Source organism: Emydura macquarii, unplaced genomic scaffold (assembly GCF_026122565.2).
Source record: "Emydura macquarii macquarii isolate MOO-44397 ecotype Brisbane River unplaced genomic scaffold, CSIRO-AGI_Emac_v2 contig_2680, whole genome shotgun sequence".
Taxonomy (NCBI): domain Eukaryota; kingdom Metazoa; phylum Chordata; order Testudines; family Chelidae; genus Emydura; species Emydura macquarii.
In genome coordinates this window covers 2397882-2508178 of record NW_027132817.1, presented here as the reverse complement: position 1 = coordinate 2508178, position 110297 = coordinate 2397882, and the positions used below count along the sequence as shown (strand labels likewise).

The window sequence follows — 110297 nt, the reverse complement described above, 5'->3', positions numbered from 1 at the left end:
AGCAGTTCAGTGTAATTTCTCTTATAAATTACTCTGAAATCATTAGCCCACAGCTACCCCAAACTGAGCATAAGTTAATAAACAAGGAAAAGGCAGCAGCATCCAGTGAACAGAGCATGGAACTGTGACTCAGGAGACCAGCATTCTATTCCCAGCCTGCTGTGTGACCTTGTGCAAGTTATTTCACCACAATGTCTGTAAAATGGGGACAGTACATATCCTCTTCTGTAAAGCATCTTGACCTACAGTGCCAAGTACTAATTATCACTAACAAAATTACTCATTACTGCAAATAGAGTGTGGCATATCAACTTTTTGTTCTTGTTTATTGCATGACCTGACCTGTCTTTTTCCATAAGTCTATTTCATACAGTATATTCACCAAAGGAAAAAAAATTTGCTAGGTTAAATCTTAGTACATGACAAAACAGCTTAAGTTTTAAAAAAAATCAAAAGAATTAGACACTGACTAGCTTTAAGAGTGCAGCAGAAGCACATTAATTACACTTTGCAGCAGTAGTACCAATAAAGTTTAATGCTAGAGGGGCAAACCTGATCACATTCTTAGATCATGTCTTCATTGTGAAAGAAAAACCTATGTTCTTTCTGGTATCTAAGGCAGTGCTATCAGTATTTTTTAAATGTTTGCACTCAACACTCTAAAGTACTATTAATTTAGTGTTAAAAAATAACATTTTTCTTTGCATTCTGTAGGCTTTTTATGGAGACTTAACTTTGATCTGCCAAAATAGCTAGGATTACTTTAATCCTGTTTGTTGTTGCAAATCTGTTGGACAGTTGATTTCGGATGTTCTAGTAACATAATTGATTTTTTAGAGTTTTCTATATTTCTAAGCAGAGTCTCTAGTCTCCTTTTGATTTTCTTTTGATCTTCAATAGCGCATCCAATTACAACAGACTGAAATTTCTGATCAATGGGTCCAGATGGTACCTCAGATGTGCATGCACCATAAAGTGACATTAAACGGCTCTTGGAATCTTCCAGATCGTCAAGGAGTTTATTGACTACTTCATCAATCATCCTTGTGGCATGCAACAAGGATTCCTGCTGCTGTGGGTTTCGTATAGTTTCTACAGAAATCTCAACAGTGAGGGTTCGGCCCATCAGACGACTGGCAGTCAGGCTAAGTTCTTCTCTTTCACCTAAATTTAAAAATAAAATGTTCCGATTTACAAACTAGCCCTTTCAGGTGCAAACAACTTCACACATACAACCAGACTACTTTAGTGTATGTAGCAGATACACATCTCTGCTGTTGGTTTGCAATCAAAACATTTTTTAAGCAAAATCAAAAAGTTTAAATGGTGATTCTACTCTGAACAGTGACTGTAAAAATGAAGATGGAACCCTAATCTGTATCTCAATGATGTTAGACCAAATGTGCTCAGTTTACAAGTACAATCTAACTGCCAGTCTTTTTATCGCAGCCTGATCCTTGAGAGTCAAGCTTGGTTCCTCCATATCATGCATTATTATCAGTAACAATGGTTCTGCATGTTATATCAGAGCCTCACTGACACTTGGCCAACCTCATTCTTCCAGCTGGCTTGCATGCATATAACTGACTGGAACTTAGCAGACGAGTCTGTTGATGATGCACAAAATAGAATAGAGTCCTGCTCCTTAATATTAGCTGTGTTGGCTTTGCAGTGCAAACAGCAGTAAAAAAAGCAGTAAAAGGTTATGTGTTATTGCTATGAGGCAATATACTGCTTTTGTTCAGAATCCGATCTGAATAAGAGCGTGCCACTTTCACAGTCATTCCTGAGCTGAATTACACTTCACTGCTTCTTTTTCTTCATGATAGAAAAACGTGTGAACTAAGCCACCACAGTCACAGCATCTCCATAAACTTTCAGCAGAGCCGCAAAAAAGAAATAAGTATTTTGCTACACAAAATAGACTTGGATAAACAGCACCTTGTCGGCTTGTTGCATTCGTTCTTGCATGCTGTGCAGTAGCGCAGCTAAGTATGGGGAGAAGACTGGTTTCTTAACTTATTAATTTTTTTTGTTAATAAATGAAATACCAGGAAGGGGCTATGATTTGACCCCCACTGGCTGAGTGAACTGTATTTTTAAAGCAGGTGGAGCAGTCACCTGCTCACAGTATTACAAAATAGATCCTTGTGGAACCCTACAGAAGAGATCTTTAAGGGCAGACAAAAAACTGAGGCTTGGTCTATACTAAGAACTTATATCAGTATAACTATGTCGCTCAGAGCTGTGGAAAATCCACACCGATGAGCAATGTAGTTACACTGACATAAGTTCCTAGTGTAGTCAGTACAATGTTGACAGGAGGGCTTCTCCCGCCGACATAGCTACCAGTCTTGGGGAGGTGGAGTACCTATGCCGACAGGAGAAGCTCTTCACTGCAGTGCTGTAAGTATAGACAAGCCCTGACTCAGCATCACCCTCTGCAGTCTTTCAATAAAAAGAATGGTACCACTAACAAGCCCGCCAGTCTACCCCAATTAGTGTCAGTTAGTTAGGGTATGTCTATACTGACGGCAGCAAAGTCGCCGCCGTCAGATCGACCTACCTGGATCGATTTAGCGGTCAGTGAAGACCCGCTCAATCGATCCAGAAGAAACGCTGTTAATCCACCCCCTCAAGTGGCGCAGTGCAGTCAAGACGGCACGCAGAAGAGAAGCATAGCAGTCGACAGGAGTTATGCAAGCTATGCAGAGTATCTTGTGTAACTCCTGTCGACTGCCACCAAATTGCCAGGTAAGTGTAGAGCAGGCCTTAGTTAACACCACCTCATCAACTGCTGTTTAGATTTTTCAGAAGTCTTTGAGACAATCATGGACCCCTGACTTTTTGCTTATGGCTACAGTGGAAGCAGAGTAAATATTTTCTTCTAATGGTATATAGGATATTTTGAGTTTGAGCAGGTTTTCCCTGTATTTACTTCACTCATACAACCAACTACCCTAGTGTATGCAGTACACGTCTCTGCTGTTCGTTTGCAATAAAAATATTTTTTAAGCCGATCAGAAAGTTTAAATGGTAATTCTACACTGTACAGTGACTCTAAAAATGAAGATTTCTAGCACCAGAAATATCTTTCTTTTGTGTTTTTTACTAGGTACATGCACCCATTGTATGAGTAGGTAACTAATAGAGTTGCCATGCCATATCCTGTCCAAAACCAAACAAAATTAAAGTAATCACAAAACTAGAGAACTCCATGAACAGATGACATTAGCCTTGCCCTGTCACAACCTTTTTGATAATATTACACAAAAGGGGATGGTTAAAAACAGGGTGACAATCAGCAAGATCACCACTGGCAAGAGTTTTGTTTCTTTAGCTGTCTACCTAATAACTGCTTGTTTGATAAAAGCTGGTACCCTTTCCGCTATTGGGAGACAATATGGATTGCAACCAACTACTTCTCTGCTTGATTTTAACAGACATAGTGGGCAAGGTCCCATTCATCCAATTTCTGTTGTAGGTCACCTGAATATCAAGGTAACCTGTGAGGATTACGTATAGGAAGAAACTGCTTAGAAACCTCTCACTATAAGAGAATGAAGGATAAATGTGACTGCCTGCTAGGCCACTGACTGAATACTATTCTCCCCCTTAGAGACAGCTGAAACTCAATTGTGTCTATCAGTCTCTAATTTCTCCATATTTCTAAATAAGCCGTCCCACACCAGGAGCACAGATGAGCCGGCCTTGACTTTGAAAAGGAGGTAATGGGTTGGCCATGACAAAAGGGTAATTTTCACATACACAATAATGCGTACAGCAAGTCCCCTTTCCTGAACTGAGATACGAACTTGAGTAATCAGGTGTAAAAGGATATTAAGGTAATAGGGTCCATCCAAACCACACTACATAGCTCACACAGACTTACATTGATTCTGTTCCCTCATCGCTTTCACATAGTTCAACTAAGCTGCATGGAAAACTTATACACTAACTGTAATTTGGGATTGTATCAACTGATTTGTCCAAAACAAATTTCAAATAAGAATCCAGGAAAAGGCACGTTCTCACCTTCACTGATGTGCCTCATATCTTGGCTGTTCTGTATATTGTGGATCATTTCTAGCAGGGTTTCCTTTTCTTGTTCCATAGCAGATGCTGCATCACGCAAGGCTTCAACCCTGAGTAAAGTTGAACCAGGCAAAAGAAAAATAAATCTATAAATAATAAAATCACACTTCAGCTGCATAACATGCTCTCAGTATTTCCTTGCTTTTTTTAGTCTGCCTTGTCAGTTAGTTTTAGAAATGCTGCAGAGTTGTAGGACCAGTGACACGGCTGCCAATTCAGGGCAATATTGGGTACACCTACATTGTGATGAAAGACCCACAGCACAACCCTGGCTAGCCTGGGTCAGCTGACTCAGGCTGTGGAGTTTGGGCTGTGGGGCTATAAAATTGCAGTGAAGATACGCAGGCTTGTGCTGGAGCCCAGGCTGTGAGGCCCGTGACGGGGAAGGTTCTCAGAGCCGTGGCTCCAGCCTGTACAGTAACAGCCTAGGCACCAGCTCTGGTTCCTAAATTCTAGGTAATGCAACAACCTAGGTTCCTCCTGAAACCTGACCGTCTTTCTCTGCTCCCATTCATCATACTACAAACATAATGTGTAACATCCTAGGTTTGGGAGACGAACATGTCACATAAGCTTTGCTTTATGTTTAGTCATATCTGGCCATTATTGTGCTCCTTTATTCTCCCCTTCCTCTTGCTGCACTTTGGAGAGCATGATCTGGCCTTCATATTTGGAAATATCATACTGGAAACCTGGGTCTCCATCCTTCAGTTAATTTCTTATTCCTTACCCATGCCCTGAAGGTTAGGGGTTTGGAACTGATTAAAGTAATTGGGTAAAGGCACAAATAGAGAGAAAATGCACAGTAAGGAATCATTAGAACTAGAGATTAGTGCCAGGAGGTAAGCCTATTCCCCCATCATTCCTCCAGTTTCTGGACATCCATGAGTAATATTAATGTCATGGTGTAGAAGGCTTACTGAGCTTTAACTGGCTGCTAGGATTGTGCAAGAATGATACAAACTCTGCTTTCCCAGCTCCTCCACCTATCATGTGATGAACATCACATGAGCCTGTTGACAGGTCTAGACTTTTCCAACCCACATGGCAGAAACTTTAGACAATTCCCAAACTGAGATCGGTTTCACAGTGTCGAGGAAACTCTTTGTAAAAGCCAGAAGAATCCATCTATCCTGAAATGTTTATTAAACATTGTTAAAAAATGTAATCTATTCTCTCTGACATTGGCTACTAACTCAACAAATTTATTTTGCTATAACTAAAGTGCCAATACCATTAATATTTGTATCTAAAAAAATTCCTATCCCCTGGAAAATTAAACCAAAGTAATTTTAGATAGAATAAAACAAGGAGGGGGAGGGTTGATTGTGCCACATAGCTCTGAAAAAATGACCACACTAGTACAATAGGGACAGTTCTGCTGGTTCTTTTACTTTCCCCCTTATGAAACTGCTTTCTATTTCTAATTCTTCCATCTCAACTAAAGGTGGCAAATATAGAGAGATAGATCTTGATTTGTGGCACCGAGTCACCATTTAGTTCCAATAATACCTTGATCAAATTTATTTTCTGTAGTCCACTGTGCACAAACATGTGACTGCAATTTTTTCTATCTTCTTTTCCCCAAATCTAACTTTTTATTCTGATTTTTTTCCCATTGTGTGGGGGAATTAAAATGGTCTCCCTATGTATCTCCCCACACTACTCTTGAGTCTAACTTCATTGCAACCCATCCTTCCAACCAAAGGCAGACACAGCTCCTGGGATGGAATGATGGGAGGATTACTTAATAGCAACATGATTTACTACTTACCCAGATCTCCCAGTCTAGGAACTTCAGCTATGAATTTAAATCTCTGATGTTCCCTGTCCTTACATCTCTGAGGTTGCAGAGCATTGTACTAAAAATACACTACTAAACTGTCCTGACTGCTGTATATTTGTGCCATTCCGTTCCATCTGCTGCTTTTATAAATCACCCTTCAGTTGTAATTTTACTGACAATTTTTTCTCATCTATCCCAGTGTTCATTAACTATGGTACCACACACAGTCAAAACATGGCTCGTTCCCTCTTTCTGATGGAATCCACCAGGCACCTCTTTGTACTACAGCATACAGGTTATAGCCACAAGATGGTGATCACTATTCACTATTTATATGTATCTGCAGTAAAAAAGTTACTCTGATTTAACTAAAATGGTTTAAAATTGAGTTAAATCAGTGCAACCCCCTAATGCAGATACATTTAAATTGGTTTACCCCTTGCATTTAATCAATTTTAAACCAGTTTAATTAAAATAGTGCAACTTTTCTAACAAAGAACACATCTAGGTGTATTTGTTTTGATAAACTTGTCATAATGCTAGAAGATGAGCTACAAATCACTCTTTTTACTTCTTTTTAAGTTAGGTTTTGTGTGTGCTTGGGGGAGGGAGGCAGCAGCAACAAAAGACAGTACTATGATATTGCCCATCAAAAGCAGCTTACTCAAAGCAACTTTTCAACATTATTCCCAGGACCACTGTGCAGATGACAAATATGATCTGGATGTGAGTATATACTGGGATTATTGTAAATTCTTCAAGGCAGGGATTGTCTATTTGTATGCAATACAGTGTGGAAACCATTGCTGGTATTAAACAAACACTTTATTTATTTTCTTAAGTCTCCTGTACAGCTAATTCAAAGAGGAAGGCATTTATGGTAGTCTCTGAGAGACACATGCATCTAACATCCTAGCCCCAGAGATTTCAGCCAGAAAATTAATTGAGGGCAAAATATGGATAGAAAAAAGGTAGCTTAGAATAATGGAATAAGCAAAAGTTCATTTAGATTTTCTTTCACTCTTAAGAGGAGACAATAAAATACCTGCTATGATAAAAATGCAGAAATTTTTAGGTACAAGCCTAATAATTGTAAGTGAAAGCATATGTTTAAGGCCTACTCAAACTTTTTTGTTTTTGTTTTTCCCCTCACGTCTTACAAAAAACTTAACAAAAATGTAATACAAATTCTTGACAAAGGCATGGATTTTTATTTTTAGGGGTGGGTGAGGAAAGTATTGTAAGTATTGTAAATTGACTTTTTTCACCTTTCACTATAAGGATAAAGATGTTAACAAGATAGGTGAATTGATTTTGTATCTGATCTGGTTAAGTTTTTGACACTTTTGCATGACAGTTTTAATTATAATAAATAACTATGCCTTTTTTAAAAGGACATTGGTTAAAGTATTTTTCATAATTTAAAAAAAAAGTATCCTTTCACTTGGAAACTTGAAATTAAAATTAAGAAATTTGGAGGGTTTTTAACAGATTATTTTTATAGTAATTCAATTGCATGTGTATATTCATTCAACACACTCAATAAGGCCTGATCCAATGTCCATTGAAGCCCATGGGATCCTTTTCAATGACGATCAGGTCCTACCATCTGTAATTGAAAAAGTGAATTGCATTACAGAGATGCATCTTGAATCAGTATAATTCTAAAGAGAATTTCTAAAGTACCGCCTCTTTAAAATATTGAGTTATTGTGATGTGAGTAGAAGCTGACATCTTAGCTTAGCAAGATTTTGGGGAGTATCAGGATAAATACAAACATCTTGTAGCATGCAGTTGATAAATATGCCCTTTAAAAAGTAATGCCTTGATAAGTGTTAGTATTTTATGTAAAATCTGATAACCAGACAGATGTTGAGAATTATTTTATTTGCAATAATTGCTGTTTGGTGGCTAATCGAGCTTATTACTACAGTATGGTGCATCACCACAAAGTGACCCTTGCCACATAATATATTTTATTACCAGCAAAGTGCAAGGAATGCATGGCCCTGCAAAATAAAGAAACCTCTCACCCTAGAGGTGACCTCTTGGGGTCAGGACTAAGACATGTTATGATATTCAACATGGTACACTGCTGTTGATGTTCATGCATTTATTCTTTGGATAAATGGAGGACTTCAGTCTCCAGGGCTATTAATCTGGAATGACACAGCTAAGTATAGGCCTGTCAGCCTTACATTAATTCTGGAAACGATGGAGCAGCTAATATGGGACTCGTTCAATAAAGAATATATGGGACTTGATTAATAAAGAATTAAAGGAGTGTAATGTAATTAATGAAAATCAACATGGGTTTAGGAAAAATAGATCCTCTCAAACTAATTTGATATCTTTTTTTGATGAGATTACAAATTTGGTTGATACAGGTAATAGTGTTGACGTAATATACTTAGACTTCTGTAAGGCACTGCATTTGGTACACAGCATCTCTTCTGACCTGAAGAAGATATTAATTCACCCACCTTGTCTCTCAAATATGCTGGGATCAAAACAGCTACAATGATTCCGCAAACATAAAAGTAACATAGCACACATTAAATGGATTAAAAACTGGCTAACTGATAGATCTCAAAATGTAACTGTAAATGAGGAATCGTCATCAAGTGTTTCCAGTGGGTCCAACAGGAATCGGTTCTTGGCCCTATGCTATTTAATATTTTTATGAATGACCAGGAAGAAAATGTAAAATCATCACTGATAAAGTTGGCAGATGACACTACAATTGGTGGAGTGGCAAATAATGAAGAGGACACATCACTGATTCAGAGCAATCTGAACCACCTGGTAAACTAGGCGCTAGCAAACAGTATGCATTTTAATATGGCTAAATGTAAATATATATATCTAGGATGAAAAAATGTACGCCATACTCACAGGGTAGAAGATGCTATCCTGGAAAGCATCTGAAAAAAGATTTGGGGGTAGTTGTGGATAATCAGCTGAACATGAGCTCCCAGTGTGATGCTGTAGTCAAAACAGCAAATGCAATCCTGGGATGCATAAACAGGGGAATCTCGCATAGGAGTAGAGAGGTTATTTTACCTCTATATTTCGCACTGGTGCGACTGCTGCTGGAATACTGTGTCCAGTTCTGGTGCCCACAATTCAAGAAGGATGTTGGTAAATTGGAGAGGGCTCAGAAAAAGACAGACTGAATGATTAGAAGACATGCCTTATAGTGACAGATTCAAAGAACTCAATCTATTTAACTTAAAGAGAAGACTAAAGGGTCACTTGATCACAGTCTACAAGTACCTACGTGGGGAATAAATATTTAATAGTGGGCTCTTCGATTTAGCAGAGAAAGGTATACCATCATCCAGTGGCTGGAAGTTGAAGCTAGGAAAATTCGGACTGAAAATGAAGTTTACATTTTTAACAGTGAGAGTAATTAACCATTGGAACAATTTACGAAGAGTTGTGGTGGAGTCTCCATCACTGGGTATTTTAAAATCCAGATTGGATTTTTTTCTAAAAGGTATGTTCTAGAAAATATTTTGGAGGAAGTTACATGGCCTGTGTGGAGGTCAGATTAGATTATTGCAATGGTCCCTTCTGGCCTTGAAATGTATGAATCTATGAGCTCTACAAGATTAAGTTTCTTGTCCTCACTTTCAGGGCCCTGCACAACTTCGATCCCCAATTGGCTCCCTGCATTACTACTGATGAAATTCCCATCCTGCATTATTGAAAGGATGGAACATTAAAACCTGTGAAAATTCAGTCAAACACAAGACAGGACTAATTTCTTTAATGCAATAGAAATAGCAACATTTCAGCATTATAAAACAAATGCACCAACTTTCATACTCAAATTGGAAGAGAAGGGCATGAATGTGTCTGGGAAAGAGACAGAAAAGGGAGACAGAAGGGCTGGAGAAAAATCATAGGACTGGAAGGGACCTTGAGAGGTCATTTAGGTCTACACTTACAGCAGGACTAAGTATTTTCTAGACCATCCCTGATGGGTGTTTGTCTAATCTGCTCTTAAAAATCTCCAATGATGGAGATTCTATAACCTCCCTACGGAATTTATTCCAATGCTTAATTACCAACAGGAAGCTTTTCCTACTATCCAACCTAAACCACCCTTGTTGCAATTTAAGTCCACTGTTTCTTGTCCTATCCTCAGAGGTTAAGGAGAACAATTTTTCTCCTGCCTCCTTGTAACACACTTCTATGTACTTGAATGATGACTGCCCGGAGGTGCGAGGAACCGTCATCTGACATGTAACCAGGTCCCTGAAATAAATCTTTCTAGCATACTTAACTGTTGGAGGGCATCTGGAATATCACACATTCAAAAATACATTATATGTACTAATCTAATTTTTTTTTTGGCAGTGGAGTGGATTCTTCCTGTACAGCAATGTAATCACTGTCAGGAATCAACTTTATCTTTTCCCACAATTCCATTTAAGGCAAAAGCCCCATTAATTGGTCCCAAAAAGAAGCATGGTAGTGAAAATTAACTTTTTTTGTAATATGAATAGGGTATTAGATTTCTTTTCTCTCACATTATCTCCATAATCTCACAATTCTAATTTTCCCTTTGTAGCATTTAACTTAAAGCAACCATAAAAAGGAATGTTGTGTTAAAACAATTCCCTTCAGATAGATTAAGTATTGTAAGATCGCATGAATGCTGATTCGCAAACCCACCCAGAAGAGCTCAACTAAGCAGACACATTTTTAACCAAACTGAACATTCAGTACAGTAAGAAGAGTGACAATATTAAGCTTTAAAATGTTTGAAAGGGTTTTGATTAGATCCTTGCCACCCAACCTGAACCCAATGGAATCCGACTGCCAGTGTTGCGTTTGGGTCAGTTGGGGTGTAATCTGTATAGCATACATTCAGGCTCGACTCGGGTTGATTAGTAACTTATCACTGAGTGTGCTGACTACACAATTCATAGGAGGTGAAAGTTAACTTTGAATGTGAGGACTAAGGTGCATACTAGGAAGCAGCGGGAGGCCTCAGGCAGAAGGAGAGAGGAGCAGGGGGAGTTAGGGAGTAGTGGGGGGAGCTGGGAGAGAGATAAGGACAGTGGGAGAGCTCGCAAAGTCCAGGAGCAGGAGGTGACACCTGCCTGGCAGTGCCCTTCCAGTCCCTTCCTCCCCATCACTTGTGCCTGGCTCCTGTTCCACACCGGGGGACTCCTCTGTCTGCGTGGCCCTGTTGCAGCCTCCTGGCTCCCTCCACGCTGACCTGCCACTAAGTGCCCCTCACCCAGATCTGTCACCAGCACCTGACCTGGGATTGGCTCCCCACACCAGGCACTGGTATCAAGGTCCTGCTTCCCATAGTTCCTACTCCCTGGTCTGATCCTGGCCATACTTCAGTCCCTCCAGGTCCCAGTCTTGCTTCCGCCCTGACAGGTATGATGCATGACGGCAGAAACATAGATCAGCCCCCACAATATTTTCATTGCGGGGAGCTAGCTTATTCACCACCATCCCCAAGTGCTGCCACCCAAATGCTCTTGTTTGCAATTTTAAGCCAGTGAGTCCTTCCTGACTTTTTTCATTTTTTTCCTCAGGTCAGGTAGGAAAACAATTTGACACTCTTGGGATCAGGTCAGATTGGTTGTGGTCTAGTTGGGTTGGTTCAGGCTTTAAAATTAGGTGTGAGTAGACCTTTCCTATTCATCAGTTCCTAACCCTCCAGTGAAAGACATCTCAGTCACAATAAAAGGCTGCATTGAGTTCTCAAGACTTCTTTTCTGATCATCAGCTCATTAGAGATACTATAAAGTCTTCCACTAACAGAACAGGAATCAAACCGGACTGTAAATCTATAAAAATATGAACTTAAATCTATTATTTTTGTTTAATAATTTATATATGTAAAATATTATATAGTTATGTCATTATACAAAGCACAATAATATAAAGGTCAGTAGTATACAAAATATCTTTATGCAGAATATATACACTACCATATTCTTCCACTTAATTTTTGTATAGCATCACTTATTCAAAAATATGCGTTTTTCACATGACTAGAGAATATAAATTAAAATATAAGTAATCTGTGTAGATTACAGCAGTACCTGTAGATTTGATGGTTTAGGGATTCAAGTGCCAAGCACTGGGAAGAATGATACAGGACAAGGAAAATGGAAAGCTCACAAAACAAGAATAGCACTGATTCGTTTTTGAGAAGTCTGTGTGTCGGAACACCTCACTTCACTGTAACCTGATGTCAAGTGTTTAATTTTGTATTGAAGAATCATGAATTTGATTCTGAATTTCACCCATTGTTCCCCCACATCCTGCTCATATTTTCAGAAAGGCAACTTGGGTCCCCAATCCTACAAATACTTATGCACTTGTTTAAAATGTATGCATGTGACCATTCCAACATGTGTAAAGTCAAACAGGTACATATGTGGTTGCAGGATTGGGACTTTGGTGTTGCTTGAGAACTTCAAGAAAAATTCTCTGATCTACAACAAGATAGTGTTTTTCTTTCTGTATCTAAAAAATAAGGTGATCAGATTGCACTCTGACTTCCAGGTTATTCATTGTTTTGAATATTAATTAAGAACATTACACAAAAAACCCAGTTCTCCTTATTTTCTGCTTTTTACTTGGTCTACAAGTGATTGGAAGCAAGTGCAGTGTCTTCCTCTAGTACATGCCACCTATCTGACCACAACACTCCCCCACCATGGAACAGATAGGCCAGTCGGTGCTTTTGTTTCCAGATGAGAAAGTTGACAGTTGTTTTTTTATGGGAACTGTAACAACTATCTGTGTTTTAAAGCATTTTTAGTTCTTTGAATTGCTCATATTTAAAGGTTATGCACTTTTAAACCGGTTAGTAATTGTTGCTAGGTTTTGTGTATTTCACTATATAGCCTCTTTTGAAATAGTGATAAACACAATGCTGCAACACACAGTGGAGCTTTTTCAATTTAATATATTGAACTGTTCAGCATCTCTGTGTTTCTGTTCTCAGGTAATCTTTTTAATAAACACCTGGTTAAGAAAAATTAGCTTCAAGAGAACTGAATTGTAGTTTCAAGAGGGGAGGTAAGATGAGGAAACTGATATCACAGCAGGGTACTGCTTTGGGAAGGGGGGAAGATCCAAGGAAAATGATCAGTTGAAAACTGTATTTCAGTCTAACAATTTTCATTTCCTGTAGTTACAAACACCACCTAAAATTACTACAACTAAAATAAATTGTGAAATAATGCACATTGGAGGCAGACACATGAGCTATGCATACACCTTGTACAGTTCTCTTAATTGGATCAGCTCAGGAGAGGGACTTGGTAATCATTGTGGCCAGCTCAATGAAAACCTCTGCTCAATGTGCAGCTGTGATCAAAAAAGCTAACAAGGTGTTATATAGTTCATAAAACATGGAATTAAAAAACAATAGGGAACATACATTATAATGTCATCATATAAATCAATGGTACACCCTCATCCAGAATGCTGTGTGCTGTTCTGATCACCCTACCACAAAAAAAGATACAGCGAAATTAGAGGGGATTCAGAGAAAAGCAAATAAAATGATAAGGAGAGTGGAAAAACTCATTTGAAGAGAGATTGAAAAGACTGGGATTGTTTACTCTGGGAAAGAGATGAATAAGAGACGACATGATAAAAGTATATAAAATAATTAAAAGTATAGAGAAGGTAGCTCTGGAGGGTCTGTTCTTCCTGTTTAAACAACACAAGAACAGAACATTCAATGAAACTGAAAGGTAGCATAGTCAGAACTGATAAAGGGATATACTAGATCACTCAATGTGTAATTAGACTGCAGAACTCATTGCCACGGGATGTCATTGAGTTCGAGATTCAAAAAGGGACGAGACATTTCTATGGATAAGAAGAATGTCCAGGGTCATAATAGTTAATTAATTTGGAAAAGGATATGAAACCTCATGCTTCAGTATTTAAAACAATCTAACTATTTGGGGTTAGGATGGGATCTTCCTGGGGGCAGATTGTACCATATCTATCTGCTGTGAAGTTCTTGCACTTTACTCTGAAACACCAGGTGCTGTCCAATGTTATAGACAGACTGGTGAACTGGATGGACCACAAATCTGATCCAGTCTGGCAACTCCTACCTTCCTATGTACTTTATGCATTTTGCCGCACTTTCTGCAGTAATTTCACTGTTACCCCTGTACAGCCAATTAGTCATTTGGTCCTTTGCTGAAAAAGGCCCACTATAAATAGCAAATCACAAGTAGAGAGAAGAAAAATCCTTACCATCTATTTTGAAAAGCATCTGGACACACTAGCTCACACTATACCAGCAACTGGATTGTTTAAATTAGTCTGTTTAAAAAAAATCAGGCCGAAAGCACCTTTCCTTTCACTCTAACTGGGGCCGCTTTTCTCTCTCACGAAGGAAGTGATGGAGACAGGTGGAAGTGCCCCATATAAGAAGTCTCCCCCCAATGGTTGTGTCTTCTGTGAAACAACTTGATTCTCTAAAGAAATTGGGTTTCCCCTTACACAGCAAACGGGCCCCCTGCCTCCTACCCGTCCACACTTCTGAAAGAGGCTCTGTTCAGTAAGAAGTGACTCTCTGGAATGACAGCTGTATCTCCCTGCCCCTGAGAGCCTGGACACTATATTTAGGTCGCTTCCCCAGGCTCCTTCTTCCCAGCACTGGGGGGACAGCAGCTGCGCGCTTCACTCACAGCCTGGTTAAACCCCAGCAGCAGCAGCAGCGAACTTCATCATTTCAAGTCCAGCGGCAGGAAGAAACGCGCACGCGGGAGAGAAGAAAGCAGCGACAGTCCGCGAAGGCTTGTTTGTGCACACGCAACGCCGGGCACGTCTAGCAAGAATCCTCTCCAACCGCATGGACGCGCTTCATCAGTCCCTACCGCTGCACGAGCAGGACCCCGTCATCTCCCTCCCACCCCTCCCCAAATACCCTGCTGCACTAGCCGGACACCCCCCCCCATCTCCTTTCCAAAATACCCTGCTGCAAAAGCAGGCCCCCCCCCAAACACCGGGCCGCACTAGCAGCCCCTCAATCTCCTCTCCAAAAAGACCCTTCCGCACTAGCAGCCCCCCCCCAAATCTCCCCCAAATACCCTGCCACACTAGCAGCCCCCCCCCAAATCTCCTCCCCCAGTACCCTGCCGCACTGGCAGAAGCCGCTCCTGCACTGCCGGGCCCCGGCCCCAGCCAGCCGGGCCGCACCTGAGCTCCAGCTGGTCCAGGGTCTGCAGCAGGCGGCCGGAGCAGTCGGCCATGGAGGTGGAGCGGTAGAAGTGCCCGCGGGGCTGCCCCTCGCTGGCCTTAGCGCTGCTGATCCTGGCCTGGGCCATGGCGCTCCCGGGGCTCAGCACCGAGCCGGGGCTGCGGCTGCTGCTGGCGGCGGCTCCGCCTCCCGCTGCCCCTGTCCCCCCCAGAGCCCCGCCGGCGAGCCCCGCCCATCGCCAAAGAAGGAGACCGGCCACCGCGGGGTGGGGCAGAGACTCCCGCATCACACCCCCTGTGATGTGAGCTAGCCAGTCACCTGGGGGGGGAGTTGCCTCTCTGCCCCCTGCTGGGAGGGTGGGAGACCGACCGCGGAGCTGCCCCACTGCATCCACCCCCTGTGGGGGCAGGGCGGCTTTACCGATGGGAGGGACCCAGCAGCACTCCCCAGCCGTGAGGAGCCTGGCGGACTCCCCACACCGCCTCCTGCAGACGGACGGGACAGGTACCCCGCTGGGGGATTCACCCCATTGCCCCCCTGGGATAACTCCACCCTATCGGGTGACTGAGGATAACCCCACTGCCTCCCCATGGGGACAAGGCAGAGACTGGCGCCATGGGCGACTGGGATGGGCTCTAGCCCAGTGATGCACTGTGGGGTGGGAGGGTGGACATAGGCCCACCCTGCTGCTGCTGCAGAGTTGAGGGCAGACTGGTCCCTCTGCTGGGGGCAGGGGGTGAGGAGCCAGGCTCACTGCACTGCAGCACAAGGAGAAGACTGTCCCATACTCCCTAATCCTGGGGGATTCTTCCAGCAGCTTCCACACTGGGTCCCATCTGCAGCAGAAACACATAGCTCATTATCCTGTGCAGTTACTGCCCCAGGGAGGGGCAGGAAGCAAGGTGTCTGGTGATTGACTATTACTAAGGTGAGGGTAACACAAGGAGAATGCAAAGTTTTTGTCTCTTTCTGCTATTGCAGGTACTTTTGGTCCAGCTAGTGTTAGTCCTAACTCTGACACATCTTACACTGTCTTCTGGCTGCTTACCCTACAAAAATGCTGTCTCTCTCTCTCTCTCTCTCTCTCTGTTTGATGGTTTTCTGCACTATATAGCAGCACTTCTGGTCCTCTCGGCTCCCTCCCCCAGCCACGGAGGCAGCCAGGCCAACCTGACATGGTACATTGCCAAAGGATGAGGCTATTGCCTCCCCCCGCATCCCAAGCCCCTCCTCTGTCTCCCACTGGGACAAAATCCCAACAGGAGATAGGACAGAGACTCACCCCACTGCCCCAGAAGCTTTCTTCCCTTTTCTGCAGTGCAGAAACTTCTCAGCTGTGCTCTTTGCTATCTCCATGTCTGAAGCAACAGGAATCAAAACAAAAGGGCCAAATCCTGGTCCCAGTGAAGTCAGTGGGAGTTTCCTCATTGATTTTTGGTGGATCAGAATTTGACCCAGAATAGCATAAGGCTTCCAGTGACATCCCCAATACCTTTGCTGCTTGTGTTGGGCTGGGTCAGGGCTTCCCAGACTGATTTTAAATTATTTTACCAAGGAACAGAATGAGTTCTGGAGATATATATATATATTTTTTTTTTGGGGGGGGGGGGAGCTCTGCCAAAAAGGTCAGCTGGAGAAACAAGATCAGGCATCTGAAGGAGCAGAGGAGAAATGGAGGGGGTGGGAGTAGGGAGACTTTAAAAACCTCAAACTCTGACACAAGAGGAGAAGCTTGGAAGGAGAAAGAAAGAAAAGCGCCAGAGTGTTTGATGCCAGCTGAGAGAGAACCTCAAACTGTACTCCAGAAACAGACTTTATACTATCTTGAGGCACTTTTACTGACATAATAAATCTTTCAGATTCTAATTCTTAAGGGCCATGTCACCCTGTTGGTTAGCTACACCGGAGAAGCATTATTATTACTAAGCATTTCAGACCAAGATAGAACAAAAAGGGCCTGGGAAAGGCACCATCCTTAATAATCTATTATGTGGTGGTATAACCTATGCTTGCTTGGTATGGCACTCTTTCCCCCTCTATTGACAGCTAAACCTGCTAGAGATAGATGAGCCTGCTACAACCTTGCTAGTGCATTAAGCTCCAGTGGTCCCTGGTTTGATCACTGCCAACTGGGTCTGTTATTGTTACAGTAGCATTCATAGTTCGGTGGATTAGGAGCCAGGAAACACAAATTCTAATCCCAACTAAACCCCTGAGACTTTGATTTAACTTCTCTGAGTTTCCCCGTCTGTAAAATGGGGGTACTCAGTGATACTTATCTACTTCACAGAGACAGTATGGATTAATATTTGTAAGTCACAGTATATTTACACTATACACCACATAGCCATATCTTGGCTCCACTGTAGCACTTACAAGACAGGTGGCAGCTGAAGTGGGCAGGAATCAGGGAAAACCACTTCTGGAAAATTAATATTTGACTGAGGAAACTAATTTGAAAGACCCATATGTACACTTCAGTTCCTGCAGTACCAGTGGTGCTTGTAACTCAAGCTACATACAGGGCTCATTTGCCATTACTTTGTGTCTATGGAATATCCAGGGCAACCAGGGCTTGAAAACAAAGTTCTCAGTAGGGGAACCCACCTACTCATTACTAAAAGCAAATTTGGGCAAATACTACTTGGCCTTCCCTGCCAAACCAACTTTTGGCATTCAAACAATGGGTTTTGTGTTACACACGGATGGGGTTTTCAGTATTCACAGTTGAATGAGCCAAAATAACTATTTGTTCAGGCTTGTCTATTCAGAAAGACATCATGTCCCAAGCTGTCTTGGTTTAAAGTTAAACTATTGAGACATCCCTTCACTAATTTTTTCCTGTGTTAAATTAATTGTCCTAGTTTCTTATATACAACAGGACCATTAAGACACTTTGTCCCCTTCTTTTCTACTACTTACTTATTGAGCTTTGTACTAACTAAATAAAAGAGCACTCATCCCAGGCACTAGGTGTCTTTGACACACACACTTAAAAATACAACTCATACATAACAAACTCAAGCAATTAACTTTCTGAGGGCACTACTCTAGCATAGTAAAAATAACCACAATCTACAACAATCAAATCCCTGTTGGAGTCATTACTCGTCTCCCAACTCCCTACTAGTCATGTGCCCTAAAAGTTAAACTCCAGCTGTTACAGACTACAGTCAAGATGGGAGGGAAGTTCCACAGCTGTGGGGCCCTAGCAGTAAATGCCAGCAGCCCTTTTTTCTTTTTTTATACCAATGGCATTTTAGCTCAGATGTCTACTCTGATCATAACTGTGGCAACGTCTCATGAGGAAAGAGGTGGTAGCTCAGTTGTCCCAAGCCATACAGGCCTTCATATGACAAACCAACCTTAAAATCAGTCAAAAAAAATAGGCAGCCAGTTCAGCTCATAGAGCACAGGTTCTATACATGCAATAAAATGACATACTGAGTAACAACTGAGCCTCTGAATTCTCACCAGCTGCATTTACCAGATAGATTTAAGATGTAGCCCCTTGCAGAACTCCAAAGAAATGATGTAGCAAGGAAAGCAACTTGCAGAAGATATTTTTACACTCTCTTTATTGTTTTTCCAACCTCATTTGTTGTTCTGACATTCTCTTTTTCTGTCCACTGAGCATGTAAGTTACATTCATTTTGCCAACATACCAAATAAGAACATAAGAATAGCCATATAGTCCATCTAGCCCAGTATCCTGTCTTCTGATAATGGCCAATACCAGGTGCTTCAGAAGGAATGACTAGAACAGGCAATGATCAAATGATCAATCCTGTTGTCCACTCCCAGCTTCTGGCAATCAGAGGTTAGGAACACTCAGAGATGGGAGTGCATCCTTAACCATCTTGGCTAATCACCACTATCTTTCATGAACTTATCTAGTTCTTTTTTTCACTCTGTTATAGTCTTGGCCTTCAAGCAACATTCCCTGGCAATGAGTTCCACAGGTTGACTGTGTTTTGTGTGAAGTATCTCCTTTTGTTTGTTTTAAACTTGCTGCCTGTTAATTTCATTTGGTGACTCCTGGTTCTCGTGTTGTTTGAAAGACTAAACAATACTTCTTTTTCATTTACTCCACACCAGTCACAATTTTATAGACCTCTATTATATCCCTTCTTAGTTGTCTCTTTTCCAAGCTGAAAAGTCCCAGTCTTTTTAATTGCTCCTCATACGGAAGCTGTTTCATACCCTTAATCATTTTTGTTGCCCTTTTCTGTACCTTTTCCATTTCTAATATATCTTTTTTGAGATGGGTTGGCCAGAATGGCAAACAGTATTTCAAGTGTGGGTGTATGATAGATTTATATAGTGGCATTATGATGTTTTTCTGTCTAATTATCTATCCCTTTCCTAATGGTTCCTAACATGGTTAGTTTTTTTGACTATCACTGCACATTGAGCAGATGTTTTCAGAGAAAACTGACTCCAAGTTCTCTTTCTTGTGTGTTAACTGCTAATTTAGACTCCATCATTTTGTATGTATAGTTGGAATTGTTTTCCAATGTGCGTTATTTTGCATTTATCAACATTGAATTTGATCTGCCATTTTGTTGCCCACTCACCCAGCTTAGTGAGATCCCTTTGTAAGTTTTTGCAGTCTGTTTTGGACTTAACTATCTTGAGTAAATTTTGTATTGTCTGCAAATTTTGACACCTCATTATTTATCTGCTTTTCCAGATCATTTATGAATATGTTGAACAGCTCTGGTCCAAGTATAGATACCTAGGGGACACTAGTATTTACCTCTCTCCATTCTGAAAACTGACCTTTTATTCCTACCCTTTGTTTCCTATCTTTCAACCAGTTACTGATCCATGAGAGGACCTTCCCTCTTGTCCCATGACTGCTTACTTTGCTTAAAAGCCTTTGGTGAGGGACCTTGTCAAGGGCTTTCTGAAAGTCCAAGTACACTGTATCACCCTTATCCACATGTTTGTTGACCCCTCTCAAATAATTGTAATAGATTGGTGAGGAATGATTTCCCTTTACAAAAGCTGGGTTGACTCTTTTGCAACAAATCTATGTGTATGATAATTCTGTTCTTTACTATACTTTCAGCCAATTTGAAAGGTTCTGAAATTAGGTTCACCAGTCTGTAATGGCCAGGATTGCCTCTGGAGCCTTTTAAAAAAATGGGTGTCACATTAACTATCCTCCAGTCATTTGGTACAAAAGCAGATTTAAATGATAGGATACATACCACAGTTAGTAGTTCTGCAATTTCATATTTGAGTTCCTTCATAACTCTTGAGTGAATATCATCTGATCCTGGTGACTTATTACTGTTTAATTTATCAGTTTGTTCTAAAACCTCCTCTCTTACCTCAATCTGGGACAGTCCCTCAGATTGGTCACCTAAAAAGAACAGCTCAGATGTGGGAATCTCCCTCACATCCTCTACAGTGAAGACACATGTAGAGAATTCATTTAATTTCTCCGCAATAGCCTTATCTTTCTTGAGTGTTTCTTTATTGTCCATAGATTGCCAAACTAGTACAAAACACACCACTTTTCATCTATTTTCTGACTAACGCCTGTTGTATAACCTTCACCGCCATTGGATATGACCATTGGATATAACTGAATTTTAATTCCTGCGAGGAATATTGAAGAAAACTAGGGTCAGTTCAGAAATGTCAAGGAAAAGTAGATAGAAAGTAGACTAAGAACAGATTCTCTTGATTAATTTAGAGCTTGTCTATATGAAGCTAGTTTGCAGCAAACTGACTGGGGTGTCAATCTACCCTGCACCAGCATGCCACGCACTAACTGTCCATGTGAAACCATGTAGAAGTTCCTTAGTGTTCTTTAATCAAGCCCACTTTGAAACAGGACCAGATCAAAGCATGTTGAGGAACTGTTAATGCATGTCAGCAAGGTCCGCCCCAATAGTTAGTGCACTGTCCACTACTGTGGGGTAGATCTGTGGTAGATGCACAGTAACTATTCGTGTAGAGAAGGTCTTAGCGACAAAGGGCCTTAGTTTCAGGTTCAGCTCCCTCTGTTTTGTTTCTATATTAAATGAACTGTAAAACAGTGATCCATCCCATCGTGAAATTATAGCAGTTACTGTAAATATTTCTGATAGCATGCAAGGGTGATGGAAGACTTTCCTTTTATGAAAGGAAATATGTTGTGACCTCATAGTTCTGTAAACTTAACCATATACGGTAAAGATTAGAAGGGCCTACATGTTGCACAGTATTTATCACATAGACCCATCTATAGGGGTTTCTCCTCAGACTCCAAAAGGATCTGAGCCCTATAGGTAGCTATGGTACTTATGCCTGACCATGTAAAGAAGTTGATACAATTAATCCTATTTGCTACTTACTGTACACAGCTATTACATATGAGGCAGATAATTCACAATTAAACTAAGACCACTGCCTCTCTTCTATGGATATTTTTTAATCTTTACAAAAGCACCCAGAAGGGGACTAAGCTTTAGTGGCCATAGCAAGTTCCATAACAATTACACTGACTTATTTGGCCTGTTATTGTTTCTTTGCAGCTGACAGATAGAGAAATGTGTATGACCAAAGAAAAGTGTGCCACAAACAAAAATTGAACACCAAAAGGTAAAGAACTAGTAGCAGGGATTTAAGTCGCAGAAACTAAGTTAATACACACCAATGCAAATGTGGATTTCTCATCTAAATGCTGCAAAACATCTGGCATCACTAATTTTCTTGGACATTATCTACTATACCTATGCGAATGCTACACTAATGTTACATTGAAAGGCAGAAAACACCTATTTGAATGTTACAACATTAAAATGAAAGGTAGCAATTGTCCAGCCAGATGTGTGGGGGATTTTTTTCTTTTTAAATAGCTATGTGAAAAAGCATACAAAATGATTCATTTCTCACGCCCTCAGAATATTTGTAATAAATGCTAATCTTGTAAGTAAATGTCTGATGAACAAATCATTTGCACTGCTTTATGTTACAAAGAGAAAAGGGCACTCAAAATTCTTTCACCACATGAGTTGCCACCACAGTTGCAGATCTAGGCCTTTCAATGAAGGGTGTCTGCATTTAATCTGAGTCAGCTAACTGAGATTTATCAAACAATCCGCTAGAAGCAATAAATTCTGAATCAGATAGATTACAGGACACCTTGTTCTGATTGGAGAATAAAGCAGAGTCCCTTGATATGAAAGTGAATAATCTGGACACACATATTTTGTTGTTTTGAGACTCCATACTTTTGAGAATGGAAGAGCAGGGAGATTATGCTGAAGGATGTGGTAACTGAGATATTTGGAGTGAGGCAAGGCACTCAATGAGAGCCATTTAGAGATCCTGGAACCCAGGGGCAGAAATCAGAATAGCCATACTTCTGGACAGTCTTTGTAACATACACAGCTGCCCTAATTATTAGAGCCTAATTGACTAGGTAAAGAATAGAACCACATGCAGCTAATGAGGAAAGATTGTCCAGATGTTTGGACACTGAGATTTGAGACAACAGGGTCCAATTCTCAACTATGCTACAGATATGCTGTGTGACTCTCGGCAAGTCACTTAGCCTTCTGTGTCTCAGGTACCATCTGTAAATTGGGAAAAATAGTTTTTACCTACCCATAGGAATGTTGTGAGGATAAATGTTTTCTTCAGTGAAAGATTAAGGGGCACTGGGATTCTGTGGTGCTGCATGCCATATAAGTAGATATATGTAGGCTTTGAAGAAAGACTATTTATAGCTATGTAGAAATGGTTGCTGGAATTTTCTGAGGTTTGCTGCAGGTTTTGTTTTTGTTCTATTATTTTAAATAATGTCAAAAGGCACTCACAGTAGCGCAGAGACACCTTTTATATGTTTAAAAGAAGTTCTAGGCAACCAGATATAACCCATCTTTATATTTACTGCAGCATTTCCAGACGTGAGGGATAAAGAAAGCAAGTCAGCAGCTGCCCAGAAACCAAGGTATCTGACTCTGGCAGAGAACAAACAGATTGGGTACTTGGTCTTATCCATAGCTATGACCTAGAAGGGGAACAGAGTGTCTGAGCTGAAGCAAGCTTTCATACTGCTCTATGCAGTATACTCTCATATATGTATATGTATATACTCTCATGTATGTAAGAGAGCACTATGATTGCTCTGAGCTCCAGTATGAAACGGGAGATAAGCCAGTTGAGAGTCTCTGGGTTAAGCTTAGAAGCAAGAACAATAAGGGTGATGTCGTGGTGGGTGTGTGTTATAGACCACCAGACCAAGAGGACGAGGTACATGAGGCTTTCTTCAGTCAACTAGGGAAAGTTTCCAGTTCACAGGACCTGATTCTCATGGGGGACTTCAATCACCCTGACATCTGCTGGAAGAACAATACAGCAGAGCACAAACAATCCAGGAAGTTTTTGGATAGTGTTGCAGACAACTTCCTCGTGCAAGTGCTGGAGCAACCAACTAGGGGCCATGCTTCTCTTGACCTGCTGCTCACAAACAGGGCAGATTTAGTAGGGGAAATAGAAGTGGGTGGCAACCTAGGCAGCAGTGACCATGAGATGGTCGAGTTCAGGATCCTGACAAAAGAAAGAAAGAAGAACATCAGAATATGGACCACAGACTTCAGAAAAGCAGACTTTTGACTCCCTCAAGGAGCTGATGGGCAGAATCCCCTGGGAGGCTAATATGAGGGGGAAAGGAATCGAAGAGAGCTGGCTGTATTTTAAAGAAACCTTATTGAGGGCACAGGAACAAATCATCCCGATGTGCAGAAAGAATAGCAAATATGGTAGGTGTCCAGCTTGGCTTAACAAAGAAGTCTTTGGTGAACTTAAACACAAAAAAGAAGCTTACAATAAGTGGAAGCTTGGTCAGATGACTAGGAAGGATTATAAAAATACTGCTCAAACATGCAGGAATGAAATCAGAAAGGCCAAAGCACAGAGTTGCAGCTAGCAAGGGACGTGAAGGGGAACAAGAAGGGTTTCTACAGATATGTTACCAACAAGAGGAAGATTAGAGAAAGTGTGGGCCCCTTACAGAATGGGGGAGGCAACTTAGTGACAAAGGATGTGGAGAAAGCTGAGGTACTAAATGCCTTTTTTGCCTCTGTCTTCACAGACAAGGTCAGCTCCCAGACTGCTGCACTAGGCGGCACAGCATGGGAAGGAGGTGAACATCCCTCAGTGCTGAAGGAACAGGTCCAGGACTATTTAGAAAGATTGGACATACACAAGTCCATGGGGCCAGATGCAATGCACCCCAGGGTGCTGAGGGAGTTGGCTGATGTGATTTCAGAGCCATTGGCTATTATCTTTGAAAGCTCGTGGCAATTGGGGGAGGTCCCTGATGACTGGAAAAAAGCAAATATAGTGCCCATCTTCAAGAAAGGGAAAAAAAGAGGATCCAGGGAACTACAGATCTGCCAGTCTCACCTCAATCCCTGGAAAAATCATGGAGCAGATCCTCAAGGAATCCATTTTAAGGCACTTGGAAGAGAGGAAGATGATCAGGAACAGTCAACATGGATTCACCAAGGGAAAGTCATGCCTGACCAACCTGATTGCTTTCTATGAAGAGATGACGGGCTCTGTGGATGTGGGGAAAGCGATGGGCGTGATATACCTTGACTTTAGCAAAGCTTTTGATATGGTCTCTCACAGTATTCTTATCAGCAAGTTAAAGTAGTGTGGGTTGGATGAATGGACTATAAAATGGATAGAGAACTGGCTAAAGCAGAGCTCAACGAGTAGTGATCAATGGCTCCATGTCTAGCTGGCAGCCGGTCACAAGCGGAGTGCCCCAGGGTTCGGTCCTGAGGCCGGTTTTGTTCAACATCTTCATTAATGATCTGGAGGATGAGGTAGATTGCATCCTCAGCAAGTTTGTGGATGACACTAAGCTGGGGGGAGTGGTAGATACCCTGGAAGGTAGGGATAGAATACAGAAGGACCTAAACAAACTGGAGGATTAGGCCGAAAGAAATCTGATGAGCTTCAACAAGGACAAGTGCAGTGTCCTGCACTTAGGACGGAAGAATCCCATGCACAGCTACAGACTGGGGACCAACAAGCTAGGCAGCAGTTCTGCAGAAAAGGACCTAGGGATAACAGTGAATAAGAAGCTGGATATGAGTCAGCAGTATGCCCTGGTTGCCAAGAAAACTAATAGCATATTGGGCTGCATTAGTAGGAGCATTGCCGGCAGATCAAGGGAAGTGATTAGTCCCCTCTATTTGGCATTGGTGAGGCCGCATTTGGAGTATTTTGTCCAGTTTTGGGCCCCCGACTACAAAAAGGATGTGGAGAAGTTGGAGAGAGTCCAGTGGAGGGCAACAAAAATGATTAGGGGGCTGGAGCACAAGACTTAAGGAGAAGCTGAGGGAACTAGGCTTGTTTCGTCTGCAGAAGAGAAGAATGAGGGGGAATTTGATAGTAGCCTTTAACTACCTGAAAGGGGGTTCCAGGGAGGATGGAGCTAGGCTGTTCTCAGTGGTGGCAGATGACACAACAAGGAGCAATGGTCTCAAGTTGCAGTGGGGGTGGTCTAGGTTGGACATTAGGAAAAAGTTTTTCACTAGGAGGGTGGTGAAGCACTGGAATGGGTTACCTAGGGAGGTGGTGGAATCTCCATCTTTAGAGGTTTTTAAGCTGCGGCTTGACAAAACCCTGGCTGGGATGATTTAGCTGAGGTTAGTCCTGCTTTGAGCAGGGGGTGGGACTAGATGACCTCCTGAGGTCCCTTCCAACTCTGATTCTATATATCCAAAACCCTATTATCCAAATTCCTTCCAGATAACATGGACGTTTGGAAAACAGAGCAGCCAGGAATCTGAGGAGGACGAGGATGAGCCCCTGGCTGCAGAGAGGCCACCTTTCTGCTGAATGGCTCCTACAACAGTGCCGGAAGCGCCGCTGTCATGGGAGTGTGAGAGAGGGGCCATGATACCAGAGCTGCAGAGGGCTCCCTGTGCTTCTGCACAACCAGTGATGCCCAATTCCCACAGCTGCAATGTGCAGAGAAGGCTCTGATCCTGGTGGGGCACAGCAGAGTCCTGGCCAGGGGTGTCTGTTTTGGTCCACAGGAATCAGGTGTTACTGGCCCTGCAGTAGCACAGGGAGCCTTCAGCAGCAATGCCGTAATGAAACTGAGTGAATGGGGCAGAGTAGATAGCCCAGCCAGGAATGCAAGGAGGAGGACAAGTTCCTGGCCAGGGGGTAGGCCACCATGCTGCTGAATATCTCCTGCCCTCTTGATTCTCCGAACTCCTGATTATCCCAATAAAATCTGTTTCCCCTCATGTTATCTGGATAATCAGGAATACACTGTAGTTAGAATGGGACTTTCAGCCTAAAATAATTTTATAAACCATTATCTTTTTAGTTTGAAAAGCTCTTTGGGATGAAAGGCCTCCTTTGAATTTATTGATTATGAAAGCTTGTTTGTTAAGACCCTTTGTTCCTCTGGTGACTGAGTCTGGAGTTGAGGAGATTGAGTAGCAGTGCCCCAAACCAGCTTTAAATCTTAAGTGGCACTTCCCTCAGATGGGAAATGCAAATGCAGATCTAAATGTGACTACAGTAAAATGTATCTTCTCTTCTTTCCCAGCATAATAAAGGCTAATGTAGTAGGAACATTCTACTTACATTATTGTCACAGTCAGATAGTTTTTTTCCAAAAGTAGTGAAAGCCCTTCCCGAAATGCTTACCAGGGTTCAAATGAGTTGCATCTTTCAGCTACTCCTATTGTTAAAGAATTGTGAGATTCCTCACTAGCTTCTCTAGATGAGTGGCTTCAGGTTAGCTTTATTTGCAACAGGAATATCAAATATCCAAGACTGAAATCCATGTCACAATAGCATAGCATATTTCTAAAGTTTAAGGAATTACAGCTTTGTGTTATTTATTTTTAATAAGAGTTTACAGTCAGTAAAATTTGGGGTTCTTTTTAAATTCATCTGGCTCATTTTGAGAGAACACATTTCTGTATATGATGTATTTAGATTTACACCAGTGACAGGGAAGCTATCAAGTGCTTATGCAAAAATCAAATGCTGATATGGTATTTTATTTCACTAAACTTTCATTCCAATTCATCTACATCTATAATCAACAGAAGCTAGATAAATTGGGTAAAGCCAGCTGGCTTGCACGGATATTTATGGCAGAAAGAAGAGGATTGAAACGCTTGAGAATGGAAAAGCTAAAGAAGTATTTCTCTTAAAAATTACGGACAACATACAAAACAATTAACATTTTTAATCATAGTCAAATATTGAAACTCCACCTCTTTAAAAACAACAAATGCATGTTATAAAGAGGGTGGAATACAGGAAGTACTTGCCTGTTTTAATTATTTCATTTTTTCCTCAAACAAAGAGGGATTTTTGCAAGCAAACAATTTTTGCTTCAGGGTTTTTATTTACAAACTTTGCTCCAGTCTTAAACAAGACAAAGGATACAGCTGATTAAATTTTTAAAACCAACTAGCATAACAAGCTCTCACACACAAATTAAAATATGCACATTTATAAAAAATAAAAGTACAGATAACAGTAATCAACTGTACATCCTGCAATTTACAAATATGTGGACATACCCCTGCGCTCATGTGGAGTGAAGCTTTGTGCAGACACAAGGGTGAGCCCATGAATCGTAAGTTGCCGACCTGAGAACTAAGCATCTCTTTATAAATGATCAGCTAGGCAAGGTGGTCTGAGATAATTAAGGTTTACCTTTTTTATCTGTTGCAAAGGGTACACTGAAAAAGTAAATCAGGAGAATGACATTTTTACAATGGAAGAATTAAATAAAAGATCCTTTAAAGACACACCACATTTATAATATCAGCCTACTTCAAGTTATATGACTATATTAGAGCAAGAAATTAACTTAAAATCAGTTATGAATCATTAGAAAAGAAATGTGTAAGGCTTTTAACAATTTATTTTCCTTTGTCATATACAGTATGTTGCGACATATATCCATAAGCTCAATTTGTCAATTTAGCTGCATGACACAATCAGCAACATATTAGATTACACGTTTAGTTATTAATGGAATAAACATGTTTTAAAGCAGTATTTTCTGACCCTTTGTTAATGGATGAACAAGCTTCTACTTCTGTAAGCAGCTCTGATTGCATGCTATTAGCGTACAGGAGTATCTTCATTTACATTTCCTCCAGGCTTCGTTTGATAGCTTCTTCCAATTCCACATCTTCCTCTAAGTAAAAAAGATTAGAGTTTCAAATTATGATGGGCAAAAAACTAATATACATACTTATGTTAATATCATTGAACTGTGGAGTAGTTAGAGCTTTAAAATTATTGTGTGCAATCACTGTCAATCGAGGATAGAGTACAAAAAGGTGAGTAAATTACAAAATACATCATTTTCTTGTTATACCTCATGCACCTATTCATAATTCCAAAATATGAGAACAGCCTTTCACTGGATCACACTAATCCTCATGTCAGGACATTTTTAGTTAAGTATAACTATCTAGGTATTTCTCATGAATGATATCAGACAAAGTATACGGAGAGGAAACTAAAACAAAATATTTTTTAAAAATTTGAAGACCCATAAAACAGACCAGCTTTGATCTGATTCAGCCCAGTTCCTAGTTGACAAGTATTGTAATCACAAGATTTATAATCTTAGTTGACACCATTGTTACAAGCCTCATCAGAGAGGCCCAGAAACAAGTGGGGATGGACACTGAAATAACTTCCTTGCTCCTAAAGTAGTTCCTCCAGTTCAGAACTGAAACACAGGCAGGGCAGCATTGGAAAACTTACATTCCTATGGCCTATGATTTGGATAAAGAGAAGACATTAGTCTCCAATGCTGCCACTGCAGCACAAAATTCACTAACAGAAAAACTGTGCTTGTGCTAACCCAAGGTAGTTTTAGTACTAGTTAAAATAATAGGTTAATTAATTAAATGACAATATAATTGCTCCTTTGTTTAAGGAGGCCACAGTCAGATTTGCAAGCACATAAAAGGGTGAGATGAAGATTGAATAATTTTTCACAATGATGGAAATCTGATTATTGCAACAAAAAAGGTAATTGAATTACTATAATACAGATTTAAAGTGTTTTAATTTCTATTCTGTCAGGTTCAGGTTCTAACTAAAGCTAATATCTTAGACCCAGCACAATATAGCAGGCCAGGCTATGGAATTGGTTTAATGTCACTGATGGATCATGTGCTGTTGATGGATAGAGGGCAGACATTCACTGTCATCCTCCTGGACCTCCCTTCAGTGCCCAATACTGTTGCTCCATATGATATTGCTCACATCTGAGAAATGTAGCAAGGGTCCAAGGCAATGTGCTAAAATGTGTACTGATGGGAAACTGCACCTTCACTACTAGACCCCTTATCTGTATAGACCCACAAGGATCATTTCTCTCCCACTAAGTGAACTGGTCAGACCTACTAGAAAAATGACTGAGAATGATCAGCGTTCACTAGTCACTCTTTATAGTATGCCCTACACATGAATAGCTGTTGTACCATAGGAAGACAGAATCACACCTCAGAGGATTTTACAATCTTTTTAAATAAAAAGAGCCTATTTCTTGTTCTATCACAGCCCTAAGATCCAGAGTCATTTTCCTACTGATTTTATGTTGTTCTTAGGGTTTGTCTACATGGCAAGCCACGGTGTGACTCTACAGAGCACCAGCTTGCTGTGCAATACGCTAAGCTGTGCTGGGACTTTCAGTGCACTGTAGCAGTGTCTACATGGCGAGCTGCTGCACAGCAAGCTGGTGCACTGGAGAGTCAACCTTGGCTTGCTGTGCACTAACCAGCCGTGTAGACAAGCCCCTAGTTTCTCAAAGGGAAACATTACATAGCCAATGATCAACAAAGTGCAGAATGAACACACAGATTTTGGAACTAAATTAAGAGGAAAGCCAGCTTGACAACCAAATGCTTCCCAGAACTCCATACGCATTTAAATAAGTAATGCTTATATAAGTATTTTTAAAAACAAGTCTAGAATGATGTCCAAGTTAGATTTCAATAACAATGCTTGGTAATATCTGGTAAATCTAATTAAATTATGTGTAGAATAGTTTCAATTAAGTCTTGCTTTGTTCAAGTCTTAGTTATAAAGCTGTCTTATGTTTTTGTTTTTAAACGTTCATTCCTCTTGCTCTCAACAGATGTATCAAACCTTTATGCAACATAGTATTTTGACAGTACATCAGTAAAGCACAGCATAGGATGAACAGCAACAATAAGCATGATAGGAAAAGAATCAAAGTTATTTACAAATAGATAAGGTAAAATATATTAACTCAACCTGTTCATGTATAACTGTGTGAGAATTTACAGCTCTCCTTCAGACTAGTATGCCCAGCTGAGGTACAGCATCTGAACTGATTTATGCTTATGTAGATTAGTGGAAATAGATTTTGAGCCTGACACATGCTTTTCTGGCTAGCATGCAGTTTTTGATTTATACCTCCACACTACGTACTCACTACTCATTAATGTTCAATAAAGCAACTGCAGATACTTAAAATATTTTAGACAGTATTCTTTATAGGACACTTGCAACATAAAATTAAGTTACAAAAGAGTTTCTTGTACATTCTCTATCAAAAGGTATTCTCACAAACACAGAAGAAAAGTGAAATTAAGACTATGTTCCTGTTTCTGGTAAACTCATTTGCATTGTCATTTTAATATCATCATCATCCTCTTCACCGTCAAACTGAAATACACAAACACACATCATATAGTACTTCTGAGAAAGTAACCATCTTTTTTCACTAAGCCTGTAGCATGTTTTGAACTTTCATCCACTTGTCATGATCTAAAGATTAATAGTATAGATTTCTCTGGTAAACCACCACTAATACACATTTAAATTGGGTGACTCAGAAAATCATAAAAAGTTCATTTTCAGTATGTGCCCCCTCCTTTCTCAAAGAAGGGCCAAACATTATCTAGACCATCCCTGATAGATGTCTCTTCAACCTGCTCTTAAAAATTTCCAGTGATGGAGATTCCTCCACCACCTCCCTAGGCAATTTTTCCTGTGCTTAACTACCCTGACATTTAGCAAGTTTTTCCTAATGTCCAACCTAAACGGCCCTTATGGCAATTTAAGCCCATTACCTCTTGTCCTATTCTCAGAGGTCAACGAGAATAATTTTTCTCCCTCCTCCTTCTAGCAACCTTTTATGTATTTGAAAATTTATCATGTTCCCTCTGTCTTCTTTTCTCCAAACTAAAGAAACCCAATTTTTTCAATCTTCCCTCATAGGTCATGTTTTCTAGACCTTTAATCATGTTGTTGCTCTCCTCTGGACTTTCTCCAATTTGTCCATATCTTTCCTGAAATGGGGCACCCAGAACTGGACACAGTAGTCCAGTTGAGGCCTTCTCAGCGTGGAACAGAGTGGAAGAATGACTTCTCGTGTCTTGTTTACAACACTCCTGCTAATACATCCCAGAACAATGTTTTTTCTTTGCAACAGTGTGACACTATTGACTCATATTTAGCTTGTGATCCATTATGACCCCCAGATCTCTTTTCGCAGTCTCTTCCCATTTTGTATATGTGCAACTGATAGTTCCTTCCTAAGTGGAGTACTTTTAATTTGTCCTGACTGAATTTCATCCTATTTACTTCAGACCATTTCTTCAGTTTTTCAAGATCATTTTGAATTTTAATCCTATCCTCCAAAGCACTTGCAACTCCTCCCAGCTTGGTATCATCCACTAACTTTATAAGTGTACTCTCTATGCCATTATCTAAATCATTTCTGAAGATATTGAACAGAAACAGACCCAGGACCAATCCCTGTGGGACCCCACTCAACATATCCTTCCAGCTTGACTGTGAACCACAGATTACTCTCTGGGAATGGTTTTTCAACTAGTTATGCACCCACCTTACAGTAGCTTCATCTAGATTGTATTTCCCTAGTTTGTTTATGAGAAAGTCATGCGAGACAATATCAAAAATCTTTATTAAAGTCAAGATATACCATATCTACCGTTTTCCCTCTACCCACAAGGCTTGTTACCCGGTCAAAAAAAGCTATCAGGTTGGTTTGACATGATTTGCTCTTGATAAATTAACTAATCTCCAAATAAGAGTCAAATGTGACATGGGACATGTCAATATTCTGCCATTCCCAGAGATTCCTTGAAGCATCTCTGATACTGATGATCTGAAGATCAGTTATCACTTGCAAGACATCTAACCAGTGCTGTGGTGCTGAACTGCATGGAAGTAGACTGTTCTGGTGCAGGATTCCCTCTCCCAGCTGGGCAGTCATTTGAGCCTTTGAAATCTATGAGGCCTAAAAAGTTAGCTTCTGAGGAGGCCAGGAGACACCTAAAATGCTTTGCCTAAGAACTGGTAGCTCAAAGTGATAAATAATCTGGCTCTGACCTCAAACTGCATTAATTTTCCCTGGTGCAAATACATTGCAAAGGGCATTTTCCAAGCTTAGTCAATACAGGGGTTAAAGATACTGAGTCAGGTATCTGGTAAAGAACAGGCATGGAAAAGTGCAGATTCTGAAAAGTCATAGAGAGAATCTTGAGACAGTCTGAATGGAACAGAAGAAAGGGAGCGTTCTCTGTGTTAGAAAGACAAATTAACAGCAGTAGGTAGATGTGATGGGGCGACCATCCCACACTAGCAGAGAAGGGGTTAACAGAGCCCAACAGGTCCATATAAAAGGGAGCTGCAGGGCAGAGTAGTTCAGTTGCTGCTGGGAACCCAGGGAATAAGGATTGCCTTCATGGAAGGTGGAGAGAGCAGTAAGCACCTTGGATAGAGCAGTGGCTGGCTCCAGGGATTGAGCAGCTGAGTGCCCGGAGATGAGGGCAAAGAAGGTGCTGGGGCCACATGGAAATGGCCCAGGGAAACAGAGCAGCAGGAGGTTGCTATTTACAGGGTCCCTCGATTGGGGCCTGGGGTAGTGGGCAGGTCCAGGTCCTTCCCATTGGCTACCAGGAAAGTGGTTGTACTGTTGGACAGATATCCCCACCCCAGAAGGGGGAAAAACATGACTACCTAGCCAGAGGGCTGAGTCGAGAAGAGGATGCTGCAGTTCTGGGAGCTGAGAGAGGAGCTGGAAGCAGAAGCAGAGACAGAGTGCTGGGTGCAGACGATGGATGTGAGTGTCGGCCTCAAGCTAATCCCCAGCATGACTAGGAGGCAGCACCAGTCCGGCAATGAGGGCTGAACCTTGTGAGAGTAGGGAACAACCACAAAGTACGAAAAAACCAGAACTTCCTTGAGGGGCAAGCCAAAACTGCAGAATGGGGCTCATCACTTATTAGAGAAAAGAAAATGACAGTTTGGTTCCATAGATTCCAAGATATTAAGCACAGAAGGGACCATTCTGACTTCCTACATAATACAGGCCATTATATTTCACTTGCTATTTCCTGCACTGAGCCCAGCAATTTGCAACTGAACTAGACCATAGCTTTTAGAAGGGGGTAGTCTAGATATAAAGACTTCTAACAAAGAATCCATCTCAGGCCTCGGTAAATACACTGTGATGCCGTTATTATCTTCTCCCTCACAAGCTGATGGGAAAATGATACCTTGCTGATGAGAAAGTTTAATTTGAGAAACTCAGAAATGACCTGTTTCTTATTTTAAATACACAGATTAATAGATTCCAAGGCCAGAAGGGACCATTATGATAATCTAGTCTGACCTCCTGTATAACACAGGCTGGAGAACTTCTAAAAATGATTCCCAGAGCATACCTTTTAGAAAAACCTCCAGTCTTGGTTTAAAAATTGTCAGTGATGGAGAATCCTCCACGATTCTAGATACATTGTTCAATGGTTAATTACTCTCAACATTAAAAAATATTCCTTATTTCCCAGTATGCTTTTGTCTAGCTTCAGGTTCCAGCCACTGGCTTGTATTACTTTTCTTTCTAGACTGAAGAGCCCATTATTAAATGTTTGTACCCCATGTAGATAATTACAGATTGTGATCAAATCACCCCTTATCCTTCTTTTTGTTAAGTTAAACAGATTGAGCTTAAGTCTATCACTATAAGGCATGTTTTCTACTCCTTTAATCTTTCTCAAGGCTCTTCACTGAACTCTCTCCATTTTATTCATATCCTTCTTGAATTGTGGCACCAGAAATGGACACAGTATTCCAGCAGCTGTCACACCAGTGCCAAACACAGAGGTAAAATAACTTCTCTCCTCCTACTCGAGATTCCCGTTTATGCATCTCAGGATCACATTAGCTCTTTTGGCCACAGCATCACTCGGAGAGCTCATGTTTAGTTGATTATCCACCACAACCCCCAAATCTTTTTCAGAGTCACATCTTTCCAGGATAGAGTCCCTAGCTCCTGAAAACATGGCTGACATTACTGGTTCCTAGATGTACACATTTACATTTAGCTGTATTAAAACACGTTTGCTTGTACCCAGTTGCCCAAGTAATACAGATTGATTTGAATCAGAGACCTGTCCTCTTCATTATTTACCACTCCCTCAATTTTTGTGTTCCCTGCAAACTTTACCAGTGATTGATATTATGTTTTCTTTCAGGTCAGTGATGATAATGTTAAATAAGCACTAAGCAAGAACTGATTCCTGTGGGAACCCATTGGAAAATTAACCACTGTATGATAATCCTCTGTTTACAGTTATATTTTGAGACCTATCAGTTAGCTAGTTCTTAATCCATTTAATGTGTGCCATGTTCATTTTATGTTGTTCCAGTTTTTTTTTAAAATGAAAATATTGTGTGGTACTAAATCCAATGCCTTACAAAAGTCTATGTAGGTGTCAACAATATTACCTTTATCAATCAAACCTGTAATCTCATCAGAGAGAGACACTTAGGATGCACAGCTAAAGAGGTACCACATGCTGTCTTGGCCAGGTAGGCCTTAAATTAAGGCCCTCACTCCTCTCCAGTGCACTCTGTCAAATAAATGACACTTCACTTCATCTCTTCCCTCAGAGTGACACTGCTGCTCATCTCCCCAACTTCCTACACCCTCACGTGCTGCCAAGTTCTTGCTGGAGGAAGGCAGATGTGGAGGACTACAGGAAGGGAACAGAAAGGTAGTTTTTAGACAAGTAGGGATCCCAGAAATCAAGATGTTTCCACCCTTCTGTCTGAAGGAAGAATCAAACAGGTAGTTCATTCTTGAAGATTGAGATGTCATGACTCCCTGATGGAGAACATGGTCCAGCTGCGATACCAGAGCATGGACATGTTAGTAGTACACCAGTACCATCTGCTATTCATAACCCTCACTGCAATATTTGTTTTTAATCTTGTCCATCTACCACTCACCCATGGCTCTTACCATACCCTTCTTTGGCATTATAACATACATCCCACACCCCCACTGGCTCCACCTCCCCTTCCTGGTTGCCTTCACTCCTCTGTAGTTCCCACCAGCTCTAACTGCTTCTTTTCCCCTCTCCATCGCAACCTATCCCCTCCAGCACAGTTCTACATCCCACATCTCCATCTTCCTCCTCACCTCTGGTGACATTTACCCCAATCCTGTCCCTTTCTCCTCTCCACCCTCTCTCAACCTCCCACATCATCCTCAGTACCACCCTTCTAACCCATTCCCCTCATTCCTCTTGCCCACCTCCCCTTCTTTTGCTGTCTCTGAAACATGCGCTCCATCTCCAAAAAGATCACACCACTGATGCCCTTTTCGTATCTCACTCCTTCCAACTCCTGGATCCCACAGAGACCTTGATCCCTTCATTTGACACTGCCTCGCTTTCAGAGACCTTTCCTATCACACTCCCCACAATGGGTCAGACCTTAGTGGCAGTGTAGGGTTTCTCCACTACTTCCAACACCTTCTGCCTCCCCTTTCCCATTCTTTCCCCTCTTTTGAGGAGCACTGCATCTGACACTTCCTCCTCTCCCCCTCCATGGTGCTGTTGTCTACCATCCACCCAACTCCTCCCCATCAGCCTTCTGTTCAGATTTCAGCTCCTGGTTCTCTCTCTCCTCCTCACAATCTCCCACAGTCATCCTCAGTGACTTCAGCTTCCATATTGATAACCCATCTGACCTGTCAGAAGCATGTTTCCTTGTCCTCACATCTTCGTTCAACCTGCAGTCCTGGTTCAACTCTATCACTAAGGGGCCACCTGACTTGATCTTGACCAAGCACTTCTCTCTCTCTCTCTCATTTTCTGTTGCTGATTTCCCTCCTTCCATCAGCACCTCCCACCCAAAAGCTTGGCCTTTCCACAACCTTCCAATCCATCAGTATTGATGACTTCTCCTCCGCTTTCAACGTATCTCCTCCCTACCATCTCTTCCACTGATACTGTTGGTGAGTCTTTCCATACTTCACTCTCCTCCGCCCTTGTCTCCCATCACAAAGTCCACCTTGCCAACGCCCAGCCCAGGCTCACCTCCAACACATGCTTCTTTCAGTCCTGCCTCATGCTGCAGATTATCCCTGGTGAAAATCCTATGACCAGGCTAACCTTCACCACTATAAAATTTGTTTTCTTTTCCTTCAGTTCTACCATCTTCCTAACTAAAACTTCTACTTCTCCAATTTAACTAAAGCCCATGCCTGCAATCCCAGCTGCCTTTTCACTAGCTTGACTCACTCCTTAAACCTTTGACTACTTCTCTCTCTTCACAGAATCTCACATCAAATTTCTTCAAATGTAAACTTTCCCATTACCTTAGTTTGCCTTCCCTTCCCCTATTCTCTCCCACAACTCCTTTCTTCTCCTGTCACATTCAGAAGTTTCTCATCTGTTTTCCTCTTCTAATCCCTCCCTACTTTTCCCAATGAAATAAGAACATAAGAACAGCCATACTGGCTCAGACAAATGGTCCATCTAGTTCTGTATCTTGTCTTCCAACAGCGGTCAATTCCAGGTGCTTCAGAGGGAATGAACAGAACAGGTACTCAAGTGACTCATCCCCTGTTGCTCATTCGCAACTTCTGGCAAACAGAGGCTAGGGACACTTCAGAGCATGGCTTTGCATCCCTGCCTATTCTGGCTAATAGCCATTGATTGACCTATCCTCCATGATCTTATCTAACAGGATTAAAAAAAGAACTATAGTCTTGGCCTTCATAACATCCTCTGGCAAAGAGTTCCACAGGTTGACTGTGCATTGTGTGAAAAAAATACTTCCTTTTGTTTTAAACCTTCTACCTATTAACAGTTTTGAAAAATCAGTGTTTTCTAGGTTTTGAAATGCAGGAAATGAAGCTGCATAGCTATCTGATTGTCGAAATACTTCAGTCTTTAGTCATTTAAGCATTTTCACAGAGTTTAGGATCCAACATCTTTTGTTTCCCTCAACTTCCCACCCTTCAAGGGAAAATTTGCTTTGGCAGCTGCTAACCCAGGCAGTCAGTGAGAAACAAGATAATTAAAAAATACAAAACAGCCCAGGTTTAGGAAGATAGAACTCTATTACTCACAGCAATAAATACTTTAAACAGCTACACTTGAGCAGGACAGCAAAGAAGTTACTGAACAAAAAATACTCAGGTTACTTTGAATGTGTAAGATTCCTTGTTGATTCAATTCTTTGAACAAGTTTGACAGGGTTAAGAATTATAGCACAAATTGAAGCTATTATTCTTAGTTTTCTATTACCCTCCTATAATTATGCAAATTGTATAATTGAAAGCGAGCTACTTACACAATCAAAGGAACAGAATGGGAATATTTTTGTAGTAGTTTCTTAAAAACCCAGCCCAGTTACTAAAAGATTTTATCATGTTTGAAAAAGATAAATTTAAATTTTAAATCACGCAAAGGATGTTTTCTAGAAAATGTAGATGTTTGACTTCATTAAATGGATGTTATGAAGTTAGTAAGCAAGACTTTCTGTTGCTAAGCATTGTTGGAAATCTCTACTATTAGTGCCACAAGGTTAATTATAAAGACAAATGAAAAAGAAAGCTGGCATCACATTTGTTCCCTCCTTTTTAGCTACCCTCCCCTTTGATGCACCTCTCCTCAAAACGTCTTTGCTTCCCCTTGGAACAGCCACAGTGGGTAGGATTGTATCACAGGAGATATGTCACTGGGTATTGAAATATGGAGCCTCAAAGAAAAGAGATGTGGGACAAACATATTTGTGAGTCCACTGCTTTTTGTGTCTCAACACACCATTCACACAGAAGCCTCATTACTTCAGCAATACTCCACTTGAGCCAGCAGATGTCTCTGTAGAGTGACAGACAAAGCTGATTATCAGAAATCCACCTGCACCAGCTAGACGTGTGACAGCACAAGGATTTTCTTATTGATGTTTATTGCTACCTTGATTTAATTGGGAGGAAAAATTTAAACAGAAAACTGTTGTTCTTTGAGATGTGTTACTCATGTCCATTCTGATTTAGGTGTCTGCGAGCGTCACATGTACTGGTGCCAGAACTTTTTCCCCTAGTGGTATCCGTAGGGCCGGCTCTAGCGCCCTCTGCAGAGGCGCATGTATGCGCTCATGTATATGGCACTGCTGGCCCACCCTCCCTCTCAGGTCCTTCTTGCCGTAACTCCGACAGTGGGGACGGAGGATGGGTCGTGGAATGGACATGAGCAACACATCTAGAAGAACAACAGTTAAGAGGTAAATAACTTAGTTCTTCTTCTAGTGCTTGCTCATGTCCTTTCAGATTTAGGTGACTTAGCAGTGCCTCTGGTGGTGGGCAGTTCATGGCTATGTACTGCTCTGCTGAATCCCACATCATCCCGAGCTTGCTGCATGATGGCATAGTGGGATGTGAACGTATATATGGACTACTATGTAGCAGCCCTACAAATATCTTGAATAGACACATGGACCAGGAAAGCTGCTGAAGACACCAGGGTCCTTGTGGAATGGGCTGACAGGGACACTGGAGGCGTGACTCCAGCTTGCTCATAACAGGTTTGAATGCAAGCTGTAATCCAGGACGATATTCGTTGCGAGGAGACTGGTTTGTCTTTCATCCGGTCAGCAACGGCGACAAAGAGTTGCGTAGAGCAGCGGACTGGTCTGGTTCTATCGATGTAGAAGGCTACGGCCCTTCTTACATCATCATCAAGAGAGTGAAGGTGCCTCTCTTCATTAGAGCTGTGAGGCTTTGGACAGAATACCGGCAGGAAGATGTCCTGATTAACATGAAAATGGGAAACGACCTTTGGTAGGAATGCAGGATGAGGGCGAAGCTGGACCTTGTCCTTGAAAAACACTGTAAGGAGGCTCTCAGGTCAGGGCCTTAATCTCTGACGCTCTGCATGCAGAGGTGATTGCTACTAGAAAGGCGACCTTTCAGGACAAGTGCATGAGTGAACAGGAGGCCAACGGTTCAAAAGGCAGAGCAGTGAGCCGGGACAGGACAAGGCATAGGTCCTACTGGGGAATTGGCTCTCTAATCGGAGGGAAGAGCCTTTCCAGCCCTTTCAGGAATCTAGCTGCCATCGCATGGGGAAAAAAATGATCTGCCCTGTATCGGTGGGTGAAACGCCGATATTATTGCCAGGTGAACTTTGACAGACGAAAAGGCTAAGCCTTCCAGTTTCAGATGAAGCAAATGGTCCAGGATCACTTATATAGGAGACTTTGTCGGTGACATATTCTGATGGGCCGCCCAGCAGGCGAAGCGCCTCTATTTTGCTAGGGAGGATGCCCTGGTGGAAGGCTTCCTACTTTCCAACAATATTCTCTGAACCTGGGCCATGAAGCATCCACGCCTCCAGATGCAGGGAGGCTAGGTCCATGTGAAGTAACCGACCCTTGTCCTGGGCAATGAGGTCTGGGCGCAACGGCAGAGACCAAGGATGAGCCACCAATAGATCCAACAGCATCACAAACCAGTATTGGCGAGGCCACGCTGGGACTATCAGGCTGAGTCGTGCGCTGTTCCTCTTGACTTTCACAAGTACCCTGTGCACGAGAGGTATCGGGGGAAACATGTACATGAGACCCCTTGACCATGAGAGAAGGAAAGCATCTGTCAGTTAGCCTTCCTCCGATCTCAGGAAAGAGCAGAGGTGAACACATTTCCTGTTTTCCCTGGTTGCTAACAGGTCCACTCGGGGAGTTCCCCACCTTTGGAAGACGCGGTTGGACACCTCCTGGTGGAGTGACCACTCATGGTGAGAGCGAAAGGATCTGCTCAAACGATTTGCTAGGGTATGTTTCAGGTCCGGCAGATGGACTGCTTCAAGATGAATGTTGTGATCCACACAGAAGTCCCAGAGATGTACGTCTTCCTGACAGCTGAGAATCTGGCTCCCCCTTGCTTGTTGATATAGTACATTGCCGCTGTGTTGTCTGTGAGGACTTGTTGGACAGGTGCGGCAGGAACACCATGCAGGACAGCCGGATGGCCCTGAGCTCTCTGACATTTATGTGAACAGCTAGTTCCTCCCTGGTCCACCGGCCCTGAGTCCAAAGGGCACCAAGGTGGGCTCCTCAACCCATACCCAAGGCATCTGAGACCAAGCACAGCATTAGTCTCAGGATCTTGAAGGGTACTCCTGTTAGAATTTGTTGACGGTTCATCCGCCATGACAGGAGGTAAGTGTGTTGGGGGGGCAGGGGGATTGTGAGAATTCTCTCGAAGGAGTGTCTGGATGGGGAGTATACCATTGCCAGCCACATCTGGAGCGGCTGTAACAACAGCCTGGTGTAGCGGACCACAAGTACGAGCTGCCATATGCCCCAGGAGGCTGAGGCATACCCTTCCTGGGTTAAGTGGGTGGACCCTTAGACTATCAATCCCATCATAGCCTGGAACCTGGTGTTGGGCAGCAATGCTTTGGCTTGAATAGAGTCTAGGACTGCCCCTACGAACTCTATTCTCTGTAACGGCATAAGTAACGATTTCCGTTAGTTTATTAGCAAGTCCAGCGACTGACACGTCTCTCACGATTCCAATGTCGCGAAGGACCTGTTCCCTTGAGCGGCCTTTGATAAGCCAATCATCCAGGTAATGAAACACCTGTACTCCCCTGCATCTGAGGTGGGCGGCTATCACTGCCATGTATTTGGTAAATGCATGAGGAGCAGTAGAAAGTCCGAATGGGAGGACCACAAATTGGTAGTGTTGCACTCCCATTGTAAACCGCAGGAACTTCCTGTGGCCTGGGAAAATAGCAATATGAAAATAAGCGTCCTTCAAATCGAGGGCAGCAAACCAGTTACCTGGATCCAGAGAGGGAATGATGGCTGCTAGCGAGACCATGCGAAATTTTAGCTTTTTGAGGAACTTGTTCAGGGCCTGTAAATCCAGTATGGGTCTTAGGCCTCCATTTGTCTTTGGGATCAGGAAATAACATGAATAGAATCCTTTGCCTCTGAAACCCTGAGTGACCTCCCTCCACCTGCAAGAGGACTTGTACCTCTTGGATGAGGAATTGCTCGTGAAAGGGGTCCCTGAAGAGGGATAGGGAAGGAGGGTGGTATCGAGACAAACACCCAATGGTCCAACGTAATGGCCATCCAGACTGGGAGAAAACAGGCAAGGCGCGAGGAGACCGGTCGGAAAACTGGATCTCAAATACACATTGGTAGGTTGCCCTCAGGCGCACCTTCAAAAGATTCTCTTTCTGCCTGAGGAATGACGACTCGGGCCTGGCTTCAAAGCAGATGCCGGCGAATTGCCCCAGTGAAGCTTGTAACCTCTATTTTTCTTTCTATAGGGCTCCCCTCTCGATTGGCCTCCAAAGCGCTGCTGCTGTGAGGGCCTGAAGTGTCTTCTTGTCAAGAGACCAGACGACTGGAGCCATGAAGCTCTCCTCATTGATACTGCGGAGGCCATTGCCCACGCTGCCAAGTCTACCATGTCTGAAACCATCTGCAAGGAGGCCCTGGAAAGTCTTACTCTCCTCCAGGATGGCCTCAAACTCTTGTTTGGAGGACTGGGGGAGGGGGTCAGTATACTTTTCCAGTGATTGCCAGATGTTAGAATGGTATCGCACCAGTAATGGCTGCTGATAAGACACCATTAGCTGCAGGCTTGTTGTTGAATAAATCTTCTGACCAAATAAATCCATCTTCTTTGCCTCTTTGTTGTGGAACTCATTTGCCCCTGCCTGTTGTGCTCATTGACTGCCGCGACCACCAGCGAGCCCAGAGATGGATGTGTGTATAGGTATTTGAAGCCCTTAGCAGGCACATAGTACTTTTTCTCTGCCTGCTTGGATATGGGGGGCAGAGATGCCGGGATCTGCCACAAAGCCTTCACCAGCTTTACTACCCCTTCAGGCACCAGGAGGGTCACTTGGAAGGGGCTGCGGATGCCAGGATGCCAAAGAGTTTATCCACAGGTTCTTTAAGCTCCTTGATCTTAAGACCCAGGTTAGCTGCTACCTTTTTCAAACAGCTCCTGATGTGACCTATAATCGTCCAGCGGGGCAGCACATGAGGGGCCCACTACTGCCTCATCTGGGAAGGACAAGGAGGAGGCCGGTAGCTGAGGGGCTGCTGGAGCCTCTTTTAGTTGGGGTGGTCACCAAAGGACTTCCCGATAGCGACTCCTCAAGTTCCAAGTCAACGTCTAAGGCTGGTGCCATGATGGGGTCTTCTGAAGAGCGCAGCACCAAAGTTCCCGCAGATGAAAGTGGGTAGGGCACTGCGGAATGGGGCAACTCCCACAGGTTCCAGTATTTCCAGGGTACAATCCATTGACCTTGAAGCCACCCCCACGTGGTGGCATGGGGAAATCCATGGGGGGCTTTGTAGTCTGCACCTTCGGGAGGGATTATAATTTCCTTCCCCAAGTCTGAAGTAGTATATCCCAGTGACCACTGGGGTGCCGATGCCATTCGCTTCTCCGTGTCTCTACACCAGAGTTCCGGTGTCAGGAAGCGTTGGCCAGAGCCAGAGCGTTAGCTATGTCTTGACTGTGTCTTGTCCTTCAGTTTCCTGTAAGGACTTGAGCGGTGCCAGGGCTCCGGTGACCTGCTGTGTGCCAGCGATTTGACACACTGTGGGCTCAGCGAACTGCGGGGCTCCAAAGATTGATGCCAACGCTTGTCAGATTGGTGCTGGTGCTCCAGGGATCAGTGCCTAGCGTCCAGAAGCGCAAATCTGATCTCTCTCGGTGCAGTTCCAGAGATTGGTGCCGAGAACTTAATGAGTGCCGTGAGGCTGGCGAGCGGTGAACAATTGACAGGGGCGGTTGTGCAGTCGTTAACATCCCCTGCAACGGACCACCAGCCGGTGCAGGGGCCTACTCGCTCGTGGTGTAGGCGGCACCGGCATCGCCAATAGGTCCTTCAGGCACGGGCCTCTGCCAGTCACTCCCTGGAGTTGTCAGTGGCACGGGTGCCAGGCTCGATGCCCGCAAGTGCATAGACCTCTTCCGGACTGACTCCTGCTTCCCTGAACTTTTCTTAGCCGGCAAACGCTCCATCCCTGAATGTGCCTTCTTTTAGTGCTTCTTTGGCACCAGGGATGCCAAGCGGTGCCAGGTCGACTCCGACATCGGAGGAGCGCTTCTCGTCGACACCACAGTACTTGGTCCAGAGTTTCATCGTGGCTCCAATGCCAGTCTGAGCGCCACCTCCATCAGAAGGGCCTTAAGTCTAATGTCCCGGTCCTTCTTAGTTCTTGGGCGAACGCTCATACAGATCTTACACTTCTCAGAGACGTGAGCTTCCCCCAAGCACCTTAAACATCTCCGACGCGGGTCGCTCAGTGGCCTAGGCTACTTGCATGCAGCACAGGGTTTAAACCCCGGAGACCGGGGCATGCCCCGATCCTGGGAACTTTCTAATTAGTAAACTAATAACTAACAAACTAACCAACCAACTTTTAAAAACTATATAGACTAGCAGTAGCTAGAAATAGCTAGAACCACTAGGAAAAAATGGAGACTTGCAAGAGCAGAGAGTTGTTCCAGCACCATCACGGATGGTAAGAAGGAACTGAGGGGGAGTGGGATCAGCAGTGCCATATATACAAGCGCATACGCGTGCTGCTGCAGAGGGTGCTAGAGCCAGCCCTATGGATACCACTAGAGAGAAAATTTCCAGCTTCAGTGCTTGTGGCGCACGCACGCACCCCCTCCTAAATCAGAATGGACATAAGCAAGCACTCGAAGAAGAACCTTTAGATCCACCCTACAGAGATCATTGACTAACCGATAGCAATATAGATTTCCATCATCTCTGTGGACCAGTCACTGGAAAAGGATGAGACATGCTTTGCCATGAGTTTCACAGACATTGCTGATAGCAGTGAAATGGTGAGACTCAGAAATCATTCCATTCTAGACTCTGGAGGAGAGTTTGCCTCAGTAGGCACAAACTCTTCTGCTAGTTTCCCTCAAGCTTGACCCTTACGGCCTATCCCGTTCAACCTGTTCCTGTCCCAGACTGTCTCTTCCCCGTTCCTGGTTCCTTGTCTCAGTCCCAGTCTCAACTCATCAGGATTCTCATCTCTATCTCCATAACCTTGCCCAGCCAGTTCTAGTTCCCCTCTCCTGGCTCCATGTCCTGTCTGTCTCCTCCCCACAAAATACTTCCCCCCTTCATCTCCCCCTTTCAGCTCCTCATCCCATCTTAGTCTCCCAACTCACCCCTCCCTGGATCCTTGTCCCAGTCTCTTTGACCAGTGAGTCCTAGTTATTCACCTCTTGCCTGCTTTGTCTGATCTCTGTATTTCCTCCTCCACAATCAAACGGCTATAGGTCACCCAGCCCACTGGCTCCTAGTCCCAGTTTCCATGCTCAATGACTCCCAGCCTACACTCCTTGCCAGTATTTTCCCCCTCTCAGTTTCTCTCCTCCCCTCTGATCCGTGTCTCACAAGGCTTCTTATCCCAATCTTTTGCTCCTTCACACTGGTGCAACTTTTGTCCCCTCTGCATACAAATCAGATGGATTCCTGTTCCCTGCTCTCTGGATGCCAACAGGGGTCCGCAAAGCACAGGAGAGACAGGCTCTCTCATTTCCAGTGGCCAGGCCTACCCTGGCCCAGAGGGGCTAGTAGCAGCAATTGCAGTTAAAGTCCTTTTGAGCCTTTACAGCCCCAGGCTAGAGGAAGAATTCCTAATCACTCAGTGGCAATGCTGCATGTGCGTTTTATTCAGCACTAGCATTGTGAGAGGACCAAGTAAATCTTTGGAAGCTGTAGGTCAGGGGTCCCCAAACTATGGCCCGTGGGCTGCATCCGGCCCACCGATACATTCTGACCGGCCCACTCCCCCCTCCCACCCCTGCCCCTCTCCCACTTGGGCCCAGCGTGCAGCTCCCAGCCCCAGCAGTGCCACACTTTGGCTGCTTCCCCCTCCCAGCCCTGCCTCTCTCCCACATGGGTCTAGCGATGCCCTGGGTGGAGCCGCGCTGCTCCCAGCCCCAAGCAGCACCGTGCGGCAGCCGCTCTGCTCTCCTAGCTCCCACCCCCTCCCACGTGACATGGGCCCAGCCGCTCTGGCCCAGCATAAGAGGAAGACTGAGCGTTGTGGCCCTTGCAGGTGAAAGTTTGGGGACCCCTGCTGTAGGTGATAAAAGTCTACTGATCATGTGCCAAATGAGATTTTTCAAAGGCTTATAACTTGGCGAAATTTGGGTGGATATTCACATGGACAGCCAAAGGCACCTTCCTGACCACAACAGCCACTCTGCTGTTTCAAGTCTCTGCTCAAAAGCATTTCAAAGAAAAGGTCTCAAGAATTTTTTTAAAACATAGGCAAAATATTTCCCCTAGTTTTGTTCTTGCAAAGAGCTGGACAGTTTGGCTTAAGTTTTCCAGAAGTGTTCTGCTTTGCAGCATAGACCCAGCATGAACAATGCAAGCCCAAATAGTTAAAGTTTGGCAAAGTAATATGCCACTGAAAACACAGTCTTATAATGGGAATTTTTGGGCAACTTTAACAATAGGCAGTGGTACCAGTCTGCCTGCTATCTGTATCTCAGACCATTTCCCTCCAGATGTATTAGTGTGTTTTTCCACGCTGAACCTCATTTTATTTTCTGTCCATAATTCCAATTTCTAGGACATGTTGCACTATTTCTTTTCTCATTGTTCATGCCTCTCATTTGAGACTCATATTAGTAAAAAATGCAATTTTAGATATAGATCAATTCATTAAATAAGAATGCTAATTAAAAAAACACCCTGGCTAACAGGATAGCTGTTGCTATCAGTAGTGATGTTTTCCTTTTATTGGCTGGATTCTACTAATTGTTTATGTACTACCTTTTGTGGTATCTGAAATGCTGTTTAGTAAGGCACACATCATATCTCCATCTATGTCATGAGGGTTTAGGATGCGAGCTGTGCGCTGAGTTTTCTTAAACTGATCCTCCAATTCCAGAAAGCTTTTGTCTCCAGAAAGAATGGTGAAAGGAATTTGCTTGGGCAGATGCTCATCCAGACGGCCAGCCTATGTGGAGTGAGGGAGGGAGACATTAAACTATAAATTCAGTTACTAGGTAGCCTTTTGAAACAGAAAACTCTGCTGCAGAAATTTCCCTTTAAGCATTATACTGATAATGCATTTCCCTTTTTCTTGTCAGACCCACTATCTGTTCTTCTCATCTGAAGTTTTATTACCTAAATTTTTATCATGACTGTTTTATAATGTACTTTATTATACACACATACACTTCCCTATGCGTCTTATCACCAAAAAAAGCAAACCATAAAAGTAGATAGAGCAATGACTTACATGCATACACAGTGCAAAATCTGCTGCTTCTCTTCTGGTACCACAACGTGGATGAAGGAAGAAACATCCAATCTTATTAAGGTAATTAAAGATTTTGCACTGTTCTGGAGGTTTCCAGTTGCTGTGTCCTCCTAAATAACAAAGAATAAGAGATGCATAACACCACATCATCATGAGCAACAGAAGTCAAACAGTTCAAGGAGGGGAAAATGACAAAAAATGAACAAGTCTGAAAAATGGAAAATCCTATTTTTTGACTAAACTAAATACCATCCTATATTTCTAAAAGAGGTTGATGTATGGCATAAACTGTCTGTGATGTGGTCCAGCCCTCCATAGTGCCTCCCATGTTAGTTTTTGTAATAGTTATCTTCTCGGGATCAGAAGTGAAAAAAGTCTGAATATCGTTTTTAGAAGCATAAATAGATCTTAAATCAAAGGCGTCTCTCAACATAAAAAATGGTTTAACATAACTTATCTGAGGGTCATAATCAGAGATTTCCACAAGAAAATTAGCTAATATACTAGAAACATTATTCAAATAGGGGATCTCACTATGGTTAATATGTAATGTGTACAGTCTGTTTAAATATATGCATAATATAATGGGTGTATCTATCAGATATTAGTTTATGTCCTACATAAATCCACACATTCTGGAGTTTTCACAAGCACCATCTTGAGTACAAGAAAAGCTTTAATATTTTAAATAAGTTACAAGTACACAATGCCATGAATCAAGAAACCCCTTTTTGGCAAGTGTGAATTGTGGAAATGACCAAGAAGGATCCCACAAACTACTTTTCTTTATCATTTCTTTCACAGCTCTTTTAAAGTCATACACAGAAGTCAAACTTCGAATATGAAAAATATCTAACATTTACATTTTCTCTTAATGAAGTTCTATAGCTAACATGCAGCAATACTCTTTACTAGGTGGAGGTGCATGTTAATATTTTAGAATCCAACATCTTAAGTTTTCTATAGGTGGCTGCCTTGTAAACACCATGTTGATGAACTAGGAGGTCCACTTGGGACTATAAAAAGGATCCTGTTCTTTGTCCAGTCTGGTTCTAATGTACTGTTAGTGTATTTATATGGGTTTCTGTTAAGCTCTCAGTATTATTCTCTTAACCTTTACCTTGAAAGCCCCAGACAAATGTCCCTTGGTTCAGGTTGGCTGGCAGATGAATGAAAAACTTTCCCCAGTTGTCTAAGTCAACCAGCACGATGTGAGTCATGGTGCGCAGGTAGTCAAAATCTGGCAGCTCATTGTCTTCAACTGGATATAAATATATATTATACAGGTTGAATAAAAATGCACGTAAATGTAAATCTCCCAATTCAATTGTGCTTTCAAAAGAAATCCACATAATTCACTATTCTGTAAGAAATTCTAAGCAATAACTCTTAAAACTATAAAATATAGTATGGTCACTGAATGTAATTATTTTCATAGCAATTTTTTTTAAACCATTTGAGGTAATTTTTAGTGATCTGTAAATTTACTAGGCAGAGAACCACACTCAGGATTATATCCTTGATGCACATAATATCCATGAGTTCCAGCTGGAGCTGTGTACACAAAGCATAAGAGATATTCTTTTTATGTTCTATCAAACTTCCAATAGGACATTCAAGCTGTTGATCATCCACTCAGTTTTTAGATTTTACAACATATTGTAATGCAAAACTAATGAACACATAAAAACAAAGTTAATTTTTTAACAACTGGCCAACTCCATGATCAGCAAAGGCATGGCATATGAACAAGGAGCACTGGTCATATTATAATAAAATATCTAACCTGCATTTACAGAATGTGCATTTTAGTGGGCAAAGAAAAACCCAAGTCGTTAATAATATAAGCTGGGTCAAGTTATTACACACACAAAAACCTGCATTAAGGATCATTATTTCGTAACATTTCACTGCTTGACTTTGCAAACTTAATAATGTCCTTTAACCATAGGAATCACACACAAAAAGAAAATTAAAAATAAAGAACTGCAAAACCAAATTCCATTGCGTAGCTTCATACTGACACGCACATGGGCCATCAGGAAGTTTAAAACTTTAAAATCCATTGCACTGACTTCTGCCACATAAATGAACAAAGTAACAGATAGCTGTAATAGGTTTTCATTCTCCATGTGGACCAGCCCTTAGAGGGGGATGACATACATGATATTCGCTGACAAGCAGAGGAGAAACTCGGGAATCTGGAATTCCATTCCAGGCTCTGGAGGGAAATGTGTTCCAGTGGGCACAGACTCTTCTACCTGTTTTCCTCATGCTTGACCCCTTCTGTCCAGTTCCCTCCAAGTTGTTCCTGTCCCAGTCATGTCTCTTCCCACCTCTGACTCCTTGTCTGTCCCATTCTCCTAGCCAATCCCAGTCTCTACTCCTCTGGCTTCTCATCCCAGGCCCAGTCTCCTGCCCATCTCTCCTCGTTTTGCCATATGGACTCCTCATCACAGTCTCCTTGTCAAGCCACACCCAGTCACCATCACCATCCAGATCTTTTTGTTCCCCTCCCTCTCTCCTTGCCCAGCCAGTCCTAGTTCACCTATCCTGGATCCCCATCTGATCTGTTTCTGCCCTGACCCACTGCCAGTCTCTAGTCATCTCCACACGTAAGTTTCTTGTCCCCACCGGCCTCCAGTCCCAGTCTCCCTCCATAAGATCTTCATCCAGTTTCAGTGTCCTCCATCCCCAGGTCTCCCTCCACACTATAGCTCCTCATCAGACCTGTCTTGCCTGCGACACACCCCATTGGTTCCTAGTTCTAGTCCTCTAGCCCTGACAGTCCCAGATCTCCCCTGGTTCCTCGTCTGATCAAAGTCTCCCAATCCCCTTATTTCCCTCCCTAGCTCTCAATATTAGTCTTCTCTTCCCCAGAGGCTTCTTGTCTCATTTATTACTTTCTATCCCCAGATCCAGCTCTTGTCCCCTCTGCATTTGATTCAGGTGACTTCCTCCTCCATGCTGCATGGGCCCAGCAGGTGAGTCTCCTGCTCTTAATTCAGGTACCAGAACATGGACCCAGCATGAACTGGAGCAGACAGGAAATGCTGCTATTGAAGGGAAAGTTCTGCTCATCCCCCTTTGTTTGCCCTGAGCGTGCTCCAGCTCAGTGCTACTCTCTGGGGATTTTAGCTTTGGCCTGCTATCAACTGAGCATGTGCAATGGCTTATAAATTGGCTAAATTTGGATGGATTTTCAGAAATAGCAAAAAGCACATTCCAGACACAAAGGCCATCCCTTGTTACATTTCAAGTCTCTGCTCCAAAGCATGGGGGCGCTACAGCATTTTAAAAACAAGGTTACTTACCAGTAACTGCTGTTCTTCGAGATGTGTTGCTCATGTCCATTCCATTATAGATGTGCATGGCTACCGGAATATTTTCCCCCTTAGCAGATCCCGTAGGGCCGGCTCTGGTGACCCCTGGAATCCCGCACACATGCCACGGTATATGAGGCCCCCTCAGTCCCTTCTTTCCACCAACTCCAGCAGTGGGGACTGGGGGTGAGTTGTGGAATGGACATGAGTAACACATCTCGAAGAACAGCAGTTACTGGTAAGTAACCTTGTTTTCTTCTTTGAGTGATTGCTCATGTCCATTCCATTATAGGTGACTAACAAGCAGTACCTTGGAGGTGGGCCGGAGTTAGCGGTGAGCTGCCTGCAGCCCAGGACTGCTGAAACCCACTCCTTCCCGCACCCTGGATAGAGGCGTGGTGGGACGTAAAGGTACGTACCGCCAGCCTGGCAGCTGCTTTGCAGATGCCATGCCCTAGCACTTCTGCTAGGAAGGCTGTAGATGGAGCTTGAACTCTGCTGGGAGAGTTGTGGCATCTGGAAGCGGCACCTTCACCTGCTCGTGGCCAACGCGATGCAGGAATTTATTCGCAAGGAAATTGCTCTGGTCGGCAACCAGTGAACCTTTTATCCAGTCGGATGGTGCAAGGAAGAGCTGCGTCTTTCATCTGGTGTAGAAGCCAGGGCCCCATTCGCGTTTTAGTGAGTGCTGCCTTTCTCTCTCCTCCGAGCCGCGTGGTTCGGGGAAACCTGGGTAGATATATGATTGGTCCAATGAACTGGGCAACCACCTTGGGCTGGAAGGCCCTGTGCGGTCCCATCTGAACCTTATCTTACAGACTATAGTATAAGGGAGGAGCTTTGAGGTCAGAGCTCTGATCCTGGAGACCTTCCTTGCCGAGGTAATATACCCCCCAGGAAGACCACCTTCCCAGAAGGCCCGAGTAGAGGGCATGACGCCGTAGGTTTCAGAGGCGGGGGAGGGGGACCATGGGCCGGGAAGGACCAGGTCAAGATCCCAGGGGGGCACTGGGTCATGGGCCTACAGGTAGAGCCTCCCACCCCCTTTCCAGACCGAACTGCCATCTGACGAGAGGACCGCGATCCCCCTTCCAGCAGTTGATGGAAGGCTGATATGGCTGCTAGCTGCGGCAAACATTTCCCAGATCGCCTATACTGGCAAAAGGCCAGGCAGAGTGTCTCGGGACTGCTCCCGGCAGGCCACAGCCACTTCCACTTAGCCCGGTACATGACCTGCATGGAGGGCTTCCTGCTACCCATCGGTACTCGCTGGGCTTGTTATGAGCGGTTCACTCATCACCTCTCGGCCACCAATCTATGACCACATGAGGTGCTGAGGGTCCAGATCTGGGCACCACAGGTGACCGTGATCCCTGGAGCTGGGATCACGCTGGCTCAGAGGCTCCCAAGGCAGCAATCGAGAAAACCAGCAGCATGCTGAACCCGTGCTGGCATGGCATGGAACAATCGAGATGGCATCTGTTTAGCCCCTCCTCGCTTTCAGCAGGGCTGTATGCAGGAGGGGGAAGGCAGGAAAGTGAATATGAAGGCCTCTGACCGCTGCAGACGAATGGCATTGGCAAGCATCTCTGCCCCTTGACCAAGGAGAGGGCAGCACTGCAGACCCTGTGCTTCAGTCCAATACCGATGGATTCCCTTTGAGGGAAACCCCCTCCAGACGATCGTAAACGCCCTTAGTTAGCGCAGTGACCCCTTGTGGTGAGGAAGAGCGACACTTTGATGCGGTCCACCTTGCCGTTCCTCACCCCCAGGAGGTGATCACCGCCGGGTCCTAAGGACCGATAGGTTCCCTTTACAAGGCTGACGAGTCGGCTCCCGTGAGGGACTCTGTCCCACAGCACGGCTAGGGCAAGAAGGTCTGGTTCGGGAAGCAGCCGGTCACACCGATGCATTCCGTAGGCTGTACCTGCATTAACGTGAACTTGTGTGTTTACCAGCAGGATCTGCCAGCCGCAAGGGATGCCTGACTGGCTCGCACTGTTCAGGGCTTGGGACCTGGGCCTGCGTGGGCAGATCATGCACCGTCAGCGCACAGCTACCACTGCCAGGCCTTCAGTAGACACCGTTGGCCAAGAAACAGATTGCAGGGTAAGCCGTAAAGCATTAGAGGGAGTCGACTTTGAGGATCTGCGTCCCTGACATCCAGGTCGGCATGCTTCCACTACGGAGCTGGGGGAATCATGTGAGAGTTGCCGAGGGAGTACCTCGAATAGGGCCTCTTCCTCCATGGCCTGCTGGATCTGTCCCGCTGCTTGTGGCTCAGGTGCCCTCAACCTCTTGGATGTGGAAATGCCACTGAGAGGGAGGAAGGGGGTGGCGTAGAGGGCCAGGAGGAGGAGACAACCAGGGCCCCTAGCTCACTGAACTATCTCAAGGACCCAGCGGTCCAAAGGCCTTCTGGCTCACCCACGCCTGCAGGAGGGTATAGGCTAGGGCGCTGCCCTTGCATTCACCAGCAGAAGGGCCTTTTCCGATCGCCTTATTGCCAAGAGGACCCTTACTGAGGGCCTAAGGAGCCAGTCAGGGCAGATGGTGTCTCCCAGACCCCCTGACTCTGTCTCATTGCCCATAGGTCGAAAGACGGCCGTGGCTGGCATTCCTCCTGCTGCTGTCCCTGGAGACCTGTCTGACACTTGAAGGTCTGTGGCGCGTAGCGGCCCAGGGAACAGACCGTGGTCTAGGAGGCCCTGAGACCATGAAGCTTCGTCTCTATCCGAGCCAAGGAGAAGGCTGACTCATCCAAGGAAGGGCCACGGATAGGCTGCTGGACCTTTTGGGCTAAACCAAGATTGCAGCCACTAACCTCTGGGCATGCCGGTGGCGGGGGGCATGGCTCAGCCCACCGAATCAGCAGCATTTGAGGGTGCCTGGAGCGCTGCTCTAGCTCCCATGGTACCCTCTTCTGCAATGGAATACAGGTTCTGCGCCTGCTGTCGGGCAGAGCCTCAGCAAAGGGGCTCACCGAGTCCCCCAAGGGCTCCCTCTCCACCTGCTAGTAGCACTATTGAATAAAATTTTCTCCAACAAATCTGGCTTGCAGTCTCCCTTGTTCTCTGGAGTAGAGCCCGTCCGCCCTGCCTGTCCCTGTGATCGGCAGCCACCACCACCAGGGACCTGGGGCAGGGTGGTGAACAGTATTCAAACCCCTTGGGTGGGTGTAATACTCTTCCCTCTAGGCACTGGGCTACGGAGGACGAGGTTGCCATGCGACCTTCTCTACGCCTGGCACCCCTCTGTAGACCAGGAGGGGTGCCACCCTGTAGAGCCCACCAGTATCACATTAAAGGTAGTCCGCTGCCCCTTTTTCCTCCTTGGCCTCCAGCCCCAAGGTGGAGGCCGCCTCTTGAGCAGTTCCCGTTGTGCCCTAGAATCAACCAGGGCTCAGGCGCATGCTTCATCTGGCAGGGAGGAGAGAAGGCGAGGGCTCTGCAAGCCACAGCCCTCTTCCGCCGGCATCCGGGTTCTGCACTGCCCGGCAAAGTCCTCGGTACTGAGACTGTCTGCGGTGACCGGGATCAGCTCCGCATCCTTGCGGGCAAACTCCACCATGCTGGGGCGGTGGGATGGACCTCACCCACTGCCGCGGGGGTCGAGACTGGTGTTGGGCGGGTGACTTCGCTCTCCGCCTCGATGCAGGTCGGTCTGGTGACCGCGACCTTGGATGACTTCTAGGGGAGCGACCTGTTCTACCCTAGGAACCAGTCTGCAGGAGATCTTCCTCCCCATACCAGGAATCTCCTGAACCATTCAGGGGGTCCCAATGCAGGCTACCCCAAATGCCAGCCCCTTCTCTCTCGTGGAGGCATGAGCTGCGGTGGCATATGCAAGGCCAATAAGGCTCTTGCCACCCTTCAGCCACCGGAGTCGACGATGCCGGTAGGTGCTCCACCCCGCCTGCTCCAACAGTGCAGGGGAGTGTCTGCGCTCCGTCTTCGCAGTGCTGAATCAGGTCGGTGCCGACGGTGCCCTCTACACCGGCAGCACGCTGGATACTGCGGCAAAGGGGGATGGCTCGGAGCCAGTTTGGGGCTCCATGAGCCAGGATTTCAGGCGGATTTTCCGGGTCTGAAAGCCTCTCTCCTTCCACAAAAGGCTTCCCCCCCATGCCTCAGGCAGTGGGGGCCAGCTAGTGGAAAAGCATTCCCACTGAGAGCACGTGGTGTGAAGCTATGACACCGGAGCATACCTGTGCCCGGTAAAGTCTGAGCTAGACTATCTTTAAGTCTCTAACTACCAATACAGTAGTTATTATAATCAATCAATCAATCAATCAATCAATCAAACTAACTAAACTAACTAACTAACAAAAAAAAAACCTTGTCTAAAGTTTAAACACGGGGAATGAAGTGCTTGCAGTGCAAGTGCAGGCAGTTCCAGTAACTGCCACGGGCAGAAAGAAGGAACTGAGGGGGCGTAGGGCTGGCGTGCGGGACTCCAGGGGGCACTAGAGCCGGCCCTATGGGATCTGCTAAGGGGAAAAAAGTTCTGGTAGCCGTGCACGGAGGCATGCACACACCTATAATGGAATGGACATGAGCAATCACCCAAAGAAGAAAAGGTTGCCAGAATTTTTTAATATGGCCACAAACTACTCTTCCTTAGATTCATTCTTGGAAATAGTTACAGAATAATTTACCAGAAAAATTCAGTCTGAGGCAGACAACCTGTAGAGAAAATTTCAGTGAAAATGATTATAGTCTGGCAAAGTTATAAGCAAATAAAACCAGGTTTATAATAGAAAGCATCAGGCAAGCTGTGATACCAGAGTCAGAGTGTGTGTGTGTGAGAGAGTGAGAGAGAGAGAGAGAGAGAGAGAGAGAGACCGCGCGCGCGCACACAGTATTCTCATAAGAGACCTTCCTTTACCCACCCTGGTCTTCCAAAGACTTCTGTTCCCTCTGAGGACCCCATGCTGCAGCCGTTTGCCTTAACCAAAGGGAAGGGGTTGGACAGGAATCTGTTTGGATTCCTTTACTGTTGGTATTTTCTTAATCACAGGGAATTTGAGTGATCCCAAGTCCCTTTTTATCTGATAATGAGCGATTCTGAACTCAAGTCTCTCAAAGGATATCTCCCACCTGGACACCAGCTGTTTACTCTTGTTTTTAAAAGCCACTTAAGAGTAGAGAAGGTGGAGCTGGCCATGAGTGACTGCTTATGTAGTACACCAGGTTGGGCAGAAGGAATGCTTTCCCTGAATGGATCCATTTTGGAGTCAAAAGCTACCCCCTCTTCCTATGTGGTTCTCAGACAGCTTCCACGTGGTTTTCCCTAGTTTTGACTTTACCTACTACTAAAGTGTCTTCTCCCTTCAGAGAAAGGGTGATTGAGACAAGAAAAAGAGGAGGAAGAGCAGCATCTGAAGATTGCTGTCCATTTCCAGCTAATTCCTGTGGTCAATACAGAATTCTGATTTAAGCATGGTCCATGGAGTCTTGGTAAATTATTTGCATTGTACATACAAGAAGTGGATTTTATAAAGCTTTTAGCAATCAAAGGTTCAACTTTAGTTCTCAAGATTTGGCACCAAAAACTTACTAAAATTACCATTTTAAACATATAACTGAGTTTACATTATTTCATATGTAAAGCTAGATATAGGTGCATGGTATATATATCTATACATCTTCTGTTGAACAATTTCTATATGAGCATATTAAAACAATGAATTTTTTTTCAATTGTGTGTTAAACTAAAGCTATAAATTCTACATACCTTCTTCGCCATGCTCTTCAGAATATGCTTTATTCTCACTTTTTTTCTTTTTATCTACTTCTCTCTTTAGAGAAGGTGAGTCTGACTTTCTTTGAACCTTAATTACATTTGCTGGAAACTTTAGTTTATCAGGCTTCTTGTCTACACAAGCACCACTGGCTGTAAAGTTGAAGACTTTGCTTTCTGATTCTGATCCGAAATGTGTTATATTAGGCTTTTGCAAGAAGCAGTGTTTATCATGATAGTGTTGATGGGCACTCACAATATCGTGGAAACTTTTGTTGCATGCACCACATCTCACAACATACATCTCTTCCTGGCTTTTCCTTGGAGTGTGACTTTTGCTGAGGTGGTCATTCAAATCTGCATAATTTTGTGCCGTTGCTGAACAGAAGCAGCAGCGAAACCACAGATTGCCTTTTTCTAGGAGGGTTTTCTGACAATTCCTGTGATCTTCCTTTCTATTTACTCTGGAGGTGTAATCTTCCCTGCAGCCACAGGTTAGACGGTCACCTTTTTCTAATACTGTAATGTCATCTTTATTTTTTATTGACTCTTCAGATACAAACATGTAATCTGTGCTATGGAAACCCTTATAGTGGGTTAGAAATTCTTCCTCAACATTGAAAAAGAGATCACCACAAAGGCCACAAAAATATTTAACCTCTATCTCATGGCTGTGATGCTCTTGGCAGTGTCGGTATAATGTTTCCATTTTGTGAAAATGCTTTTTGCACAAGCCACAGCAATACCGGTGAAACTGATGACTTTCTAAAGACATACAATGTTGTTTAACGCTGTCTTCAGATTCAAACATTTCCTCACAAATGCAGCATTGCCATTTTCCTAAAATAGAACTTCTCTGAAGTGACTGATCCACAGAACTGGAAAGACGGTCTTGCCATTTAATGGAGATATTGCATAGTGTGTCAGAAGAGGATGTCATAGGTTCCTCCTCTAGAGCTTCCTGCTCATAATAGTAAGAATGTCCACCGTGAAATTCCGTCACATGTGCCATAATGTTCTCTTCTCTCAGTAAGTCTGTACTGCATGCCCGACACCAAAAAATGAAGTTAGTTAAGTGTGCCCCTCCATGGAACCGACTCATATGAAGACGGATGATGCTTGAGTTTTCAGCAAGCTTCCCACACACAGCACACTTGTGACAGATTCTATTTGCTGAAAAAATGTGCTTTTCAACTGACTCTTCAGTAGAAAACTTCAGAAGGCATTCACAGAACCAGGCTTTTATTTTGCCTGTGTTGTCTTGATGTACGCTTATTCCAGCCTCTTGATTTTTTTCTTCTAACTCCTTTTTCCGTTTTGAAATGGCAGACTCATTTTCACAGACAGGCTCACTCAAAGTCAATGGTCTCTTAAGGAGTGAAGACCTTGACTGATTTATAATTTGCCTCAAATGAGATGGATTTTTATTTCTTTCATTAATATGGCAAAACATCAAGATGGATTCCTCCATTGTGGTAATAATTTTAACTGTGTGTTGAGTTGCACGGCTATGTTGATTGATCTGGCTTTCATCTACAAAGAGTTTCTCACATTTTTGACAGTGACCTCTTGCTTTAAATATTTCTGCAACCTGGGAGATGCTCTTCTCTGACAGTGATACAGGGCCAGCATTACGACAACGAGTTCTAAATTGGATATAAAAAGGACACATTCACAGCTTTAAATATTCCAAACTTTACAAATGTATCTACAAAGTGATCCTTTAAAATACTCCGCACACATCTCCTGCCACTAACTACATTCGTTACCAGGGAAATACCAGAGAGACAAGGTGGATGAGGTAATATCTTTTATTAGACCTAACTTCTATTGGTGAGAGAGAAAAGCTTTTGAACCACATAGAGAGAGTTTGCCTGGGAACTGTCCAAGTAGAGCCAAGGTGAGTGCTACTTAAGGGGGGCTGCGTTGGGTGTGAGAGGGGAGAGAGAGAAGTGTGAACTGGGAATGCTTTGTTCCTGGTGGGCCTTGAGTGGTTGATTGGAGAGTGAGACTTTGGGCCGGGGCAACTGCTTCAAGTCAGCAGCCTTATGAGTAGCAGCCAGTTGCCAACCAAGTAAGCTGTGAACAGAGGAGAAGCAAACAGTGAGTTTGTCTGGGAGTTCGCCTTGGGGGAGAGCCCACACAGGGTTTTGCCTTTCAGGCCTAACTGAGCGGTAAATACAGCATCTGAAGAGGCTCTCTGCGGAAAGATAATATGGAAAGTGAACGATCAGCTGTTGTGACCTGCACAGGATGTGCTATGTTTGTCTTTCTTCCAGAGGATAGAAGCGACTTCATCTGTGTGAAGTGCAAGCTAGTCTCCATATCGGAAGAGAAGGTTAAAGGAATACAGATCCAATTATCAACCTTGCGTTGCATTAAAGAAAATGAAGACCTTCTGGACAGAAGTCAAGATTAGCTACTGCAGGCACAGCATGTGGAAGAATCCGAAAGGGCAGTGCAGGGGAGACTGAAGACAGGGAAGAAAATTGGCAGCATGTGACCTCCAAAAGAAAGAGAATTCGTATACCCCCAGTGCAGGTAGAGGTAAGCAATCGTTTTCAGGCTCTTTGCACAGGTACTACAGCGGAAAACAGTTTGGATGATTCATCTGAGGAAAGGGATCAGGAGGCCCCATCAATCAGAAGGTGTGGGATGCCTTGTTCTGGGAATGGGGATTCCACGACCACCACTCCCAAGAGAAGGGATGGGTTTTGGTGGCCAGAGACTCCCTTCTAAGGGGGATGGAATCATCCATCTGCCATACAGATCAAGAAACTCGAGAAGTGTGCTGCTTGCCTGGTGCTAGAATTCAGGATGTAATGGAAAGTCTGCTGAGATTTATCAAGCCCTCAGCCTGCTACTATCCCTTACTATTTCTCCACCTGGGCACCAATGACCCTGCCAAGAACAACCTTGAGCGGATCACTGCAGATTATGTGGTTGTAGGCAGGAGGATCAAGGAGTTTGTGGCGCAAGTGGTGTTCTCGTCCATCCTCCCTGTTGAAGGAAAAGGCCCAGGTAGGGACCATCACACATTTACTTCAACACCATGTGCATAACCAAATTGCGGAAGAGAGGGCTTTGGATTCTTCGACCATGGGATGTTGTTCCAGGAAGAAGAATTGTTAGGAAGAGATGGATCCACCTAACGAAAAGGGGGAAGAGCATCTTCACAGGCAGATTGGCTAACCTAATGAGGAAGGCTTTAAACTAGATTTGCTGGGGGATGGGGACCTAAGCCTGGAGGTAAGTGAGGAAGTGGGACACCAGGAGGAAGCTCAACAAGGAGGGTGCAACAGGGGAGGCTTCCTGATTCGTACTGAGAAAACAGGGCAATTGGCCTGATATCTTAGATGCCTGTACATGAACGCAATAAGCCTGGGAAACAAGCAGGAGAAATTGGAAGTCCTGGCACAGTCAAGGAACTATGATGTGATTGGAATAACAGACTTGATGGGATAACTCACACAACTGGAGCACTGTCATGGATGGGTATAAACTGTTCAGGAAGGACAGGCAAGGGAGTAAAGGTGGAGGAGTTGCACTGTATGTGAAAGAGCACTATGATTGCTCAAAGCTCCAGTATGAAACTGGAGAAAAGCCTGTTGAGAGTCTCTGGGTTAAGTTTAGATGCAAGAGCAACATGGGTGATGTCATGGTGGCCGTCTGTTATAGACCACCAGACCAGGAGGATGAGGTAGATGAGGCTTTCTTCAGACAACTAGTGAAAGTTTCTGGATCACAGGACCTGGTTCTCATGGGGGACTTCAATTACCCTGATATCTGCTGGGAGAGCAATACAGCAGAGCACAAACAAACAGATAATGTGGAAAAAGCTGAAGTACTTGATGCTTTTTTTGCCTCAGTCTTCACAGACAAGATCAGCCCCCCAGACTACTGCACTGGGCAGCACAGAATGGGGAGGAGGTGAGCAATCCTCAGTGCTGAAAGAACAGGTTCAGGACTATTTAGAAAGGATGGACATACACAAGTCCATGGGGCCAGATGCAATGCATCTGAGGGTGCTGAGGGAGTTGGCTGATGTGATTGCAGAGCTATTGGCCATTATCTTTGAAAACTCGTGGCGACTGGGGAGGTCCTAGATGATTGAAAAAAGGCAAATATAGTGCCCATCTTCAAAAAAAAGGGAAGGAGGAGGAACTCAGGAATTACAGACGGGTCAGCCTCACCTTAGTCCCTGGAAAAATCATGGAACAGATCCTCCAGGAATCCATTTTGAAGCACTTGGAGGAGGGGAAGGTGATCAGGAACAGTTAGCATGGATTCACCAAGGGCAAGTCATGCCTAACCAACCTGATTGCCTTCTATGATGAGATGACTGGCTCTGTGGTTGTCAGGAAAGTGGTGGATGTGATTTACCTTGACTTTAGCAAGGCTTTTGATACTGTTTCCCACAATATTCTTATCAGCAAGTTAAAGAAGTATGGGTTGGTTGGATGAATGGACAATTAGATGGATAGAAAGCTGGCTAGATCATTGGGCTCAACAGGTAGTGATCAACGGCTTGATGTCTAGTTGGCAGCCGGTAAAAAGCGGAGTGCCCCAGGGGTTGGTCCTGGGGCTGGTTTTGTTCAACATCTTCATTAATGATCTGGAGGATGGTGTAGATTGCACCCTTAGCAAGTTTGCAGATGACACTAAGCTGGGGGGAGTGGTAGATACCCTGGAGGGTAGGGATAGGATACAGAGTGACCTAGACAATTTGGAGAATTGTTCCAAAAGAAATCTGATGAGGTTGAACAAGTGCAGAGTCCTGCACTTAGGACAGAAGAATCCCATGAATTGCTACAGACTGGGGACTGACTGGTTAGTCAGCAGTTCTGCAGAAAAAGGACCTGGGGGTTACAGTGGACAGTGGATATCCAGTGGAAGCTGGATATGAATCAACAGAGTGCCCTTATTGCCAAGAAGGCTAATGGCATTTTGAGCTGCATTAGTAAGAACATTGCCAGCGGACTGAGGGAAGTGATTAGTCCCCTCTATTCGGCATTGGTGAGGCCACATTCGGAGTATTTTCCAGTTTTGGGCCCCCCACTACAGAAAGGACGTGGAAAATTGGAGAGATTCCAGAGGAGGGCAACAGAAATAATTAGGGGCTGAAGCCTATGACTTATGAGGAGAGGCTGAAGGAACTGGGCTTGTTTAGCCTACAAAAGAGAAGAATGAGGGGGGGATGAGGGGGTTCCAGGGAGGATGGAGCTAGGCTGTTCTCAGTGGTAGTAGATGGCAGAACTAGGAGCAATGGTCTCAAGTTGCATTGGGGGAAGTCTAGGTTGGATATTAGGAAAAAGTTTTTCACTAGGAGGATGGTGAAGCACTGGAATGGGTTACCTTGGGAGATGGTGGAATGTCCATCGTTAAAAGTTTTTAAGGCGCAGCTTGGGATGATTTAGTTAGGGTTGGTCCTGCTTTGAGCAGGTGGTTGGACTAGATGATCTCCTGAGGTCCCTTCAAACCTGAATATTCTATGATTCTTCTTCAGGGCTGGGAAAGGTACTCCCAGAGTCACCGCAAAATACAAGGTGGAAGAGATTGTTTAGCATAAGTAGCTAGCACATTATTGTTCAATGTAGAGTGGCCTGTTAAGATCTCTACAGTCATAGCACAAAAAGGAGGTTAGTGGGTTACAGATTGTTTGTAATAAGCCAGAAACCCAGTGTCTCTGTTCAGTCCATGGTTTTTAGCATCTAGCAGAGTAATGAATTTAAGCACCTAGACTCGTCTTTTGAAAGCGTTGTGCAGGTTTCCTTTGAGGTTGACACTAGGAACACCTTTCCCAGACCTGAAGAAGAGCTCTGTGTGGCTCGAAAGCTTGTCTCTCACACCAACAGATGTTAGGTCCAATAAAAGGTATTACCGCTCCCACCCAGTCTCTTTAATAACCTGGAAATGACACAGCTACAACTACACTGCATAGGAAAATACTGTCCTTTTAAATTGCATATTAACAGGCCAAGTAGCTTGTCAGACTGTACAATGCCTACCAGTTATTTTTCTAAAGTCACTGCACATTAGAGAATGAAGTGTTCATTCCAGACAAGCGCCCGACTTTTAAAAAAATTGATATTATTTACTGTTTATATTACATCAGTACTGAAATGTGGTAGGTGTGGGTACATATAGTAAGATGCCCACTGAATATTCTACATCTAGTGGGTACTTTAAAAACATCTCATTGTCCATTTTTAGTGCCTCAGTAGGTCTGAGAATGGCATACTACCTCTTACTTCCAGGCCAGAAGAGCTTAGGCCCATAGCAGTGGGAACAGACCCGAGTTCAAAGGAAAGTCACCTGCACTCAGTCGCACTGGGTTGAGTATGCTTGTTGTTTTGTTGGAGGTGAATGTTTGGTAAACTGAAGATGGACAGCAGCTTGTAACAAGTCACTTGAGCATGAAAGCTTTGCTCTCCTTGCTACTACAAGTGGCTTGAGGGCAAATCTTTCCTTTCTCTTGAATGCTATGTGGCAAGGGTCTTCTCCCACTGTATCTGCTCCTGGAAGTGAGAGGAATTTGGAGCAGGGAAAGGAGAAAGAATTCTACTATATCATCGCCTTGCAGGGGGAATTGGTGGGATCATCTCCCTACACTTGCCTCCCCTCAGATTTATGGGGCATGAATTCCGCATAGCTCTCCTCTTGCCAGAAGCTCCATGACTGTTTGGGCTCTTCGCTCGTTACTACTTTCACGAGTGACCCATACTCTTCCTTTTCTGATTAATCCAGGAAAAGGAAGCAGTATATCGGCCATGGAACTTCAACTGATCCAGCTGCATGAGCAGCATCACTAGCATTCAATACGGCGCATGGGTGGGGAAGACAAGTCTTACTGTGAACTCAGAGACCCATTTGGTGGGATAGCTTTGTGGGTTTCACACTGCCCAGCATCTGAACATCTCTGATCTAAGGAGTAGGGAGCAACAGAAGACAGACTGTGGACTCTCTAGTGAAGGGCTAGAACGTTTCTGAGAACTCCTGCAGCACGACGGGTGTTTAGACTATAGAAGATACACCAAAAGCCATTCTACACACCGCTAGTCTCATTCTTCTCTCACTGTGACTACTGTAATGTTTATATTTCTGGCCTTCCCTTTTCTGAAGGCGCTCTCTCATAATTATCAAAAATGCCTTGCTAAAATCCTTCCTTTTAAGTCATTCTGACCCTCCTAAATTTCTTCCCACACAGAATCCTTCCATTAGCTTCTCTTCTTCTAAACCAAATTCAAGCACCTTGTCCTTCCCACCATCAAGGTCCTGTACAGTGCTACTTGTGCTTACATTGCTGTTCTCCTTTCCTCCAACTGCCCCATATGCTCTTTCAAATTCTCTCTTATTTCTGCTCCCTTGCTCTCTTTCATGACTTTAACTATGCCACCCTCTATGCTTCAAACAGTCTTCCTTGTGCTTTCAAACAAGCAACTGTCCAACAAGCCTCCTCCTTCAAATACCTTCTTAAAATCCACTTTTCCAGGAACTCTTCCTTTTTACTTCCCCCTCACCAATAACCTCTTTTGCTTCTCCTTTCCTGAAAGACCACCCCATCTTATACCTGTATCCTGTGTATGCTCTCTGGCTAGGAACACATCTTACTCAGTAAAGCACTTAGTAAAGTTGTGGCACTATATATATGGCTTTAATTTAAACTTAAAAATACTTAGCTTCTGACCCATCTCAAAAATAGAGTATGTACTTTCCAGATCTAAAACTATTAGGATCACAACCCCCAATACTTACAGCATTTTAATGGCCCTATGGTGCTCCCTACTCACCCCAAGCATTAGCAATGACTGAAATACAAGTGAAATACAATCCACCATTCAATTTTCTGAGAAAAAATGAGGAAAAGGGCGTAACTTGTGAGGAGTCTGTGATGCCTAACTACTGGGCTGCTAATTATTTAAAAACCTCAGAGAAACCATTCATTCATATCTACAGTCAAGTTCATTGTATATAGACAGACTCTCACAAACCTGAAGTGAGCTGTTAGCTCCATATGCGAACGTAACTTCTGGTGACAGGATGTGCACTTCACTTGGAATGGGACCTCTTTACATAAAGCAATTAGAAGTTTCTTTGCATAAGCTGGGAAAGATAAAGGAAGCGGGGTTCCTGTTTTATCTGCAATATGAAATGGTATAAAATGAAGCCAACGTAGAATTTCATCTCTTAGAATACAGCTTTTCACAATATGTTCCTTGCCAATCATTCTGACCACGTCACCTCTTCCCATTTGAATTCCACCATTGGCCCCCTCCCCAACTCTTTTCCAATTCAGCAAATTCAAGCTTCTTGCTGCTACCGTTAAGGGTCTTTATCAACTCCACTCCTGCTCTTATTAATGCGTTTTAACCAAATAAAAGGTATATAATGTGTAGAAAAAAATAAACCGTATAATATATTTAACAAGATTTTACATGTATTGATTGACTCCATCTCTCCCATCTTTCGTATGTTTTCCTTCTTAGATTTTAAACATTATGGGGCAGGAGAATTAGTGGATGCATGCATAAAGTCTAACATGTTGTTGGGGTACAGAATAAAAATAGTTTCCAATGTAAAACAAGTAGGAATAATTTATGAAAAAAATCTTTGTGGACATCATATGTCAAAAAGGGAACAAAGGCAACTATTTTTCCCTTTGCAGTTCACCTTTCACATAGTTAAGTAGTAATGACCAATGGGAAGAGCATTTCCTGGCAGTTGAGGCCAGGCCCTGAAGCATTAACTGCCTGGCATGGAGGCCAACACTGCTATTATTAACTACAAAGATATACAAATTTGAAGAAAGAAGCTAAGTATTCAGTCATTTTATGTTCTGAAATGTTTAAAGTTGGATTGTATCTGATGACAGATACTGTCTCCATTTTACATTATTGCTCTTTTCATGGCAGTTAACGAACAGTAAGTCAACAGATTTGAAAACCTGTGGCCTGATTTTCAGAGATGATGAGGACCTGAAGCTCTCATGGGCTTCAAATGGACTATTCATTTCCAATGGCCCATTAAGATTTAGAATACATATGAGAGATTAGTTAATGAACAGCTTCATTGTTACAACTATGTAACAGGTGACTGTACCAAATCGTAATCTTGTGGCCATACAAAACAAAGTGCAGTTCTACCCTGAAAAATAACTATATTACTATGCAAAACAGCAAGAGTCCTGTGGCACCTTAAAGACTAACAAATATATTTGGGCATAAGCTTTGGGCAGAAACCCACTTCGTCGGATGCATATATTACTACGGCTACTTCTTAAATCAAGAAGTCAACTCTCCATGTGTGTATTAAGAATCTAATCCATTTACTTTTGTCACAAAATAAGTGTTTACTGCTTATTGCTTGTGTTAAAACTCTGAAGCCAACACAGCCAATACTGAATGGGCTACAGACTCATTTCTTGTGCATCAACATAATTGATGTTGAAGTTCCAATCTTTACTCCTACGGAAGCCTACCTAAGACAATGGAGTCGCACAGATATCACTGAGGGTCTGATATGGGCTACTAATTTTTGTTACTGATGGTAGGAAACTAGGTCAAAATCCAACTTGACTTTCAGAGTCCAGGCTTATTTTGGAAGGCCTGGCAATTATAAACAAATCTTTATATTTGAAAATGGAGCAAATTTGATAGGAATCAGTAAGACACAAAATATGGAATTCCAAAATACCTTTTTATACAATTTCTTTCAAAAAACATTGTTCTCAAATGAAAATAACTTTGTAAACCTACATAGTTCGTGTATCTTTTCCCCAATTTCAGAAATCATAAAAGAAACACACATTTTTCCTTTAATTCACAGCTGAAAACATATTCCCTCTGTGGCAAGGTGGGCCTGTTTTGCCCCGTGGGTCTGCGCTCCTTACGGCTATGCCAGTGGTGTGGCTGGGTGGGTGGGTGGGACCCTGCGAGGAGTAGCCTCAAACAACGTAGTCCAAGGGCTACTACCTTCCCTGGGTCGCTCGTCTGTAGCCCCCCCTGGCTTGTGGCTCTCCTTCAGGCTCTTTGGGGCCGGCGTCCTCTGGTCTTGGTTGCACAGGCTCCTTCTTACCTCCCGTAGCTGGGTGCTCTCGCCACACCCACACTAGCTTCTCCACCAGCTCCACACCTTGCAGCAGCTCAGCTCTGCTCTGCTCCACTCCACTCTACTCCGCTCCTCCACTGACTCCACACCTTGTAGCAGCTCTACTCAACTCCCTCTCAGCTGCCCCCATCTGCCTGACTGGGAGGCTTTTAAGTGCTGGGGCAAGCTCCTTGATTGGCCCCAGCTGGCCTGATTGGCGTAATTGGCCTAATTGCCCTGGAGTGGCCCCAGCTGGCCTGATTGGCCTAATTGTCCTGGAGTGGCCGCAGCTGGATCACCCAGGGAACAAGGATTTGCTAAGCCTGGGGCTGATATATATGCCTTCCAGCACCCTCCTATAGCCATCAGGGCTGGCCTCATCACACCTCACATGACGTAGATGCACTATCAGAAGGACCTAAAAGATGCTACATTCAAATTACAACATACCACTCCATTTAAAAACCTGAAGGAAGTGTCTCTTTCCTGACATATGCTGCAGGCATTCATCTCGTATGCTGAAAAGGAGGAAGCAATATGGACATGCAAAGCACTGAATAGGCTGTGGAGGAAGATTTCTTTTATGCCCATCATTTTCATTTATCTGAAAAATAAAACAATCTGATTACTAAAATAAAAATCAATCGGATTATAAAAATATTTACTTTTCATTTAATAAACATCAATTTTAGTGCATATGAGAGATTCTTTATACTTTTATTAGACTTCCTAAAAAACTTTGGATGGACTTATAGTCACCATCCTACAATCCAGATGAGATTACTAACACAATGAAATTTTCAGAGGGCAATGGCTTAAAAGTTTGCTTTGACTTTACATTTTTTGTGAAGCAATATTATTGTATAAACATTGTATAAGTTACATACAAAAACTATGTTTTAAGTTAGGGTTGCAAACTCAAGCACTCAAAGGTTAGTAAGTGCCACAATGAAAGTTGCTCATGCAACCTTCATTCTGCACCCTTGTGCATTATTACATAGACTCTAATTACATGATCACATACTTCCTCCTCCTCCCCCAGGACCCTTACAATGTTCAGTGCACAGAATAGAGGACGCTCACTGAAAGCTATACAAAATTTTGTTTTATCCTCACTGTTCAATTTTTACCGCACATTAATAATTCTGTATTGAGTACTAGGTTTGAATAATTTCCTTATGGTCTTTTCCATAGCACTCATTAACCATAGCATAAGTGTTTCACGAACATTAATGAATTTGCCTTCACAATATCCTTGAGAAGTAGTAAGATATTATTCCCATTCTACAGATGGTGCGGGATACCAAGGCAGAGATTAAAGCCAAAATGACCAGAAATGACAAATAATTTTGGGTGCTCACTTTGAGATATAGGACTTGATTTTTCACAGTACTTAGCATTTTTATAGTGCTTTATAAGTTTAAGATACAGTTCCCATTTAATTCAGTTGACAATGTGAGTATTTCTCCAAAACTGACCCCAGAATCTCATGTTGATTACTCAGAAAATAAGATGCACCTAATTAATGGCTCTCTTATGAAAACTTTGGTTTAAGTGATATACCCAGCATCACACAGGAAATCAGTGTAGCAGTGGCAGGGAAAGAACCCAGTTCTCCTAGGCAGCATGCATCTGCATAAATCACAAGATCACCCTTTCTCTTCCTAAAATCCCCCGCCTCATTCATTACTCATCTTCGCAGCAAACGAAAAAAGGATCCTACAAAAAACCTCATTCACTACACAACCCAGACTTATTCCCTGAGCACCATCCATCTGGTGCACTGAATAAGGCAGGGCTTCTGAGGAAAAAATACTCTGATCATATAATTAAAGGCAGCATCAAAATGCACAAGCACAAGGGGGCCAAATAAAGGTTGCACAGGCAACCCCCTTTCCTCACAGCTCTAAATTCAAGTCAAGCTGCTCCCACTGCACAGTGCCTAGGCAGCCAGGGGACACTGAGTGGACAGAAGACAGTGTCTCCCCAATTTCAGTTCCTGTATCTGCCATCACAATGATTCTAGGTGGCTGGGAGGAGCAGGGAAAGTCCTGTTCAGCCCCTGCAAACCTAAGCATGGCATGCCTGTGCAACTGGCATCTAGAATGATAGGAAAAAATTTGAAGGATTGTAATGGTCAAATTTTGGTACATTCTTAAGCAATGCTGTGGATGTTGTTTGTGACTTGGAAGAACATGCTATCACGCTTTGAGGAGGATGAACACTGGCAGTTTCATAATAATTGGTAATACATCCAGATATCCATCCCAATAGTCTCGGAACAAAAATTGTGGCTCCCTTGGATCTATCTGCAAAGGAGATAAACAGCCTGGGTGACCTTTGAAATTATTTAGTCCTACCCAAGGAGAAGGCCAGCACCCTTCTAACATCCGATGTACGATAACAGAACTCCTGCAAAGAGTTATGTAGCTTCAGGAAAAATACTGGTAGATGAATAGATTGGTTAGGGTGGAACTCAAAGAACCTTATGTAAGAATTTAGGATGTGGGCATAAAGAAATCTTATTTTTTAAACATACCATATCGGGGTGTCGGGGAGAAACCAATTTCCCAAACTCTACAGGCTGACATGATGGCTATTGACGTGATCGCTATTGAAAAGGTGGTTTGCATAGATAAATGGAGTAGAGAAGAGGTGGCCACAGATTTGAATGGATGTTTCATAAGGCAGTTGAATACCAAATTGAGGTCCCAGGTCAAGGTGGAGGGTCTCTAGTCTGGAGGTAGAGAGTCCCAAAATCCTTAACAAACCTAGATGATACAGGATAAGCAAATATGGAAAAGCCCTCTATAGTCAGATGAAAGGCTAATATTGGATCAAATGGACCTTAATTAAGCTAATTGATAACCCCAATTTTTTCAAATTCAGCAGATAATCCAGGATGACTGAAAGTGACACAGATCCATGCAGGAAATGGTGATGACAGCACCAATGGGTGAATCTCTTCTGTTTCTACAGATAAGTAGTATTGACTTTTTTCTGCTATTCATTAACTCCTTAGAACAAGATGATTCTAACGATGAAAACCATCAAGGAAAGTGAAGAATTCAAGTGAAACATGTGACCCACATCCTATGAGAGGAGATAAGGAGTGGTCTTGAGAGGTGGATGTACACATAGGTGAAGTAGGTAAGGGTATCTCAAGCTTGTCTCAGATAGATTAGTTCTATAAGGATAACCCTGGCTCTGATTTTGTTCATCCTCACAATCAGCAGAGTTGGAGGGAATGCACTGAACAGGAATGCACTCTGCTTCCAGGACAGAAGAAAGGCACCCCCCAGAAAGTAGTGGCTATGCACCAGTTCCATAGCTTCAGCACAGAGAGGGGAATGTCCTCCCCTGTTTGTTAATACAGAACACGCAGGACATATCCGTCATGACCCTCATTGATTTGTCACGATGAGAGGTAGAAAATGGAGGCAGATGTGCCTGACAGCCCTGAGCTCCAACAGATTGATGTGGAGACTGGTTTCCTGAGTTGTCCATCTGCCCTGAGTTATGAAAACTCAGAGATGAACTCCCCATCCCTACAGTGATGCATCTGTTGTTCAAGTCAGTGATGGAGTTGGGTGGCAGAAGGGAACGCCCATGCAGATGTTGAGTTGATCTTTTCACCAATCCAGGGAGTTCCTCACTTGTAGAGGAACTGTCACCTGTCTGTCCAACCTATCTCTGACAGAATAGGTCATTCTGAGCCAAAAAGCAGCAGAGGTATACCCTTGCATGAACAGTCACAAAAGTGCAAGCTGCCAGGTGTCCCAGGAGCTGAAAACATTTCCTTATAGTGGTCCGAGGACTCCCCTAAATTGTCCACAAATCTGACAAGGTTACAAACCTGTCTATGAGAAGGTAGTTCCCATCTGTCAACATGTCCAAAGAAGCCCCTATAAACGCTATCTTTTTTACAGGGGTTAACATGGATTTTGTTACATTTAGCTGAAGACAACACTTGAAAGAGAACAAGGGCTATCTGGGCAGAAGATAACACTGCTTCATAAGAATGGCCCTTGAGTAGCAAGTGATGGAAGTATGGGAAGTCCAGGATTGCTTCCTGTTGGAGGTAGGCAGCCACTACCACAAGGACCTTGAAGAACACTATGGGGACTGAGGAAAGAATGAAGGGAAGCACTCAGTGTTGGAAATGATCATGGCCTACAGTGAATCATAGATATTCCAGTGCAGAGGATGTACTATTATATGGAAATGGACATCTTGTAGGTTGAGGTCTGAAACCAGTCCTCCTTCTCTAATGAAGAAATTATAGCTTCCAGTGTCACCATCCTGAACTTCTGAAGCTTTACAAACTTGTTTAGAAATCTTAGATCGCAGATCGATCCCCACCATCCATCCTTCCTTGATACAAGGAAATACTTTGAGTAAAACTCCTTCTCCCAGTGAGGGCGAGGGACCAGCTCTATTGCTTCTAACTGGAAGAGAGAATTCACCGCCTGTGCTCATGAAAGGGGTCACTGAAGAGAGACAGGGAAGGGGAGTGGAAGGGAGGGAATGACATAAAATGGATGGTGTAGCTCGGTATTATGACCTCTGTGACCCACTTGTCTGTAGTAATCCACCTTCAAATATGTTGGAAATGGGAAAGCAGTCTCGAAAGGGAGGGTGGTGGGCAAATGGGTGCAGCTGTAAAACCAGAATTGTGGGAGGAATACAGAACCCATGACCAACCCATCAAAATTGCTGCTCAGAAGATGATTGGGTGGTCGTGGAGGGTGGATGGACAGTCCTTTCTCTGAAACTTGCGTCTTTTCCTGAGGGATTCAGTGGATCAATGGGATCCAGAGAACTAAGCAGGACGTGATCTTTGGTCAGTCTGTGACCTACTAAGCAGTCATTTATTTGTAGGTGTATATATACCTAAAGAAGAAAGTGGCTCTAGAATCTTTCAGTGTATACAAGGGCTCATCTGTGGTCTATCAGAAAAGCCTATGGCCATCGAAGGCAGGTCTTCAACTCCAAGAGCTGGAGCCATGATTCCTGGCGCATAACAACCATCATGGAGAAGGATCTGGTGGCCGTGTCTGCAGCATCCAAGGATGCTTGAAGAGCACTCCTGACCAATAACTGGCTCTCTAAAACTAAGGATTGGAATTGCTCCCTATGTTCCTGTGGCAGGTATTCAATGAAGGTCAGTTGTCTATTATAGTTTGTGAAACTATATTTGGCCATGACCGCCTGATAGTTTGCAATCCTGAACTGCAGGATTGCAGATGAACAGGACTTCTGTCCAAATAAATCCAGTCTCTTTTGGTCCTCGTCATGTGGAGTAAACCCAGAGAAGTGTAGCCCGCCCCACTCATTTATGGTATCCAGTACTAGAGAGCTAGGCGGAGGGTGAGAATAACAACAAAATCAGAATCTTAAGGAGAACCTAATACTTTTTATCCTCCCTTTTACATAATGGTAGACTAGTAGCAGGTGTTTCCCCACATACTCTTAGCTGGATCCAGGACTGCTTTATTGATGGGTAATGCCACCATAGAGGATGCTGCTGACTGTGAATATCCAACAGCTTGTGTGTGAATCCATGACCAATTAAAGTGGAATTTGAAGAGTGTCAGATACCCTTTTTATGAAGTCTTGAAATTGCTGAAAATCATTGGCCACAGAAAGCGCTAGAGACAAGGATGAAATGGGTGTTTGAGGGTTGTCCTCTTTATCCACCCTGGCCTCCTGTTCTTCAGACATCTCCTCCTGTGTGGGGAGGGGACTGGCTGAGAAGTAGAGGACTGAACAACCCTACTCTTCCTTCAAAATGATACCTGTGGTCTGGAGAATTGCTGTTGGTAAGCAGCCCCCTGAGGAGGGGTGGCATGTAGGGTTAGTTCCACACTCTTGATGACAGTCACGATCATCCTTGTGACTGTCAAAGAATGGGTTCCTGACAGGATATATTGGGGAGCCCTAGATTGAAATAGAAGAGGCCAACTGGAATATCCTTCATCCTCCTCAACTTCGTCCAGTGGAGAAGCCTACATAGAAAAGGACAGAGTCCCGTTGTACCAGGGGTGGTGGCAGCCTGGAGACTGAGGTCTCGGTATCCAAAGATGCTCGGTACCCAAGAAAAGCAGGGATTCTGGCTCATCTGTTTTGGACAGGTCCTTTGCATATCTAATCTCTTATGGTACTGAGTAGGGAATTGGGGTAACAGAGGACATAGTAGCCAAAGGAGTAGCAGAGAACGCAGTACCCAAAGCTGACAAAGTCGCTGGCATGTGTATCCATGTATGTGCTGATGGACTCCAGCGCCATTACTTGTTCAGTACAAAAATTGTCAAATGGGTAGGTGCCAATGGCAGGACTAAGCCTGCCAGTACCAGATCAGGGTGCTTATGCTTACTGCAGGATAAATATGAAATTAAAGAATTAGAGTTATCTTAAATTTGGTTCTGGAAACATAGAGGTGTTGTAAACAAGGGCCCTGACTAACAAGTAAAAGGCAGGCCTTGAAAGTAAAGAGAGTTATAAGATCAGAAGGAATGAAGTAGAGAGGATGTCTGGTTAAAAAAGAATAATAAGATAAGGGGACATTTCTAAAAAAAAAAGGCTTCTGATTGACAGGAGTGACTGCAGACGGTTTTAAATGAGACAAAAAGTATCTGTCTTCAAGGGAGCGAAAATGGACCTCCCTACTCCATTTATTGGTATCTTAAAAGTAAAGCCTGTATGTACCCAGGTGTGACCAAAAAGCTTTTGGTCAGCAGGAAAGAAGGGAAGGGATGAGGAGGAAAGCCTGAGGAAGAAAGGAGGTTGTAAATCTTAGTTGGATTATGACTGGAACTAAGGGTGAATGGTCTCAAATTGATTTTTAAATGAAGTTAGTAATTGGCAATGACATCATTTGTTTGTCAGAGGGTATAAAAAGAGTTATGAATTTGAGGGTTCTTTGTCAGATCCTACCTGATCATTAGATGATTTTCCCTAAATCTGGCCTATTTGTAAGTATACTGATCACATGCTTATAAATACTTTGTTACTGTACGGGGTGTAGCAACTGTTTATTTTTAGGCCGTCAGGCATGTTTAGAACAATTGTATAAAATACCATTTGGCCTTTGGACTAAATAAAGGAATTTATGGTTAAATTAGTGTCTGGGGGGTCTCCCATATTAATCATTCCAACACTTGCCCACCTTGTCCCTCGTAGAGGGTACCGAAGCCCTGTCGGACCCATGTCTCTCCCTTGAGTTTCGGGGATTTCCAGCCCTGCCGGTACCAGAGGAGTCATTCTTTGACTCAACGGTACCAAGCAGAGACATTAAGGCTTCAGAGACCATCAATCTCACAGGGGACCTGGGTTTTTTTGGAACAGGCTCCTTCCAATGAGAGTCCGTACTCCTCTTTTTTGGGAATCTTCTCAGAAGCCTCCAATGACCGTCCCTTCTGAGGGGAAGCCTGCACCAAAGTGGAACAGGCACTGGATCCATCTGGAGACAGGGTCAGGGCTCCTGACGAAACTCAGATGCTGGTCGAAGTGAGCGCTCCATCATTAACAGTCTGAGCTTAATCTCTCTGTTCTTCCTTGCCTTAGCCTTGAGAACCAGGCAGAAATTTTCCTGTTAGGAGACATGGCACTCCCCTAAATAGGCACCCTTAGGGTGGCTGTTGCTCACAGGTATAGCCTGTTAGCAGGAAAGGCAGCATTTGAAACCTGACAAGCCAGGCATGCCCTGCCAGGAAATCAAGGTTCCCCAAGGAGAGGAGGAAGAAAAACAAAAAGACACAAATAACCAACCTATCCTTGTACTACTAACTAATCTTAAACAACTACTAGAAGAATATGAAATAGCTGAGGCACGGTCAAGGTAGGCACACTAGAGCTCGGTCTCAGGCCAAGGTGATAGAGAAGCAACTGAGGGCGGTCCACCAATGCTACTATATAGCCGTGGTGTCCGGCATGAGGTGGCATAGGGCACATGCACTGGTCAAATGAGCACAGCTAGCAAAAAAATCTCTCAAGGGCTTGAGAAGTGTATGGACACCTGAAGTGGAGCTTCACTGGGACCTTCTTGAAAAAGAATGTATAGTTACATCTTTAAAAAGAAAGGATCTTGTTGCTTCTTCTTAACTGAGGTTGATCTTCATAGAACAGTATGTTGAAAGAGAATTAAGTATACAGCAGAAGCTAGTAGAAGAATATTAGGTAAAAGCATGGAAGAAATTAACAGAACTGTAAGGGGAGTTTATCAATGTTTCACATATACTAATCTAACATACATCCATTTCTAAAAGAGTGATTATGTGCCTTCAGTGACAGATACAAGAAGATGCATGTACTGAGAGGCTCAAAAGAAGTCTTCAGAAGTTTTGTGAGACTGAAATCTTTAATCACATGGATTCACAAGGTATGATTTTAAATATATATGTTCAAACCTTTAATTATGTTTTCTAAAGGATGAGAAGAGTCTGAGCTCCTCTGCACAGATGCATGGAAAGCAGATGGCAGCCAAGCACCTGTGGACAATCCCTAACAAAACTGGCAAAAGGAGGATCTGGTGTTATTACCCTAGACTCTAAATACTCTTTTTTTGTATTGCAGTAGAGCCTAGGAGCCCTAGTTATGAACCATTGTGCTAGGCACTGGAATAAAAAGATGGCCCCTGCCCTGAAGGCCTTATAGTCTAAGTACTGTAATGAACCCATTGGGCTCATTACTGGATACTTCACTCTACCACAGCCTTGGTAGAGGCAAAAGATCTAGCCAGTGGAAGGCAGTTTCCCAGTGAGACATCCGGCTTGTAGAGGGCTCTGCAATCTCAGAATACAGAAGAAAAGAAGCATCATTCTGCAGTCAGAGGAGACCAAAATCAGGAGGCAGCCAGAGGCTGCAGATGAGTAGGAAAGCAGACTAGAGATAATGGCCAGGAAGCTGGCTGCAGAAATGTAACCAGGTAGCCTGAGAACTGGACAGAAACTCTAATCTGCTCAGAATAGGATTGCTGACAGGAGACAGCAGTAGCCGCAGCAAGGGGATACAGCACTGTAGTCTGCAAGCAGGAGACAGCGTGGCAATGGCATGCAAACTTTTAAGATTGAACCTGCAGAAAGGGATGACAACTGTTGGGTTTTAGTGGTTATTATGCAATGCTCGAACACCATCCATGACAGTCTGAAGAAGGGAACAGGTCAAGGTCCCACTTTCTCCACTCCTTTCTGAATCATTGTTGGCAACTATTCCTCCCATACACGAGACGGAAAATCTCATTTGACTCCTCTGAACTAGGCTCCCATATTTACGCTTTCACCAAATCTTATCACTTCGCTAAAAGGGCTTTAAAAGGCATCTTTTCCTCTACATCCCTACTGTTAAAAATCCTTAGTCATCTTTTTCCTCACCTACTGTATCCTGCCTTCTTGACTTTGCTTTGCTCCATTTTCTAATCTATTCAAAATTCTGTTCCTAAAAATCATCTTCCTGTCCAACTGCTCTGATCACGGCCTCCCCTTCTCAAATCCCTTCTCTTTTTTCTTATCGTCTACATCAAGTTCTTCCCCACCAAGACCCTACAACGCTGCCTCTCCTGACATCTCTGCTCATTTCTTTCTGCTACCTTTCCGGACATCTTTGAAAACATCCTTGCAGTATCCTCTTCCTACTGCAATTCTCTTGCCTTCTTTCATGCTGTCCCCTGTGCTTGGAACAACCACCCTCTCCTTTTGTACCAAAATTACCACCTCTTTAGTCAAACCCTTTTTTAAGGAACACCTCTTCCACCAAACTTTTCCAAGGACTCCTTTGCTAGCAGCATTTGCAGGAGTTGCACAGATGCACAAATGGAAGGGAAGGGGAAGGGAGAGAGAAATTATAGCCAAAATTTTCAAACCTGGGTGCCTGTATACCGATCAGGGCTGCTAAACAAAAATAGCCTGAATTTCAGAAGTTCTAAGCACCTACAGCTCCCACGGACTTTAATGGGATATGTGCTCATGCAGCATTTTTGGTAACTAAATATGGAATTAGGCCAACAGTTTCTAAGCTTCTGCTTGTTTATATCACCTCCCACACCACTGAGCTACCCAGGAACACCAAAGATCCAACTTCAGCCTCTGCTTTTGTACAAAAGGCCCCTCCAGCAGTACTGTAAAACTAAAAAAAACAAAGGTGACCATCACAGATAAAAAGGGAGGGGGAAATAGGGCCCAGTAAAGGCCAGCCTTTTCCCTCGTGCTCCCTTATACCAAGAACTGTGCAGGGGAAACTCGCCCCACTCTGGGGGCACTAGGACCCAGGCAGAGGGATTGGGAGTAAGTTTCAAAGAGGAGCCAGCCAGAGTCTCCAGCTGGCAGGGTCAAAAGCAGCCGAAGCCAAGGGCTGTTAATCCTTGGAGAACCTTCTTCAGTTTTGACTGGCCTTCCTTTGCCCTATGCTGACTTGCTCTTGGTTCCAACCCTCCCCTAGAATCATAGAATATTAGAGTTGGAAGGGACCTCAGGAGGTCATCTAGTCCAACCCCCTGCTCAAAGCAGGACTAACCTCAGCTATATCATCCCAACCAGGGCTTTGTCAAGCCTCACCTTAAAAACCTCTAAGGATGGAGATTCCACCACCTCTCTAGGTAACCCATTCCAGTGCTTCACCACCCTCCTAGTAAAAAACTTTTTCCTAATGTCCAACTTAGACCTCCCGCCCTGCAACTTGAGACCGTTGCTCCTTGTTCTGTCATCTGCCACCACCGAGAACAGCCTAGCCCCATCCTCCCTGGAACCCCCTTTCAGGTAGTTAAAGGCTGCTATCAAATCCCCCCTCACTCTTCTCTTTTGCAGACTAAACAAGCCCAGTTCCCTCAGCCTCTCCTCATAAGTCCTGTGCTCCAGCCCCCTAATCATTTTGGTTGCCCTCCGCTGCACTCTCTCCAACTTGTCCACATCCTTTTTGTAGTGGGGGGCCCAAAACTGGACACAATATTCTAAATGCGGCCTCACCAATGCCAAATAGAGGGGAATAACCACTTCCCGTGACCTGCTGGCAATGCCCCTCCTAATGCAGCCCAATATGCCATTAGCCTTCTTGACAACCAGGGCACACTGCTGACTCATATCCAGCTTTTTATCCACCGTTACCCCCAGGTCCTTTTCTGCAGAGCTGCTGCCCAGCTCGTCGGTCCCCAGTCTATAGCTGTGCATGGGATTCTTCCTTCCTAAGTGGAGGACTCTGCACTTGTCCTTGTTGAACCTCATTAGATTTCTTTTGGCCCTCACAGTGGTCTCATCTCAGCTTCACTCCTCACTAGCTCCATTACCCTCTCCTCCCATGCCCTGCCCTTCCTTTTCCATTTATCTGATCCCTTCCTAACTAAGCCCTCCCCGCAAAAAATAAAATATTGTGGAACTAACATGACCTTTGGCACTACCACACTCTTCACTCTGCTCGTGTGTCATACCCCTTCCCCATGCTTGTGTTGTCTATTTTGATTGTAAGCTCTTTGGGGCAGACAGACAAATCTGGTTTTTTTGTTTGTTTGTTTGTACAGTACCTAGCACAAAGGTGTTTTGGTCCATGAGTGAGGCTCGTAGGTGCTATGATAATACAAATAAATCAATAAAAGGAGTGTAGGAGAAAGACTGGGACAAATGACTTGCTTAATTTTTCCTCGTGTACCAAGTCAATTAACTTACACTCAAAAATAAATGAATACTCATGAATACTGTGGAATTCCCTGCTTCCTTTCCCAGATCAAACTTAAGTTCAAGTCCCAGTCTAGTGGGTTACGAAGATCAGTTAGTGGAAGTCCATGGACGTATCAGTGGGGTAAGGACAGAATGTCAGAATCACCATAGTTGCTGCTCTTTTCCATTGTTTGCCCTCTTTTTTAGCCGTTTGCTTCTCCTTCCCTTTTCCCCTACTAGTCCGTACTGCCAACATCAGAAGATAAGGGGACAGAGAAAAGGTTTCAAGCCAAATGAACCAAGTTTTACACCATACTTGGAATGCAAATCACAACTTAATTGGTAAGTGTTATGGCAATATTTACTAAAATGTTTTCAGGATAATCTGAACTCTAAAAGATAACACCACAATAAAAATTCTGTAGGTTAGGAAGATTCAATGAACCAGGGGCAGAGGTAGGTTAAAATGCAACCTTATCTGTAGCTATAGTTCTTGAAAATCCTACATTATATTCAGTCAGATGAATACCTATCCTTGAGTTCTTGCCTTAGATAAAAGGTGATCACTATACTGCTGCGAGGTGACAAATCTTTTGCAGCATACCACACAGGCAACAGCATTAGTTGGAGGTCCATGTAGTGTAATTGCTGGGTCACATGGAGAATGATCAAACCTATAAAGAAAATAATTACCAACATAATTAGACTACTCTAAGTAACAGAATAGAGGGTTTTGAGAGAAAAGGTAAGTCTACTGACTTTCCATTAAAACAGTGAACATGACAAGGTTGTAAAATATATAGCTTCATTTAATACTGGCCATGTCAATTCAAATATTTGTCAAAGATGTGATCACAATGGAAACTCACTCACTTTAATGGCCAATGGAGGGGGGGGGGAACTAAAGTGCTTAACCCCTATTTTGAATTTGAATTTTGAATATCAAGTCTGCATAATATCTGTAATAGTACACTGACATCCTCTCTACACAAGGAATATTGGGATACACGGCAAGTTGATAGAGATTTGATGCAAAATAAAGCACAGTGCCCAAGGATTAAGACAGCTCTGTGGTTTTCTTTATTCTGATCTACAATAAATGTCCTTACCTTTTCAGGTGACCTAACAGAAGATGCCCATTATCAAACTTCCTGTTGCAGTGCATTATAGGACATAAAATGGGACTGCTGTTGATTGGTGCTTGGCCAGTTCCGTGGGGTACAGCTTTTCTTCCAGTGTTAATGGTGCCTGGTTTGAGACCTACATTGTAGAACAAAATATTTAAAGTATGCACAATTTTGATTATATTCCAGAAATTACTTTTTTTTAAATCAAACATCCAAGGACCAGATTATATTGACAATACAACACAAGGCAGCCAAGCTGCCCAAGAGGAAGTTTGATCTCTTCAGGTTTCTTTTTTTTAAAAATCCTACTACTTAGAAGATTAGTTTTACAGTTTTCAATTGTTATGAGAAAATGTGATTTGGGCACTATATAATGCTAATCTCTATTCAAAATGTGCCGTATGATATGGTAGGGTGCTTTTTGAAATGTCCTTTGAACTTCCTTGTGTCTGAAATGTACTTACCAAGACATACATTTATTTCGAGAAAAATATTTCTTTTCTGGGTCTCCTTCTAGTGACAGTCACACAATGTAAGTTTTTCATCCAACAATTCTGCCTTTGCAAGTAGTTATGTTACCACAGTATTCTTACCTCTGGGAACATCAGATTAATTGGCTACAAAAGCATTTGAAGAAAATTCTTATAGCAACCACTGTGTAGGAAATTTTAAATGCCACACTGAGCAAAATTGATATTGTAAGATTTGGGGGTCTCTTGAGAGTATTGTATCTGTTCATTGCTGATATTGTTAAAGCAATTACTGAATGATTTCTTGTATAATGTAACATTTAAAAATAACCAATATTGACTGAATTAAAACTGGTGTAGAATATATGTTGCTGATAGTTACTGGACTGCAAATTACTGGAGCAATGTTCACTGCTCTTATGAGCATTCACTGTTCAACAGTTGTAAGTCCCATATTTTAAATTCTCACTCTTTCTAATAAAATACCTGGCATTTTGAGCCACTGGTCCACACACAATCTTGCTGCTTCTGTGTCACTATGCCCCCGGATAAATTCCAGCTCCTGCAATCCATGAGCATGCTGGGAATCCACTTTTTCCTAAAGGGTGAACAGATTAGATAAAAAAGACAATGAATTATCGTTATTATGATTAGGCACGTTGAATTAGCTCAAATTAACACTCAGTACTCAAATGTGGATATGAGTTTCTGATCTACAAGAAAAAAACCTAGAATAGGTACATTTCACGGGCAATTATACAATATAATAAGTGCTCATACTAAGGTAAGTGAATGACTGATGATGAATTTCCATTTCCTCAGTGAAATAGGCTCTTGAAATTTGACACACTCACTCATTCATTACTGGCTACTGAATACAAGGAAAACATCCTCAATTTGACTGCTTACCTTTCCATCATCTATCAACATCGTCATCAGTTGTACACTCACCATATAGAATTTTCTCACCTAAAATCCATTACAGAGAACTTGTGACTTCAAATGACCTTCATTTCTTCTGAGAAACAGACATGTTGGTTATGGAACTTTAAATGTAGAGAAATTAAGATCAGAAGTCAAAAACTCCATTTCATGCTTCTTAGCTAAGAAAATTATCTGAAGTAAGCCAGTACACTGCAGGTGTCAATGCTGACAGAATATAATCCTGCTATGGAATTGGCTATTTAGGTTTTAATAGAACACCTATCACTAGAGAAGAAAATTAAAATCTATAAATAACCTAGTGGTGGTATACTGCTCTTCCTCGGTGATGATGTAATTACATCTACAAATTCTTTAAAAGATGTAAATATCAAGCACAGAGCAAAATTATTACGGGCTGCACAGGTAGGTATAACTTGCAGTAATGGGATAAAAAAAGGAAAGGGAAAACTTAGGCTGCTGGTAAATATTAGGAGAACCTTCCTGGCATCAAACACCTGAGGTTGTTTATACCAGGAAGTTGCACTGGAAACATTTCCCTCTTCCACAAGAAGAGAATGCCTTGTGTCCACACACAAATTGTCTTGCATCAGTTTCTCTCACCACTCCTTTTGAATCGACTTATCTCTATTTCTGTGGGAGTTATGTTGGTGTAAAAGCAAAGGGGATGCGCATTGCCGCTCTGTTATAACCACACTGATTAATTTAGTCTTCCCATTGCTATCCAATACTGCATTGGTTCACACCTGAAGTGATCTGGCTGGTCACCTGTCCATACGCCACTGCTTCAGGGTAATCTGGACAAATGTCCCCCTTCTGTTTAAATGATACTTCCAAAAGTCTCTATTCTGGACTCGCTTTTTGGTGCAAGTACACAGATCCTGAAGCTGTCACCACTAAGGCTCGTGTATCTGTGCAGTCCCATAGAAAGGTCCAGGACTCTCTTGGGAGAGGAGCACATCCACAATAATCTCTCCAGTAGTGCTAAGTTTTAACACAGCTATCACAACAAATGAAGGACTTGGGTTAATCCCAGGACCATTTCCTGTGCTGAGGCAAAGCCAAGGAGCTGTGATAAAAAACGTAAAATATAAACACATGCTACCTTTGGCAACTCACATTACATGTGCCTGTTCTGAAGAGCTGGTTACAATTTTGTCTGGAAGGCCATTATTAATCCCTGGTTATATTGGACAGTCTCATTGGGGGTTGCAAGCAAGCCAAAATGGTAATGGTCTGAACATCACCTGGACTGGAGAGGATGTCAAGTCCCCTAGATAACTAGGGCGTCCTTGATACAGCAGACAGCCCAGCAGCAACAGAAAATGCTGATGAGGGGAACTCATTTTGTAAATGTCATTTTCATCAATCTGTCCCGTTAGTGCAGGTTTTTAGGGTCCTGGACACCTTCTTTTAGGTTCTGACTGCTGCCGTACCTTTACATACAGGTGGATTTAGATACAGGAAAGAGCAGAAATATCCAACCTTTTGCACCTCCCTTAGAGTTCGACTCAATTGCTATTTTCCCTGCCTCCATCTTTCCCACTCCGTAATAGATTGGTCTCTTAAAAAAAAACAAACCAAAAAAAACCAAAAAAAAACCACACTCGACCAACCACCCTCAACCATTATCCACTACACCCCCATATTGGTTAATCTCCCCACCCTTCACAGTCACCACATGGCCAGGCACAAAATGGCATGAAAGCAGCAGGAAAAATATGGTAACACAGAATCACATTAGAAACCTATTTATCATGATCTCTCACTGGCCAAGGGGCTTAATCCCAATTTGGATACTGCCCTAAGCAGATATGGGATTTACAGGATTCAATAGATATATCACAGAAAAAAAAAAAGACATCTGAGTTTATACAGGTTATAAAAGGCATCTGTGGGCATATAGCTGTAACGCACATATCACAGTTATTGAAAACATATCAAGCATTGGAATGGTGTATATAACATACATAGCAGCTCATGCATGCATCATATTGCAGGCTATAGGCACAACAGTGTACATTTTACAGTTGTAAAATCTTATTTATTTTAAGGCATACTTTGCACAAGAGAGTTAGCATTATAATTGAGAACTTTTGGTATAGATCGTGGTTCAGTTTGGCTTGCATGTTATTAGGCAGAGCTGATTTCCCAGGGCAGCTCATATAACTCCTATTACCCCTCCATTCTAGTAATACCTCTGGCAGTACCATCCTGGTAAACAACAGCGCTGCATATCTGCCTACTTGGTCGTAGCTTTCTTGAACAAGACCCTTCTAAAGCCATCTGGGGACATGCCTCAGGGAGATATCCTCCAAAGCCAGGACTTTCTGCAAAGGTTCAATTGCTATTACTAATGTGCCCTCTGATCTACTAGTCCCCCACTCCTTACAGCTCCAACAACACCAAAGGAAATAAAAAGGGGAACACGATACTGTATTGCAGGATATCGTTTTCATGGGAGTTCATTAAAAATCTGCTTACCATCCCAGAGAGAATCAGAGACTTGTATCACATTCATGAAAAGGAATTTCAAAATTGTGAAAACACATCACTTTATCTATTACTGGGATGGCCGCATTTGCTATGCTAAAACCATAGCTTATCTGTTTTAGAACAACTGGCTTGATACACCAGCTACAGAAAAAGGGTTACTATCTATTACTGAATGCCTTACCAATTTCAAAGAGAAAGCGTGAGTAAGGAGTAAATATTCCTGTCTGAATGCCAGCAATCTTCAAAAAGAACAGATAAATGGACCATGACAAGCAAGGGTGATAGAAATACAGGGAGTAAAAAGAGATGCTGGCAAGAGATAAAATGGAGCATAGGGAAAGAGAGAAAGATGCATCAGAAGAACATAGGGTATTGTAGCCAAGAATAAAAGATATCAAATATATGTACAAAATGAGGTAAAATATAAGTATTCGTTACTGTAACACAGGGCCTACAGGCCTTTGGCCCGTAAAATATTCAACTTAGCCACACAAGACCTTACATCAGAAATAGGTTGATATGATTAGTCCACTGAGCAATGATCCTGTATCCATAAACTGCAAGATTACAGTAAAAGTTGTGTTAATTGCTGACATTTCAGAAAATATGGCACAATGTATCAGTTAATATTGCAAGATGACCAGTAGTAACATCTTGGGGAATTTTAACTTGACCACAAGTTGCTATGGTAACTATCTGACATAATGCTAATGAGTAAAAAAGGAACTAATAAGTAGCCTATGAAAAACGGGGCACGCCTAAATTAGTGGGATGTGGAAGTATGGATAAGGGAAAAGGGGTTGGAACCCTTCTGAATCTTACTGAGCATAAATGTTACTCAGGATAAAAGATGTTGCCCAGCCTGTGTGCTGGTGAAGAAACAAAAGGGGAAATACCAGGATGACAATCATGGGTGGCAATGACGATGAGGAGAAAGAGGAGGAAGATAAATAGCAGACCGTCCAGTTTCCTCCAGCAGGAAATTGAGTGATATTCAAAGGGCTAAACACTTCATGCTGTCTATCTGCTGTTGGATTTCAGTGTTTGTGGGACTGTTCATCTGCTTAGTGGATTTGCTAATAAAGGGACTTGTGCTAAATGCAATTGTTTCTCTTATGCTCTTCGGTTCTCTCAATCTAACGATATCGATGATAATATTCCTGATGCTGTAGCCCTCAGAAGACCATATCTCTATTGATTACTGCAGTCGAGCTCAATAATCAACATATTAATCCATTAATTAAAGCTATAGTATGTTGCAGTAACAGACTACTTGTTAATGTAGATCTTCTATCCCACACTCCTTACCAGAACCAAGTGCTGGACCCGATGGAAGACACCGGCTGTTTCTTCTTTTAAAATAAATATTACCTGATAGTTTCCTTATCCTTACCCTTTGACTTGTAAAGGAAGCATATGTATGCATTACAAGCAGCTTGTATTACAGTATTGTTTAAAGGGTGGAGGTTCTTCTGGTTTGTTTTGTTTGAACATTATTAACAAATGTTTCTTTTTCATGGGAAGCCTGGAAATTTTGGTTTCCAAACTTATAGATAATTTTCAAACACATTTCAATGACTTTGAAAAAACCCACACTGGTCCCTCCTTAAAAGGTTCAAGTATTCCCATTACACAATTCAGCAAATTCCATGCTGGCTGACAAATGTTTGAAAATGACATGGACTAGCAAGAACCATGCATTTTTTTGGATGCAGTGGAAATGGACTGTGAGGAATTCAACTCCAAATTCCAGAGTTACACAGGGCTTCAATAGATATTGCTCAATCTTCTGAGAAAGTTACTCTGAATGCATAGAAATTCACAGCAGCAGTTGGCATCCTGAGGTACCTACCCGCAATGCAATGCATTCGTATTGCTACAGAACAACACCGGAAACACTGCTTCACAGGCAATGTAGCTTAAATTGGTGCACGTGCAGCCATGTGGATTCAAACAGTTTAATTATTTCTCATGCAGACAAGGTCTATGACACTGTAGCATATTCTCCCCTAGGAAAGAGTGGAAACCATATCCCTGGAGTCTTTTAAAACTAGAGTGGACAACAAACTAGGAAATATATTGCAGCGAATAATCCTACACTGGCAAGAGGATGGACTACATAATTTGTCGTAATCAAAGTGAGAAATTTCTTACCTGATAATTCTGTTAGCAGTTTCTCTCCTCATTTATAATTAATAGGTAATTCCCCCACCTGTGGAATTAGGAGGCAATCCAAGGTTGTTGCTGGAGGCTCCAGAACTAAATCCCACTTTTCAGCTCAGGCCACCAGAAGAGTTCTTCAAAGCTGTACTAACTCTCCAGCAACCAATTCTTAGCATTAAGACAACAATGCGATACACTATATTAATTAACCTTGAGGCAATTATGTGTCCACGTCACCCTTTAGAAAAAAAATTCGATTTGTTACAAATTGTATTCTGGTCATTTACACATACAAGGGTAGATGGAATGAGGACAGAGCATGCCAGCAGAAAGCAAATGATCAGGCAAAAAATGTTTCATTCTGCTGCACAGCTTCTCTCATCATTCATCACTAATGGGAAGCAGTGATTCACAGAAGTAGTGGGGAAGGACGTACAGTTTTAATTATTATTACAATAGAACAACAGGCAGAATGGATGTTGCCCCGCATAAAGCAAATGTTTTGTAATTTAAGGAATATTGTGGTAACCAACCCACTAGCATCTTTCTACCAAAGGATGCCTCTGCAGAGGAACAGAAACCGACTTTTCAAATTTTCCTCAGATGAGGCTCATATTTTTACACATACACAATGCTATTAGAGACCTTATAGCGGGAGCTATGATTCCTACTGCATGAAAGTTTCCCAAATGTCTAACATGTCAACTGGTGCAGGATTTTAACATCTTTGCCCACAACAACTTTGACGCCATAATTTACCTTGAACAGAAAGGTTTCCGGAGCTGCTATAATAATAGTCTTTTACTCACAACAGCGGTGATAGACTCAATGAACTCAATCTATTTAGTTTAATAAAGAAAAGATTTAGGAGTGATTTCAACAGAGTCTATAAGCATCTACATGGGGAAAGTATTTGATAACTGGCTCTTCAGTCTAGCAGAAAAAGGTGTCACAAGAACCAATGGCTAGAAGCTCTGGCTAAACAAATTCAGTCTGGAAATAAGTCATACATTTTAATAGTAAGGGTAATTAATTATTGAAACAATTTACCAAGGGTCGTAGTGTATATTCCATCACAGGCAATTTTAAAATCAATATTAGACGTTTTGCTAAAAATGTTCTAGTTCAAACAGGAATCATTTCAGGGAGGTTCTAGAACCTGGGTTATACATGAGGTCAGAACAGACGATCACAGTTGTCCCTTCTAGCCTTAGAATCTATCAATCTATGAGAATGACCCCTAATTTTGCAGGAACTGGATTTTCTGTTTTGTGGGAAATTCTGTAATTTCAATTTTTTTTTCATTCCAAAACAAAATAAAAAATTTCAAAATTTCCCATGAAACTAAATTCTGAAAAAAAAACCCTGTTTCTGTAGATTAAAACATTTTGTTTCAATAAAATAGAAATATTTTGTTCTGATTTTGACTTTAAAATTTAAAAATCTGAAATGAAGTTCTATTTCAAAATAAAAAATTGATATATAAGATTCCAAAAAGGAATGTTTCAACCTTACTGGAAATCTCCATTGCATTTTTTTCCTAAACGAAATTCCACTGAAGTTGATCCATTTCTGTGAAATTTCACTTTTGACGAATTAACATTTTCCAACCAGGTCCAGTGACAGGCAAGCTTCAGGGTTGGGTCAGATAAGCATGCTACAGTGCACTGCCCCAGCAAACACCCCCTCAGGATGGGAAGGCAAAAGGGAAAGTTTTTAAATCCTATTTTTACCCTAGTTTCTCATTAACAATATGAACTTACAAAGAGGACACTTTTGTCTTTTTGGGACCTGAAGTCTCTGGAGTTTGTCAGACTTACCCCTGAGCAAGCTGTGAGGGTTCTCCTCTCTGTGGGAATACTCAGATTCCTGAGGAAACTTTCCACGGTTAAGTCATGGCTTTGAGAGGTAGCCAAAGCCCAACATGCCTTTTCAACTAAAAGCCCTGACAGAGCAATGGTTGGTTGCTTGTGGAGCAGGCAGAGGTCATTCTCACAAACTGCATGTCCTGGCAGTGCAAGGGTTCACTGCTTGTGGCAGCAGAGCAGAGTTTTGGCCTCTGAGGAGCCTGAAAATCTGCCTACAGAACCTCTTGGACTCTGCTCAACATCTGGAGCTGTTGTAAGGGACAGAGAGATTCACCTCAAGATGTGCCAGGGAAATCAGAGAATTAGAGCCTCTCTACTCCAGTGATTCCTTACCTCCGGAGATGCTGAAATGAAGTTATGTTGCATAAAAAAAAATACAAGTTAAATTTATAAAACAAAACGCTTGGTAGAAACTGAACTGCTAACTTGTTCTATCCCTGGAATCAGAAAATCTCATGGCATGAGCTGAAGGGTGGGTTTAGTCCTGGGGCCTCCATCAACAATTTTGGACCATCTCCAAATTCCGCAGGTGGGTGGCATTACCCATTAGTGATGAATGGGGAAAGAAGCCGTGCAACAGAATACTATTTAGGATTAATATAATGCTGTTCCTCCAGAGCTCTCACAATGCTTTACAAAGACAGATAAACATCACTATCCACATTTTACAGATGATGAAAAGCAGGCAGACATATTAAGTGACTTCCAAATTCACACAAGTGACACAGGAGTAGAACCCAGGCCTCCTGACCATATCTGACAATCTTAAGTTTTTTCCATTTCTAAATATTACGAGGTTCAACAAGGACAAGTGCAGAGTCCTACACTAAAGATGGAAGAATCCCATGCAATGCTACAAACTGGGAACCGACAGTTCGGCAGAAAAAGGACCTGTGGACAAGAAGCTGGATATGAGTCAGTGTGCCCTTACTGCCAAGAAGGCTAACAGAATTTTGGGCTGCATTAGTAGGAGCATTGCCAGCAGATTGGGGGAAGTCATTATTCCCCTCTATTTGGCACTGATGAGGCCTCATTTGGAGTATTGTGTCCAGTTTTGGGCCCCGCACTACAGAAAGGATGTGGACAAGTTGGAGAGAGTCCAGTGGAGGGCAACAAAAATGATTAGGGGGCTGGAGCACCTGACTTACAAGGAGAGGCCGAAGGAACTAGGCTTGTTTAGCCTGCAGAAGAGAAGAATGAGGGGGGATTTGATAACAACCTTTAGCTACCTGAAAAAGGGGTTCCAGGGAGGATGGAGCCAGGCTGTTTTCAGTGGTAGCAGCTGGCAGAACTAGGAGCAATGGTCTCAAGTTGCAATGATGGAGGTCTAGGTTGGTTATTAGGAAAACCTTTCTCACTAGGAAGGTGGTGAAGCACTGGAATGGGTTACCATCCTTAGAGGTTTTTAAATTGCGGTTTGACAAAGCCGTTGCTGGGGTGATTTAGTTGGGGTTGGTCCTGCTTTCACCAGAGGGTTGGACTAGATGACCTCCTGAGGTCCCTTCCAACCCTAATCTTCTATGATTCCATGATTATAATTCAGTGGCCTACAGGAGAAAGCTATATGTTCAAATTAGATTTAAAAGAATGCATTATGGAAGATAACACTCTAGAATTGTCCTTTATAGAAACGTTTTTTTAAAAAATAGCGAATAATGCATAGTCTGTTGAATCAAAAAAATCCATGGCCTTTCATGTCTGCTTTAAACTGCAAATTCAGAAAAGTCTTTCAGTTTAATCATCAGAAAATATTGATTGATACAAAGACAAATTCATTAATTGATAAATCACTAGCCTATATCCATCAAAGACAACTTCAAGTACAATTTGCAGTCCTGGGCAAAATCAATTTGGTAATGTAGTTAGGTGACAAAACACCATTCAGTATTTTCCCTGTTCTGTCAATACATTTTTGTGATGACAGTCTTTATCTCCAAGATCAGGAGCATTTATACCCAGATTTCTCTGGTGAGTATGCCAAAAGCATGCCAATAAGTGCCACTGGTTAGTGTAAAGTTGACATTTGTGCATTAGGAACAGGACTGAGAATAACCAATCCATTACTCAAAGGCCACCGAACAGCTAAGGACTTTTGGATTCTAGCAAGCTGTGCTGTACTTGAACCAATGACCTAAGAACAAAGACGACTCCAATTGCTAGTCCCTCAAAAATACAAGTCTCACCAATCTCAGAGATTGATCTATTTCTGAAGTAGGCCGAAGACATGTAAATTAAAAATATACTTTTAAGTCTCTTTAAAATCTTTATTTAATAAGCATGGAACTCACATTTTGGGCTCAAACTGTGCAACAAATATTTCTATTAAAACAAAATATACACTATACCTTGAAAGCTTTGTTTTTCTCTTCTTTTTCTTGTTTTTCAACCTCCACATGGCGTGCGAGGCGATCTAGGGTTGAAGTAACCCTTTCCTTCTGATAGTCAATGTGGTCTTTACCCTTTACATTTCTCTACAATTAAAAAGCAAGCTTTTATTTTGTAATCACTAGACAGTAAAAAGGTATAAGCACAGTCAAGCAGATGTGGTGTCCAGGCACAAGGATGTAATTCAGTTCAGACACACTAATTTAAGTTTCTATGAGCTACCTTGTGATTGGTCTTATCAATTTAGGAGCACCTGTAATTTCTGTAAAATAAAGCATTTACCCCGAATTAATATTGGTGATGCTCACCCTCCTCCCCCCCAAAAGTGGCCAGAATACTAGTTGTTTTTGATTTCTCAGTAGTTTCCAACTGGAGAAAACTGAAAACTATATACAACTAGGGTTTCATGACCATAATCTCAAGCTCATCTGACACATTAGGGTTTGGTAGCAATTTTAGCTTGAGAGAACTGTTGCCAATACCCCAGTAGAACAAAGTCAGCCGTGACCAGAAATATGGAGGAGATCCAGTGAAGAAGCAACTAGTTCTCTTGCTTCTCCTTAAGAGGTGAATTCCTTCATCTTTTTACTTCATTATACTTGTAAAAAACTAACAACAAAGACTAAAGCAAATCACAAGCTTGAAGTAAATGCTTCCAATTTGAAGAAGGTGAAAAGCATTGACAGAAGAAGTGAGTGGAGTGCTTTTGCCTTCAGCTCCAGAGTAAGAGGTATTGTAAGGGGTTTAGAGAGCTAGCTTACATGTTACTGGTTCAAAAACAAGATAATATCTATATGTTTTATGCAGAAGACTTGTAGCCATGTTGGTCCCAGGATTTGAAAGACACAAAGGTGGATGAGGTAGTACATTGGTCCAATATTCTCCGGACACCACCTACTAATAAAAACCTCAGAGAAGACTCCACACCACAATTCCCAGAGGAATTTAAGGATATCATCAAATCCTTCCCTCAACAACTTCGGGAGAAACTCTACAACACCATCCCTGACAAACCCAACCTATAGACCTTCCTACATGCTTCCCAAGATACACAAACAAGGGAACCCAGAAAGACCTATCAAATCTGGCCATGACAGTCTTACTGTACGAATATCAGGGCTCTCAGAAACCATCCTCAAACCTCTCACCACATAAAGGACCAGTTTTCTACAAGACACAACCAACTTCCTCCAGAAACGGTTCAACAGTAACAACTTCCTTCAGAAAACCATCCTTCCACCATGGATGTCACCTCCCTATACACCGATAACCCTCCCTGAGACGGCATTGCTGCATGTCTCAAACACCTACAAGACAATGGACAACACTCCTATATACACCCCAAACATTGCTATTTCATCCTCACCCATAACAACTTTACATTGAATAACAAACACTTTGTCTAAACCTGAAGAACAGCCATCAGTACTAGAATGGCTCCCCAATATTCCAACCTCTTCATTGGCCTCCTTGAAGAAGAATTTCTGGCAGATGTACCATTAAGCCAATGAGATGACAGATACATTAATGATATTTTCATCCTCTGGAAAGAAGACTTAAACTCCCTCATATATTTTGACCATATCTTCAACAACCACCATCCACCCAACTCTCTCCATAACACACCCACACCAGCATCAACTTGCTCAACACCATGGAATCCTCCAGACAACTATATATAAGAAACTCATGTGTAAGCAAGGGATTTGTCCCACCATAGTAGGGGAATTTCTCTATGTACACAGTACCCCAGCTGAACTAAGTGACCAAAAGATCCGAGTCCCTGCCCCAATTCACTTCGCCCTGGTAACTGCCCACTCTGACTTTTTCTTCCAGTCCTCGTGTGAGCATGATTCACACTACAAAAGAAGGACTGAGCCCAGGAGTTCCTAGGTGTTTACCTCAGTCTCTCCAGGGGCAACTCTGGGCAGGGATGAGGATGTCCCCACTGTAGGATATTCCTAATTAACTTGTTACTATTTTAATCTGTAATCACTGCAATTCACTTAAACATATATATCATTTATTTATACCAAAAACCGTTTCTTGGAGATTAAAGAACACTTCTCAGAGTAAGCACTGTGAGAAAATGGCTTAGTAAGGATCAATGCAGCAGTCTCTACAGTGCAATACATTTTACAGTAACAACAAATTGACAAGTCTGGTGTCATCTTCCTGGACCTGGATGTTCTGCTGTGATGTTGCAGTTGTGGCACTTGCCCAGGATGGGTTTGGGCTCAGAGAGAACCTTCGGCTCTGGCCTCTTGTCAGGCCTGACATTCCTCTCTGGGTCTGGCATTTTATGCCTTCTCAACAAACTTTGGAAAAGAGGCCTGTCTCTTCCTCTCCCCCCTACACAAGCACACACAAACCTGTTGCGAAAGTGGGAGACTCACCCATCCCATCACTCCAATGATTCTTCAGCTCTGGCTGTTGCCCTGGTTCGCCAGCTCTGGGGCTGCTGCTCTGGCTTCCAGATCTACTACACAATTCTTGGCTGTGCCTTACTCTGCCCTTGCATCCTCAGCTCACACAGAGGTTGGATCCTGGTCTCTTGACTCCCTCATTGACCTGCCTGTCCTGTCCATCCAGCTGACTTAGAGTGCTGGCCCTGGGAACCTATCAGTTTCAGGATCCTGATTCCCCTTTGTCCCTTCCCCTTTCTCCTGGTACTGGGAGACAGCCAACCAAAAAGCCCCACTAAGTTTCAGTATGGGGCCAACAGCTCCCTTCCACACAGATCACGACACTTACCCCCACTGATCCAGTAAGTATCCAAGATACCTGTCATCTACAGCCAGGCCCTCGGATACCACAAAATATACTCCAAGCAGAAAGTCCAGGATACACTCGACACACTGAAAACCGCCACCCCCAAAACAAGGACACTCCACCAGATAAGTAGATTACATCATGCAACAGGCCACCCCGATACCCCCAGAGAACCTACTTCAATACAGAGAAAAAATCCCACCAACCACATACCACTAGTTGTCACTCAGGACCACACACTGGAACCTATGTAGGGTATCATCTAACAAATACAACCCGTACTTGATGGAGACCACTTACTGAAAAATCCTTCCCAAACCCCCTCCTGCCAAAGTCATCAGCAGAAGCAGGCGCCCCACAAACCAGAACACACCAACTGAAAGGAGCACCAGACCCTGTCAGAACAACAGATGCAAAAACCTGCAGACCTACTGCTATGACAATCAATGCCCCATACAACATACCTTTCAAGATCCACAGGTCCTACACATACCTATCACAACATGTGCTGTATCTCACCCAGTGCATCAAATAGCCCAACAATAATTTTGTGGGTGAAACAAGACAATCACTATGCTCTTGAATGAACTTACACAGAAAATGATAAAAGACAAAAACAATCTGCCACCCATGGGCAAACCCTTTTCACACAAGGATCACTCCACATCTGAGCTATCGGCCCTCATCCTCAAAGGAAACCTGCACAACACCTTCAGAAGACGAGGCTGGGAGCTGAAATTCATAACTTTGTTAGACACAAAAAACATTGACTGAACAGACACACTGACGGTCTCTCATTACGACAAGCCATAATCTACTAACCAGCCTTTGTCCTGTGACTGCAGAGGTCTTAATTGCCCACTTCATCTTGAATAGTCTCTTGCAACCTTTGTTAACTCCTTATGCTTAACTATCTGTTCCACCTTGTATTTTAGCTATGACACTTTGAGTACCTTTCCCAGACCTGAAGAAGAACTCTGTGTAGCTCAAATGCTTGTCTCTTTCACCAGCAGAAGTTGGTCCAATAAAAGGTATTACCTCACCCACCATGTCTGTCCTGTTTTAGGAATCATTAGTCTGCTCATTTTGGGAATGCGGTGCTGAAACATCAATAGGAATAAAACTGAGGATAAAAAAGAGTTTTTTGTTTTTTTTTAAATGAGGATAAAAGAAGCAGAACATTTTACCCACTGCACAAACATTTTCCTAAAGTTTGATGTACTAAGCTGTAAACTTAAGTATTGAGAGTGAGATGTATTAACAAAGTTTAATGACAATTTAGCATTAGAATTTGTTTCAATACAACTCAACCATTTTCCTTTTCCCTAGTAATATTTTTATTTACACAAATAATAAACAAGCTGTAAATTTGCCATGTGCTAGTCTCTTGTGGATATAGATTTCACAACATGTTTCAAGAGTTTTGTAGTACGACATCCCCAAGGTTAGTATTTATTAACTACACAGAAGTCAGCTATGACTGCAAATCACCTTACATATATTTACTTAGGTTCATACACCAACACAGAGTCTGAACTATTAAAATTCTACATAAAGAGATACAAAATCAATTCTTTTCTTTTGGAAGAATCATTTAAACTGATAACTCCCAAGAATGAACTATTATAACATACTCACATGAACATTAGAGCTGCTGCTAGGTTCTTCATCATCACTACTAACTAGGCTGATGCAGTCAAGCACAGGTCTCAATGGCCCTTCCTAAAAGAGGGTTTAAACAAGTATGGTTATTTTTCTTGAAGTTAAATTTCTATACACCAATATATTGGATCCAGTATATCATTTATATATATATGGATACACTATCTGTCAGTCATGGAGTGTTCAGAAGTGCTATTAATGGGTTTCTCAAACATGTGCTGTGATATAACCTTTTTTACTTAGCACCTGCAGCCCACAATTCTCTCCTGGCCCACAATTCCTCTTCTCTATTGCTCAAGTATTCCTTCTTCTGCATATAAAAGTCAAATGGTGTAATCAACTTGAAATTGTTTATTTTACTTACCACTTTTACTATCTGTCTCTTCAGCACCTCACTTCCTATTTATGTTCCCTTCTATTGATTTTTAGTTAACCATGTTCACATGTTGTTAAGGAATACCATGTCATTGAAATAAATACCCCACCCTATTTCTCCAACTATAATCAGACACCAGTCTATTATCAAGAGATGGAATGCTAGATCTCACTATCCAAAGTGAAACTCGGTCCACAAAACAAAATTTTTCTGATGGAAGCATAAAAGTTCTACACTCAAGAAGGAATCGCTTGTAATGCTTTGTTCCCTAAGCATTGCAGATTAACATGTAACACAAGAAATAGTATCACACAGCTGCGTCCCAATTGTTTTCTTATAAGTCTCCCACAAACAGTTTCTGGAAGTGATATACTTCTTACATAATAAACACTATATATTACTTATGTCTACATTACCTGTACCCTGACATGTCTATGTACACACAAGACATTACATAAGCCAATGAAGAAAACTTTCTATTAATTTATTTTATTAAATAATTACCAGATTAGGAAGAAATTGGATGGGACATCAGTACACTATAAGGCTTAAAGGTGAGGCTTCTAGAAAGAATGGCACTTGCCATTGCCCATCATGTAAGATCTCTATGCCATAAAGAGAACTGAGAAGCCATTGAGAGTCTGCACAATATCAGCATAACACAAATCAGCACACATACAGACTACCAAGGAATGATATAAGTGAATTAACTATGGGGGTTAGGAACAACATGGGAACAGCAATCAATATCTTAAATAAAGGGAGTATGCCATTGGTTTTTTTTGGTTTGTTTTTTTAAAAAGGCCATTCAAAGTAAAGTCTAGAGTTTCAGACTTTCCTGTTGTGACAAGATATTCATAGATTTTAAGGCAAAAGGACCATTATGATCATGTAGTCCAACCTTCTGAACAACAGACATACATACTGTGGTCAACAGTATCCTATGCTGTTTGAATCATGCAAGAATAGGATAAGTAAACTTACATATGCAGCACACCAAACATTTCCAATTCTTCTAACTCACTTTTTGCTCTAATGTTGACCTCTTATCTGAGAACAGTGGGAAATATTTGTAACAAGGTAGGCAAAAGTGGAGTCCTCCCAGTTGTTCAGGTGTTTCCTAAAGAAACCAGTCATCTTTGCCCAATCTCACACATTTCCTTTAGTAACAGAAAGTAATGTTCTACAAAAAGCCATAGTAAGCAGTGCTTCCACAATACAACTCTCAGCATCAACATGTCATATAGCAATATTTACAATACCTGTATTGTTAGCTACAAAACCTGTATTGTTAGCTACTTGTTCTACTAATACTTACCATTTTTACAGCATTAGAAATTGGGCTGGACACAGGATGAATAAAAAGATACAGTCCCTGCCCTGAACATCTTACAACCAAATTTTAAACAGGATATGACAAAGGATGGGGGAAACAAATAGTGAAGGGATGGAAAGAAAGAACAATGGACATAGTAATATGAGCACAAGGTTACAGTTTAGGCGTGCACACATACTGGTTGATAATTGTGGTTGCCTCATTTCTTGCAGGCACTGCAGAAGTAGTGAATCTTAAATGCAGTCAATGCTCCACTTACTCTAGGCCAAGCTCCACATCCAAGTTCTACAACGTACCATGCTAAGGTCTACAATAGCTTCAAATACATATAAAAGCAGATCTTTACTGAATCCAATATTAAAATGATCAAATACTCTGTTTTATTTACTTTGATAGTAACATCTTGAGTTTGGAATGTTTTTCCAATTTATTTTACACGGTGTATAAGTTTACAATGTGCTGTAGAATTTTGCATTGAGAAAGCAAGTTAAGCGTATAAGTTGCTGGGGGCTGGAGATGCAAAGCTGGAAATTGGGGTCTCCTGTATCTGAATGCCTTGCATATCTGGCACCCAAAAAGCAGTTGAGATGTGGCACTGCATACACTTCTTTCCTTCCACCTTGCAGGCAGGCACCGAGGTGACTTCAGTGTTGGAGTGATGGGGGAAAGTTTGAACCCTCTGTCCCTTGCTGCAGCATTCCTGAAAAATCCAGATTACCCATTCACCCATAGTATCTGCCAGTGTATCGAACAAAAGGGACGAGGATTCTACTGGAATGACCACTGAAATTGTTAACAGTGACATTTAAATTTTTATTAGGTTTCAGAGCAATACCTGTGAGATGAATGGGACACTGCACACCTCTCAAAGCCATTGTTTTAGACTGTTTTTCTGGAAACTCAGGCCTTGTCTAGACTAGAAAGGATTTGCTGATATAGCTATTTGGGCAGTTGCATTTTGTACCAGTAAAAGAGTGCTTTTGCTAATATCTCTTATACGAGTTTCTTAAACAAAAAAGTTATACTAAAACTAAAAAATTCTTTTGCCAGCATAACTGCATGCACACAAGGCTTTTGTTGGCACAACTGTGTCAGTTAATATGGAGTTGGGGGGTGAGGGGAGGGAATCGGGATCATAGCCCTGCCCCACAGATTTATGCCAGCAAAACTTTTAAGTGTAGACCAGGCCGCAGGATGTCAACAGTGTATCTGTTCACAATTGAAAGACTCTTTGCAACTATAAGGGATAGAAACTTAACTTTATTTAAAATTACAGCTAAGATTCTGCAGTCAAATTTCAGGACACAGAATGCATGTGACTGCCAATTCCAGTCATAATTATCCAAAAGAGGGAAGAGGAGAAAAAGGAGTCTTGCCTATATTCCTCTCTTAAATAGTGGCTATTTTGGAACTTCAAAGCCATATAAGAATTGTGAAGACAACACACAAGTAAGGTTTCCTTCCTCTTAAATAGCTGGCACATAATCAAGGGAGGAAAAACAGGGACTGAAAAAATCCACTAGACAATAGTGAGTAGGAAACTTTTCTTGGCAAAAATCAAGAGGATTGAACAGCAAAGGGGGTAAGCGATCAATTTCTGCAGAACCTAAGATCATTTTTTAAAAAGTGTCTAGTCCTTTTAGTTACTAAAAGAACTTCTAAATTTAAAAGGATGCAAGATTGTCTTTTCAGTCTTCAGTCAGCTCTGGTGTGTCTGTAGCTTTTTCCCCAGAACATTAGAATTTAATTAACAAAAAATTAATTAGTTTCACGGCTACTATTCAGAATCTAATTAGTGGGGGGAAAAATTCACTTGCACTTTGCTTAATCAGAAGCTGGCGAGAAAGATGGATCCCTAGAGCAGGCTCCAAGAACTCCAGGGCACCTCCTTTTTCAGAAGCTTTTGGAATAGTCGAGTTTGGCTTCACATCACTAGCGCCCTAACACCACACAGCTGCAATTCTGCCCCTCCTATTTTCTATCAGCCTCTAACTAGCAGGTGTCTATTACATTTTCCAATAGGTTTGAAAAATTACCTACTTATTCATTTACATAAATGGTCAAATTAATCCAGCTGTATGCCTCAGAAACAGCATGTGCCAGTTTATATTCACAGCACAGCTGGATGTTTGCATAGTTATAAACACACATATACAATAATATAGAATTGAACTGAACTTTGACATCCATGAAGAGAATTTGCATGTTTGACATATGCATATTTTTCAACTATAAGAAACTTTATAAGTATATTGAAAATCAAGTGTCGACCAACAAAACTGCCACTGGATTATTTGTGCTCACTATTTTATATTAAAAGATTTCTTATTTAATTCAAACCTACTTCTTCAGAGTGGCTGACTGGGGTTGTGGACAGATGTGTTTAGCAGTGTTTTTGCTTTCTCTAGGCTAGTAAATACAAAATCCAAGTCCTTGTTAGAGTTTGGTCTGAAACAAAAATGGCAGTCTTGATCCAGAGTTTGCTCCCCACAGCACCAAAGCTTTCCTCAACATCCATGTGGTGCGACTCAAATCCAGAAAGACAAATATTTGAGAGTTTGTATATTCAATACTTAGTGATTCAAATGGCTAGGAAACACAGCCTTTGAAAATAAATGCAAAATGAAGCAGCTAGATCTTAATATGTGGCAGAACCATGTGTTATATGTCCATCTTTAAATCTTGGTGAGCTATTTATCAATAAAAAAATTGTCTGCATCTTTCTCCTTTCGCAAATCTAAAATATCTGTAATTAAACTGTAAGAATATGACTAATGCGGATGTACAGGGTCTCATGAGAGGCAGGCATTTTCTTTACTGAACACATCAGCAGGTCTCACTGCTTTTCTTGATTTATCTTCTGAGTCTTGCTCCTGACTCTTTACCTCCACAAGAGCATCTGCAACAATACCACTCCTTGTTTCCAAGAGTTAGAATCTGGCTGAAATTTTATCTGGCTCGTAGTCAAGCTGAAGAAATACCTGAGAACTGTTTACTTGGAAGAATAGAGTTATTAATGTATTTTCAGCTCTGTAATGTGACATAGCAGATGGAAACAAGGAGGAGGTCTGATACCATCAAGCCAGCCACTTCTTCACAAGTGTTTCACAGACCACTGGGTTATTTTGGGGCCCACAGTTAGCAAAAAAAAGAGGAGGACCTCTAACTTGGCAGATCCACTAAGTCTCAAGAACCTGCTACTTGATTTACTTAAAGAAATTGTCTTTATATATTTGGCTGTTCATTCTTCATATTCTTCGTTTCCCATCTTATAAATATTGAGTTCAGGACTATCCCCAGAAGTGAATGTTTGCAGGTTCTTAATGTCACTATCCTGTTAGCATGACTTGGGATAAAGTTCTATTTTTAAAAGACTACTCCATCCTGAATAACCTATTTTACCTTGCCATTCAAACAGTGTGCTTGAATTATTTATTATTTGAACAGCACAGTAAGCATACATGATACTTTACAGACAAATGAAGATAATTTCTTGCCCAGGTAAACTGACAATCAGAATTAGACACAGCACTGCAAGAGATGACAAAATTGTTACGGAACAAAGGGGTTACAATTTACCACCAAATTTTCTTTTGTGAGGTACAATTCCTGTTGGTTACTCTTTATTTTTATTTTAATACATTATTGTTTGAGGGGGATATATTCAAAGGCACAAGTGGCAGACAAACACTCAGTTCCCATTGACTTTCAACAGGAGTTGGGTGCTTCACTCTCTGTTTTTTGAAAAATCTCACTGGTGAAGCAAAGTCAGTCAGTTCAGAAGACCTGAATAAAAGTCACCACTAGAAGGCTCAATTAAGTTAATGAAACTTGAGGTGGAATTTGAAAGAGAGAAAGCCAACCTCACTGTTTGTTCTGGAATGAACAAGCTTCGTGTGATTCTGGAAAACCTCCATGTAAATTCTATGGATTCTGACTTCCCATGTTTTCACTCAGACTACATACTACAGTTCCAATTACCATAATGTAGAGCAAAGAACAAAGAAAGAAGGGGAGAGAATCGAATACCCTGCAGAAAAGTTACAGTATGCACTGTACAAGTTCAGACAATTTTATTCAGATGGACTCATATACTGTCATAATTTAATATCATATACTTGATTTTACAGAAATGTCCACTGATGTTAATTATAGGTGATACAGCACAAGATGCAAAGGCCGCAATCCCGCCAAGACTGACATACAAACTCAACTTTAAGCTGAGTTTCACTGGAATACTTAGTTACTTAAACATATTCATAAGTCTTCAAAGGATCAACACCAAATTGAGGCCTGTACTTACCCAAAGAACTTCCAAACTAAAGGTAAAGATTAAAAAAAGAGATCCTAGAAAAAGAATTAAGTTGTGTACTTTTTTTTATTTACTGCGTTTACCCCCTGCAAAAGTGGTCTTTGTTAAGAAGTCCTTAAGAGAAGTCCAAAGTTTTTTATTCCTTTTTCAAGAATTTAGATATAATTGGTTTCATCAACTGAAAAAAAATAAAAAAACAAATCTTCTACAAATCAAACTGCACTTCACTCTGTTTGCAGCAAAAAATTAACAATGTGTCAGAGACTGGGGATATGTTAAAGTCAAATTTTCAACTCCATTTTGTTCCATGAATGACATTTTTAATTGCAACTTTCACGATGCCCTTCACTTTACATTGTAACTTCCATGTTGGATTAAGACATCCAGTTTGCACTGAAAACTAACTTGGCCTGACAAAGCCATTCTAGACTCTATCCTCCTCATGCTGGGGCATGGGATACCTCAGAGAGGGCTAACAATGAGAGCGCCATCACAGGCCATCAACGCTGAATGACTTTTCCCTAGTCAAACAGTGAGTTTTCTACTAGTAGGGCCATTGACTTTGAATAACTCTCTGCAAGCCTGGGGGGGGGGGGGGGTGTAGGACTGCAGCCTGGCATGCCCCAGCTGAAATGCATGGGCAAAAGAGGGGCAGAGGCTAATTTAAAAAGGAGGATTTTCTTCTGAGCAAGCGGCCAGAACATCATAACATGCAAGATGACCAGCTTCAGAGCAGAAAAGGCAGGAAGGGCTGCCTAGTTCAGAAACACTACCCAAACCTCGGCCTCACAGAAGGGATGATACCAGACTAAGGAGGAATGCACGTTCAAGATGTTGTTTTCCAAGAACAGGAATTCTCTTGTGTTTTACTAAGAGTAAAGTGTCTCTGGTTAAGAAATTCCTTTGCTAATCCTATGTTCCTCATCCTTCTGCGACACTGCCCCGGATGGGTTTAAGAAAGTAGAGCTTCCACAGCCAGGATGACTCAGTAGGAACATGTCTAAACAACTGCAAGCCTGGGAGGGGGAGGGGACGGGCTAGGGCATTAATCTGGAAGCCTAAGGCAGCCAGATGCCCAAGAAGGGTGTCAGATATCAGGTATGTACCTGGGAGAGCACCTGAGACACCCAGAGCTAGGAACAGTGACCAGTAACTTCCAGACCCTGGGGTAGCGCAGAAGCACAGGGGACCCAGGATTCAGGGCCATTTACAAAAGACTAGGGACTGTCCAGAAGAGAGGAGTGGGCCAGGTTGTAACTATATGTATACCAGAGGGGTAAAAATCAATTATTACAAAAATATAAGTTTGATATTTTTAGTGAAATCAGATTTTTTAATTATTCAAATTAAATAGCCTTTCTTTTAAAAAGAAAATGCATTTAAAGTTGCATTTGAAATTATGAGCATGTGTTAAAGACTAAACTCACTATAATTATTAAAATTATTTAAACAAAAGTTAATACTAAAAGTTTAAATATTTAAATGCAAAACTTGTTTTGCTAATGCTAATGATTTATTAAGCAAAGGAAGTATTATCTGTAGTTAATTGAACTGGTTGTTTTAGGTTACAGTGTCCTTCAAATTTTTTGGATCTCATCCTCACTTCTTTTTATTCATAGATTGGAAGAGGCAAACAAAATTTCCTACTTTTTCAACTCCCAGTTGATTTCTTAACTTTGAATGAACTAGTCACTGAATTGAACTAGCTGAACAAACTGAAATGAAGAAAACGTTCGCTCTGCACATGCAGATGAGGCTACTGCTGTCAAAAGCTCATTTTGCACTTCAACAAAATCTGGTTCCAGGAGCTCAGCCAGTAACTTCCACCAGTTCAATGGTTTGACTTTCTCTAAAACTTCAGAAACAAAAAAATAAAGAAGTACACATGAAAAACAAGATTCAAAATCAATTATTTAAATCAAGGTTCCCTACTTGCTGATTTAAATTATTATTAAAACTGGTGATTTAAATTCCTCTGATTTAAATCAATCCATCCTGATATACACGTGATTTTGTATTGGTTCAGTGCTCTACACAGTAGCAAGGGTTTACATCCAAATGCAGAAAGTATGATTTCACAAACTGTGCTTGAAACTTTTAAAATATTTTACATTTATTCAGCATGGGACAACCCCACATTTTCACTGTAAATTAAATCTCTGATGAGCAGCCAATCTAAGTAGAGTCCAGTGAAAATATAGAATAACGTGCTATATTTTACAAGGATTGCTTTCACCATCCCTATTTGTCATATTCTAAAGTCCTTTTAAAATTAAACCCAATCTGTTGGTTTTTTTACTTACTGTCCAACTGGCTATTTAGTTTATAAATCAAGTTTGGTGTTTGTAAAGCTGTCCTTCACTCCCTGATAGAGAGCCATGTTTGCTTAAGCACCTATCGAGGGTGACTGGAGCAGGAGAAAGCAGCACCTGCAGACAGCTCAACACCTCCCTACCAAGTTGATACCCTATTATAGGGGAAAAAAAATCCTCCCCCCAAATTCATGTATCAGCCTGTGAAAGCTCAAGAAGGTGGAGGTGAGCACTTCTATAAACACAAATGCAGATCAGGTACATGAAACCTGGGCCTGCTACTGGAGAATGGGCCAGGCTAAAGCCTTTGATCCTTTGTTAGTGTTTAAACAGAAAATAAATCTCTTCTGGCTGCTATTAGTAGAACTTGCCCTCTCTGGGAGAAAGACAGGAGGAAAGGTATTGCACTAATAGGAAGGAAAAGGAGAAGTGATGATAGATCAAAGGCAATGACCTGCCTCTTGCTCTAGCAGATGTACAGGTTTCACATGCCTCAGCTGCCTTTGTGTTTATCAGTTGCAGCACCCATTGCCTTGTTCTTTAACATCGAGATTGAACTAATATCCATGGACGCTAGCCAATCTTCCTGCCAAGCTATTGGGACTCAAGGCTCCCCACAACTATCACCCTTTCCGGGACTTTTAAAATGGCAGGGGCAACAGCACAAGCAAAAAGAATTTTCTCTCTCTATAAAAGACATCTAAAATGGTACCTCAGACACTGCCTGTCTTCTACAAGTTACAACTTCATTCAGCAACAATCATCATAACTAGGTGCACACAGAAACCATGCCCTCAAACAAGTGAGGACAAGAGTCACTGAAGAGCAGACTCAATAAAATCCACAACATTATAAAGCGGATAATGTAGATTATTCTTTTACTTAAAGAATCTTCACACAGTCCTTAAATCCACTGCATACCCAAATCTGTATTCTATTTCCTTTTTTGTGTGTGTGCAAGACTGGTCATAAACTGTTGTCGTGTAAAGAAAAGTTGTCCCTCCACTCTTCTGTATTTCCTTCCACTGACTTTGTTGATTGAAGTCCACATGCATGTATTATCCATGTCCCACTTTCCTCATAAGTTTAACAATGCATTTTTCTAAAAGTTGTAGTCAGGCTCTGACAACCTTAATATGCACACACAAACTACTTGACAATCAGGACAGAGCCTGTTTACGTCCTGTTCAAAATTTGATATCACAGGAAGGATTCAGGTTCCAAAGCCACATTACAGCATTCTATAATCCATACTGCGCTGTGTGCGTTAAATAGTACTCCACATCCTAACTAAACTTCTATTAGGCTTCTACCCCTATTTGTCTCCCCTATCTCACCAGGGTGAGATTCTGGTGCCACTACACAATGAGCTGCACACCTTACTTCACAAGTAGTCTCATTGGGATTACTCTTGGAGTAATATACCATTCTATTGCATTAAGGGTATCAGAATATGACCCAGAGTCTATCCGTATGTGTCACTGGCAAAAACTAGCTTTGCTTCCCTGACTCTTCTACTCAACTCTAGATGAGATGGGTAATTCCTTAGGGCCCCAATCTGTAATGAGGTGTGCTAAGGCTCCTTGTGTCTAAGCAGAGCCTACTGTAGGATTGAGGCATCAGATCAAAACATAAGCATGTCATTTTAGGTTGAGAATTAGGCTCCTTTTTGAAAGCTAAAACTAAATTAGTATTTGAAAATTTGAGTTTTAAAGTGACACCAATATATTATTTAAGATACAGTAGAAATAATCTGCATTCAATATTCAAGCCTTAGACCATTTTATATATGTAACTGGTAAAAGTATCTATAGCTATTGAGCCAACATCTACTTACACAGATAAACTCAATGTCATCTTCACTTTCATCACGTGTTGTTGATTCACACTCATGAACCTTAGCGGAGCTGAGAGACTCCATTATCTGAACAAAAATAAACCAAAATATGCATCATCATTGACTTCATTTTCCTCACTGCACAATCATACAGTACAATATCATTTTGAATAGCTTCCTCCCCAACCCCAATCTTTATCCCAAAACAACCACTTCACATTGTTAAGTGGCAATCAAAAATAAATAACAAAAACAGAAAGGAACAAGTGAATAGGAGAAAAGACATTCTTTGAACTAAAATTTGAACTGAGTGACTATTAATATCTGCATCTACCAAGTACTGCATAAAATATGGCCTTGTCTACACAAGAAAAACTAGTAGCTGGTACCTGTATCACAGCAGCTGCGCCAGTGGTAGCAATGCTGTAAACTCCACTACAGACAGGGCTCAGGCATTTCTACCACCCTGTTATGAAAATTCACTCAATCATGTTTCCATAGACGACAAAGCTCCATCTCTGTCTCTTCTAGCAACAGCAGCAGGGCAGCTGCATCATTGCTGGACTACAGGTATCAACTTTTACAACACTGAGGAGTCCTATAAGAGCTGTTAAAACAAGTTGACAGCTACTTAGGGATTTCATGTTTGTCAATATGCTGAACTCCGCAGGCCTTGTGATCTTTACGGCAACCGTGATTTTCAGGGTCCTGCCAGTTGAGCGAAAGGAAAATCTCTCTATGGGCTGTTAGCAGCAGAGGCCTGGGTCACATAGCTGAGCACCTTTGCTACTAACAGAAGAGAGCCCAGCCTAGCCATTAGCCAGCTGACTACAGTATCATTAGACAGCTGTAGGGTCGTTGGTAACTTACATTCTCTTCCCTAAAGTGCGCATGAGTCTAGAGGGAACACTATGATGTGCCACAAAACAACACGGCACCCGCAGCTCCATCCCAGCACTTCAGGAGGAAGGCAGCAGCGGGAGAGGAAACATGACTGCCCTGGCTGCCAGGTCAAGAGCCCCCAAACTAGGGAGCGGGGCAGGTTGCTAAGAAACCGGCCGAGTTCACAATGCCGGACCCTCCCACCACAATGCTACTGCTGCTGCTGACCACCGACCGGGCCTGGCCCACAGCTCGCAGCAGAGGCACGGGCAGGCCGGCGGCTGCTGTGCTACAGCCGCAGGAGACTGTGCAGCAGCCCAGGCTTACAGGGAGATCAAAGGCCCCTCAAACCGTCGCTCACCACGGCACGGTTGCGCTGCCAGGGCCCGCTCCGCTGCCGCCACCGGACGCATCGGCTCAGCTGTCTTAGCTGCAAGCCCGCACCGCGGCTCGGTGCCCCAATCGGATCATACCCCTTCCCACCCAGCCAGCTCCGCCGCCGCGTGCGCCTGCGCGCGCCCCATCCTCCCCGCCGCCCAGCGCGCGCTCAGCTTACCGCTTCCTCTCCGAACGCCGGGCGGCGACGAGCCGCGCGGCCTGCTGGGAGTTGTAGTTCCCAGAGCATTCCCCACCCCACGCTGGAGCGGCGCGCGGCGGCAGTGGGACTTGAGCGTGTACCTCAGCGGCGGCGGCGTGAGGGCAGCGGGATGGGGCGCGCGTGTGCGCGCGCTGCTGCCTGTCCCTCGCGCAGGGCCGGGCGCTCCAAGCGGCTCCGCCCCGCCTCTCTGCAGTGTTGCGGGCGGGAACTTTTCTTTTCCTAACCTTGGGCCGGTGACCAAGCCGTAGCCCCGGGCTTCCCTGCTGTAGTGCTGAGTGGGGGGCTGCCCGCTCTGTGCGCATGGGCGGAGGAAGGGATCTGACCGTCCGCTACACCCACACCTGCCTGAGGCCATGTCTACACTGCCCAGTGTACTTTCAGCAGCCGATTTTTAGAAGTCACTGTAAGGTGTATACACTATGCTGTTTGCACAGCTCTCCTACGTTTACACTGAGCACTCTTAATTCGAACTGCAAAGCAGTGCAATGTGGGTAGCTAGTCCACAGTGCAACTAGCCACCGTGGCTGACCGTCGTCCCATGATGCAATGCTGATTCCCCCCCTCTTCTCCCCTTCCACAAACAAACAGGAAAATTATTTTTGTGCCCTTTTTTTACTCCCGCGTGCGCCACTGCCGCAGAGACATGGAGCCAGCTCATCTCTGCACTAATATTGTGAGCGTTACAAATACATCACGGCTTATCATTGAGTATTTTCAAAGTAGAGCAAGAAGCTGAAGCACACACAACAGCGATGCTACTGAGGTTGCCCTGCTACAAGACATCAAGCAGAACAATTGCTGATTGCTGCAGGCTGTAACGAATCATCTGCATTCCGTGGAGTGCAGGTTGTGGTCCAGGGAAACAAGCACAGACTGGTGGGACCACATCATCATGCAGCTGTGGGATGTTGATCAGTGGCTGCAAAACTTTTGTATGCAAAAGGCAACTTTCCTGGAACTGTGCTCAGAGCTGGCCCCGTCTCTGAAGTGTGTGAATACTCGCTTGAGACAAGTTTGAGACTCGCTTGAGATGGTGGAGAAGAGAGTCGCCATTGCTCTGTGGAAGCTGGCAACCCCAAACTGTTACCACTCAGTGGGGAATCAATTCGGAGTCAGTAAATCTACAGTGGGCGCCGCCGTGATTCAAGTATGCAGGGCCATCAATAGACTTCTTCTGCGAAGGATAGTGACTTTGGGAAATGTGCAGGACATAGTGGAGGGGTTTGCCACGATGGGGTTCCCAAACTGGAGGGGGGGCGATTGATGGGATGCATATCCCTATCTTAGTGCCTGCCCACCTAGCAACATAAACTGCAAGGGGTCCTTTTCCGTGGTCCTGGAGGGGCTTGTGGGTCACAGGGGTCATTTCACCAACATCTATGTCGGGTGGTCTGGAAAGGTACATGACACGGGTATATCGTAATTCAGGGCTATTCTCTAATATGCAGGTGGGCACTTTTTTCCCAGACGAAAAAATTCAAATTGGGGGTGTGGAAATGCCCATAGTGATCCTGGGGGATCCTGCTTACCCCTTGCTCCCTTGGCTAATGAAGCCATACATGGTCACCTTGACAGCGACAAGGAGGTTAAGCAATTGCAGAATGGTTGTAGAATGTGCGTTTGGGTGTTTAAAGGACAGATGGAGGAGTCTCCTCACTAGGCTGGACATAACTGAGAAGAACCTCCCTTCTGTGATATCTCCGTGCTGTGTCCTTCATAATGTGTGTGAAGCGAAGGGTGAGAGGTTCCCTCAGGGTTGGGCTGCAGAGGCAGAAAGACTGGCTGCCAATTATGAGCAGCCAGATGCCAGCACTACGCTGAGAGCTAACCGTGTAGCCCTTTGCATTAGGGAAGCTTTGAAAACCAGGTTCTGCAATGAGATGTAGGACTGATTTCTGTTCCTGTATGTTGTTTGCCTTTGATGATCCCCCACCCACCCCCTTCGATATCTGTGCCCGACAAATCCCTCCAGAACAAGATATGATTTAATAAAGAAATGTGTTGAAATGATGCTTAACTTATGAACATTCAAGTCATGGGGGAAGAGGGAGAGTGTTCATTCATTGTCTCATGGGGTGGGTGAGTAGTTTGCTGGCCAGCTGTCAGCATGGCCGCCGCTGCTTTCTGCTCACCTGCACCGGGGTGGAGGCAAGCATGTACTGCAGCTTGGCCAGTCTCCTCAGAGACCGGCTGGGGACGGGGGAGGTGGCGGGCATCAAAGCCCTCGGTCGAGGAGCATTGTGAAGGGGCTGCAGCATGACTTTGTCCTTCCTCCACTCCTCCTGAAACTCCACAAGCCTCCGCAGTAGGTCTGCCTGGTCCCACATGATTTGCAGCATCTCCTGTGTGGTACTGCGATCATGCTCCATCATTTCTCTGAAAGTCTCCGTGTCCATGTCCATATTCTGGGGCAAGGTGAGCCGCCACGCTCTTTGCTTTGCCTCTGTGGCCGCTGAGGTGTTCATGAGCTCGCAAAACATGTCATCTCTTGGTTTCTTTTTCCTTTTTCTAATCTGTGATAGTCTTTCTGCAGCATTTCTTGAGGGTGAGGCCAAGGCCGAGGTGTCTACAGAATGAAAAAAAAAAAAAAAAACCCCACAAAGTAGCCACTGTTAGCATGGTGAAGAAAATGATACAACTGCAACAATGTAGACAATAATCCCCTGCTACAATGTAGACAATAATTCCCATGCAGTGCACAGGGCAAACACAGAGCCTCATTCCGTTCCTGACGTCCCAGAAGGGTCTGCTCGCTGTGGCCTTACAGAGAGGATCTGAGAACATCGTGGTTGGGGGAGTCTCTGCTGGTATTTTAAACCCTGACAGAGAGGAACTGTGAAGAGCGTGGTTGGGGGGAGGGGGGAAGTCTTTGCTTAAAACAAAGATTTGCTGGACGCAGCGGGGTACCAGCAGTGTTCCACCATGATGCAGACTCCCTTGATTGCAGTAAAGTATCCTACCGTGGAGGGAGGAACAAGGCAGCCCTCCCCAGAAAACTTTTCCAAAGGATAACAGATTACCTACATGAAAGTTTCCGTGAGATATCAATTGATGATTATCGGAGCATATCTCATCACAGAAATAAACTGTTCGCTGGGTAGCTCCCCACTACAGTCCCTGAAACGCCTGAAATCCCCTTCCTGCTCCCCCTCCCTCCCACCCAATGTAAAATGAAAGAACTGTTAAGAAAAAAAACTCACCAGATGTGCCTTCCCCAGGATCGTTAGTGCTGTCCTGTGTGCAGCTGGACTGCTCTGGGATCAGGAATATGTCCTGACTTTCAGGGAGAACGGACACCCCACTCTCCTGCACCCTGCTCTCCTCAGCCTCCTCCTCCTCGTTGTCCACAGATTCCTCATCATTGTCCATGAACTGTGACCTAGCAGAGGTATCGATGCTGTGGGGCGGCACCATGGTGGGATCGCCACCGAGAATTGCATACATTTCATCGTAGAAGCGGCATGTTTTGGGCAAGGAGCCACAATAGCTGTTAGCTTCCCTGGCTTTCTGATATGACTGACGCAGCTTCTTGATCTTCCCACGGCACTGCTGCGTGTCCCTCTTGTGTACCTTCTCCAGCATGCCCTGGGATATCTTCCCATAAATGTCCAGATTCCTTTTGCTGGCTCTAAGCTGAGCCAGAACAGACTCCTCGCCCCACAGACCGATGAGATCTAAGACCTCTGGTCGATTCCATGCTGCAATGCGTTTAGGCTTTGCAGTAGCCATGAGGAGTACTCTCTCCACACTGGCAGCACAGGAAATGAAAATTCAAATGTTCCCAGGGCTTGAGGGGAGGGGACATTTCCTGGTAGCATGACCACAGAGCAGCACAGGCACAACTGTCCAGAGCGGTCAAAACGGGGCATTGTGGGATACCTCCCGGAGGCCAATAAATTTGATTTAAGTGAAGTTGTGTCTACACTGACACTAAATAGAATTAACAAATTCGATTTAGGTGCTATGCCACTTGCAAAGGTAGTCTTAAGTCGATTTTCGAGGCGACAATTTGAATTAACAATGGTGCCAGTGTAGACATAGGTGTACATAGGTCGACGTAAGTGACTTTACGTTGACCTACGTCGCCAGTGTAGACCAGGCCTGAGTGTTAAATTACAACGTGAATGGGCGGGCAGGTGCATCAGGCCATCCTGACTGATCCTATGAACTGCATTAACCTATCCCGGATGCACTGAATAATGTAAGGTGTACATCTGAACCTGCCTTAAGCGCTTAGCTGTTGGTGCTCTTTCTTTTTCTCGCTACCTTTAGAACCCTGCAAGTCTGCAAATACCTGCTTTATATCCAGGGATTGTGTTTGCGGATCACATATGGGATGAGGATACAAATTTTGTATCCAGGTGGGCTCTAACTATGTTTCTCTTTTATTTAGTGTTCCATTCCACTCTTTATCATTCTCTGTAGGCAAAATTTCACTTTTTGGCCAACAGAGACTTTCTGTTCCCCACTATTATTCTATCACACTCAGAATCCATGGCAATGTGTCCACAATTGTTCCACAGACCACCTGGGCTTCACAAAGGCAGAAGATATTGGGCTCGCTGAGGTATCCCTGCAATACTTACCACCCATACAAATCCCCCTGGTTTCCAGAGCTGCCTCCATCCTGCCAGGTTTCCAAACAGGGCGGCTGAGTTTTTTTTGGGAGGGAGAGGGTGTTGGAAATATGTTTAGGAATGTTTATGTACCCTCTCCTGAAATGTAAATAGTTGATGACAAGGTCAGACTCCATATTGGATTTGGAATCCATCTTGGAGTCTGACTCAGGCAAGTCAGATGCTGACTGTTGGCAGAATGCCAAGGCCTGGATCTTGCCCAGTGATGGGGAAAAGGTGGGAAAACATCAGCTATAGTGCTGAATGCAAAGGCATTAGTGCCGTGTGCACAATATGAGAGCCGTGTGCAAAGACCAGAAGGCGGGAGAAATCCTGGCAGCCGATTGGCTAAGGACAGCCCCAGCAGAGGTGATTTAAGGCAGTTAGTGCCAGAACTCGGGACTGCCCATCTTAGTGGTAGCATGGCGGGATGACGTTGTGTTTGTGCGGCTACGGACCAGGAAGAGAAGCAGACGGCTTCAGATCAGGAAGAGAAGCAGACGCAGTCACCTGTGTCGTGACCAGCACTCCCTGGACGGAGAGAAGAAATATCGCAAATACTATCATGGACTGTGGGAACCCGGGTTGTGTTTGTGGTATTGGGCCTG

The 110297-nt window shown here is 43.0% G+C and overlaps 2 protein-coding genes and 1 long non-coding RNA gene across 9 annotated transcripts; 1 reads left to right on the top strand and 2 right to left on the bottom strand.

Moving 5' to 3' along the window:
- Positions 1 to 300: 300 nt before the first annotated feature.
- On the bottom strand, positions 301 to 18765 carry BAG2 (BAG cochaperone 2). 4 transcript variants are annotated; one of them, XM_067565515.1, is made up of 4 exons: positions 18686 to 18746; positions 7421 to 7490; positions 4036 to 4145; positions 301 to 1164 (listed from the first exon to the last, which is right to left on the bottom strand). In XM_067565515.1, exons 2-4 carry the CDS (start codon positions 7444 to 7446, stop codon positions 764 to 766), a joined length of 537 nt encoding a protein of 178 aa, XP_067421616.1. In that variant the 5' UTR covers positions 7447 to 7490; positions 18686 to 18746; the 3' UTR covers positions 301 to 763. The 4 variants fall into 4 exon arrangements, with proteins under 4 accessions (XP_067421616.1, XP_067421615.1, XP_067421614.1 ...); XM_067565514.1 differs by lacking the exon at positions 18686 to 18746 and adding an exon at positions 15092 to 15231; XM_067565513.1 differs by lacking the exon at positions 7421 to 7490 and having other exon boundaries at positions 18686 to 18765.
- On the top strand, positions 15456 to 26699 carry LOC137164614 (uncharacterized). The gene is made up of 4 exons (XR_010923138.1): positions 15456 to 15596; positions 21623 to 21689; positions 22989 to 23043; positions 25860 to 26699. It is a non-coding gene; the product is annotated as an uncharacterized lncRNA (long non-coding RNA).
- Positions 26700 to 27309: 610 nt separating this feature from the next.
- On the bottom strand, positions 27310 to 105044 carry ZNF451 (zinc finger protein 451). 4 transcript variants are annotated; one of them, XM_067565506.1, is made up of 14 exons: positions 105032 to 105044; positions 103594 to 103680; positions 93397 to 93480; positions 88947 to 89072; positions 79619 to 79730; positions 78645 to 78795; positions 78083 to 78209; positions 66344 to 66497; positions 63799 to 63946; positions 55802 to 57453; positions 47863 to 48003; positions 46722 to 46852; positions 46250 to 46436; positions 27310 to 28290 (listed from the first exon to the last, which is right to left on the bottom strand). In XM_067565506.1, the coding sequence occupies exons 2-14, from the start codon at positions 103675 to 103677 to the stop codon at positions 28238 to 28240; spliced, it is 3150 nt and encodes a 1049-aa protein (XP_067421607.1). In that variant the 5' UTR covers positions 103678 to 103680; positions 105032 to 105044; the 3' UTR covers positions 27310 to 28237. The 4 variants fall into 4 exon arrangements, with proteins under 4 accessions (XP_067421607.1, XP_067421606.1, XP_067421608.1 ...); XM_067565505.1 differs by lacking the exon at positions 105032 to 105044 and adding an exon at positions 104837 to 104957; XM_067565507.1 differs by lacking the exons at positions 27310 to 28290; positions 105032 to 105044 and adding exons at positions 30612 to 30803; positions 104837 to 104957.
- Positions 105045 to 110297: the final 5253 nt, after the last annotated feature.

Excerpts from the sequence above, each read along its gene's own strand:
- BAG2 (XM_067565512.1), bottom strand. The coding sequence starts at position 15,219 with ATGGCCCAGGCCAGGATCAGCAGCGCTAAGGCCAGCGAGGGGCAGCCC. Across the intron at positions 4,146-15,091 it reads CTGGACCAGCTGGAGCTCAG|GGTTGAAGCCTTGCGTGATG; the intron begins GTGCGGCCCGGC and ends AACTTTACTCAG. Across the intron at positions 1,165-4,035 it reads TATGAGGCACATCAGTGAAG|GTGAAAGAGAAGAACTTAGC; the intron begins GTGAGAACGTGC and ends TTTTAAATTTAG.
- ZNF451 (XM_067565506.1), bottom strand. The coding sequence starts at position 103,677 with ATGGAGTCTCTCAGCTCCGCTAAGGTTCATGAGTGTGAATCAACAACA. Across the intron at positions 79,731-88,946 it reads AGAAAAACAAAGCTTTCAAG|GAAAAAGTGGATTCCCAGCA; the intron begins GTATAGTGTATA and ends TTCACCCTTTAG. Across the intron at positions 46,437-46,721 it reads ATTTTGCACTGTGTATGCAT|GCTGGCCGTCTGGATGAGCA; the intron begins GTAAGTCATTGC and ends CACTCCACATAG.